Below are 144,179 nucleotides of genomic sequence, written 5' to 3'. Positions count from 1 at the left end.
CTACACCTTGTCCAGGTATACGCTCCTACAACAGCTGCACAAGAAAAAGACATCAACAGGTTCTATGGTCGTTTAAAAGTAACTGTTCGCGCTATTCCGAATCGTGAACTCATCATAATTTTAGGAGATTTTAACGCCAAAGTGGGGTCATCTAATGAAAATATTGAAGGAGTGCTGGGCAAAAATGGACTGGGACAGAGAAATGAGAATGGCGACCGTCTAGTGGAGTTCTGTGTAGAACAACATCTTACAATTACAAACACGTTATATCAACATCATCCACGGACGAACAAGGAATCAAATAGACTACATCCTAATAAGATCAAGATGGAAGTCGTCGGCCATAAACTGTAAAACATATCCTGGCGCAGACTGTGGAAGCGATCATCAACTCCTGGTATTGAACGTTCGACTTCGTTTTAAAGTTCCCAAAAGAAGACCCCAGAGGAAAGTCATGTCTCTAAATCCATCAAAAATCAATGACTTCCAACACAACCTAGAAGAAGCTCTCTCTTTAGACCAAGTAGATAGTGACCCTGAAAGAACTTGGATTTATTTCAAAGATAAGGTAATCGAGGCAGCAGAAGACTGTGAGACAGCAGTTTCCACTGACCGTAAGCCATGGATATCTGATAATACGTGGACTGTTATTCAACGCAGAAAAGAACACAAAACTAGACACGGAACAAACGATGAATACAGAGCGTTATCGAAAGAAATCAAAAAACAGTGCCGCAAAGACAAAGCTGATTACATTTCTCAAATATGCACAAAGATAGAGGAACATGGCTGTCGAAATCAACCGAGGGATTTATTCCAGAAAATCAAACTCCTTACCAGAGAATTTAAACCTCAAACGTGGTCTGTAATAGACAAGGAAGGTAATCTAAAGCCCGATACTGACGAAATATTGGAAACATGGCGAAACTACTGTGACGAGCAATATAAAAATTACGAGGTATCAGCAGAAAATCAGTGGCCCTCTAACCACCCTAGAGAACCTACTGTCTTACTCGCTGAAGTCAAAGATGCAATTAAATCACTAAAGAGAAATAAATCCCCAGGAATTGATTCAATACCATGTGAAATTCAGAGTTACTAGGTGACAAAGGACTACATATCATCCAATCTATCTGTGTCGCTGTTAGGAATTCAGGAAAAGGGCCATCTGATTGGTGCACCTCAATTTATATCCCGCTACACAAAAAAGAAACTACTACCAGATGTGAAAACTACCGCACACTGTCACTAATAACACAGGCTAGTAAAATCTTGTTGCATATCATCAAAAACAGACTAAAAACCTATCTACATTACCAAATACCTCAGGAACAAGCGGGATTTGTAAAGGGGAAAGGTACAAGGGAACAAATCTTGAACCTGAGACAACTTGTTGAAAAGTCTAGAGAATTTCAAGTACCTATGATTATTATGCTTCGTTGACTACCAAAAAGCATTTGATTGTGTAAGCTGGATAAATCTGTGGTTAATTTTAATAGAAATGGGCGCACCAATGCACCTGGTGACACTTATTAAAAATCTGTACCAGTCTAATATAGCGACAGTACGACTAGATCAGAAGTTCTCAAACCAATTCAAGACCGAGAGAGGTGTTAGACAAGGATGCGTGTTGTCACCTGACTTATTTAACATTTATGGTGAACATGTCATGAGGATGGTTTTAGAAAGATGGGCCGGTGGAGTAACAGTAGCCGGTAGAAAAATCTCCAACTTGAGATTTGCTGATGACACTACACTTATAGCAGCAAATGAGCAAGAAATGTTTGATCTTCTGCGAAGAGTTGAGCACGAAAGCAATAAAGTTGGTCTGAAAATCAAAAAAGCTAAGACAAAAATAATGGTGGTCGACAGATTCGACACTATTCAACTGACTAACATGTTACAGGAATACCAGATAGTAAACACCTTAGTCTATCTCGGGTCTAGTATAACTAACGATGGCAACTGTGAAGCAGAAGTTCGGAGACGTATTGATATGGCAAAAAAGCTACTATGTTTGGTTCACCATACATCCTCTCCAATTCAACATTTGGTCTTCTTGTCCACATTCCATTCCATATCTTTCCGCCAAATATTTTTCTTAGGACTTTTCTTTCCCACACCTTAAGCATGACTTGCTCGGATTTGTTCATCTTCCATGTTTCACTGACATACAAGACTATAGGTCTTATCACTGTCTTATATATTCTTATCTTAGCCCCTCTAGATATGTTCTTACTTCTTAATAAGTTGTTTAGAGCAAAGATACAACGATTACCAGCCATAATTCTCGCTTGGATTTCTTCTTTTATATTTGGTCTCCTAGTGAATGTCGCTCCTAGATATTGGAATCTCTCTACTTCTTCGAATTCATATATTTTGCCTCTGTGTTTATTGTCAGATATTGTCCTTGTGTGTATTCTCGTTCTGTCCATTCCATATATTTAGCCTTTTCTTCGTTTATGTATATCCCTTTCTTTCTTCCTATCGCCTCTAGTCTTTTTAGTATTTCTTTTAATTCTTGTTTACTTCTGGCTATCATTACTATGTCATCAGCGATTGCCAAGCATTGGTGTTTTCGTTGGTATACAAGTCATATCCTGTTAATTTCGGCTTCTCTGATGACCATTTCTAGAAGGATACTGAACAACAGTGATGACAATGGGTCTCCTCGTCGTACCCCTGCACCGACCCTAAACTTATCTGTTTCTTTTCGATTTATTTTAACCCTGTTCTCTGTTTCTCTGAGTGTAACTTTTACCATCTTTATTAATTTTTCACTAATTCCAATTTCACATAGCGCTTTGTATATTTATTTCCGTTTAACTCTGTCAAAAGCTTGTTTAAAGTCAATGAATAGAGCCATTGTAGATTTCCCGTATTCGTAGCTTTCCGCTTGTATCTCATGCAGTTAGGAAAATTTGATCCACTGTGCTGCTTCCTCTTCTGAATCCACATTGATATTCTCCTATGTCATTATCTATATTTTGTGTTATCTTGTCTTTTATATGTACTGCAAGTATTTTATATGCAACGTTTAGTAGGGCTATTCCCCTGTAATTATGGCATAAACTTTTGTCGCCTTTTTTGTGAATTGGACACAGTGTGGATTCAGTCCATTCTTTTGGTATGTGTTCTTGTTCCCAAATTTCTTTTATCAGCTTTTCCAAATGCTTTATTAATACTGGTCCTCCATATTTAAACATTTCGCTGTTACTTCATCCTTACCTGGGCTCTTGTTTTCTTTAGTTTCTCTATTATTTCTTTTATTTTTTTTTTCATTAGGCGGTCTTTCCTGTATTTCTTCCTGATCAATATTTTCATTCGGTTCTTCTTATTCTTCTTCTTCTTCTTCTTCTTCTGCATATTCTGTTGTGGGAATTTCATTTAGAAGCTCTTCGAATTATTCTCTCGATCTGTTCAGTATTTCTTCGTCGCTTACTAAATTCCTTCCATTTTTGCTTTTGTGGTGTACAGGTTTTCTTTGGAACCCACTTTTCTCATTTTTTTTACTCCTTGATATAAGTTTCTGACTTCTTCATTTTTATAGTTTTCCTCTATGCATTTCAATTTATCTTCGTTGTACTTTCTTTTCTTTGCTCTTACAATTTTTTTAGTTCGTTTTCTTTGTTCTTTGTATTTTATCTTTATCTCTGGTGTTTTCACTTGCATCATTTGACTCTTAATTTATTTCTTTCATCCAGTTCTATTTTACATTCCTTATCAAACCATTCTTTGAATCCATCTTTTATATTTCTATTACTGACTTGAGCTACTAATTTTGGTCATACATACTTTTATTTGCGTCCATTTTTGTTCGATGTTTCCATTTTCTGCAATATTTTCCAGTTCTCTAGTGACTAGTCTTTCATATTTACTTTGTTCTTCTTCTGACAGTAGTCTAATACTAATAGGTTTAGTTACTTTGTACCTTTTTTTCTGTTGGTTTCTAAGAACTGGTATAACCTGTTTCAGTTGTATTCCGACTATAAAATGATCTGTTTTTACATCTGGTCCTCTATATGTTCTTATGTTCTTTATACATTTTTCCATGTCTTTTTCGACGAGCACATGATCTATTTGGTTTATGGTTTTCCCATGTGGCGATCTCCATGTTCCTTGTTATATTCTTTTTTGTTGAAAGTACGTGCTCATAACGATCATGTTTCTTTCTTTTGCAAAATCTATTAAGAGGTGACCATTTTCATTCGTTGTTTCATGCAGACTTTATTTTCCTATGGTGGGTGTGTATATTTCTTCTTTTCCTATTTTGGCATTAGCATCACCTAGTACTATTTTTATAACGTATTTGGGAATATTTTCGAATACTGTATCTATTTGACTGTAGAAGTCTTCCTTTATCTCTATGTTTTTCTCTTCAGTCAGTGCATCTCTCTCTCTCTCTCTCTCTCTCTCTCTCTCTCTCTCTCTCTCTCTCTCTCTCTCTCTCTCTCTCTCTTGTCGTTTCCCCATTACTGAGGATCGTGATTTCTTCCAATATTCCTAACAAACTTTCTTCATTGGTCTCTATCTTCAGCTTCTCTAAGAGCTTCGCAGAATGAGTTTCCAGTTGAATTCTTTATTTGGTCGGACCATCTAGTTGGTGAGCGTCCTCTTGATCTTCTCCTCGGAACGTTTCCAGAGACGATTAATCTCTCCAAACTGTCGTCACCTCTGCGAACCACGTGACCAAAGAATTGCAGACTTCGTTGTAGACATATTGTGGACAGCCTTTTTTTAATATTGAGTTGGTTTAGAATGGAAACTTTTGTTCTATGAGCTGTCTATAATATGCGCAGCATTCTTCTTCAGCACCACATCTCAAAGGCATCAATTTTTTGGCGCTCGCATGCGCGAAGAGTCCAAGTTTCTACTCCGTATAGAAATTTTGAGAATTCAAGGGCATTCACCAGTCTCATCTTGATATTTTGAGAGATAGATCTGACTTTCCAAACTTTAGTTAGGCGACTCATCGCATTTTTTGCCATACCAATACGTCTGCGAACTTCTGCTTCACAGTTGCCATCGTTAGTTATACTAGACCCGAGATAGACAAACGTGTTTACTATCTGGTATTCCTGTAACATGTTAGTCAGTTGAATAGTGTCGAATCTGTCGACCACCGTTATTTTTGTCTTAGCTTTATTGATTTTCAGACCAACTTTAAATTTCTTTAGTGATTTAATTGCATCTTTGACTTCAGTGAGTAAGACAGTAGGTTCTCTAGGGTAGTTAGAGGGCCACTGATTTTCTGCTGATACCTCGTTATTTTTATATTGCTCGTCACAGTAGTTTCGCCATGTTTCCAATATTTCGTCAGTATCGGTCATTAGATTACCTTCCTTATCTATTACAGACCACGTTTGAGGTTTAAATTCTCTGGTAAGGAGTTTGATTTTCTGGAATAAATCCGTCGGTTCATTTCGACAGCCATGTTCCTCTATCTTTCTGCATATTTGAGAGATGTAATCAGCTTTGTCTTTGCGGCACTGTTTTTTGATTTCTTTCGATAACGCTCTGTATTCATCGTTTGTTCCGTGTCTAGTTTTGTGTTCTTTTCTGCGTTGAATAACAGTCCACGTATTATCGGATATCCATGGCTTACGGTCAGTGGAAACCGTTGTCTCACAGTCTTTTGCAGCCTCGATTACCTTATCTTTGAAATAAATCCAAGTGCTTTCAAGGTCACTATCTACTTGGTCTAAAGAGAGAGCTTCTTCTAGGTTGTGTTGGAAGTCATTGATTTTTGATGGATTTAGAGACATGACTTTTCTCTTGGGTCTTCTTTTGGGAACTTTAAAACGAAGTCGAACGTTCAATACCAGGAGTTGATGATCGCTTCCACAGTCTGCGCCAGGATATGTTTTACAGTTGATGGCCGACGACTTCCATCTTGATCTTATTAGGATGTAGTCTATTTGATTCCTTGTTCGTCCGTGGATGATGTTGATATAACGTGTTTGTAATTGTAAGATGTTGTTCTACACAGAACTCCACTAGACGGTCGCCATTCTCATTTCTCTGTCCCAGTCCATTTTTGCCCAGCACTCCTTCAATATTTTCATTAGATGACCCCACTTTGGCGTTAAAATCTCCTAAAATTATGATGAGTTCACGACTCGGAATAGCGCGAACAGTTTCTTCTAAACGATCATAGAACCTGTTGATGTCTTCTTCTTGTGCAGCTGTTGTAGGAGCGTATACCTGGACAAGGTGTAGGGTATTGGTGGATATTCTCAATTTAAGGGATATTATTCTGCCATCAATAGTACTATATCCAATTACGCAGTCGTTAAGTTTAGAGGGTACAATTATTGCGACTCCATTTGTACTTTTGTTATCTGGGCCTGAAAAATAGGCGACGTTGCCAGCAGTTGTTTTAAAATGCTCTTTACCTCTCAAGTGAGTTTCAGAGAGTCCCAGTACCGAAAGATTGTGTTCTGCCATTTCTTTTTCAATTATGTGTAACTTTCCAGGGCTTTGGATCAGTCCCTGGACGTTCCATGTACCAATTCGCTGACATTTTCTTAAATTAAATGAAAATTTGGATTCAGTCTCACAATTTTTGCCAGGTGCCTGGTCCCTCACACCTTGGCAGCCGGTAGCAAATTTCACACCATCCGACCCGGAACCGAGATGGCGCCGAGCGTGAGTCGGGTCGCTACACATTCCATCTTCACTTACTAAAATTGTCATAGTTATGGGAAGAAATTCTCTTGGGAAAATAGTGCAGTGGTTTCCCTTTGAATTCTGCACCGCTGTATATGTGCCGTTTCTGTGGCGATGATTCTCGCCGCATGGTCAGTTTTGTAACAGCCAGCTGCCACTGTCCAACCTATCACCATGTCTCGCTACCCTCACTTAGTTTAGCCTGCAGACCATTGCAGTTGCCCGGGATGTGGCACGTGGAGCCATAAGTGAGAGTTTAGTGCCTTATGAGGACCAGTTATCAAAAACAATCTCCCGTCGATGACGTTTGATGTGGTCGTTCCAATAAAAGGTGCTACCTCTATAACACATTCTTACACCCCACATCGGTGCATGTAAGTTTAAAAATGTTATTTTTTGGTATTTTCCTCTTATTCTTAGTATGCATATTCTCTCTGAAATTGGTTTAAAGTCAACGATTAGATCTTTCAGCTTTTTGTTTACTACAAATCCTGTGCCTAACATTCTATTTTCCGCTCCGCTATTGAAAAATACATAGTCATTTATTTCCATTGAGTTTTGGACTAGTTGTTTCATTTCTTGTAGTGCTACTATTTCGAATTTATATTTTTTGCATTCATCTACTAGGTGTTTCAGTTTTCCTTCTTCGTATGTTCCTCTTACATTCCATGTTCCTACTAATATATGTTCGTTTACGGGCTTCTTTTCATTAATAATCTGTACATTTTGTCTATTTTTTGTACCTTTACTTTGCCGTGTCGTCTCCGTTATTTCAGTCTGCTTTAGTTGTATTGCTAATTTTTTGGTTGTATATTTTTCTCTTTTATGAGTTGTTGTTGACTGCTATTCCATGTCCATATTTCAACATTAATGATTAGCTTCTGGTATCCTATTTTTACATTTTTTCCATTATGATTCGCTACCTTCTTCTTCTTTACGTGCCATCTCCGCGACGAAGGTTGGCAATCATCATTGCTATTCTCACTTTCGACACTACAGCCCGAAAGATTTCAGTTGAGCTGCATCCAAACCATTCTCTGAGATTTCTCAGCCAGCTACCATAGCCTTGCTTCTAATTTCTTTCTGGATAATTCTTTCTTCTTTTGACATATCATCATTAATATAGATCCTTTCGTCCTTTTTGGTTTTTAATTTACCTTTATTTTTCATTACTTCTATTTTGTTTTTCACGCTGTTAAGTTCCACTATGACAGTATTTTCTTCTATTTTCCTTGCTCCATTTACATCTACTGAAACTTGTAGCTCTTTTTCTATAAAATTCTCCATAGCCCCTCGTAAAACTTTCTGATCATTTGTATCAATTTTTATTCCTTGTATTATTACATTTTTTCTCTTCCTTTCATTTTACAATTTCTCTATTTTTTCATTTGCTTTACTAATTTCTTTTTCTAATTGACCTATTTGTTTTAGCTTTTTCGTTTGTTTCTCGCAGCTTTTTTATTTTATCTTTGTAGCCGCTTTGTTGATCTTTCAGTTCTTTAATTTTATTCTTTAGTTGTGTGATTTCGTCTCCAGATCTATATTGTTCTTTTTTTATGTCTTTTATATCCATTGCTAATTCCCTCATCATTTTCATCATTTGTTCCATTCCCCTTATGTTTTCTTCATCTGTTTGTTGAGATGTTATAGCTGTACTTTTGATTTTTTGCTGGGATGTTCCTCCTCTTCCCTTCTCCTTTTGATTTCGTCAGCTAATTCGCTATCTGAACTCATTGTTCTTAATTCCTGGTTATTTTTTGTGCTAGAGTTATTAGTCAATGCGTCACGGGTGAAGTTTCGTGGAGAACTCTACTCACAGTTCAAATTCCCACCCGCACCCGCGCTGGCCGTTACTAATTTTCCAGCACTTTTATTCCTATGTAAAAATCAAAATCCGTCCCTAGTTATCTGTTTATAATAAAATTAATTATATTATAATAAAGTTTTCTACTTACAGCTGATTCTGTTTATTAACATGCTTTATTTTCTTGTAGAAATACACCATTCACAATAATATTGGTTTGTTTCCACCTACTGTAAAACCTGCTTTGTTTATATTCGATACCACACAAGTTTTTATCACTTTACACAAGAATTTAATTCCTTATCGTTGGAATTACTTTTATTTCTTGGTAAACATCTATTCTTATGTAAAATCGTCCAATAAACACGATGGTTTAATTATTTTTCCGCTAGCTCCAGTAGTTTTCGAGAAAATTGCGAAAAATCTCATATTTTACAATTTTTCCGGATTTCCTTGCATTTTCTCGCAAAAAAGCACATCTATTTTTATATAAACGTCCAATAAACACCATGGTTTGATTATTTTTCCGCTATCCACTGTAGTTTTCGAGAAAATTGCGGAAAATCTCTATTTTACGATTTTTTCGGATTTCCCGGCATTTTCTCGCAGAAAAGCACATCTATTTTTATGTAAAATCGTCCAATAAACACGGTGGTTTAACTATTTTTCCCCTAGCTACTGTATTTGTCGAGAAAATTGCGAAAAATCTCTATTTTACGATTTTCCGGATTGCCCGGCATTTTCTCGCAAAAAATCACATCTATTTTTATGTAAAATCGTCCAATAAACACGATGGTTTGATTATTTTTCCGCTAGCCACTGTAGTTTTCGAGAAAATTGCGAAAAATCTCTATTTTACGATTTTTCCGGATTTCCCGGCATTTTCTCGCAAAAAAGCACATGTATTTTTATGTAAAATCGTCCAGTAAACACGATGGTTTATTTATTTTTCCGCTAGCTACTGTAGTTGTCGAGAAAATTGCGAAAAATCTCTCTTTACGATTTTTCCGGATTTCCCGGAATTTTCTCGCAAAAAAGCACATGTATTTTTATGTGAAATCGTCCAATAAACACGATGGTTTAATTATTTTTCCACTAGCTACTGTAGTTGTCGAGAAAATTGCGAAAAATCTCTCTTTTACGATTTTTCCGGATTTCCCGGCATTTTTTCGCAAAAAAGCACATGTATTTTTATGTAAAAGCGTCCAGTAAACACGATGGTTTAATTATTTTTCCGCTAGCTACTGTAGTTGTCGAGAAAATTGCGAAAAATCTCTCTTTTACGATTTTTCCGGATTTTCCGGCATTTTCTCGCAAAAAAGCACATCTATTTGTATGTAAAATCGTCCAACAAACACGATGATTTAATTATTTTTCCGATAGCTACTGTAGTTTTCGAGAAAATTGCGAAAGGTCTCTATTTTACGATTTTTCCGGGTTTTCCGGCATTTTCTCGCAAAAAAACATATCTATTTTTATGTAAAATCGTCAAATAAACACGACGGTTTGATTATTTTTCCGCTAGCTATTGTAGTTTTCAAGAAAACTGCAGAAAAGCTCTATTTTACGATTTTTCCGGATTTCCCGGCATTTTCTCGCAAAACTAATTTCAGATTCGGATTCCTGAGGGTCGAAAACATATTTGCAAAAGGTTTTCGTCTTCTTTGCCAATTTTGAGCAGTTGAGAATATTTCAGTGGACTATTATTCCCAAATAAAATAGTAAATTATTTAATATCGTTTATTTACGTCGCAAACAGGAATACAACCGTCAATGAAAAAAAAATGTATTGAATTTTGTATTTCAATTGACGGACGTATTCCTTTTTTTGGATGCTTTCTGTTACATGGGGGGTTTTAAGCTTTCACCAGGCGCAACTATGGTGAAAATGTATAGTGAGGAAGTTAAAACAATGTAACAAACTTACGGAAATATTATAGTCCAGAAAGCCACTGCGCATCCGCTAGGAAAAATATTCCGATTCGGATTTTTTGCACAATCTTACTCAAAAAGGACCCCTTTTAACAAATTTGCATGTTGCCAGGACCAAAAGTGGGTCAAAAATTTTTTAAATGTTTTTTTTTTGTTTTTTTCCTAAATTTTTTTTTGCATGGAACAAAGTTTTTTAGGTTTTTTGGATCATTCCAAACAGAAAAGGTCTTTAGTGACTTTTCTCTAAAGTTGATAGTTTTTGACATATATGAGATTAAAAATTGAAAAATTGCGAAATCGGCCATTTTTAACCTTCAAAAACTATGTGAAAAACTTAAAATTTGAATGTTGCCAAGGTCGGTAGATATTCCTTAAACATCGATTAATGAAATCCCGAAGAGTTTTTTTGCAATATAGTGTTCAAAACTCCTTTGTTCTTTAATTTCTAATCACACGTGCGCGACACTATTTTGCACCGTTGCACGTATATACAGTATAGTGCAACTGAAAGGAATAAATTCGTTATTTCGTAAACCGGCGACTTTAAGGAAAAAACCCGAAACAGGTCGATTTTTATTTTTAAGTTATGATATTGTGGCATATATGGTACACTAGCGACGTCATCGGTCTGGGCGTGATGACGTAATCGATGATTTTTTTAAATGAGAATAAGGGTCGTGTGGTAGCTCGTTTGAAAGGTTCTTCAATTCCTTATTCAGTAATGTAAACATTTACATAATTATTTATACAGGGTGTCCAAAAATTTTTTATTAAATTAAATTATTTGACCAAAAAAAGAAGTAGAAGGACAGCCTGTACACATAATTATATAAATGTTTATATTACTGAATAGAGAATTGAAGAACCTTTCAAATGAGCTAGCACACGACCCCTATTCTCTTTTAAAAAAATCATCGATTACGTCATCACGCCCAGATGGATGACGTCACTAGTATACCATATATGCCACAATATCATAACTTAAAAATAAAAATCGACCTGTTTCGGGATTTTTTAAAGTCGCCGGTTTACGAAATAACGAATGTATTCCTTTCATTTGCACCATACTCTCGGTGGAGAATAGTGTCACGCACGCTTGATTAGCAATTAAAAAACAAAGGAGTTTTGAATATTGTATTGCAAAAAACTCTTCGGAATTTCATCAATCAATGTTTAAAGAATATCTACCACCTTGGCAATATTCAAATTTTCAATTTTGCACATAGTTTTTGAGGGTTAAAAATGGCCAATTTCGCAATTTTTAATGGCTTATATGTCAAAAACTATCAACTTTAGAGAAATGTCACTACAGACCTTTTCTGTTTGAAATGATCCAAAAAACCTAAAAAAATCTTTGTTCCATGCAAAAAAAATAATTTTAGGAAAAAAACAAAAAAAAAATCGTTTAAAAAATTTTTGACCCACTTTTGGTCCTGGCAACATGGTACTTTGTTAAAAGGGTTCCTTTTTGAGTAAGATTGTGCAAAAAATCCGAATCGGAATATTTTTTCTAGAGGATGCGCAGTGGCTTTTTGGACTATTAGCAATAACCTTGGTTTTGGAATGTAGGAGAACTAAGATAATTCCAAAATTCAGCACTAATAATTTCTCCCTTCCCTTTCCTTTGGGATCAACTAGTGAAAGATTCTAACAGAGATATCTTAATAGGCAGGCGAGGGAATGTTTACTTAATTTAATTTTTGTGATCTACACTGAAACACACAATATTACATAAAATTTAAACTATACCATTCCATTCCATTTATGAGATAATATTGAATCGTCTCATATGCTGTACATCATCATCTTGGCATCTACACTTCTAGCGGAGTGATTGCCGCCCTCTTTACTCCAGGGTTATAAGCAAGAAATAGACCATGTTCGGGACACTCCAAGATCCAGGTAGCTGACTACTTTTTTAGTTATTGTATACCGTCAGGGGCGGCCCGTCGGGGTAGGCAAGGTAGGCGCTGCCTAACCTCTTCAAATGTACAATACAATAATAAATTATTTATTAATATAAATTACTTATTTCAAAATTGTAATTTATAAATTTTGACACAACGCGTAAGTATCTAAAATAAAAAAGCTACTTTTTAATTTCTCTTCAAAGTTGTAATTATTGTACGCTCCTCGTAGTAGTACTACTGACTTCTAAATTATGGCACTACCCTATGGTCAGGCACTTTAAAATCCGCCTAACCTAAAGAACAGAACAGAATGATATGCGTCTCTCATTCTTACGCTAAGCACAGCGCTGTTGTAACTGTGGTTGTGGCTTGTCTAGCCCTAGTGAACGAGAATTTCCGGGAACTTTTTGGGGCTACGTTAGGCTACATTTGTTTGCGCCTTCGGCAATGGTTGTCTCGAGCTGCATCTCGGGATAGTAAATTGTATGTTTTAGGATCCTGACTACAAATACTGAAAAAATTAAAAGTGCGAATTTTGTCATGAAATTTGGTACGTGGAGTTAGAATAATATTTGGAACAACTTTTCCAAATAACTTTTTTCGATATCTCTAACGCGAAGCAAAATATCGAAAATTCACCCTGTTTGTAAATTCGCAGAAGATAGCAAAATTTTAAATCTGTATTTATTTTGATAGCCGCAATATAGGGGTGTCTTCATCTTAAATGCGACACACTGTGTATATAGGTATACGAGTATATAATATGTAGAGTATAGTAGAGTATAGAGTATATATAAAGGTATATGTGTCGCCTACCCGCATACTGAGGTCACGAGCCGCCACTGTATACCGTATACCTATAGGATGAAAACCTACCTGTTTAAATGCTTATAAACTACAAAATTTTAAAAATTTGGCATTAGCGTTTTTGACTATGTTAATTATTTTTTTATCTTTTTTTAATACATTTTGATACTATCACTCTTCTACTTTCATTTGGCATACTCAGAATTGCTCTATCTTCATTATTTTCTGTCTTATCTTATTGCAAAATAAAGGTCTCTGGGATAAACAAATAGAATATCTCTTAAACTAATTATTGGATCGGCCTCAAATTTTGAGGGTGTGTTAAGTACCCCAATATCTAACTTTGAGTGAAACACTAAAGTTCTAAGGCAGTTTTAGTAAAAGTTATTAACAAATAACGATTTTCACTTATTTTGCAGTTTGCGTAGCAACAAATTAACTTTTTAACTTTCAAAAATCGGAATTTTGAAGGTTTTTCAATATTCTAAAAAACTGAATTTTGTAATTTTATGTCGACTATTTAGTTTTTGAATGGAGTGCAAAAAATCGAAAAAATCACGATTTTTGCACTAAATTGTTAATAACTAAAAACGGACGTGGAGTCTAGGCAGGAAACAGGTAGGTTTTCTTCCTATAGGTCTACAATAACTAAGAAAGTAATCAGCTACCTGGATCTTTGAGTGTCCCGAGAAAATCCTTATTACCCTGGACTATAGGTAGTTAATATATCTTCATAGGGCTATTAATAATTATTATGAAACTCCTTTTTAATTTACTATCATGTTTTTGTATCACTTTCAGTGAATTTTGTCGTCAATACTTAAACAGTTTAATTAGCATAAAGTTAGCGTATCTAATTAATACACGTAGCATTAACATTCCAATCGGTAATTACAAGGAATGGGGCATCGTAACTTATCAAAAGTCATAATTGCAAATTTCGTTCCATAGTAGTTCTTATTAATTAAACTCGTTTTAGTCCAGGCTGTATCGTCGCCCCCGTTAGGTAAATTATTCCGATTCTATTTGTTTGGACAAACTTACTCAAAAAGAAATCCTTATAACAAATCTACAGTAACAACAATTTTTTTTAAACAAACTCACAAAAACAATTTTTTCACTTCGGACAAATTTTTTTTAGATCACTTGGGTCATTCATCTTGACGGAAGTGACTACATCAGGGGATGCACAGAGTATATATATCTAGGGAATAACTTAACAAATAGTGGAAGAACGGAACCCAGTATAGATGATAGAGTGACGAAGGCTAGAAAGGTTACTAGAGCCCTAAACCCTGTCTTGTGGCAACAAAACATAACCTTAAATACAAAAATGAGGATGTACGACGCTATTCTGAAACCAATTTTAACGTATGGCTCCGAAGTGTGGTAAATGACAAAAAAAATCCGAAAATATGCTGCTTACTACCAAAATGGATTTTTTTTAGAAGAGCTGCCAGAATATCGAAATTTGACCATGTTTTAAATGAAAATATCAGAGAAAAAGTAGGTAGGCAGAAAACAATAGTGGAAGATGTACAACGGAACCAACTCACTTGGTATGGACACGTTTAACTAATGGGAGATGAAAGACTTCCAAAAATAACAATGAGATGGATACCGCCAGAAAAACGAAAAAGAGGAAGGCCACCGATCTCCTGGAAACAAGGAATTACAAAAGCCATGTCAGAAAGAAATCTACAAGAAAGAGACTGGCTAGATCGACAGGCTTGGCGATTGGGTACCGGAAGGCGTAGAACGCTATAGAACCGGTTATACAGGGTGTTCCGAAAAGATTGGTCATAAATTATACCACAGATTATGGGGTCAAAAATAGGTTGATTGAACCTCACTAACCTATATACAATGGTGCACACAAAAAAAGTTACAGCCCTTTGAAGTTACAAAATGAAAATCGATTTTTTCTCATATATCGAAAACTCTCAGAGATATTTTATTGAAAATGCACATGTAGCACTTTCATGGCAGGAAAATCTTAAAAACAAATTTAAGTAAAATTTGTGCACCCCATAAAAATTTTATGGGGGTTTTGTTCCCTTAAACCCCCCCAAACTTTTGTGTACGTTTCAATTAAATTCTTATTGTGGCAACATTAGTTAAACACAATCTTTTTAAAACTTTTTTACCTCTTAGTAGGTACTCTTTCGATAAGCCAGTGTTTATCGAGATATTTTGAATATTTGTCGAATCCACCACATATTTGCATACGGTTAAGTACAATTATAGAGACTTATTAATAATCTGAAAATTTATTTATATGTAATTTACATTTTTAGGTATATTTTGAAAAAGAAGCTACATCTGGATAAAAGGTGACTTATGAAAAAAATACTAAGGAGAAAAAGGTTTAAAAACACTGTGTTTAACTAATGGTACCACAATAATAGTTTAATCGAAACGTACACAAACATTTGAGGGGTTTAAAGGAACACAACCCCCATAAAATTTTTACGTAAATATTTTGAAAAAGAAGCCGCATCTCGATAAAAACTGACTTATCGAAAAAATAATAGGAGGTAAAAAAGTTTTAAAAAGGCTGTGTTTAACTAATGGTACCACAATAATGAATTAACTGGAACATACACAAAAGCTTGGGGGGGTTTAAGGGAACAAAATCCCCATAAATTTTTATGGGGTGGACAAATTTCACTATAATTTTGTTTTAAGATGTTCCTGCCATAAGAATGATACATGTCCATTTTCAATAAAAAATCTTTAATAGTTTTCGATATGTTGAAAAAAATCGATTTTCATTTTGTAACTTAAAAGGGTTGTAACTTTTTTATGAGCACATTTGTACTAAGGTAAGTTAGGTTCAATCGAACTATTTTTGACCTCAGAATGTGTGGTATAATTTATGACCGATCTTTTCGGGACACCCTATTTTCAAGGCTTAGTAGCTCGTTTGAAAATTTTATGAAAGTCAGAAAGTCCCTAAATCAAAGTTTAAAACTCCCTACAAGATCCTGAAGAAATGTTTGTCATTATTTTATTACTAAGCTGTTATTTTTAATTATTAACAATGAGCGGTAAGAGCGTATTGAGGCGGCGTTTAATGTGAGTGCGAGTGAGATCCACAATGGGACGGCGGAATGGTGCATCACTTTCGCACTCACCATTGAAGATGTACATAAAGTTAGCGAATCACTGCTCGCAAATCTTATGACAAGCACAATGGGAATTTGCCGCTTTTTTGCCGTTAATTAGTTGTGAAAAAATTAATTTTGTCGCTCTTTTATTTTTCTTAATATTCGATGTTTCGCTAACTTCATATGAAGTTAGCGAATCACAACAGCAAAAAATATTTCAAATTCAAATCGAGTTGGTGCTGAATTTGCCGCTATTTTGCCGTTAATTAGTTGTGAAAAAATTAATTTTGCCGCTCTTTTATTTTTCTTAATATTCGATGTTTCGCTAACTTCATATGAAGTTAGCGAATCACAACAACAAAAAATGTTTCAAATTCAAATCGAGTTGGTGCTGAATTTGCCGCGTTTTTGCCGTTAATTAGTTGTGAAAAAATTAATTTTGCCGCTCTTTTATTTTTCTTAATATTCGATGTTTCGCTAACTTCATATGAAGTTAGCGAATCACAACAGCAAAAAATGTTTCAAATTCAAATCGAGTTGGTGCTGAATTTGCCGCTTTTTTGCCGTTAATTAGTTGTGAAAAAACTAATTTTGCCGCTCCTTTATTTTTCTTAATATTCGATGTTTCGCTAATTTCATAAAGGGTGGGGAATCAGTGTGAAGAAGTCCAATTACTCGTTTATCGTAGGAGATACGAAAAAAAGTTATTTAGTTAAAAGTTGGTGCTTAGACAGGACCATAATCTGAAAATATTTTCAAATATACAGGGCTATTCGTATTGACAGGGTGACACAAAATTATGTTTATTTAAATAGAACACCCTATATATTCTTACATTTTTGGATTCTCCTGTACGTCTACTTTCCTAAAATATAGGCTTTTGTAGTAATATACGAAGTAGTTTAAAAGATAATTACGTTTTTTGTTAATTTCGTAGCAATATTCACACCCTGTAGAATTGTAGTAACTTGACATAAAAATTTCTATTTATATTGAAAATATTTTTAAAATAGTCTACTATTGTTAAACATTATTAATATAGAGAAACGTTTAGTTTTAGTATACAAGGTTGGTCAAAACTAGGAATGAGTATTTTTTGAGCTTTCTTAAGTGGATTTTAGTATAGTATTTTGGTATTTTGAACCAACAAATTTGTGATAATTATAGAGGAATAACACTACTAAGCACAACATATAAAATATTGACTTCAATAATAAGAAAAATATTGTCAAAGATCACGAAGAAGAGTGGGACAGTACCAATATGGAGTCACAGAAGGAAGATATATGGAGGAAGGAAGAATAATGGAAAAAGCAAATGAATACAAACTGGAATTAGAAATGCTATTCATCGACTTCAAATATGCATTTGATTCGATTAAGAGAAAACAACTAACGATTGCCCTGGAAAAATTAAAAATCCCACATAAACTCAGAAAATTAATAAATATGACAATGAGAACTACCAAAATTAGCATAAAAACGCAAAGAGGCGAGACAGATGAATTCATTATAAATAAAGGAGTGAAACAAGGGGATGCCTTATCCATTGTTTAACCTAACTGTAGAATATGTACTACGAACTATAAACAAAGGAAACCTAAGAACAAAAGGTAGAAAATAATCGCCAACGCAGACGACATTGTTATTATTGCAAGGAATAGAAACTTAATGAAAGGAATGCTAAAAAAATAAAGGAGAAAGGGGAGAAAATGGGACTCACATTAAATGAAGAAAAGACAAAAATATTAAGACTAGGGAAAAAAGCAATAAAAGGAAAAACCAAAATAGGAAATTCAGAGTTTGAAGATGTAGAACATTTCAAATACCTAGGAGTGACAATAAGCAAAACGGGTGAAAGAATACAGAAATAAAAGAAAAAATATTGGCCGCGAATAAAGCTTATTTTGCAAATAAAACACTACTTAAAAGCAAAATACTGTCTATTAAAACCAAGATAAGAATGTATAACACCATAATTAGACCAATATTATTATACGCAGCGGAAACAATGACGATGACTAAAAAGGACCAATCAGAACAGAGCAAAATTAATATAGAAGCCGAACAAATGCAGAGATTAAGAAAGTACTAAAAGAAGATATCGTGACCAAAATAAAGCAATGCAGAGTTAGATAGTTAGGTCACATCTGACGGGTAGGAGATGAAGCTGCGACATATACTATGATAGAATGGAATCCAGTAGGAAGAAAGAAAAGAGGAAGACCAAAATCAAAATGGTTGCAAGAAGTTGAAGAAGACTTTTGCTGCTATTTTTTTTTTTTAATATTCGATGTTTCGCTAACTTCATATGAAGTTAGCGAATCACAACAGCGAATAATGTTTCAAATTGAAATCAAGTTGGTGCTGAATTTGCCGCTTTTTTGCCGCTAAATAGTTGTGGAAAAATTAATTTTGCCGCTTTTTTATTTTTTAAATATTTGATGTGTCTCTAACTTTATATGAACATAGCGAATCACAACAGCAAATAATGTCTCAAAAATTCAAATCGACTAGGTGCTGAATTTGCCTCTAATTAGCGGCTAATATAAGCTTCGAGAACATTCATAGATGCAACAGTTAGTGTTCACGCTTCCATTCCGTAGATGAGAACTGTGAATATGTAGCATTTCAACAGACGGTATTTTGTTTTTAATGATATATGTCTCGACTGTTAAAAATGGGTCTCATTCTAACGTATGCTGCTTCTGCTTTTATTATTTGCTGTTTAATTTCTGTTGAGAAGTCCCATTGGTTTTGTTACTGGTTAGTATTGGTTTTTTACTAATTGTCATAAATTTGGTCTTCTTTATACAGGGTGTTTCATTGGGAAAGTAACATACGTTAACTGTAGAAAGAGGACCCTTGGGCGGTCTCAAAAATATCATACTTAATGTATCTTACTTCATTAATAACAAAGATACTGGGTGTTTTATCTATTTTGCCATTTTCTTATTTGGTTCATAACTTTTTAACCACACTGTATATTTATTTTATATTTTGCACGCAAATATTATTTAAGGTATACAGTCAACTACTTTATTTAAAATTGTAAAAAATCCAGGTCCGGATTAAAAAATATTGCAAAAAATTTCCGACCCAAAAACAACACACTGTACATTGAATTTTCTAAAAATAGATTTTGCATTTGAAAAGAGGATGAAAAACTAAATTTAGTGGTATACTTTGAATTTTTGGCAAAATGACTTTTCTGGTCAAATTTTGAATTTGAATTCTGAAATTATGTGAATTTCGAGAGCTCTAAGTAGAAAAAAATTGAAATACAGCTTACAACTTGTCAACCGCACTGTATATTTATTTTATATTTAACACGCGAATATTCTTTTAGGTGTCCAATCAATTATTTTATTTATAATTAGAAAAAATCCAGGGCCGGATTAAAAAATATTGGAAAAATGTTCCGACCCAAAAGCAACACCCTGTACATTGAATTTTTTTAAAATAGATTTTTCATTGAAAAGAGAATGACAAACTAAATTTAGTGGTATACTTTGATTTTTGGGCAAAATGATTTTTCCGGCAAATTTTTGAATTTGAATTCTGAAATTATGTTACTTGCAAGAACTCGAAGTAAAAAAAAAATAAAATGTGACTAATTTTAATTAATAGTGTTAAAATTAAAATGTTAACATTTTAGTATTTTTTCTTATTATGTCGACAAATAATTCCATAACAAATAACCACCTTTAATTAATAAATAAATAATACAGAGTCCACAAAAAAATACATAACTTTAGTCAACGAACTATCTTAAATATTAAAAGAAAAACAGAAAAAGATTGCTGAAAAATAACTTTTGGATATCTAATATCCAAAATTTCGAACGAGTAAATAAATAGTAGAGAAGAACTTTTTGAGCGGATTCGAGACGCCTTCCAATAAATGAAGAATAACCCTGACGATATTAGGAAGTCAGTCAGACAAATAATAAAAAAAGCAAGACGTTGGCCATTTTCAAAAATTACTATAATGTTGATGGTGGCCATTTTAAACAATTACTATAATTTTGATGTTATTTTTTGGAAAAATGTTTGTTTTTTTTTAATTTGTAAGATAGTTCGTTGATTAAAGTTATATATTTTTTTTGTGGACACTTTATTATTTTTTATTCATTGATTAAAGATGAATATTTGTTATGAATTATTTGTCGCCATAATAAAAAAATCACTAAAGTGTTAACATTTAACCAATTTAGAATAAATAATGGCACTGCTAGTGCACTAAAATAGATACTTATAAGACACTACCTAAGTGTAAAATGCGAAAATGTATTGTTTAATTTTTGTGTGTTATCTACTTGTCAAATGGTTTTCAAATTTCTTTATATCAGGTGTCTTGCAGTGAAATAATATATTTTGCGATAACAACTCGAGACATTTTCAAATAAAGAAACTTTTATTCATTGTGTGTCCTACTGTTCTACTGAAACAGTAGAACTATTGTTTGGTAGTTAGTCACAATAATTATATTGTATCTATGTTTTTGTATAATTTAAATATACACGGGGAATCAAAAAAGTACAGATGTTGACATTTTAACGGTTAATGGGAGAGAGCGGCAATAATTATTGGTGTATGTTTGTCGTTTCGATTTACCCTCCAGAAATCGTTCTCAAAAAAGATTATTCTACAAATTCTGGAAACAGTTTATAACCCTTAAACAAATCAGCTCATAAAATCTTCACAGTATCTATTTTTAGAATAAGGTTTTTTGAGAACAATTTTCGCAGTGGAAATCAAAACGTCAACCATTAGTTAATTAAATATCTATTTTTATTACATCAATAATTACGGATCAATCTCATTTAAACATAATATACATAAACATATACAGTGAGGACGTTTGAGTTGAAATAAATTGATTATTTCGAGAATGATCGAATTTGTAGAAAAATCCTGAGACAGGTCGTTTTTTATTTTTAAATTATGACTTTTTAGCATATATACTATACTCGTGACGTCATACATCTGGGAATGATGACGTAATCAATGATTTTTTAAATAAGAGTAGGGGTTGTGTGATAGCTCATTTGAAAGGTTATTTAATTCTCTATTCAGTAGTATAAATACTAACATAATTATTTATACAGGGTGTACAATTTTTTTTATTATTAAAATTATTTACACATAAAGAGGAATGTACGCAATTTAGTTAATTCAAAATACATTTTACTGCTGTCAGAAAAACAGTTTATAATGTTTATTTCACAAATAAACATTGCTTTTCGCTTAAATTGAATGTTCAAATTGCTAAGAGACAGGTGGGTGTCAGTTTTAACGTTGAATTTAAGCGAAAAACAATGCTTATTTGTCAAATAAATATTTCATTCTGTTTGCTGACAGAATTCAAATGTATTTTGAAATAAATGAATTACGTACATTCTCCTTTTTGTCTCAATTACTTTAATTCAAAAAAAAATTGGACACCCTGTATAAATAATTATGTTAACGTTTATATTACTGAATAGAGCTTTAAATAACCTTTCGAATTAGCTATCACACGACTCGTACTCTCATTTAAAAAAATCATCCATTACGTAATCACGCCCAGATGTATGACGTCACTAGTGTGATATATATGCTAAAAAGTCATAATTTCAAAATAAAAATCGACCTGTCCCAGGATTTCTCTCCAAACTGGCTCCTTCTTAAGATAATGAATGTATTCCAATTCAAACGTCCTTACTGTATAAAATACTTGAAATAAAATATAAAAGGAGGGGTAAATATATGAATTTATATTTTATAATAATATTCTAAAATATAATTTCATATATTTACCCCCTCCTTTTATATGTTATTTCAAGTTTTCTATAATAATATTTTAAAATATAAATTCATATATTCACCACCTCCTTCTATATTTATTTCAAGTATTTTATACAGTAAGGAGGTTTGAGTTGGAATAAATTCATTATACTATTAATAATATTATAAAAGATAAATTCATATATTTACCCCCTCCTTTTATATTTTATTTCAAATATTTTATACAGTGAGGATATTATGTTAGATGAAATTATATTATGTTTTAAGTAGGATATCCATAAATTAATAATAATCTATTCGTACCGCGTACCACTAGAAACGTCAATCAGGACCCAAAAGAGTTGTGCGGAGATGCAAGTCTACCAGACGTATTCTACGAAATTATCGTGCAGCGTTATCAGAATTATAAAAAAAGAAAAATATGTTACAATATCGTAAAAAAGTGGTACCATTCACTTTTCAGCACAAGCTCGATTTCAATTTGAGACATTATTCGCTGTTGTAATTCACCAAGTTCATATTTATGAAGTTATTGAAACGTCGAATATTAAAAAATTAAAAAAGCGGCAAAATTAATTTTTTCACAACTAATTAACCGCCCATTGTCTCTCCTTTCTCTTTTATTTCTTTTAGCATTTCTTTCATTATGTTTCTATTCTTTGCAATAATAACAATGTCGTCTGCGTAGGCGACTATTTGTCCACCTCTTGTTCTTAGGTTTCCTTTGTTTATATTTCGTAGTACGTATTCTAAAGTTATATTAAACAATGGATAAGGCATCCCCTTGTTTCACTCCTTTATTTATAATGAATTCATCTGTCTCGCCTCTTTGCGTTTTCATGCTAATTTTGGTAGTTCTCATTGTCATATTTATTAATTTTCTGAGTTTATGTGGGATTTTTAATTTTTCCAGGGCAATCGTTAGTTGTTTTCTCTTAATGGAATCAAATGCCTGTTTGAAGTTGATGAATAGCATTTCTAATTCCAGTTTGTATTCATTTGCTTGTTCCATTATTCTTCCTTCCTCCATATATCTTCCTTCTGTGACTCCATATTGGTAATGTCCCACTCTCTTCTTCGTGATCTTTGACAATCTTTTTCTTATTATTGAAGTCAATATTTTATATGTTGTGCTTAGTAGTGTTATTCCTCTATAATTATCACAAATTTGTTGGTTCACAATACCAAAATACTATACTAAAATCCACTTAAGAAAGCTCAAAAAATACTCATTCCTAGTTTTGACCAACCTTGTATACTAAAACTAAACGTTTCTCTATATTAATAATGTTTAACAATAGTAGACTATTTTAAAAATATTTTCAATATAAATAGAAATTTTTATGTCAAGTTACTACAATTCTACAGGGTGTGAATATTGCTACGAAATTAACAAAAAACGTAATTATCTTTTAAACTACTTCGTATATTACTACAAAAGCCTACATTTTAGGAAAGTAGACGTACAGGAGAATCCAAAAATGTAAAAATATATAGGGTGTTCTATTTAAATAAACATAATTTTGTGTCACCCTGTCAATACGAATAGCCCTGTATATTTGAAAATATTTTCAGATTATGGTCCTGTCTAGGCACCAAGTTTTAACTAAATAACTTTTTTTCGTATCTCCTACGATAAACGAGTAATTGGACTTCTTCACACTAATTCCCCACCCTTTATGAAATTAGCGAAACGTCGAATATTAAGAAAAATAAAGGAGCGGCAAAATTAATTTTTTCACAACTAATTAACGGCAAAAAAGCGGCAAATTCAGCACCAACTCGATTTGAATTTGAAACATTTTTTGCTGTTGTGATTCGCTAACTTCATATGAAGTTAGCGAAACATCGAATATTAAGAAAAATAAAAGAGCGGCAAAATAAATTTTTTCACAACTAATTAACGGTAAAAAAGCGGCAAATTCAGCACCAACTCGATTTGAATTTGAAACATTTTTTGCTGTTGTGATTCGCTAACTTCATATGAAGTTAGCGAAACATCGAATATTAAGAAAAATAAAAGAGCGGCAAAATTAATTTTTTCACAACTAATTAACGGCAAAATAGCGGCAAATTCAGCACCAACTCGATTTGAATTTGAAACATTTTTTGCTGTTTTGATTCGCTAACTTCATATGAAGTTAGCGAAACATCGAATATTAAGAAAAATAAAAGAGCGGCAAAATTAATTTTTTCACAACTAATTAACGGCAAAATAGCGGCAAATTCAGCACCAACTCGATTTGAATTTGAAATATTTTTTGCTGTTGTGATTCGCTAACTTCATATGAAGTTAGCGAAACATCGAATATTAAGAAAAATAAAAGAGCGACAAAATTAATTTTTTCACAACTAATTAACGGCAAAAAAGCGGCAAATTCAGCACCAACTAGATTTGAATTTGAAACATTTTTTGCTGTTGTGATTCGCTAACTTCATATGAAGTTAGCGAAACATCGAATATTAAGAAAAATAAAAGAGCGGCAAAATTAATTTTTTCACAACTAATTAACGGCAAAATAGCGGCATATTCAGCACCAACTCGATTTGAATTTGAAACATTTTTGCTGTTGTGATTCGCTAACTTCATATGAAGTTAGCGAAACATCGAATATTAAGAAAAATAAAAGAGCGACAAAATTAATTTTTTCACAACTAATTAACGGCAAAAAAGCGGCAAATTCCCATTGTGCTTGTCATAAGATTTGCGAGAAGTGATTCGCTAACTTTATGTACATCCATTGAAGGCCGTCTAATACGCGCTTAGAGCTCATTTTTGATAATTAAAAATAATCGCTTAGTAATACAATAATGACAAAAAATTTTTCAAGATCTTGTAGGGGGGACTTTAAACTTTGATTTGGTCACTTTCTGACTTTCATAATAATAATTTTTAATCGAGTTATTAAGCCTAAATGGCTATTTTCGCGTTTTTCAAATTTTAAATCGCGTATAACTCGACAACAATGAATTTTAGAGAAAAATTGCAAGAAACCTTCTTTGCTCAGAATAACCTAAATTATATAAAAAAAATTTGTCCGAAGTGAAAATAATTATTTTCCAAACAAGTGCGGAAAGTCATACTTTTCCGCACGCGATTTCAGTTCGCGGCAAGCAGTCGAGTGCGGAAAAGAGACTTTCCGCAAGAGTTAGGAACAATATTTTTTCTACGAGCGTTTAAAAAATGACCAAATCTTAATCAATTAATTGAATTAATATGAAAATACATACACAAATTAATTCTTTGACAAGGTTGTCAAAACCAAACTTTCAATATAATTGGTTAGCATGACGACGATATGGGTTTCCATGACGACGATTCAAAACCACTCTTATTGTCTACTGATTTGACTTTCGAATATTATGTCAAAATAATTTTATTTCATCGAACAGTCGCGTTAATTTCATTAAAACATGGACACAATAAAATACATTTGAAATAAATTAGTAAATAATATCTACATATTAGTATATTGCATGTATTATAATTATTATTTTAAGGCCATATTAAAATATCTAAATTCAGTGCGGAAAATAACGCGGAAAAGTAAAACTTTCCAAACTAAAATGCGTGCGGAAAAGTAGACTTTTTTGCACGCTCGTAGAAAAAATTATTTTTCAACGCGTCGTTCGGCAAACTGCAATCGCGTGCGGAAAAGTATGACTTTCCGCACTTGTTAGGAAAATCACTATTTTGTGAATTTGTTTAAAAAAAATTGTTTACACAATTTTTCGACCCCGGTACCGCCTGACACCCTGTGGATTTGTTATAAGGAGCTCTTTTTGAGTAAGTTTGTGCAAAAAAATCGAATCGGAATAATTTAACTAACGGGGGCGACGATACGGTCTGGACTATTTTAGTCACGTCGGGCACCGTTTATTTGCAAACACACATCGACAACCTACAATCTACACCGACAAACTGATTCTTATCTTATTTTGAATTAATTAGATGTGGATGTGGACGTATATTACGGTAATACGTTTGTCTATCTCACTCTCTTGTGGAAACAATTAAAAGTTTCGAGTTTGATACTAGGAAAAGTTATTTGTGTACGAAATATTGTACGGACTTTCTATAAACTAGGATTTAAGATAATATATTTTTACATGCGTTCATGAGATCAGCGTAATAGTGGAGCCACTCAAGGTTTTCACTTCTGATTTGGTTGAAGCTCTACCGATTTTCATGAAAATTGGTGAGTAGTTAGAGGATACCTCAAGCAACAAAGGTGACATGATGTTAACTTGCGCTTTTACCTTGGGGGTGAAAGTCACCCCTTCTCGGGGGTGAAAATTATTTTATTAAAAATAATAACATAAATCGATATAAGGACAAATTCAAAACAAAATTTGTTTTATAAAGTTATTACCATAAATCAATTTTTTTTGCGTTATTGAGGATCAAAGATTTTATTTTTTCGTAAAAAAATGCATGCTTTGAAGCTGTTTTTCACGTATAACTCAAAAACTATAAGCTTTTACAAAAATGTTATAATTACCAAAATTGAAGATAATAGAAAAGTGAATATACTTCTCACTTAAAGAACTAAACCAATGTTAAGTCAAAGTGAGTTATGGGTAATTGAATGTAAATTTTTTTCGACGAGTACTCAAATCTAAATATTCAAGCTTAAATAACGGGAAAACTATGCATTTTATAAAATATTCCTGTTAAGCACTTGTCAAAGCACTTCGAATTGCCTATCAATTGAACTTCAGAAGAAGTCAATAGCATTAAAATTAAGCAAGTTATGATGAAAATAAGAGATAATATGATAACCTTTCGAATTTTTTAGGAAAAAGTGAAAAATAATACATACGCCATTTCCAAAAATTAAAATTCATAGTAATGCTTACAATAGTTTCTTTATATTAGCATAAGTAATGATTGCAACAATTTTGACCGGTTTAGAATGAAAATTTTTGAAAAAAAAGGTATGATTTAAAAAATCATGATTTTTAAAATGATCGTAGTTTTCATTTTCTTTTGATAATAACTCCAAAAATACTTAATATACGTAAAAAATGATATATAACCAAATTTTAGTTTTTTCTGTGTCAAATATTTTACCTTTTTATTATTTCTGTAGGGTAAAAAAGTACCGAGATAGAAACGTTTAAAGCTTAAATTTTGCTGCGAGAACCATGAACCGGGGCCATTTAACCTTTTATTTTTAAAAAAGTAAGGGGTTTAAGAGATTAAATTCAACGTCGTTTAATTGCTCTTGGAATTAAATTTGAAATTATTTTTAGGCGAATCTGATATCCTAGAAATTAACGGAGTTATTTAAAAAGAAACAATAACATTTTTTGGAAAAAAATTTAAAAGATAAATTTTGAAACATGTTTTGAGCATAAATTTTAATGCTATCAACTTGTTCGAGGACTCACTTGATAAACATTTCTAAGTACTTTGCCAAATGTTTAATAAGTTAATGTTATAAAATTCATCATTTTCCCGTAATTTAAGCTTGAATACTTAGATTTGGGTACTCGCCGAAAAAAATATGCATTCAGTTACCTATAACTCACTTTTAGTTAATACTAAAAGGTTTTTTACTGAAGACGGGATTAAACCCAACGCGAAAAAGATTAAACGCAACGTGAAATAGAGGAATTTCTGTCAAAATTTGGTATTTATGACCCTTAAGATGCTAAACACCAAATGCTAAAATTTATTGTCCTGTGGATCCTCTCGTCATCCGAGGGTACGATCAGTGTCGTGGTAATTTTATGGTCAAACTACGTTTTGTTTTAATTTTTATCATTGTGAGAATTAACCAACCTACTAATAGTTCAGAGAAATAAGGAAAAAAAATATCCTGTTGTTGACATATCCCCCTCCAGGCCGAAACCAAATTTTTTGAGTAGTATGGACATCTATAATAATAATCTATATGTTTCCTGCAGCCGATTTTGATGATATACATAGTTATAAACCAATGAATATAAAAAAACCGTAAATTTTCGCTTAACCAAAAAGTTAAGTATTTTAAACCAATTTGAGAGTGAGAAACTCATATGTCGTATAAAAAACTTCAATATGGCGTTCGCTGAATATGTCTATCCTTATTGGTTGCTTAGAAAATTGCAAAATAAATCATAAATTTTAAGTTTTTATAAATATTCATAACTTAAGTAAAAATTAACTTATAACGTTCTTATTACACGAATTGCTGAAACTTGTGGTGCTTAAATTATATTTTAAATTTCAAAGCAATTGGTCAAATAGTTTAAAAGTTTAAAAGTATTTGTTTATCCCAAATTAATTTTTTTTGCAACGCTAAAGTCGGAAAATGGTGAAGTTACATTAATACTTTGGATAGTTTATGAAAGAAGAAGAGTTATACTATTAATTTAATTAAAAAAAAATGACAAAAAATAATTCTAAATACTGCAAAATTATTTTGCAAAAACATGTGAATTAAAAACAGGGGGGGCTAACTTCGTCCCTAATTGTCCTAGGACAATTGTTTTTCTTTCTAAATGTGTATAAAAATTCAGTCTGTCCAAATCTGAAAAAATAATTTTTCTACGGGTAACTGTTGAAAAGTTATTCTAATTGTTTATAAGTAAGCAAAAAATCGACATGTTTTTGCAAAATAATTTTACACTGTTTAAAATTACTTTTTGTCATTTTTTTTTTAAGTCAATAGTATAAATTTTCTTCTTCCATAAACTGTTAGAAGTCTTAACTGTAACCTCATAATTTTCTGACTTATAGTGTTGCAAAAAAAATTAATTTGGGATAAACAAAATAAATAACTGTTAAACTATTTGACCAATTGCTTTGAAATTTAAAATATAATTTAAGCACCACAAGTCTCAGCAATTCGTGTAACAAGAAGGTTTTAAGTTAATTTTTGCATAAGTATGAATATTTATAAAAACCCAAAATTTATGATTTATTTTGCAATTTTCTAAGCAACCAATAAGGAGAGACATACTCGGCGAACGCCATATTGAAGTTTTTAGACGATTTATGAGTTTCTTATTCTCAAATTTGTTTAAAATGCTTAACTTTTTGGTTACAGACGAAAAAAGCGAAAATGTACCGTTTTTTGATCTTTATTTGTTTATAACTATGTATATCATCAAAATCGGCTGCAGGAAACATAAAGGTTATTAATATAGATGTTCATACTACTCAAAAAAATGTGGTTTCGGCCTGGAAGGGGATATGTCACGAGAAAAATCTTATTTCTCTGGACTATTTTTTTTACCTCCACCAGTGGGGGCTGGTTGCCTTTATTCTTCGGGACATATGCTTTGACCCATTTTATCACAAAGTAAATATTACTAATTTTACCGTCTTGTTGGGTGGTAGCTGCGTTCTCTTTCTTTGCACTATTATATATATTATATCTCTCTTTGCCGACGTCTAAATTTTTAAACATTTGAAGCTGGCATCAACACGCGCTTCAACCTCGTCATGTGTTTTCTGCTGTGAAAAGGGGTGTTCTTCGATGGCAGTGTCATCGCAAGGCAGGTGTGGCATACAATCTGTTGTTCCGTTGCGACGTCGCAACGCACCGCAGCGCAACGGACTAGTGAGTCAGATTTAATTTATAATTTTACTAAGCAATAACATTTTTGTTTAATTTATAAATATTTTGTATTTTGATAACGACCTCCGAAGTGGAAGTCGAAACGTCAATAAAATTATTTTTTAAGTTAAATTGTGGCTTATTTCCCAATTAGAATAGTAAATTATAATGCCAAAAAGAAATAGCTTCAGAAAAATATTGCTGTACATTCAGTAATACTACATTCAGTACATTCAGTAGTATCAGTCTAACTTTGTCACCATTCAAGAAGAAGAATCCATGTTGGTTAAAATTAAACTCAAACCTAAATTGAAAACCAAACATCAATCTTAAAGTACAAAGATTTTAGTTAAAATATTCACAACTAGGTACAGTGTACAATTTACATTTCCAGTAGCAGTTTCTTGCGTTTCCGCCTCAAAAGTCATTTACGACATAAGCTCTTATAACTATTTTAAACTCCATTTCTAAAGTAGAACTAATGAGAGTTGTTTCTTTGAGTGTGCGTGTTAGTCCTGCTTATGGTAGCCTTTAAAATGACAGTTTATATGAATTAAATAGGAACTTTGAAACACGACGACAAATGAATCAAACTTGGCGCTAAAATTTTACAGATGTCCTGCTAATCATTTTTTTTTTCGACGAATGTTAAATATTTTTTTACTACGAGCGGGCAAAAAAGTTCACTTCTCCGCACGCGTTTTAGTTGAAAGTTTTACTTTTCGCATTACGTTGCCGCATTAATTTTCCGCACTGGATTTTTTAAAATTAATAAGTCGCATATATTGTCATTTTTTTCAATTTTTAATACTACCTTGAGCATGGAATAGCGTGACCACAAAGTATTTGATTTGCAGATTTTGGATAGACTAATAAAATAAGCTAAAAACACTTCTTCTTTTAAGCTATTTATACTTTTTTCTTTACACCAACTCATAAAAATGTACTCTTTCTTGTACCTGTTTGCTGATTTTTTCGGTAAAAGATCAAGATTATTGACAACGTCGAGAATAGATGGGGGTTGGGGGTAGTTCTTCGTCAATTGATGCCATCTAAATCACTGAATTATTTTAGAGTTCGTAAGTAAAGATGCGTGGAAATTTTAAAGTGTGTGACGTGCTTTTTGACAATAATATTAAAACCTGTATTGATATACACTACCATTCATTACTGCATAACAGGTATTTTAGCACCGCATTGATTTTAGTTCGGGATTATTATAACTTATTAGAGTTATTTTTTAATTAAATTAATTGATTAAAATTTGGTTCTTGATGATGATCGAGAAGGAGCGATTTTAGAAACGTCCTCATGACAGTTGTTGAGATTACCAAAGACGGTTGTTATAAGCTGGCAAACGAAAAAGGAACTATTAAGGAAATGTTTTCCATGAACCAATTTTCTGTGTTAACTGAGAAACTTGTAGGTCTTGAAAGTGTATCAGTGGAAAAGAAGAGTTTAAGAAAACTTGCAAATGAACAATCACTTTAGGAGGTCAGGGTTATAAAAGATGTAACTGTAAAAAATGCGTACAAAACAAATGCAAATGTAAAGCGGCTGGAAATCTTTTTAACTCCTAATGTCACAGCAGCTTGTCTTGTTCAAACAAATATGTAGCTTATATTTTTTTTTATTTCTGTAGTATTACAGTTTTAATTTCCTTAATTTTTTTACAGCCTTGTCATTATTAATATAGACTTCCCAAAATATATCTACACAACTTTAACCAAGCGGCACCGAGTAGAATGCATTTTACCCAGGTAAAGTCCGAAACATATCGCCGGCGCCGGTCAGGAATAAGAATGGCGTTCCAAATTTTGTCAATTCCTGTTTATTGCATAATTAACTTCTAAAATACTGTATACAGATGATACAAAAACGACAGAACTGTAACTATGTGCTGAGCTACTACAGGGTAGTTGCGTCGTGTTATTGAAATAAGCACCATTTTAGACCTTGTTTCAGATGAATAATGACTCTCTCTGAGTTACTCTTTATTTAATCACTATTTTAAATATTTAAAAATTTCTAGATGAAGAATGACCCTACTGTAAAACGGTTGAAAATGGGGGGATTATATTAAGATAATGAAATTCGAACCAACTGGGATAAAAATAAAAGCCATAGTTGTAAGAATAAACCCCATACCGATGCTCCTCCTGGGCCCTGATTCTAATTCCAATTTTGACTGAAAACAAGTCGCTTTCAATATTGCGACGTTGAAATGCGACTGTGCGAGCCTTGTGGATTTTAGTTGAACTAACGAAATGACGTCACAAAATAGCGCCTATCGAAATGAATAGCGACTCCAAAAAAGTGGTTGATATTATAATTTCGAGTCGAAATTATTGTGACACGGACATGAATAAATGGCCGAAAGCGAGGTTAGGTTTAGTTTAGGAGATGCGTTTTGTTTGTTTCTTGCAAGGAAAACCAAAGCAAAAGGTATTAATGTGGCTGGGTTTTATGGAAATTTGCTGGTTTTGGAGGAATTAGATAGAATAGTATTAAATTAGAAATATAATAAATATAATAATTATTGAGAATTTCCACAATGTGAATCATCAACTCAATGAAAGATGTAAGGTAATAATCTGGGAAAATTAGTATAAAACAAGAAAAATTATGTACCAGCTATTTTATTGCTGAACATACTGGAATCAAATCTTAAGATTTCATATATTAGTCATATAGCTATGCAAAGTCCGCAGAAAGTGTGCTATTTGGTTTATAAACAAATTAGCGCTCCCAAATTTTTTTTTTCATTTATTGCTCTGTAACTCAGAAGATTTTAACGTTAAACCACAAACACTCACATAAAAATTCAATGTTATTTAATTCTGCACATAGATATTTTTTTCCGATTTCAGTCGGCGGAAATTTTCCTCGGAAAATTCGGGGTTTCCAAACAAAATCTTTAATTTTCAACTAAAATTAGTAAGAAACTAAAAATACTAACTATTTATCAATAATTAAAAAACTTGGTGACATAAATCTTTTTTGTTATGAGTGTCTTGAAGATATGAGAATTTGTATGTACAAAGAGGACCGGAATAAAAAGGTAATGGTTCAAAGATTAAAATCCTGTTGTTTATAACTCTGTCGCAGATGCTGGTCAAATTTGACCGGTCATACCTGTAACCACTCCTCGCAATTCAATTTTTTTTTTGTTCGAAAAGGGCACAGAAGCCGTGCCCTTTTCAACAGCGTTAACTTAATTGAATTTAATCTAATATTTTCTGAGGGGTTCTATTTGTTTATAAGCTAAAAATTGTTTGTTTATAACATTCGTGAGACCGCTCAAATAGTCCAATTTCAATTCTGTAAACTACGTTGAATAGGTATATAGATATAGTGCTTTTATACAGGGTGTCCCGAAAAGAATGGTCATAAATTATACCACAGATTCTCGGGTCAAAAATATGTTGATTGAACCTCACTTACCTATATACAATAGTGCACACAAAAAAAGTTACAGCCCTTTGAAGTTACAAAATGAAAATCGATTTTTTTTCATATATCGAAAACCCTTCGAGATTTTTCATTGAAAATTAACATGTGGTATTCTTATGGCAGCAGCGTCTTAAAAAAAAATTAAAGTGAAATTTGTGCACCTCATAAAAATTTTAAGGGGGTTTTGTTCCTTTAAACCCCCCCAAACTTTTGTGTACGTTCCAATTAAATTATTATTGCGACACCATTAGTTAAACAAAATGTTTTTAAAACTTTCTTGCCTCTTAGTACTTTTTTGATAAGTCAGTGTTTATCGACCTATTTTGAATATTTGTCGAATCCACCACATATTTTTATATGGTTAAGTACGATTATAAATAGAGACCTGTTAATCTGAAAATGTATTTATAATTTACATTTTTAGGTATATTTTGAACAAGAAGCCATATCTCGATAAAAGGTGATTTGTCAAAAAAAGACTAAGAGACAAAAAAGTTTTAAAAACACTGTGTTTAACTAACGGTACCACAATAATAGTGTAATTGGAACGTACACACACATTTGGGGGGTTTAAAGGAACAAAACCCCCATAAAATTTTTATGTATATATATGAAAAAAGAAGCCGCATCTCGATAAAAACTGACTTATTGAAAAAATACTAAGAGGCAAAAAAGTTTTAAAAACGTTGTGTTTAACTAATGATACCACAATCATAAATTAATTGGAACGTATAAAAAAGTATGGGGGGGTTTAAGGGAACAAAACCCCCATAAAATTTCTATGGGGTGGACAAACTTCACTATAATTTTGTTTTAAGATGTTACTGCCATAAGAATGATACATGTCAATTTTCAATAAAAAATCTCTAATAGTTTTCGATATATTGAAAAAAATCGATTTTCATTTTGTAACTTCAAAGGGCTGTAACTTTTTTTATGAGCACATTTGTACTAAGGTAAATTAGGTTCAATCGAACTATTTTTGACCGCAGAATGTGTGGTATAATTTATGACCAATCTTTTCGGGACACCCTGTATAGGTACGAAAATCATAGTTAATCTGGTGTATAATTTTTTTAGTTATTATTTCGACCGAAATTTTAAAATTAACATCCCCCCCCCCCCGTTAACTTGTTTATTTCAAGAATATAAGCAAAACGCTCGGACGGTTCAATTTTTAATAATAGCATCAACGTTTCAAAGTTTACGCGATCCCTCTTCAGGTGACAGACATAAACTTAGATTTTTTAAAGGGGAAAGTACATCATGTGGCACCTCATTTAAAAGCTTTTAAAATACTGATTACAAAAATGTATAATACTTTACTCCTATTTGAGAGCGTAGGCGCAAAATTTCGGTCGAATTATTTTAAAATGCATTTATTTTTTTCGAATTCTGAGAAAACGAATAAATATTTTTGAAAAATTTAAACGCACAATGAAAGATTAGATTAATACTAAGGGCTAAAAGTCCCTTAGACTAAACAAAAATTTATTTTAAATGATATATTTGAAATTAAATATTAGACTAAATTTTCTCTTTTTTTCACCCCTGTGACATATTAAGATAAACATTATAGATGTTCTTAGGGACTCTTTACTCTCAATAATACCGTGATATTTCATTCTGCGTTTAAATTTTTCAAAAATACTTATTAGTTTTCTCAGGATTCGAAAAAAATGAATGTATTTAAAAATAATTCGACCAAAATTTTGCGCCTACTCTCTCAAATAGGAGTAAAGTATTGTACATTTTTTAAATCAGTATTTTGAGAGATTTTAAATGAGGTGTCACATGAAGTACTTTCCCATTTAAAAAAAAATCAAATTTATGGCTGTCACCTGAAGATGGTAATCGCGTAAAGTTCGAAACGTTGATGCTATAACATACTATGGTTAGTTTAAAAATCGATCTGTCCGAGTGTTTTGCTTATATTCTTAAAACAAACAAGTTAACAGGGGGGGTAACACTTATTCCACCGCACTGTATAATCTACTATAAAAAATCTTTCATGTCATCAATTTATTTAATTATTGATAAATAATTACTGATATGAATGATAAATACATTATTATTGATAAATAATTACTTCCCTAAAATTTTAATTGAAAATTGCAGATTTTTTTGGAAAAACTCGGTTTTTCCGAATAAAATTTTTGTTGAAGGAAATCGGAAAAAATAACTTTGTGCAGAACTAAATTACGGTGAATTTTTATTTGAGTGTTTTTGGTTTAAAGAAAAAATCTTAGGAGTTACAGAGCACCAATTGAAAAAAAGAAGATTAAGGAGTGCTAATTATTTATAAATAAAATAACACACTTTCTGCGGACTTGTCATACCCGATATTACTAATATGCAATCTTAAGATTCGATTTTAGCAATAAAATAGCTGGTAAATAACTTTTCCCAAAAATGGCATTTTTCGATAATTTTCTCAGACTATTAACCGTTGATTGCGTAGCCAATAAATCCAATAAACCGGAGCGCCAACCCAAATTCTGAGCAGTGTCAACATGGTAACGTTAATATTCCCAGTTGTAACTAATATCGAAATGAATAAGAATCGCTATAAATTGCGACCATCATGGCGGCGTCGAAATCCAATAGCGACCTCGAAATGAATTAGAATCAGGCCCCTGGACGATTACTCCTCATTTAATCACCATTTTAAATATTTACAAAATGTTTTTTTGCTGTTGTTCTGAAGCTATTTTCTTGTGGCATTTTTACAATTTTAACTATTTATAATGGGAAATAAGCCACAATATTATTAAAAAATGATTTTTATTAACTTTTCGACGCCCAAATCGGGTGCCGTTGTCAAAATACAAAATACTACTAACCTAAACAAAAATGTTGTTCCTTAGTAAAAAAATTCTTCTAATAATTTAATTAATTTGACTCGTTTATATCGGCAATTCAGATACATATGATACATTTTAAAGTAGATGACTTTAAAATGATATTGCCAATATTTATGAGTTGCGTTCCTGGGACGACTTTACTGAAAGATAGTTCATTCGATTACATGAAATCAACCCCAACTCAAGAATATCCGTCACAAAAAAATCATAGCATGTGATCTGTCTTTAAAAAGACAACCACATGCAACGGTGACATTAAAATTCTCGCGTTAGAGATCTCATAGTAAATCACGAGGGAAAACCAGGAAAAACCTCGTGATACTATCCCGACATCGTAAGTATTTGGTCTTACATTTAATTTACTCTCAAAATTAATACCAAATTCTGACTTTACTATAATTTTGTTTAAATTATAAATAATATCAATAATACATGGATATATAAGTAATACTAAAATATAAAATATGTACTAACTCGACTATTGACTTACTAATTGTGGTATTTTCTTTCTATTGACTTCCTCTTTCAGTATGGGTATCCACATCCTACTGCATTCCACCGAGGAATTTGCGACACAATTGGTTTCGTTTAGCATAATTAGAGCCGCTTCTTTGATTTTTCTTTTTTTACTATCTGTTTCTTTCAGGACTATACTTGAATATCTCCACTGAACTCTTTGTTCATTATCCCATGCGTGTTGACATATTTGAGATCTATCAAATTCTCTATTTTTAATATAAGATTGATGTTCACTTATTCTAACGTTTAATGGTATTGATGTTTCACCTATATAAAATTGTTCGCATTCACAAGGTATTTTATAAATACAATTCTTTGTCCTTTCTTGTTCATTGTTAGGTTTAGTTTTAGATAGAATAGATCTTAATGTGTTGGTTGTTTTGAATGTTGTTGAAATGTTGAATTTATTTCCTATTATTTTAAGTTTCTCGGATAGTCCTTTTATGTATGGTATTGATATTTTCCTCGTATTATTTCTTGTGAATGTTGTAGGATCCCGTTCTATGTTGTTCTGTTCCATTCGATCCAATCTTGACAATTCCTTATTTATAAACGATAAAAGATAATCATTTTTTAATAAAACAGATGTTAAGAATTGTTTTTCTTCTAAAAATGAATTTTCGTTAGAACAAGTAATTTTGGCTCTATCATATAAGGATTTTATGATTCCTTTTTAAACGTTGATGTTGTGATTTGATTTGTAATTGAGATATCTGTTGGTATGTGTTGGTTTTCTATACACTTGAGTCTCATATCCAGTATCCTTCTTTGAGACTAAAACATCGAGGAAAGGCAGGGTGTTATTATATTCCTTTTCCATTGTAAATTTTATTGTCTCTTCTTGATCGTTTATAATATTCAGGAATGTATCCAACAATTCTGATGTATGAGGCTATTGAAAACACATCATCTACATATCTCCACCATACAGTGGGTTTTAAATTTTGTTTAGAAATGATATTAGTTTCGAAATCCTCCATAAACATATTAGCCAATAATGGAGATAAAGAGGAGCCCATTGCTAGACCAAAATTTTATTTATAAAATTCATTATTTAGTTGAAAATAGGTATTATTAGTACATAATGTCAATAACTCCATTATAGCTGATACATTTAGTTTTGTCCTAGTTGTCAATGTATCATCATTCCCTAATTTCGTTTTGATTATGTTTAAAGTTTTATCTAATGGCACATTTGTAAATAAACTGTTTATGTCAAAACTTACTAAAATATTATTTGGATTAAACTCAATAGTTGATAATTTGTTTAAAAAATGTTTTGTATTTTTTATAAATGTGTCATCATTATTAGCAAATGGTTTTATAATGTTTAATAAAAATTTTGATAGTTCACTACAAGGAGAACTGATGGTACTACAAATAGGTCTAAGTGGTATGTTCGCTTTATGAATTTTCGGCACTCCATAAAAATGTGGTGACTTACTGTAATGAGGTGTCATTAATTTTCTTTGATAGTATGTTAGATCATTTTTTAATTTGAATAAAGTTTTTTTGCTCTCCTTTCGATAAGGCACCTTTTATCGAGATGTGGCTACTTTTTTAATATGGTTCAAAATATACCTAAAAATGTAAATCATAAATAAATTTTCATATTATTACTTAGGCTCCATAATCGTACTTAACCATCTACAAATATGTGGTGGATTTGAAAAATATTCAAAATATCTCAATAAAAACTGACTTTTCGAAAAAGTACAAAGAGGAAAAAAGTTTTAAAAACATTGTGCTTAACTAATGGTACCACAATAATAATTTAACTGGAACGTACACAAAAGTTTGGGGGGTTTAAAGGGACAAAACCCCCATAAAATTTTTAGGGGGAGTCCAAATTTTACTATAATTTTTTTTAAAGATGATACTGTCATCAAAATGCCACATGCTCATTTTCAATAAAAAATCTTTAATAGTTTTCGATATATTAGAAAAAATCGATTTTCATTTTGTAACTTAAAAGGGCTGTAACTTTTTTTCTGTGCATATTTGTACTAAGGTAAGTTAGGTTCAATCGAACTATTTTTGGTCCCAAAATATGTGATTACATTTATGACTCGTATTTTTGTTACGTCCTGTATATCTTTCCAACATGTTATGTAATCTCATTGGCATCTCTAATTCCTCCGAATACAGTCTTCGAAGAGCCCAAATAACGTGGATTTCCGAAATTAACTTTTGTTAGCAATGTGTGGCCTCCGAATGTTATTAAAAAGATAAATTGAGACGGATGACTGAGAAAAGCCGGTCGAAAAAGCACAACCAACTTTGAAAGAAGTTTCTCCGGAGTTTTCGACAAGAAGAGGAGCAACGGATGTTTCGTTTTCGGTGAGATTCCAGCTGGCAAAATTCTCCACTACGTTAACGATGATCCAGATAGTCGTTTGAATCTTTAATTAAAATTGTAATTGAAACAATGTTATCGCTGGGAATGGTTATTCGACGATACAACCACAAGCGTGGTTGCGGGAGGGGCAATTGTAATTTAACGACTGGTGGCTCAGAACTTTGTAATTTTAATGGTGAATGTAAATATGCCAAGAAGGGAACAGAAAGCTAATTATTTTAAATTACAGTTTTTCTTTCTCCTGATTGTTTTCTTATGTCTATTTGATTTGAGGTCAAAAAATCAGTATATCAAAAGACTATATATTTCAATATATTTATTACAATATACATTGCGCGCCAAAATTAACGCATAATTTTAAAATTATAATTTCAGTTGTATTGAAAAAAAATTGTATGTTCTTTTGTGCTTTATGGTTGCCTAGAACATCTGAAATAAAAAACCCTTCATTTTTTACAAAAAACGTATTGTACATTTTACAAAATATTGAAATACAGTCGGAAAAATGAAAGAATACCCATGAACGATCACATCAATCACATATTTTGTATTTGCTGTTTTCTTTCCATAAATGTCAAACGAAAGAGATAGGTTATAAATAATCTGAATAATATGTGATTGATGTGATCATTCATGGGTATTCTTGCATTTTTCCGACTGTAAACAACATAACATCATAAATCTAAACATTTAAACAAACATCTGATCTACATAAACTCACATTATAAATAAATGACGGAATTGAAATTTTTACTGTTCAAGTACTAGTATCGAGTAATAGTACCAAGTATTGCTTCCTCTGCCATTTATTACTGCTTAACAACGATCTCTCATACTGTTAATTACCGTTCTCATTTCTTCTTGATCACTTTTTTATCCCAAATTTCAACTAACCGCAAAAACAGTTCATCTAATGTGTTTGGTGCATTAAGTAGTTGTCGTAGTCCTCTGCCTATGATTTCCCAAATATGTCCTATTGAGTTGAGGTTAGGACTTCTTGCAGGCCAATTCATGGCAAGCCAATTTATCTCCTGACGATATTGCTGCACAATTCTTGCCAAGTGTGGCCTGCCAATATCTTGTATAAGCATGAAATTATCCCCAATAAATGATGAAATGGCACGACATGCTCTTCTAAAATTTCTGTATTATACCACCCAAATTAATTCCACCCCACACCATTACCACCAGCCGCCACCATACTGTACAGTCCCTACAGTGTTACTAGGGCTTACAATACCGGGATTCCGGGATCCCGAATACCGGAACCCCGGACGATTTTTGTCCGGTATTAAAAACCGGTATTCATGTAAAAATACCGCTATTTTGGTATTACATTAGTTGATAATAATTTAATGCACAATATAAATCTAATTTGAAATAATATTAATTATTTACAAGAATTTTTTTTTTAAGATAAATAAGCAATTTCGTTGTATTAAAATCTATATCAGGCGTATTTATTACAAATACCTAGTAGAGTATGGCACCATCGATAACCGGCGGTGACTGCAATATAAAGCGATTGTTTATGTTTTACATCTACTACCCAATGCCCCATTTTCTTGCGAAATAATTGAGAAAAAATAACCCGATGGAATTTTGGAAAAAAAACAAATCACTTTCCCCGAGCTTTATTATTTGGCTATAAAATATTTGTCAATACCTGTCACATCAGTACCTTCCGAAAGAGTATTTTCAAAGTCTGGGCAGTTAACAAACCTAAGAAGAAATCGTTTATCGCCCAAAAATTTGGATCAAATTTTATTTTTAAACAGCTTTTTTTTAAATTCATGTCATAACACACATACTTCATTAATAATTTCAAATTATTAATGTTTTTATCAAATATAAAAATACAGGGTGTAACAAAAATACAGGTCATAAATTAAATTACATATTCTGGGACCAAAAATAGTTCGAATGAACCTAACTTACGTTAGTACAAATATGCACATAAAAAAAGTTATAGCCCTTTGAATTTATAAAATGAAAATCGATTTTTTCGAATATATCGAAAACTATTAAAGATTTTTTATTGAAAATGGATATGTGGCATTCTTATGGCAGGAGCATCTTAAAGAAAAATTATAGTGAAATTTGTGCTCCCCATAAAAATTTTATGGGGGTTTTGTTCCCTTAAATCCCCCCAAACTTTTCTGTACGTTCCAATTAAATTACTATTGTGGTACCATTAGTTACATTCAATATTTTTAAAACTTTTTTTGCTCTTAGTATTTTTTAGATAAGGCAGTTTTTATCGAGTTGCGGCTTCTTTTTTAATATGTTTACATAAAAATTTTATGGGGGTTTTGTTCCTTTAAACCCCCCAAATGTTTGTGTACGCTCCAATTAAACTATTACTGCGATACCATTAGTTAAACACAATGTTTTTAAAACTTTTTTGCCTCTTTGTATTTTTTCGAGAAGGCACCTTTTATCGAGATATGGCTTCTTTTTTAATACGGTTCAAAATATACCTAAAAATGTAAATCATACATAAATTTTCATATTATTACCAAGTCTCCATAATCGTACTTAACCATATACAAATATGTGGTGGATTTGACAAATATTCAAAATATCTCGATAAAAACTGACTTTTCGAAAAAGTACTAAGAGCCAAAAAAGTTTTAAAAATATTGTGTTTAAGTAATGGTACTACAATAATAATTTAATTGGAACGTACACAAAAGTTTGGGGGGGGGGGCTTAAAGGAACTAAACCCCCATAAAGTTTTTATAGGGTGTCTAAATGTCACTATAATTTTTTCTTAAGATGCTACTATCATAAGAATGCCATATGTCCATTTTCAATAAAAAATCTTTAATAGTTTTCGATATATTGGAAAAAATCGATTTTCATTATGTAACTTCAAAGGGTTGTAACTTTTTTTATATGCACATTTGTACTAAGGTAAGCTAGGTTCAATCAAACTATTTTTGGTCCCAGAATATGTGATTAAATTTATGACCTGTATTTTCGTTACACCCTGTATAACTAGTAAATTCTTTATTAATAATAACGGTTTTAATACCGGTATCCCGATATTTCTAATTTCAAATATTAGAAAGATATCGAAACCGTCGTTTGGTAATAAAAGATCCTTTATTTTGACACTTTTGACATATAAGCATGGTTATTTATGTCAAAATAAAGGATCTTTTATTAAAGGACGATGTTAAATAGGGTTTCGATATCTCTCTATTAAATACCGGTATTCAGATTTTAGTTCGGTATTGTAAGCCCTAAGTGTTACACTGTGCGTAGCATTCCCCAGACCTTCGGTTATACTCTATGCCGCCTGTCATCAGAAGAAAGACAGTATGTACCTGTATTGATCAGTGAACAATATTCTTCCCCATAATATATGTCTTTGTATTTACTCACTTTATAATGCTCAAAAAATTACGGGTCCTGGATTTCAATGCATATTTTTTATAATTCTGGTATCAAAGTTGCGCGTGAAGTTAGGCGTGTTGATGACAGTTCCGATTTTGGAGTCGACCAGTAGAGAAGTACTGGTAATAAACCTTAGTCTCAGTGTACTAAGTGTCAAAAACCGGTCTTGATTAGGAGTTGTAACCCTTCTGAGGCCTTGACCGGGTCTTCTCGAGTTACTTCCAGTAACAGTCTTCCAGTAACATGTAACACTCTCAAAATGATTGACTGAGTGACGTTAAAACGTTCAGCGAATTCTACTTGACTGTATCCTTCTTCGCGGAAAGTAACGATTCTAATACAGTCAATTTCTGACAAATTTCGATTTTCTTGCTACTGGTGGTTCATTTCAAAGGAAAAAACACTTAATAAACTTGAAAAACACCTTTCAACGTTCAGCACAATGTATTCCAACCCAACTAAATTCCAGTTAAAATGAAGCACAACTAGCATGATTTTAATTTTTAGCATTTTTTACCGTTCTTTCGATAAATTTTACAATATACCGGAGGTAACAATAATATATTATCACAAAATTCGAAACTTTAAAAATATTTAATTCACCAGGGTTTTTAAAAATATGCGTTAATTTATGCGCGCAGTGTATTTATAGGGTGTGTTAAAAGAAGCAAAAAGGTCAAAAAACACGTATTCAATATTTTTTTAAAATCTATCGACATTTTTTAGAATTTTTTATAGATGGCGCTATAATCGGAATAAAATGATTTACCGTGACACCCTAGGAAAATTATGGAAATTGTCTAATATCTCTAAAAATACACTTAATTAAAAAAACCAAAACACAAGTTTTTATCATGTTTAGTTCATTCAAAAATTAATTTTTTCTTCGTGTATTTCAGGCACTAAATTAGAAAATTGATGCAAAGAGATGATCGGTGGGTTTTTGGAGTCGCTGAATACGAATACACTATCAGAACCGACTCCCTTTGTATCGCAATATCTCGTGTGGTGCTCAGGACGTGCATAGCAATCACCACTAGGTGCTCTGAGGGTCATATTCGTGTTCAGCAACCCCAAAAACTGCCGGGTACTCTGTTTGCATTAATTCAGTTCCGAAAACCATTTAAACACCAGATGACATGCCTTAGCAGTAACCCTGGGCACCAGGTGCTCCGGGAGTCGGTTCTGATGGCGTATTCACATTCAGCCACCCCAAAAATCCCCGAGTGTATAGAGCTCCATTTTCCCGACCCGTTTTGATTTCCTGGGAATCGGGAGTCGGTCATTTGGATTTCCCGGGAACTCCCAGAAATCGGGAAATTTAAAAATAGAAAAAGAAATTGGTTTTTTTTTATTTTAATTAAAACTTTTTATTTTTCAAAACTTTAAAAATAGAAAAATTATAAATTTGTGTTTAATCTGAATGTTCGCTTCTATTAGGTATTATTGAAATATGTTTTAAGAAAACATAAATTGTTCAGCCTTTGATCTTTCAGGGTTTTTTGTGTACAGAAATTTGCTGAAGTTGAAAACTCACTTTCTGTTGATGTAGGTCTGATGCATTTTAGTGCAGTGAATAATTTTCTTAAATGTCCGGTCAGATGATTTGCACCAATATAATAACTTATGAAATTTCCTATGTACTAATTTTTCAAAAACAGAATTTTAATTCAAAACAAATATTTATTTACTCTATTTCATATTATTAATATGAATCATTAATATTCATATTAATATGAATGAAGTTTTTAGTTTGTGAAAACTGTCATTATAGATAGCAGTGCGTGAAGTGTTTAAAGTGTGCGTGAAGTAACAATGTATTTTAAATCGGACTTACTTTTTCGCACTGTTTTTGGCACACTTTCATATAATCAAATATCCTTAACTTTCGCGTTGCCATGGTGATGACATAATGAGCAATAAATTACGACAAAAGTTTTGACAGTTTTGTGGTTTGAAAGAAGTTAGAATTTTTAAATGTCAAAGTTCTAAAAATTGTAGAATAGAAATAAATTTCAGTGACGAAGAGTTACAGTTTTTTTATTTGTTCATCATAGATAAAATATTGTATGAAACTGTGCGTGAAGTACTTTTTGCGAACTTACGCGATGTATAGCACTCGCTCCGTTGTCGCTCGTGCTCTAAACATCGCGTGCGTTCGCAAAAAGTATACTTCACGAACTGCTTCATAAATAACTATCATATTATTATTCTGGATGCTTCAAAATAATTCAGATCGGTCGAATAAACAACAGAATGTTTATGCTGACCGATATGACATTATGATACATTCTGAGTTAACGACAAAATTGGAAGGTTTAAAATATAATTGAAAAAGAAATATTTTAAGTTGTTTAATTTAAAATTATTAAAGCAGGCAGAGATAATTGTATGCGAATAATTTATTCATTGTAAGTTAATAATATCTCCGCTCATAAATTTAAAATAAAATATGTATTTAAAAAAATCCCGGGAAATCTGTAAGAACTCTCGGGAATTGGGATTTTCATTTTTTACCGATTTCCCGGGAAATTTTTCCCGGGAATTACTCGGAAATGTAGCTCTACCGAGTAACAAAATCTCGTCAATACTATACTAATTTTGACATGTTTGTGCACTTTTGGGTGTACTGATAATATTGGATATACACTGTAAATGCAATTATAAATTTCCACCCATTTCTCTACTGTAAACTTTTTTCTTGACGTCATCCCGCAGACAATGTAAAAAGATGCAAGTCGATAGGTGTTGTAATTGAAAATCGATTTATTTTTTCCTAAATGCCTTGATCTACATAAGTGCGTATAAAACATATCAGTATTTTTAAATTAGTTATAAGTTAGTTTTATTTAAAGATACGTTGATGTAATCCAACAATAAAAAAATGTGAAAAAAATATTTTTAAGAAACGCTTTTCATTAGTTACGAGTGACAAAAATTAAACATATTATAAAAAAATCAACTAAAAAGCAAAAAAAAAACTGAAAAATTCTAACACATTCGTCAAAGAAAAGCGTGGCGGGTCTACATCGAATAAATTGTTTAAACATAATATGTTTAATTTTAGTCACTCGTAGCTAAAGAAAAGCGTTTTTTTTTTAATATTTTTTTCATATTTTTTTATTTTTTATTTTTTAGCCTTACACTTTTCAAACATTAAAATATATCATGTTTATTAAAATATGTATAAAACATAAAATATGATGTACAAACATGAAAAGTAGTCGAAATCGGCAAAATATTTGAAACTTTCTTGTTTATTTATGAAGCATAACGTAAACAATTAACGTAAAAAGTGAAATTATGTATAGTTCATATAATTAGCTACAATCTGTAAACGTTTCAAGTTTCTTCATTGTAAAAAACAAGAGAATTTAAGCATTTTCCGTTAAAATCGTTTTTTTTTATTTAAACAATTAATAAAAAAAACATTTTTTATTGACCATTCGTATATTGTTCCCGCGAATGCATATGTCTGCAAATTTTTAGTAATTTGCATTGAAGAAAAGGCAGTCAAATTAACGTACAAAAATTTGACCCAAACGATTGAACTAAAGCAAAGCGTTTAATTAATTAATACGACAAAACGAATTCTAATGTTAATTGTAGCACAAAACGTCTCTACCGGTGGTTTGTCTAAGACTACGACAAAAACACGAATTTTTAAATTCGAGTTTTGGTTGAAGTTTTTTTTCGTATCGTATTGAAACTTGACACGAATAAACGCCGATTTATATAAAAACAAATATATGAGCGTACAAAATTTGAAACTTTATTATTTATTTATGAAGCATAACATAAACAATTAACGTAAAAAGTGAAATTATGTATAGTTAAAATCATTAGCTACAATCCGTAAAAGTTTCAAGTTTCTACATTGTAAAAAACAAGAGAATTTAAGCATTTTCCATTAAAATCGTTTTTTTATTTAAACAATTAATAAACATAAATTTTTTTTATTGAGTATTCGTGTATTGTTCCCGCGAATGCATATGTCTGAAAATTTTCATTCATTTGCATTGAAGAAAAGTCAGTGAAATTAACGTCTAAATATTTGATGCCAACTATGGAAGTAAAGAAAAGCGTTTAATGATAAGGAACAACTATGAGAAAATACAAGAGACACCCGATGTCGAAGTTTCAAAATTTTCTCAAGACATCACCGCCACAAACACTCAGTTTGTACATATATGAAAAGGGAACGGAACCCAAGTTTGGACGCAAATTGCTATAACTTCGGGTCATAAGTTGTAGGTCACGCTCGTTTGGGGCTCTTAAGTATTTAGCTGCGGTTAACTTGGTTATCTACAGGAAGGGTAAAGGGAGTTGTCAACTGAATTCTAGGTACAGTTAAATGTTTATACATAATAAGTTTTTATAAAAGACAGTTTAAGATTGATGTTTCGTGCCGTTGCTTATAATTGCTGTAATATAGTACAGATCAATATTATCTAGAGCGTTTACTTTTTAATTAGATGTGCCACAGTCATGGAAGCACTAAAATCGGCAACATTGCTTATTATTTCACTAGAGTATCGTTGTCTGTTCACCACAAATTAAATGTCTTAACCAAATAATACTTCAAATATAATGTACTGAATCATTTTGCATTCGCTTCCGCTAATAAACTTCCTTTTTTTGTCCTTAAAAGTAGAAAAAAAGTTTAGTTTCTCTTGCGTAATATTTATCGTATAAAAATTTAACTGTACTAAATGCAAGTGTTAAAATATCGGCAACTGGTTATCTATAAAGCGGCTACTCAAATTTCTTTAAGATTTATACCAAACATTAATCATTTAAAATTGTATTTTAGCTGTTAAAAATATGTTCAAAATGTTTCTATTCATTCTGGTAGTAACAGTATGTTATTAAAATCACTTTATCAATTTTTCTATTTTTTTTTTATTTAAATTTAAGGCGCATCAACCTATATGGTTATTAGCGCCGCTCGGTATTACAAAGTTTATGTTAACAATTGTTGATACATAGATAGATACATAAATTAACATTAATACGTATACATATATTTTCAAATACATACATTGATTTTTACAGTGTTGATGTTTATATTTGGTTGTAGATCCCTACTGATTTCAAAAAACTCAAAACTGACGAAAAGTCACAGTCCTCTTCTAAACACTCACGTATCGTTATCGGTAGTTTACACTTTTTCCGGTTGTTTGCATATGCCGGGCATTCAAGTAATATATGTTTTACACTTAAGCTGTTACCGCACCTACCGCACATTGGATTTACACTTCCAGTAATATGGTATTCATGTGTTAGGCGTGTATGTCCTAATCTCAGTCTATTTAATATAGTCTGCTCTTTCCTCTTGGTACACTTACTCTTTCATCTTGTAACTGTTGTTTTTATGTCCCGCAACTTTTGTTGAGACTGGTTCCAGGTCTGCAGCCACCGTTTACTTAGTGTGGAGTTTATCCAGTGATGAAAATCTTTCCTGTATGTGGTGTCTGTTAACTCTTCGTTGTTAACTGAAGATTTGGCTACAGCAATCAATTTTTCTGTTTTCTCGATTATTAGTTTTTATTGCAAAGTATATAAATTATTACAGTAACTAAATACATATAGTCCATCTAATTTACTAACCGTTGCACGTCATCCGCGTCATAGCCCGTGGCGTCACATGATACCAACACGAAATATTTAGGCGGTAGGTGTGTTCTTTTTAGAATCACTTTGCCGAGTACGCTGGCATTACAGCCACTAGATATATTTTATTATATACGAGTAGAAATAATATTTAAAGATTTCTATTAATGTTAACTTAAAGAAATACACAATAATATGTTTCATTTAATTTGTATAAATAGATTATAAAGCATTTTTATAAAGCACATTTGTTCGGAATACACTGTAACTATAATCGAACGAAGGTGATATTTTGGCATAAATTGGTAACATTTATTTGACAGTTGCGGTGATGACACTTCATATTTGTTTATATTCTTTACTATAAGTATTTGTTTCATTATATTTACTGTTTTTATTATGTACTTTACCGTAAGATTATAACTTAATTCTTGTTTTCTATATCTAAAGTTTTTATTTATTTACATTGAATATTAAATTGTTTTGCTTTATAATCCACTTCCGCAAAAATTGTGTGACGTATTTGATTTAAAATGAATTCAAGAATTTTTTGTAATTGTTCAACAATGTCAACTTAGATCTCTAACGTAGATAATGACGTGCAACGGTAAGTAAATTAGACGAACTGTAGTTAGTTAAAAATAACCCTATCTAAAATAAATAATCTAAGCAATTAACAAGTAGCGATTGTCCAAGAATATTCAGAAACTAAACGAAGAAGTCACAAAAGTCACGGAAGTCGTCAGAACAGTTAAAAATCGAAAACTTGAATATTTTGGCCATGTTATGCGACACCCAGAGAGATATAATATACTCCATTTAATAATACAAGGCAAGGTAGACGGAAGAAGAGGGCCAGGTCGAAGAAGAACGTCATGGCTTAAAAACCTGAGAGAATGGTATAACAGATCCTCTGCATCCCTTTTCCGAGCTGCCGTTAACAAAATTGCTATAGCCAATTTGATAGCCAACGTTCGATAATCGAGCACGGCACATGAAGAAGAAGAAACGAAATAGACACCTCTATTACTCTACAGATGAAATTGATACTCTATTACGTATCTATAAATTATATAATTTATACACTCACCGTCACAAAATCCCGCCACCCAAAATTTTTGATTAGGTTGACACTTTATAACTTTATTATTAGTGTAGGAAACAAAGGTTGAACCTTGCAAAATGGACACAAGTCCGGTTTTATTTTTTTTTCTGGTATATCAAGGGGTGCTTATTATAAGACTAACTTTTTCTGAAAAAATTTCGCCCCGAAACCCCCCTTTTCACCCCTTTAAAGGGGGTAATTTGTGGTTTTTGCGGAACGTAGCCCTTCCTGTACCTTTTACAAAAAATTTCTTTTATAGAAATATGAAGAGGACTATATTTTCTACGATTTATTTCCCGACAGCATCTGTCTATCATCCACCGTTTAGCGGGGGTGGCGCCCCAAAGTTGACAAGATTTTAAAAAAGATGTTTTTAAAAAAATATTTATTTTTCCCTAACTGTAACGGAAATTAAGAAGATATCCTGCGGCAATTATTTACAAATAATTGATTGATTTTTTTGTATAGGTTTCACTTAAGGGTAATTACCCTTTTTTTAATTACATGGTGTTACATTTTAAAAAACCCCTTTTTATACCATCTGAACCGTTTATGCTAGAGTAAAAAAACTTTCAGCGATTACCCATGTACTGGTTCTATTTACAAATTTGTATAATGTACCCCCATATTTTCCCCGGAACCACCCAAAAAAAGAGAAGAATTAATAAATAAAGTGATTTTCTTGGAATCCTTCACACACAATGCCCTTTATTAATATGCTTCATATATCATTTTGTGCACATTATTATTGTCCATGCATGGACACCAAAAGTGATTTCGTAGTGCAACTCCTGTAGCAAAAAAAAAATAAATAAAATGGGGGGTTGAACATTTTTTTTTGTTTTTTGCTTTTTGATCCATATGGGCATATGCTTCATTAATAGTGCTTTTCAAAAATATATATGGTTATTGCAACATCCCTCCGGAAACCACCCCTATCCTTGAAAATATACTGCGGAAACTATCCCTATCCCTTGGCGAGGATGTTTTTACGATTTTCTCATTACCTATGAATTATTTTTAAACAAAACTTATACAAGGTTAAAGACCACTATTTACTCTAAAAATTAGGTCCTATTCATTTTTTTCCTATAAGCAACCGTTAGGGCACAGTGGCGCCGTAAACCTCATATATGCTTTGGCGGGCTCCAGTTTTTGTTTTTTTTTTCGTCATCTGTTTTTTTATTGATAAAGTACTTATGTCAAATAAAACAAAACAGTGTATCCTACAAATTATGATCAATGCACATTTTACAATCTTTGCGCCCCAAAGCCACAGTGGTGGCCCAAAATCAATTTTCTCATATTTTCGCCACCTACACGCATTGTATTGCATTAATGCTACCTTAATAGCACAATATTTACCCTTAGGTGGTCGCTAAGCAGTGGCGGAACCAGGGAGGGGTGATGGGGTGATCACCTCCCCCCCTTTCAAGCCAAGTGATATTATATTCAAAGATTATAAAAATATTCTTTTATTTTTATAGAAATTTAGCCAATTGGCACCCCCTTCTTAACGATGCTGGATCCTCCACTGTCGGTAAAGCATAAAAAGTACGCCATTCTTATAAAAATAATAATATAATATAAGTATTTCTATAAAAATAAATGAATATTTTCATAATCTTTAAACATAATATCACTTGGTTTGAGAGGGGGGGAGGTGATCACCCCCATCACCCCTCCCTGGATCCGCCACTGTTTAGCGACCACTTAAGGGTAAATATTTGTAGGATACACTGTGTTATTTTATTTTACATAAGTACTTTATCAATAAAACGAACAGATGACGAAAAACAAAACAAAAACTGGAGCCCGCCAAAGCATATATGAGGTTTATGGCGCCACTGTGCCGTAACGGTTGCTTATACGAAAAAAATGAAAAGGGCCTAATTTTTAGAGTAAATAGTGATCTTTAACCTTGTATGTTTTGTTTAAAAAGAATGCAAAGGTAATGAGAAAATCGTAAAAACATCCTCGCCAAGGGATAGGGGTAGTTTCGGCAGTATATTTTCAAGGATAGGGGTGGTTTCCGCAGGGATGTTGCAATAACCATATATATTTTTGAAAAGCACTATTGATAAAGCATATGCCCATATGGATCAAAAAGCAAAAAACAAAAAAAAAAATTTCAACCCCCATTTTATTTATTTTTTTTTGGCTACAAGGGTTGCACTAGAAAATCGCTTTTGATGTCCGTGCATGGGTATTAATAACGTGCACAAAATGATATATGAAGCATATTAATAAAGGGCATTGTGTGTGAAGGATTCCAAGAAAATCACTTTATTTATTAATTCTTCTTTTTTTTTGGTGGTTCCGGGGAAAAAATGAGGGTGCATTATACAAACTTGTAAATAGCACCAGTACATGGGTAATCGCTGACAGTGTTTTTACTCTAGCATAAACGGTTCAGATGGTATAAAAAGGGGTTTTTTAAAATGTGACACCCTGTAATTAAAAATAGGGCAATTACCCTTAACGACGTTCTACACCTTCGGCAAAGAATTAAGGATTTGCATGAAATTTTAGTATGTTATAGTTTACTTCAAAAAACTAAGACTTGATTTTTTAGAAATGGTTTTACCGTGCCGTTTAATTACTATTAAGGATCAAAGTTAAGTTTTAACATGGGCTCTTATGGGAATTCTTAAAAAGTTAATAATTTTTGACGCACATTTACGATTTTTAATTATTTGTGCTTAAATTAAAGGTTTTTTTGTAAGGAATAACATATTAAAAAATGAGGATTATTTACCGTACCATTTATTTTTAATTTATTTATTACAATTAATTCCGTAATTTATTCCGTAATTTATTAAAATTTATTTTTATAAAGTATTCAATACTGAAACATATGATTTGAGTATTCTGCTATAAATGCATTGTTACCAACTTTCGCTTGCATATAAGTTTCCCCCCCCCCTTTCCTCTGAGAGGCATACCCTGCAACGAAGGTGTAGAACGTCGTTAAGTGAAACCTATACCAAAAATCAGTCACTTATTTGTGAATAATTGCCGCAGGATTTCTTCTTAATTTCCGTTACAATTAGGGAAAAATACATATTTTTTAAAAACATCTTTTTTAAAAACTTGTCAATTTTGGGGCGCCACCCCCGCTAAACGGTGGATGATAGACATATGCTGTCGGGAAGTAAATGGTAGAAAATATAGTCCTCTTCATATTTCTATAAAAAAAAAAATTTGTAAAAAGTACAGGAAGGGCTACGTTCCGCAAAAACCACAAATTACCCCCTTTAAAGGGGTGAAAAGGGGGGTTCTGGGGCGAAATTTTTTCAGAAAAAATTAGTCTTATAATAAGCAACCCTTGATATAACGGAAAAAAAAATAAAACCGGACTTGTGTCCATTTTGCAAGGTTCAACCTCTGTTCCCTACACTATATTTGTACTCCGATTTTTAAGATTCTTGCATCAGTTTATAGGTACGTGTATTAATGTCGTTTGTTATTATTCCGGTAACAAAAACTTTTTGCTTAGATAGCATTATACGAGGGTTAATGAAAGCGTTGTATTTTCTCCTAACTTTAAAAAATTATGTGAAAAAATGGGGGGGCTGATTTTATTACATACTCCTTTTGTATTATCCTGGTGGTATCCCTAAAATCTTGTTATTTTAATTATCCGAATATATCTTTTCTTGTAAAAGCTGTAAATAAAAACACTGCTTTGAAGGTTTATTTAATTAAAAATATCAAAAGCACTAAAATTAACAACATAAAACAAAATTAACAACAAAACAATTCAATCGCGGGTATGTCCACCTATCGCAGCAACATCTGCTCGCAATCTGTTTGGCATCGAATAAAGATGTGTAATACTTGCCTGGTGAATAGCCCGATATTCCTCTACCAGGGCCATAACTGTACCAAATTTTCTGGAGGCCTAGCATGATGGCGAATTGAGATGCCGGGCTGCATGCGGGTTGTTCTAATATTATCAATCCAACCTCTGTTTAAGATATTTATATTTATGAGTGAATCAGTGTTTTTATTTACAAAAACTTGTACAGATTCTACAAGAAAAGAGATATTCGCATAATTCAAAAACATAATCTTAGGGATACCTCCAGGATAATACAAAAGGAGTACGAAACAAAGTCAGCCCTCCAATTCTTCCTCAGAAGTTTTTAAAGTTGGGAGAAAATAAAACGTTTCCATTCACCCCCGTATAATGCCATCTAAGCAAATTTTTTTTGTTACTGGTATAATAACAAACGACATCAATACATGTGCCTACAGTTGAGTCCCTGAATCTTTACCTGTGCGTCATCATTTAAAGCATACGAAATAAGTCGATTATAATTCGGAAATTGAAATTTACTAAACGCAACAGCAAGTGACAGTAAGTGACTTGCTGCTGCGTTTAGTAAATTTCAATTTCCCACTTATCATCGACTTATTTCGTATGCTTTAAATGATGAAGCACGGGTAAAAATTCAGGGACTCAACTGTACAAATTGATGCAAGAATTTTGAAAATCAAAGTACAAATAATAATACAAGTTATAAAGTGTCAAACTTGATCAAAAATTTTGGGTGGAAAATTTTGGAATTTTTGTGCCGGTGAGTGTATAATAATTAATAAATAATAAATCATAGCTTCTTGAATTATAGTATGTGGGAAACCGGCAGTGTTGTCATTTTAAGTCCGTATACCTATATAACCGAAAACTAAACTAGTGTATAATGCGCGACATAAGTTAGGGATATTATCAATTAACTATAAACAACTTATAAATTTAATTATTATAAATTATTTTTTAAATTAAACATATTTTATAGTTATTTACAAAAAATATTACTCCCTCCAAAAAAATGTATAAAAAAGAATAAATATCCATAAAAAATAAAAATTAAATTGATATGTACGAGGCACGTGGCATACTATCTGCTAAATTATTAAGATATTCTTATATTCTTGAGCAATTTCTCCCCATAAGCATGGTAACGGTTCTTGAAGTTTCCATGAAAATCTCCATTTGCTTGACAACTGTTTGTAGATCTATACGGTAGGTAGAGCATTGTCGTCGAGAAAACAACACTGCTTCCCAATGGCTACATGTATGTAAATTAACAATAGTATGCTTAATAATGTGGACATAATTTGTAGCTAGCTTTTCCGACACTGAATCTGAACATTGTCCAAGATTTTTTTCATTTTAGCTTAAATGTCTCGACAGCTAAGTCCACTGTCATGGTACGGTTGATTTCGCAATCAGGTGTAATGTATAGTGTATGTGTTAAGTAAATGTCTTATTACTTAGTAAAGTCGACTTCATTGACCCTCCGGTGAGTACCGATCCCACATGAATAGAAACTATTTTTATTTATTAATTTTTAATACAGAAAAATTTCCTACCCAGCTTGGTTTCGAACTCACAAACCTTGGATCCAAAGGTAGACTCTCCAAAGGTAGGTCCAAATTTATATTAGTAAAATTCAGGAAAGTGGAGACAAAACGTATGTCGCGATTATATTCATATGTTCAGTTTGGGTCTCACAGAGTCACCTCATTGTGAGTGTGGAAAAGAAGGTGATCTACGACATATTCTTCTCGAATGTTCTCATCAATCAGTAAATATAAACAAATTTTATGATAATCTTAATATTTTAAAAATTCCACTTCCCGTCTACCTGAACAATTTGATTTTTTCTGAAGATATTAGTACATTAAAAACAATTAACGAACATATCAAAAACTGTAAATATAAATTGTAGCAATATAATTAACACTGTATTTAAGTAATTAGTTAAAACAAAACAAATATGTTTGTTTTGTTGTTATTTTTTTAACCCTGTAGATGTAAGTAATTATTGTATATTATAATTGAAAAAAAACCCACAAAAAAAGAAAAAGAACCAAAAAAGAGAAAAAAAAGGAAAAAAAAAAAGAAAAAAAAACTAAGAAGCTGTAAACCTCCGAGATGTTGAATCGGGTTTATGTCTTAGCGTAGTAAAAAAAAACAATTAAAAAAAAGAAAAAAAAATTAAAAATATAATAAAAAAAATATAGAAAAAAATAAATATATACAAAAAAAATATTTACATCCAAAACAGTGTATTTTTAGATAGTAGTATGTTAGTTTGTTATTTACATTATATTTAGAGTTACAAAAAAATACAGAAAAAATTCTTCTGATTGAAAAAAAAAATTGTTTGTTTTTAAAATAAAATGTCTGGCTAATTGGCTCAGCCAAGGCCATCAAATACACACAAAAAAAAATAAAAAATTATGCGAGAGTGCAAAAAAAAATAAGAAAACACAACCAATTAAAGCAAAAGCGTTATAACGTTCTTAAATTGTCGGTCGCAAATTCATCAACGACTTTTCTTTTTCGTTGCCAAAAAAGATGATATTTCTTTGTTAGTTTAACCCTTTCGTCTCCCGCTGATACTTTCGACGCCCCTTTTGTATATGTGTATATTTCCTTTCTACGACATCCTCTTTGATTAAATCAAGAATGACCCCCTTGATCCGGTCGTATTTCATTTTGGTCAAACGAACGACAGATGTCCGTTGTACAAGGAAGTAACTAGGTATAATGATAGGCTTTATCACGAGAATAAATTTGACTCAGTTACAGACTGTTTAGAATTAGTAGAAAGTTATACCTAATTATAGTATGTATGTATCTGTTTTGGTATAAGGAAATTTGAGACGGATAAGTTACTAATCATTTAGAGTGAACAGATCATACATCTTCCTGTTTGAGTTAACGTACTTTTGAATTTGAGAGAAATTATTATTTTATACTTGAATTAATAAGTACGGGGTAGTTCGGAATAGATCCGCGATCTATTTATAAGCTCTATCTCAAGATTATCATTTTTGTCGCACTAAACTGTACTTCTTTTTACATACTTATCTATGTGTTACCACAGTGCATCGTCCTTTTTTAAAATGATTACAAAAGTCTTAAAAATGGTTTTAACTGGAAAAAAAATTTCAGAGTGCCGGTTGGGCGCGTTTCCTCACTCCCCACGCCTAAACCTGTAGCTCTAGCGCGGTTAGGTTTTGTTATTGCTAAACTATAATTTGTAATTTTAATCAAAAGGTTATCCGTTAAAATAAAATAAATTATAAAATGAAATAAAAATGTATACCATTTTTTTAATTTCATTTTATATTATTTTTACTCCTTTGAGTAACTAGGTCCATTTTCCGTTGGAATTTACCAGCTGAACAGACGGGGTCCTGAATTGTAAGTTTTTTGAATTCCCTCTTGTCTTCTTCGCTTCAGCATCCATCTGGCTTGCAATTTTTAGAAGCCATGGAGGTGTTACCAGGAAGAGTTTTCAATTAAATATCTTTTAGGAATATTTTTAATATTTTTTAATATTTTTAATATTTTTTAATATTTTTAATATTTTTTATTCTTTTTAATATTTTTTAATGTTTTTGGTACATTCCATGTCAAATCACTCAGGCAAAAAATTTTGGATCTCCGATTTGTCTGAAAATTGGTATATAGCTTCTGCGGGACGTAAAAATAAGATATTTAAGGTCAAAAAATCTTCTTCTTCTTTTTTTCTCAAAATGTTATTTTATGCGATTTTACAGTGATTTGGTGTTTATTTAAACAAATTTGCATTTTCCGTCGTAAAGTATCAATGAAAAACATAATATTTTAATAGAAAGGACTCAAAAATGTCATTATATGGCATTATAACAAGTTATTTTGAATCAAAACAAGTTTCTGATCAAATTTTATAGTGTAAAAAACGTTAAAATACCGTTTTTTTACATTTTTCCTCCATTCCCAAAATACATCAACATCGATTGGGCTGAAAATTTGCCCACAGATATCCAAAAGATATGACTTTAAGTAGTTAGAAGGATTTGAATTATATTACAATACCAAAAAGTTACATGCAGTAATATCAGACTCAAAAGTATATATTAGTCCAGTCGGGATAGCATTTGACCTTGAATGCCGAGCTGCCCAAAATTTTATTTTTCTGATCTTTAGGGAAGTCAATAGTAGCCTAAATTTAAAATCACGAATGAATTCCTCCGTTACGTTAGCCGCCATCTTAATTTTAAAGGAGAATTTGTTTTGCTCAATATCTCCGCCATTTTTAACTTTTCGACAAAAATGGTAGGAACTGAAATTGTTCCAAATAAATCGTATTTACAATTATTACAATTTCTTTTTAACAATTTTTGTCGTGAGGTCGATATTTTCGAGTTAATTTTACTTACAGTAGCCGCCTATATTTTTGACTATAATACTGCATGTAACTTTTTTGGTATTGTAATATAATTCAAATTCTTCTCACCACTTAAAGTCCTATGTTTTGTCTATCTGTGGGCAAATTTTCAGCCAAATCGATTATGATGTATTTTGGGAATGGAGAAAAATGTAAAAAACGGTATTTTAACGTTTTCTACACTATAAAATTTGATCAAAAGCTTGTTTTCAATAAAAGTAACTTGTTATAATGCCATATAATGACATTTTTGAGTCCCTTCTATTAAAATATTATGTTTTCCAATGATACTTTACGATAGAAAATGCAAATTTGTATAAATAAACACCAAATCACTGTAAAATCGCATAAAATAACATTTTGAGAAAAAAAGAAGAAGAAGAAGATTTTTTGACCTTAAATATCTTATTTTTACGTCCCGCAGAAGTTATATACCAATTTTCAGACAAATCGGAGGTCCAAAATTTTTTTTGCTCCAAAATTGAGTGATTTGAAATGGAATGACCCTTTTAATATTTCTATTGGGTTGAAAACTTTAAAATGTTGACTTTAAAATAGATTATTTTTGTCGGACAAAAAGAGGGCTCCATCGTCGAGTCCGACACCCGCAAGATGAGATGTCACTCTATTGCGGTACAGTTTTGTTATTATACATTATACACCGTTATTAAGCGTCAATAATTAGTTTTGTTATTAAAACTCTTAATTTTCAATTGAAAGTACTTATAATTAATTATTAAAAATTGTCGATCTCTTTTCAGACAAATTCATAGCCTCGTTTCTTTAGTCCGACAACGTATGTATGGTAATTCTGGCAGGTCATGTTTTGTGATTAGGTACAAAATTTCGGACACGAGTAACAAGTGATAGATTGGAGGGTCCTTTATCCAAATATAGCACTGTTCGATAAAAATTGGGTATCAGATAGCCAGTCCGACAAAACTTTTTATACCGTAACTTCCTGGCCACTTGACACACGGGTACATTGAGCTAATACAGTCCTGGATCCGTCACTTGTTGCACTGTTTACTTTTATGTCTATTGACGTCTAGAACGTAAAAAAAATATATAGAAACCGAATGTAAACATAGACTAATTACTAGACGTTTCATATCCAAACAAAGCGTTGTCATGAAGCATCTAGACTAGAGGTAGGTGATTTGTGACGATACCGACAAAGTACAAGAAGACTACCACCGTTTAAAAAAATTCGTTTATATTAAGTATGCGTCATTTTTTTGTCGGACAATTACTTTTTTAATAAACATGTATCATTTAAAGGTTAAAAAAATTTAAATCATGACTTCTGTAATCGCAAAATATATCTTGCCATAATTAACAAATTTACGTTGTCGGACTAACGAAGCGAGGGTGTAAATTTATCGGACAAGAGATCGACAATCTTTGGTAATTAATTATAAGTACTTTTAATTGAAAATTAAGAATTTTGTAATAACAAAACTGTAACACGCTAGAGTGACATCTTTTGGGTGTCGGAGTCGACGATCGCACCCTCTTTTTGTCCCCTTTTGTTAATCTTTTGATTAAAATTAAAAATTATAGTTTTGCATAGGTTCAGGCGTAAGACGTGCGGAAACGCGTCCACCCTGTACTCTAAAATTTTTCAGAAAATAGTCAAAATTAAGCAGTTTTAAGGATACTTTTGTAATCATTTTCAAAAAAGACGACGTACTGTCGACTATTACGATATAATCCACATGCACCGAGAGAACAATTTCTTTTCTCCTAAAACACCGATTTCTTTGAGCAATATTTCTTAAAAGTTAACATATCCTATTAACTTAAACATACCGGTTCACATATTTATAAAGAAACGAGTTTTTTAAACACAACTCAATAATTTCTTACAGATAATTTCTTCAATACTAAGAAATGCATTAATGGTTACATTTAATTTTCTTATCCTAAAGTTTTTATTTCTTAAATTGAAAACTACAAATATTTTGCAGTATAAGAAATATAATGTTAAGTTAATCCATATTTATATTTGTGAACAAGAAATTTTCTTGCAATCAAATAAATATTTTAAACCACAAGAAATAATTCTTCAGAAATACCCTCTGTAGTAACTGTGGTTATAAAATAAAAACTTTGTCATTAATGCCGAAATGTTACTTGCAAAGAGATTTTCTTCCGCAAAAGAATTGCGCAGATTAACTATTTATGGTTTAGTCGTCAGTGTTTGTCAAGATGGCGTGATATGTTCATGTTCATATAGATGGATTTTTGATTTATTGGTGTTCCTTAAAAATTAACGGATATTTTGAAGGTACGTACATATATAGGTATTAAATAAAAGTAAATTGAGTAATTTAAGATGTAATAATAATATTGTTGCGTATCCGAATGGTTAAAAAAGAAACATATAGTATCTTTATATGCTTTTTAGGTATAATGATGGACGACTCTGAAATAAAGGAGCTTATTATTCTAACTGGGAAATATGCCACAATTTAAAGCTGGGACAGAATGATATTAATATATAGCTTCAGAACAATATTAAGAAAGGAGTTATTAACCAACTGCGCGGCCTTCCAGAAATGGTAGAACTTTATACATGTAAGTACCTTTTTAAAAATGTGTATACTTATGTATCAACTATAATAGGTTTCTTGAATGTATCGTCTTCTATAAAAATATACAATACAACGCTATGTCAAACATGGCGGGTGCAACGCTGAGGATGTTTTCTGTTAATTGATTTGAGATAAAGAAATCAGTTAGTCTAAAAGAAATATATGTTTATGGTTAAGAAATGTTATTGCCGAAAACCGTGAATTAGTTAATATATATTAAATGACGTAGATGTAAACTAATAATACTTTCCCGTAATAAAATTTCTTAATTATTAGGTATGCTGTCTCTTTTAGATTATAAAAATTAAGAAAACTACATATTATTATGTCTGCTTCAATGTTTTCATTGGTTGTATTTTCCCTCTTTTTTTAGCTAAACAAAGTTTATTGTGTGACTTAATATTATACAGATACATAATTAATATTTCATTAACAAAAAAAAAAAAAACAAAGATGTGTAGGTTAAATAATGCCATGTTTGAACTAAATATGATTGATTATTATTAGTATTAATAGTTCTTATGTGGGGCCGTGTATTTGTTTTTTTTTGTATTTCCTAAATTTGTCAAAATAAATATCTATATCTTTATAAAAAAAAATTTATTAAAGTAAGTTTACTCTTTCTACATAACGATTTTGTTTTAGTGAATTGCTGATATACAAAGTGCTATTAACAAAAGAAAGAAAATTTGAGGAAGTTTAATTTGCCTCTCCATCCTTTTATTGTTGTGTAGAATCCAGTGGTTTAAGAGTGGAGAAAATATTTGTATGTAATAATAACGTTTTATATATTGTTTTATTAATAAATAATGATTTTACCTTAACACAATGATTTATTTCGCCATATGTAATATCACTTTATTTTTAAGAAATATTAACTTAACTCTGAGTATACGTTTATCTCTGCGAAATATATTTCTTAACATTAAATACATTAATTATTAATAGTAAAATAATAATATTCCTTACTAAGAAATATTATTGCTCAGAAAGAATAGTTTTGTAATGTGTAGAAAATATATTTTTATGACTAATAAAATTAATTAACATCAAAGTGTAATTTCTTTCTGATAAATGGGTTTGAAGTTTGCCAGAAAGTCATATTAAATCATGTTTAAGATATATTTCTTTGGCTATAGTAGAATTTATTTGAAATATTCTAGAAAATTATATCTTACATACAAAGATATATTTCTTAGGCAATATGCCAAGTCGATCTTTCTTAAATATTAATAAAGTTTCTTTATGTCAAGAATTTTTTTCTCTCGGTGTGCATTCAGGCAGAACATACTCATAACTATTCAAAAAGTCTTTGGTTCTGCATGGTCTTTGGACCAAACCTGCAAGGCAGTTTGCGTATCTAAAAATAAGCATTATGAATGCTCTGCTGGAGGCAACAGGAGCATCTAGCAACAGACTTTGGAAATATTGACGATTTATATTGCTCATATACTCAAGATACTAGAATGGACCAGAAAAACGGATCTAAAATCTAGGAATATTTTAAACATCACACTTAATTTAATATAAACATGTAAATTTTCTACAACTGTATAACATTTAAAGGGTTTTCGTCTATATATTTTGGTGGCTCACGCAATACTCATAAAACCTGTTAACAGCTCCGATGATGAACTCTTTAGATCGCAAACATTCTGTGATGTAGCCCGAAAGAGATTTTTTAAATTAAATACCTTTTCTAAAGGATTTTAACCATTTGTTTTTGTGATTATAGTCCTGTCGCCAGTAGTGGGGGTACAATGGCCTCCTTAATTCGGATAGACTTACCCAAGTTTTTTTATGGATTTTGACCCTTAGAACACGAATTTTTTGGGTAACAGTCGATCCGGATGTCCAGATGTCGATAAGATTGTTATAAACAAAGAACTTGAGGAATCACATAACAGCGATTTTTTGCAAAACAAAACATTTTTTTGTATTTTTTGGGTTATTCTAAGCAAAAAATATTTTTATAAGTTCTTTCGTAGCATGCATAGTTTTCGACATAAACGCAGTTGAAGTTTCAAAAAATCGAAAAATTGCAATTTTTGAACCCGAATAACTTTTGATTGAAAAATAAAATAGCAATTCTGCTTAACGCATTTGAAAGTTCAAGTCAAATTCTATCGGTTTTGATTACTTTCATTGCTAAAAATTAATTTTTTTTTATTGTTAAACAAAGCTATAAACACATAGTAATTGAATGATGTTTTCAATGCATTTCTCATTTGAAATCGAACGAGTAGTCTAGTCGCAACATAGGGGGTCCCGTGGACACTTTTAGGTCGCCGCGATTTAATGGTGGTAATATAGGTTTTTTGGGTCGCTGAATCCAATGGAAGTGGTCTGGAAGCCCAAATGTGGTGCGTTTAATTGTTATTAACAAATTATGGTAAAATTAGGTGTTTTTCAGGAATTATTAGAAGCCCTGTAAATAAATTGATAGTGTTAAGGTCTTCTCTGCTGTACTTTTGGTCACTAAATCGAATGCGACTAGTCGCGATTACTCAAAATGTGTTCTTATTTTGTTAATAACAAAATAATTGTTCATTCCCCGAAAATTTCGAAATGCGTTATCTACAGCAAGTTTGTAGTCTTTTTCAGAGTATTTTTATACGCTAAATCGATTGTCACTAGTCGTGATAGCTTAAACCACGTTCCGACTTTGTTATTAATAAATTATTGCAAAAATAACGGTTTGTAGCACGTTTACTCACGGTTTTTTGCTGTAAATTTTAAAAAACCACTTGGAATGACATGAAATTTGGCATGCACGTAGCTAACGTGTCAAATAAAATAAGTGATATTGTGCCGATGTGTGATTTTACCCTGGGTGTGAGTTTCACCCCGTTTCGGGGATTAAAGAAGAAACCTTTAAAATAAGTTCGGAATTGGATAAACTAATTAATTCTAAGCAACGTTTGTTCTATACAGTTTTTCAATAATTCAATACTTTTCGAGTTACTTGCGAGTGAATATGTTTATTTTTCAACAAAAAAACCAAATAACTCTATAAGTATTATTGAGTTAGTGAAAAAACTGTATAGAACAAAAGTTGCTTAGAATTAATCAGTTTATTCACTTCCGGACTTATTTTAAATGTTTCTTTTTTCACTCCCAGGGTAAAAGCAGACATCGGCACAGTATCACTTGTTTTGTTTGACATGTTAGCTACGTGTATGCCAAATTTCATGTAAATCCAAGTGGTTTTTTAAAATTTAGAGCCAAACCAGTGAGTGAACGTACTCTAAACCGTTATTTTTGCAATAATTTATTAATAATAAAGTCGGAACGTAGTTTAAGCTATCACGACTAGCGGCAATCGATTTAGCATATAAAAATACTATGAAAAAGACTACAAACTTGCTGTAGATAGCGCATTTCGAGCTTTTCGGCGAATAAACTATTATTTTGTTATTAACAAAATAAGAACATATTTTGAGTAATCGAGACTAGTCGCATTGGATTCAGCGACCAAAAATACACCAGAGAAGACCTTAACACTATCAATTTATTTACAGGGCTTCTAATAATTTCTGAAAAACACCTAATTTTACAATAATTTGTTAATAACAATTAAACGCACCACATTTGGGCTTCCAGACCACTTCCATTGGATTCAGCGATCCAAAAAACCTATAATACCACCATCAAATCGCGACGACCTAAAAGTGTCCACGGGACCCCCTATGTTGCGACTATATAGACTAGAGTAGGCGCGCATACAGACAATCTCTACGTACTGTACGTAGATTACGTACATTAAAACGCATGCATTGGGCACAATAAATACTAAGTGTTTATGGCTTTGTTTAACAAATAAAAACTTAATTTTTAGCAATGCAAATAATCAAAACCGATAGAATTTGACTTGAACTTTCAAATGCAGTAAGCAGAATTGCTATTTTATTTTTTAACAAAAGTTACTCGGTTCAAGAATTGCACTTTTTCGAGTTTTTGAAAGTTCAACCGCGTTTATCTCGAAGACTATGCATCCTACGAAAAAACTTGTAAAACCGTTTTTTGCTGAGAGTCACAACCCAAAAAATACAAAAAAAAATGTTTTGTTTTGCGAAAAATCGCTGTTATGTAATTCCTCAAGTTCTTTGTTTATAACAATCTTATCGACATCCGGATCAACTGTTACCCAAAAAATTCGTGTTCTACTGGTCAAAATACATAAAAAAACTTGGTATTATAAGTCCATCTGAATTAAGACCGTTGTACCCCCCTGGCGATAGGACTAATACAGCCGACTGCAGCAAATTATTTTTCCTTGTGAACATACATTTTAAGTTAGAAAACTTTAAAATGATATTGTCAATATTTGTATAATTACGTAATTTACCCTATTTACCCTCACTTATAGCCTAAACACTAAGATTAAAATTAAATTTATTTCAAAAGTAGTGTCTGGCATCAACATTAAGAACGTAGGTAGGTTAACGGCTGATATGTTACGGGTCTGCAAAAAACCAGCTCTACAAGAAATGGCTGACAATGTTGCCAAGTGTTACAGATTTTTTACGAACTTGTTATTTTGTGAACTTTATTGCCATATAAAGCGGAACTAACTGACATTTAAAAGCCATGAGATCATAAAAGATATGAGAACGTATAATACAACTTGATTGCCTAAGTAATAGAAGAAAATAAGAGTTTAGAAATCAGACAACAAATGACTCGTAATGAAATTGTATCAAAAGTACCATGAAATCATGATAAATACCCAAAACTACTTGCTATTGATCAAGAATCGAAGCATCTTTTTAAAGGTAGTATGTCGGGGATAAGAAAAGTTCTAGTGAACAACAAAGCACCTACCGAAACCGACGAAAACGTCGCATTGATTTAAATAACCCAGATAGAACAAATTTAGGTACAGTATGCGGCAAAATAAACAGTACTGAAATGAATATTGGAATGTTAATGATTATTTATATATCAAGTATACATGCTATATCCTTGCAAACGTTATTCACGACGAGGAACGTTCCCTATAAAACAGATGTTAAAGATGCCCTCTAGTCAGTGGCGGATCTAAGGGTAGGGAAAATGAGGAAACCCCTCTAACAGGTCCAAAATTAAAGAAAAAAAATTCCCATTCATTAAAAAAAAAATTGTTCAAACATCAAAATATATCAGCTGACATGAAACCGAAACCACGGAAAGACAAATTCAACTCAATAAACACGCTAGTTAGGAAAATTAAGGGAACTTAATGCCTATAAGTTATTATTTATGTAATTGATTTACTTTTATGTAATCTGAGTTTTTCTTTTTTATGTCTTTTGGTTGGTTTTTCATTGGAAGTTCCCTTCTAAGGCAAATTTTCCCTCCCAAGAGAAATTTCTGGATCCGACACAGCCTCTGGCACGAAAAAATCTTTAATTCTGAAATGGGAGAAGGTGGATTTGTCTGACTCCTCCAGCATTCCCCATATGTATGCATCTGGTGGCGTTAGTTCTGGTGAGTGGCAACTCCCAAAATGATCTCGCAGTGTTCGAAGAGACACCCTGGCAGTGTGACAGGTTGCCCTGACCTGTTGAAACCATTGTTGATTTTAAGCTTTGATCATTTTCGTGACCTTTTCCGTATGACCGAAAACAGTACTCTACCATAAAAATGTTTCTGCAAAACTGAGAACCATTTTGAAGCACCTAACATATCACCAACATTATCACGACATTCACATAAGTTACAACAACGTTCGGAAATCATTCAGTACGTTTTGGCACATGACACATTCAAATTTGGGGCACACGAATTTCAGTACTTAGGGAGTAGTAGGTACTAAATGACATACATACATACTTTAGCTACCTACTACCTAAATGAAAATGAATACTCGAACCCTGTACCATTAAACAGGGGAGTCAAACAGGGAGACACTCTATCACCCAAACTGTTCACCTTAGTTTTGGAGGACGTTTTTAAAAATATAAATTGGAAATATAAGGGAATAAATATCAATGGCCGCTATCTCAGTAATCTACGATTTGCGGATGACATAATCCTGATAGCTACTGACCTACAAGAACTGCAAACCATGCTTTCAGAACTACACACAGAATCTCCTAAAATAGGACTGAAAATGAATTGAAACAAAACAAAAGTCATGCACTCCGAAGAAACGATGACAATAATAAACAACAAAGTTATAGAAAAAGTTGAAGAATATATTTTAGGACAAAAAATAATACTAAATAGGGAAATTCAAACGGAAGAAATAAAAAGAAGAAGAAAGTTAGCATGGGCAGCATTCGGCAAACTGAACTATATACTCAGAAATCAGCAAATTCAACTACATCTTAGATCTAAAGTCTTTGATGCATGCATTATTCCGATATTAACATATGGGGCACAAACATGGACAATCACAAAAAAGAATATGAACATACTCAGAGTCACTCAACACGCGATGGAAAGAGCAATGCTTGGCATATCACTTAAGGACAGAAAAACAAACACATGGATAAGACAGAAAACCAAAGTCACCGATGTGGTACAAAAATCACTAAAATTGAAATGGGAATACGCTGGACATGTAGCTAGGAGCGATCTTAACAAATGACGCAGAACAATTCTAACCTGAAGACCATACGAACACAAAAGACCCAGAGGCAGACCTCCTATGAGATGGACAGATGATCTGAAACGAACTGCCGGGAAAAATTGGCTACAAGTAGCGTACAACAAAAAACAATGGAAAGGAAGACTTGAAGAGGCTTATGTTCAGATGTGGACGTGAATGGCTAGACGAAGAAGAAGAAGAAGAAGAAGAAGGTACTAAATGATGGGATCCAGATGTAGAAATAAAAACACGAATAAAACAGGTCAGGAACATGTACAATAAATGGAAGCAAATTATTATTAACCGTAAACTTAGCCTATACATCGGAATTCTTCTTCTTCTCCTTCTTTGCAATGTGCATCCAGTAAGTTGTCGATCGCAAACCTCTAAATGTAACGCACCAGAAGAAAAGGATTTCTTAATTATTATGTTTGGATATTTGTCAAAATCATCAAAAATAATATGAGAAACTAGAACGATAAAGTTGAAAATTGTTTTACGGAGCTTGTAGTTATGCCTCTTATTTGCAGCAGATCCCAAGATTCAAGTCTGTTATCAGACATATTATCTTTCTACAGTAGCTTGATTGCTTCGTATTTTTTTTTTATAAGTATAAAATGCAAATCTGAAACATCCTCGAATATCATTAAAACATAGTAAATGTGGCAACATTGCGCGGGAGTAGGTAGATATTACCTTGAGGCTGCACGATTTGGTCGGACGTCCGCAATTGCCGCAAGGTATTTTAATGTAATAAAGTAGATAGAAACCGGACCGATATTTTATCAGAGTTATGTTGCATCGATCTCGGAAAGGTCAATATTTGCCGACGGTGCAGGCCTTTTAATGATTTATCTTACATCATTTTTTGACGTTTCCTAAGGTTTGGTGGTTAATTTTATAATTGTGAACGACTGTAAAAAAGAAAGCTGTTTTACTGGCCAAGGAAGTGTTATGTTCCTAAATTTATCACCAGAACAATACAATTTTACCACAACGCAGTACATATTTTAATTTATCAAAGAAGGTGCTATGAGATCTACCCCTATTGAACCACTCTATGTTGAAACAATGAAACCGCCCACTAAATTCAGAAGGGAATATCTCAGTCAAAAATTTCTTCTTAAGATCCGATGTTACAACACTTGTTTATACATATAAAGAAATTAGTACTTTAAATTATTTTGATTTAACAAATAAATATTGGGCTCACAAAAATTCGCCACCGTTATGTGACGCATTTCGAAACACTGCGAATAATAATACTGAACTTGCAGTTGCAAATAAAGTGGTAGATTTCGAAGATTTCTTTGAATTACTAAATCAAGTAGATATAATACATCCCAGTTATCATGAGCACTCTTTATTAAACAGTATTGTTTTAAACAACTACCTTAAAAATTGGTCAAAGTCTGTTTGTATTTATACACATGCATCCAAAAGTCCAAATGGTACTGGTTGTGCCTTTTATATTCCAGATAAATTTATAGAAAAAATGTTTAAACTTCCCACAAATTTCTCTATTTTTAGTGCCGAGGCTGCGGCGGTATATGAGGCTTTAATTTATGTCAAGTTAGCATCCTATAATTCTGCAGTAATTTTATCTGATTCATTATCTGTGCTTACTGCTATTCAAACACCTCAACTACCTTGTAGTACTTCTGATCCATACATTTTATTAATAAAAAAATCTTATTTGAAATTAATAAACACACCCAAAAAATACAACTTATGTGGATCAAAGCACATTCAGGACTTACAAATAATGAACATGTAGACCAATTTGCTAAAAATTCCCTCATCCATGGAACAGTAACCAAATATTAGCCCTGCATTCTAGATGATTTTGCTTGTTTAAGAACTGAACATATGAAGAGCTGGAAAACACACTGGGAAAGGTGCTGTAGCACATCAACAACACAATACAGTTTGATACAACCAATTATTCCGAAAAAACCTTGGTATAATAATTTCACCCGCCCTCGCAAATACATTGTCATATCCAACATCAGTAGAATTAGATTTGGACATGCATGTTATCCTGCACATTAATTTAAAATAAACATATAAGATTCGAATATTTGTCAAGAATGTGAGGTTAAAAGTGACTTGAACCACATCTTTTTTGAATGCAAGAGGCATAAACACCTAACCAATCACCTAATTAAAAGAATTATAGACCAGAACATCCCACTCCCTGTAAATATTCTCTTTATTCTGTCACTGAATAAAAAGAAAATTTTTGACTGTTTGGTATCTTTCTTGTCGGAAATAGTAAAATATTATTGTAATTAGTTATAGGTATTTGTAAAATATGTTTAAAAAAAAATAAAAAACAAATTGAAAAAAAAATAATTAAAAATGAAACAAAAAACATTCCAAAACATATAAAAAAATAAAAACAAAAAATTTTAAAGAAAAAAAATCACTAAGAGGATTTAAACCTCCGAGGGGTTGAACCGGGTTGAGATCTTATCGTAGTGACAAAAAACAAAACAAAAAAACAAAGCAAAAAAACAAAACAAAAAAAAATACAAAAAAGAATGCATTTATTTTAAATATGAACATTAATAATTTTATTTGTAAAATGTATACACTATGTGTTCTTGATAAACATTAAGTATAATATATTTATAATATTTATTAACGTAGTATGTACATTAGCTGTAATAAGTAGGTAAAATAAGGAGTAAAAAATTGTAATATTATTATAATAACCATGTTTCACTAATTGGCAATATCTTAAATACATTTAGTTTTGATTGAGACTGAGACTGGCTGAATGACTATAGTTCAAGCCAACAACAAAAGAAAAGAAGGCATCTCTTTTGTTTTAGTTGTTAACAATTTTAGCAACTACAAAATGCGCTTTTGAAAAACCACTTCAAATAAAATCTGATGTCTTCTTCTTCTTTTTTAGGTGCCGTCTTCATAGCGAAGGTTGGCGATGACTTCTGCAAAGTCATTTACATTTTGGGAATTTGACAGGTCATTTGTCGTCTACCCGGGCAGCGTCTGCCTTCTATTTTCTCCTCTGTAAGAAGCTGAAGGGAGTTATACCTGTCGTGTCTAAATATGTATCCAAGATAAGATGTTTTACGTTTCTTGATAATTTCTGTGAGTTCACGTTCTCTATTCATACGCCCTAAAGCTTCTTCATTTCTAACGTGGTCGGTCCATGGAATTTTCTGCACACGACGAAATACCCACATCTCAAAGCTCTCTTAACGTCGTAACGAGCTGACTGTTAACGTCCAAGCTTCCATGCCGTGTAATAGTACACTAGATAGTGAGGATGCTTGAGTTGGAATAAATTCATTTTCTCTAGAATGGGCTACTCTGGAGATAAATCTCGAAACAGGTCGATTTTTATTTTTAAATTAAATTTTTTTAAATTTAATTTTTTTGGTGTACATGGCATACAAGTGACGTCATCCATTTGGGCGTGATGACGTAATCCATGGTTTTTTAAAATAATAACAGGGGTCGTGTGATAGCTCATTCCAAATGTTATTTATGCCTGGTTGCACCAACAGATCTTAAGTTCCAGATTAGCTAAGCTCTACTTATAAATAGGGCCTCCTTGAGTATCACTTACTTATATCTATTATTATATTATGGTATTCTTATTGTAATATATTATAACTATATTATATTAATTCTTATGATATTCTCGACTTAAGATTAAGATCTGTCGGTGCAACCGGGCATTAACCCTTAAACGCCCAACCTTTTTTAGGTTCCATGTACGCCCAAGGGTGGGTAAAAAATGTCCACCTCGAAAATAGCTAATATATTTATTGAGAGTTGTTGAAAATGGATTAAACTTAAGAGTCTTATGCTTAATAAACACAGCATCTTCTAAAATATTAATATAAACAATTTACAAACCTTACAACAAAATTACAATGTACATCAAAATTAACATACCAGTAAAAGCCAGTAATTCAGATTTGTTGATTTTCTCCATATTCTTTCTTTCAGCCTCCTCATTGGCGGATAATTATGTAGATTATGTAATTATACATCGATAATTAATTATATGGATTATCTTCCTACCAACGAGAAATTATATAGAAACCTTTAGTAACAAGTTTTGCCAAGGGTGTACTTTTTATGCCCAGCCATATTTAACTCAAGATGCTGCTTTTATTTTCAAAAATATTGGTAGAACCAAATTAACATTCGATAATGGGTTGTCTTTTTAACAATAAATAATTAAAAAAAAAAATTTAAACACGTAATAAATATGTTACAAGGGAATACGCATTAGGTGGACATTTTTTACCCACCCTTGTGCGTTTAAGGGTTAATTCTCTATTCAATAATATAAACATTAACACACTGTTTTATACAAAGCGCCCAAAAAAATTTTTTGAATTAAATTAATTGAGACCAAAAATGAACGTATGTAATTTATTTAATGCAAAATACATTTTACTGCTGTCTGAAAACAGAAAAAATGTTAATTTGAAAAATAAACATTGCTTTTCGCTTAAACCTAAATGTTAAAACTGCTAAGAAGCAGGTGGGTGGCAGCTTTAATATTGAATTTAAGCGAAACACAATATGTTTATTTATCAAATACACCTTTTTCCTCTTTTTGGACAACAGTAAAATGTATTTCGAATTAAATAAATTATATGTATTCTTCTTTTTGTCTCAATTAATTTAATTAAAAAAAAAATTTGGGCACCCTGTATAAATAATAATGTTAATGTATATATTATCGAATATACCATTGAATAACCTTCCGAATGAGCTATCACACGATCCATATTCTCATTTAAAAAATGCATCGATTACGTTATCAAGCCCAGATGGATGACGTCACTAGTATAATATATATGCCAAAAATTACAATTTAAAAACAAAAATCAACCTGTTTCGGAATTTAGCCCCAGAGTCGCCCATTGTCGAGAAAATGAATTTATTCCAACTCAAACGTCCTCACTCTATGTTCTGAAGAGGTGTTAGGTCACCTAAAACAGGACAAACCCAAACCGAAGAACATAACTCAACAAAAAACAACCAGCAACGGCACATCGGCTCACCTAACTATAGAGGGTGTATCATTAAAAATGTAATTTTTTTTTACTCTACAGGGTGTATCATTAAAAATGTCCAATCTCTAAGTTGGCTAAAATATGGCTCCTTACTGAGTTACAGGGTATTTTATTTAAAAATTAAAAAATTATTTTACCCATTACTTTAAAACTGCTTGACGTATGTGATTACGAAGGCAACAATGGCCGCATCACAATGGCTAGATCGGCAACAGGCAAACTTATAAAAATATTGAAGACCACTAACTTCAGAAACTTGGACCATCAAAAAATCCGATTTGAAGAGTATAATGACATTTGAAATGAGGATCTACCGTAGAATGTTGGGCATACCATGGACCGCATATCGCACAAATACTGGTATAAAACTAGACTCACCACAACTATCAACCAAACATACTGACATATTTTGGACATATAACTAGAAGAAGAGAAGGTATGGAACGAATGATAGTTGAAGGTAACGTAGCGGGCAAAAAATCCAGAGGAAGATCTCCAGTACCATGGTCAGACCAAATAAAGGACATGACTGGTTACTCATTCTCCGAAGCAACACAACACGCATAGTAGACCTGGATCCCGCGTACCAAAAAAATTGATTAATAGCAAGCTAAAAATTTGTTAATTGCTTAACAGTGTTTAGTCGGACAAACTTTGATCTATAGGAGCACTGAAACAGGGAAGTTTTAATAACAGTTTAAAAATTTGGAACGTCATACTACGAAAACGTTCCATGTATTTTGTCGGACAGAACTTCCAATTGATTTGTTACCATTTCATTAAACTCTCATGCAAAAATCAGACTGGTGTTTATCACCAACTGGGCATTTTAATGAGTGAAACACGAAGAAAATGTCAAACGACAGGAATCATGTTGGTTAGTAATAGCAGTCTGATTTTTGCATGAGAGTTTAAAGAAAGGGTAACAAATCAATTGGATGTCCTGTCCGACAAAATACATGGGACGTTTTCGTAATTTGACGTTCCAAATTTTTAAATTGTTTCACAATTAAATCTTCCCCTGTTTCAGTGTTCCCATAGATCAAAGTTTGTCCGACTAGACACCGTGAAGCTATTAACAAATTTTCAGCTTGCTATTAATCAACTTTTTTTTGGTTTGCGGGATCCAGGCCTCTAGGAGAGAGATAATTGGACAAACATAGAGAAATGAGAAGTCCCAGATCTAAACAATAACTCTGGAAATTCTCGTGGAACCAATTTTTGGTAACATCCTTAATCTCTGCCTTTTGCAGGGACTCTACAAAATGCAGTCACATTCCGTCTATTCGCCTAGGCAAAATTTCAATGAAAATTGATTCCGTGTACTGTACAATTTGAGTAAAATGAAAAATTAAAAAACAGCTTGAGAAGTCCCAGATCTACACAATAAATCTGAAAAATCTCTTGGAACCACTTTCTGGTAATATCCTTAATCTCCGACTTTTACAATTTATAAGGCAAGGAGACACGAATAAAGAAGACGAAAGGGACTCTTCAATATGCAGTCACATTCCGTCTATCCGTCTACGAAAAATTCCAACTAAAGCATCTTCTTCATTTTTGATTCTTCAAAGATTTTTAAATTTTTCATTTTACTAATCAACTTTCGTTGGATTTTTTCGTAGAAGAATAGACGCAATGTGACTGCATATTGTAGAATTTCTTTTGTCTTCTTTATTCGTCGTCTCCTTGCCTTATAAACTGTAAAATCTGAGATTACGGATGTTACTAGAAAGAGGTTCAAAGAGAATTCTCAAATGTATTGTTTAGATCTAGGACTTCATAGTAGGGGGGGGGGACTTACCTCAAATTACAGTGATGCCACAGCTATTGATTTTTCGGTAGATGTACCGAATACCTGTCAAATCTAGCGATCTACCTAATTCCCCTTTTTTTCTACCGAAAAATCAAAATTCTTAATTTTCAAATTAATCTACCGATTTTTTTTTCTACCGAAAAATCAAAATTATTAGAACATTTTTTTTAGCGAATAGATTTGGCAACAGAGTTTAGTCAATTTTCAAGAATTCTTGAATTGCTTTTGCTAGCTTGTGACACAATGTAGGAACCAGCAGATACGGATTTACCGATTATCAATTTTATGACCAGTCCTTTGTCCTTTTATATTATGATGTTGGGAGTAAAATGTATCTACCTGAATCTGAATAGTGAATACTGAAGGATTGTGGCTTATTTTGATATAGAAGATAATTCCAAACTAAAAATAGTATTTATATTAAAATCTTAAAACAGGAGAAATTTATTTTGCACATTTTTAATTTACAGTATTTGGACATAACTAAAGAACATTAAAAATTGTTCTCGTTCTCAATTGTTTCAATATCCGACATAGTTTTGTTTTTAAACGATTATAAAGTGTAAAAAATTATGTTTTTGCCTATAAAACATTCCTTGTAGATTTTAGAGAAAAATGTTTCAAATAAATATTCTAGATCTTAATAGTTTCTAATTTGAAATACATAAACAATTGGAGATAATTCCAAAAAACACTTATTTTTGCAGTAATTTATAAATGTTAATAACTTATAACTATTATTTATTATAACAAATTTTTTTAACTTGTTTAAACAATTATACAGCTTTCACATAAGAATATTTGTGATTTGAACGTTAAGATGTGCACGTTAAGTTTTTTTAAAAAATCTACAACAGGAAAAAATAGGCAGTTTTATTTTATTATAAATAAATTAATTCCTTATAACAAAACTAAAGCATCCTTGATATTTAGTATTGCGTTAGTTAGACGGCTCTACTCGAGTTACTTTCGATTTTAAAAAAATGAAGAAAATTGCTCTAGAATACTAGTATAGTATAGTTGATCCAAAAGATGGCATAACCCAGACATCCAAAGTGAAAGTTATCCTTCAACATCAAATTGTTCTATATCGCCCACACAATGTCCAGCAAAAAGTCACACCATTTTGAGCGTCGGGTTTGGGGTGGGGGGAAAGGGGGGAGAAATCGGTAAATTCGTAGTTTTTTAAGTTTTTCGCCAATATTTCTAAAACTATGCGGTTTAGCATAAACAACCCTCTATACAAAATTGTTCTACATTAAATTTGAAATAAAAAAAGGTTCTACACATAATCTTTCTAAAATGAGTGTTTCCAAAGTTACGGAGGTAGAATAGTATAACTGGTCCAAAAAAGACCTAACCCAAACATCCAAAGTAAAAGTTTTCCTCCAACACCAAAATATTCTATATGGTCCACATATTGTTCAGTAAAAAGTTACATCATTTTAAGCGTCCGATTTTGGAGGGAGATGGGAGAAAAGCCGCTAAATTAGTAGTTTTTTTACGTTTTTCGTTAATATTTCTAAAACTATGCTTTAGCGTAAACAATGTTATATACAAAAATGTTCTACATAAAATTTAAAACAAAAAATGTTCTATACATAATTGTTATAAAATCAACGGTTCCAGAGTTACGGAGGGTAAAATGTCGAGATTTTCGATACTATTTATATTTTTTGGGCAATATTTATGATATAACTATGCCAAAAACCCAGACATCCAAAGTGAAAGTTATCCTCCAACACCAAATTATTCTATATGGTCCACCTAATGTTTAGAAAAAAGTCACACCATTTTGAGCGTCGGGTTTGGGGGGGAGAGGGGGGAGAAATCGGTAAATATAAAAAGTATCGAAAACCTCCACAATTCACCCTCCGTAACTCTGGAACCGTTGATTTTATAACAATTATGTATACAACTTTTTTTGTTTTAAATTTTATGTAGAACATTTTTCTATAGAACATTCCTTACGCTAAAGCATAGTTTCAGAAATATTGACGAAAAACGTAAAAAAACTACTAATTTACCGACTTCTCCCCCATCTCCCCCCCCCCCCCAAACCGGACGCTCAAAATGGTGTAGCTTTTTACTGAACAGTATGTGGACCTTATAGAACAATTTGGTGTTGAAGGAAAACTTTTACTTTGGATGTCTGGGTTAGGCATTTTTTTGGACCAATTATACTATACTACCTCCGTAACTTTGGAACCGTTCATTTTAGAAGGGTTATGCATAGGGCCTTTTTATTTCAAATTAATTGTAGAACAATTTTGTGTAGAGGGTTGTTCATGCTAAACCACTTAGTTTTAGAAATATTGACGAAAAAAGTAAGAAACTACGAATTTGCAGATTTCTCCTCCTCTCCCCCCCAAACCCGACGCTCAAAATGGTGTGACTTTTTTCTGAACATTATGTGGACCATATAGAACAATTTGGTGTTGGAGGATAACTTTCACTTTGGATGTCTGGGTTTGGGTCTAACTATACCATACTACACCTAGAATGCCGAGAAAACACATTTTTTTTAAGATATACCGATTTTGAACTTTGAATTATTTTTATGATGAATGGTGATTATTGATCATTATATGATGATGAAAATGAAATCTACCGAAATTTGACGATCTCTACCGGAAAATAGGAGCAGCCTCCCGAAATTTTGTCCAAGACCTGCAACACTGCTCAAATATTATATTTTCTAGATTTAGCCATACGACTCACACTTACTCTAAGGATAAAATACACTATATAATCCCAGATACTTACGGTATCAAAAGGAGTGATAGACAATATCCACGACTATTATTCTCACTGGTCGTTCTTTACCATAAAGATTAACCTTTCTACCATCAATGGGTAGGTACGCATGGATTATCTAGTAAAATCCAAATTTTTATATCTTTATTGTATCGCCAATTTGAAACGTGACTTTTCATGATATAAGGGTTATACCCAGTGTAATGTATTTGCATTTTAAAATATCAGTTTTGTTATTCTTTAAATTGAGAAAAATATTTCCGTTGTTTATGGTTCCACCTGTACCCAAAACACATGCGGCTGCAGATTATTTTTCAGAGTAGGGTATTTTATTAGATTTTATGGCTTCTTTCAATTCTTTGGAAGCGGTTGTCGTATAATTTCGTGTTGTACTGATGGCTTAAAGTTTAGAGTTAACAGAAAAAATAATAAATAATAAAAAAGTACTTATAGACTAAATACAATAGGGGGTCCATAGACCCGTTGACCCCCCTGTATCCGCGCCTGGATGTCGCTACCACTAGAGCGTCCAATACGAAGAATTATTTTTACAATTTTGTTTGCATGTGTTTGGATGTGTTCATGTAGTCCCACTGAAGATGTCTGGAGAGATAGAAACGTACAGATGTGAATGGTGGATCACCCCTGAACCGAAATGAAATATATGTAAGCTGTTTTTTAATTGGACAGAAAGAGTCAAACAAATTACATGAAGCAACTACATGCTTACGAAGGAGAAAATATAGGAGGAGGATATTTGCCTAGAAGAAAGACTGATGGAAATATTTTAGAGTTTCCAAATTTTTTAAATCTTTGTATACCCTGTATTTTTGATTATGGTCTCGAAATAATAACCAAGTATATTCTATATCTAGTGCGGCAGATTCGTGCAAATATTATAAGAATTGTGCATTTAATGATAGAAGCATGTAATTTGGACCACATATACTACACATATAAAGGTTCAAAATTAGATAGGAGGCCATCTCAGATTTTGCCTTTCACAAAAATGGCGGGGATTTAAAATGGCGACTATATATATGTGACTAATAGCACGATAACTTTTGAACGAGACTTCAGATTTCAACCAAATTTGGTATATAGGTTCTTTTTTTGATGTATAAAATCGAGGTCTTGAACCAGAAGAATCGGTTTACCAGAAGTTGTGTTTTTCCTGGTTTTTATGTAAAAAATATGTTGTTTTTTTTTTTCAATTATTTCACCCTGTATCTATTAATTTTTCAAATAGTTAATACGGTCCTTAAAAAGAGCGTAAAAATATTTTTTAGGAAATATTTTTAACTTTTTAGTTATTTTAATTACCATTTATTAAGTGCAAAACGTATCTTCACGTGTACCTATGTGCGGCAGATTCGTGCAAATATTATAAGAATTATTGTGCATTTAATGGTAGAAGCATATAATTTGGACAACATATACTACACATATAGAGGTTCAAATTTAGATACGAGGCCATCTTAGTTTTTGTTCCTTTTACAAAAATGGCGGGCATTCAAAATGGCGACTATACATATGTGACTAATAGCACGATAACTTTTGAACGAGATGTCAGATTTCAACCAAATTTGGTATATAGGTTCTTTTTTGATGAATAATATCGGGGTTTAGAACCGGAAGAATCGGTTTACCAGAATTTGTGTTTTTACTGTTTTTTTATGTAAAAATATGTTGTTTCTTTTTCAATTCTTTCACCCTGTATATATTAATTTATCAAAAAGGTGATGCCGGCGTTGAAAAGAGCGTAAAAATATTTTTTAGGAAATATTTTCAACTCTTCAGTTATATTAATTACCATTTAATATATTATGTATAACGTATATTCACATGTAGGTACCTATGTGCGGCAGATTCGTGCAAATAATAATATAAGAATTATTGTGCATTTAATGGTAGAAGCATGTAATTTGAACCACACATACTACACATACAAAGATTCAAATTTAGATATGAAGCCATCTCAGATTTAGTCTTTTACAAAAATGGCGGGCATTCAAAATGAATCTGCCCCCATAGGTACATGTGAACATACGTTATGCATTTATGGTAATTAACACAACTAAAAAGTTCAAAATATTTCCTTAAAATATATTTACACTCTTTTCGATGGCGTTATTACCTTTTTGAAAAATTTATATATACAGGGTGAAAGAATTGAAAAAGAAACAACATATTATTACATAAAAAAATAGTAAAAACACAAATTTTGGTAAACCGATTCTTCCAGTTGAAGACCTCGATATTACTCATCAAAAAAAGAACCTATATACCAAATTTGGTCGAAATCTGACGTTTCGTTCAAAAGTTATCGTGCTATTAGTCACATATGTATAGTCGCCATTTTGAATGCCCGCCATTTTTGTAAAAGGAACAAAAACTGAGACGGCCTCGTATCTAAGTTTGAACCTTTATATGTGTAGTATATGTGGTCCAAATTATATGCTTCTACCATTAAATGCACAATAATTCTTATAATATTTGCACGAATCTGCCGCATATAGGTACATGTGAATATACGTTTGGCATTTATTAAATGGTAATTAACATAACTAAAAAGTTAAAAAATTTCCTAAAAAATATTTTTACGCTCTTTTCAATGGTGGTATTAACTTTTTGAAAAATTAATACATACAGGGTGAAAGAATTGAAATAAAAAAGCATATTTTTACATAAAAACCAGGGAAAACACAACTTCTGGTAAACCGATTCTTCCGGTTCAAGACCTCGATCTTATACATCAAAAAAAGAACCTATATACCAAATTTGGTTGATATCTGAAGTCTCGTTCAAAAGTTACCGTGCTATTAGTCACAATGTATAGTCGCCATTTTGAATCCCCGCCATTTTTGTAAAAGGCAAAATCTGAGATGGCCTCATATTTAAATTAGAACCTTTATATGTGCAGTATATGTGGTCCAAATTATATACTTCTATCATTAAATGCACAATTGTTTCACATATCGGCTGCACTAATCTATATAATGTACTTCCAAAATCCAAGTATAGTCCAAGTAATGAATAAAATAAATAATACTTAAAATAGGACAAAACCTTGCAATTTTTACAAAATGGATCGATTTGCTTGAAAATTTGAGAATAAGTAGTGGATACTCCAAGCATCAAAATCTATATAATGCCGAAAGGCGCTTTTACCATGGGGGTGGTTGCCACCCTATCTCGGGGGTGGAACTTTTTTATTATATTTTGACAACAAAAGTTGGTAAAACCATTCATTGTAAGAAAAAAACGTTCAATACATTTTTTTGATAAAATTAATAGTTTTCGATTTATTCGCTATCGAAAGTGTTATTTTTATATCGAAAAAATCAATGTTAGTTTTTCAATCAATGAAGAAGTGATCCGACACAACCTCCTAATCACCACCCTAATTTAAATTAGTCACTGACCTTATTTGGTCTTCTTTATTTGTGTATGATTAATAGGTTCTAGAAGTTTGACCGGCTTAGAATGATCAGTTTTTAAAAAAATGGAGTTAATATCGAATAACGAATTTTTGTAGTTTGGCAAAATATGCCGATTTCTTCAGAATAAAAAGATTAGCATCAGAGATACGAAAAAATGTTTAAACATGAAATTGTAGCATATTTAATTCCCAAGAAGACAGTTTGCAAAAAAGTTTTCTACAGCAACAATTGAGAGCAATTGTCAATTTAAACTTGTAATAACATGCAAAAACCACCTTTACCAATCCTTTCAAAGTCACCTCTTTTTGCGACTGACAACTTTAAAAGGATTTAATATTAGCAACCTTATAGACCTTGTAAAAACCTACAAAATTGTTTTCTAATACCAAACTTTCTAAGACGAAAAATGAAAAAGTTACGGTTAAAGAATCAATATATTTAAAAAAAAAAAAAAAGGAGAAATTCATTTGGAAGCATAATAATGTAAGTTAGCGGTGTATGTATTATTAATAGATTCTGGAAGTTTGACAGGCTTAGAATGATTAGTTTTTAAAACTGGAGTTAAACACAAATTACCAATTTTTTAGTTTGGTGAAAAATGCAATTTTCTTCAGAATAGAAAGATTAGCATCAGAAATACGAAAAAATGTTTAAATATGAAAATGTAGGTTATTTAATTTCCAAGAAGATGGTTCGAAAAAATCTTTTCTACGGCAAAAATTGAGTGAATCGTAAATTAGTATAATATCGAAAAACATTGATTTTTTCGATATAAAACTAACACTTTCGACTTATTCTAAGTTATGACCTTTTGTATACAACTATAATAAAAAGAAAACAATATTTTTGTTGAAATTGTTCTCTTCAATCACTTCGGTATGTCGAGAGGGCGAAGACTCGTTCCTTACTCCGCGAAAGATTTATATTGGGACGCGTATAGAAGCGCCGCCAGGCGCTGGGAGTACGAGAGGCAGCCCGGGGCAGTCTCACCGCCAACCGCGATACATCAAACTAGGCAGAAGAGAGACAGAGGCTTACCGATAAAGAGAAGAGGAAACACAGACTGACAGTGACAAGTATTGTTGTATGATGTCATCGTAGTTGTACATGGATTGCGATTTCACTGTTCCTGCAATTGCCGGCGCTTCCTTTAACGGGCCTGTTCCTGCCATTCACATGATGTTTCCTTTTTCTGTAAGATAATTATTACGCGAATTCGTGGATTCGGTACAGTGTTCTTGTTCAAGGTATATTGATCTCAATTTATATGTTGGAAAGAAAACAAATTGAAGCTATATGCATTAAAATAAGTTAGTTTAGTTTAAAAATTGTACCTGGAAACCGGATACGACATTAAAGTCAAACCTAACTAATAGCCCACTAAATGAACGTAAAATACGGCGATACCGTGTAATTTTCAGGGTCAACTCCAAATTGCATAACAATTTAGATTTAGGTTCTACTTACTCTCCACTTCAAAGTTGAACTTGTGCCGTTGGTTGCTTTTACTTGGGGGATGAAAGTCACCCCTTTTCGGGAGTGACAAAATATACTGTTAAAATAAGTCCGAAAATGGATAAACTGACTAACTCTAAGTAACTTTTCTTCTATAGTTTTTTTAACTAACTAAATAATTTTCGAGTTATTTTTGCCAGTGAATATTATGTACATTTTTCAACAATAAAACTACATTTTCAGGCAGTTTTTCGCAAATAACACAAAAAGTAACTAGTTTATCAAAAATAATGAAGCATATTAAAAAAAAAACAAAAAAAATGGTTTATTCAGAAAATCTATACAATTAGTAAAAGCAAAGTTTTAGCTCATGACAAATACGTTCTTATTCGTCAAATTTCAAAACGAATATTTCAACGTGAAATAATCAAAAAAATGGAGCATTTTTCATTAAAACATTCCTAAAGTGTTTGAAAAAAGCTTTATTTTTGTGTTTTCTAAAACTTTCTAGCATAAAAGCTAAGCGAGTTCCGCACAAAATAAAGGTGGCTTTTTTTTGTAAAAAAAATCTTCTACTATTTAGCACCCCAAATTAAATTAATCATTACCGCTTTACAAACAATTTACTTTATTTGTGTATTTTTTATATGATCTGTAAATTCCACCGGTTCAAAGTGCTTATTTCTGAAAGGGTTGTAGTTGAAAGGGCTTAAACGAGTCACTAGTCACGAGTGTATGCAAATTTTGAAAAGCCATATCTTAACCAATTATTGTCTTACAGAAAAACAAAAAAAATGAGATTTTTCGTATCACTAATAATTTTTAAGTTATTTTGAAAAAACGACATTTTTCCAAAAGCGTAAAAATATTGTTTTTACTATAAAACCTTTTTTCTTAAGGGTATAGGCGCAAAATGTCGCCTGTCAAAATTTTCAATGTGTTTTAAATGTATTCATTTTTTTTTTCGAATCCTGAGAAAACTATTTTTGAAAAATTTAAGCTCAGAATTAAAGATTACCTTATTACCGAGAGCCGAAAGTCCCTGTAAACTTACATAATGTTTATTAAGAAGTTAAAGGGGTGAAAAAAAAGAGAAAATTTTGTGTGACTTTAACTTCAAATATCTCTTTTCTATATTTCTGTTCAAAAGAAACTTTTTTGTTATTCTAAGGGACTTTCGGCTCTCGGTAATAATGCAATCTTTCATTCTGCGTTTAAATTTTTCAAAAATATTTATTATTTTTCTTAGTATTCGACAAAAATGAATATATTATTTCAAACGCATTGAACATTTTGGCAGGCGACATTTTGCGCCTATACCCTCCAATAAGCACGTCGAACCGGTCAAACTTACAGATCATATACACCATACATATACATATAAAGTAAATGGTAAAGCAGTAACAATTACTTTCATTTAGGGTGCTAATTTGGGGGAAATTTTCACGATTTTTTTACCAAGAAAAGGGACCCAACTTTATTTTGAGCGTAACTGGTTTAATTTTGATGCTAGAATTTATTCCATATTTCATGAGCTACAACTTTGCTTAAGCTGGGTCTATAGACTTCATAAAGATGCCATTTTTTTAGTTTTTTTATATGCTATATTTTTGATAGGAATATATTTTTCGATAAACTACTTACTTTATGAGGTATTTGCGAAATACCACCTGAAAACGTGGTTTTTGTTGTTGAAAAATAAACATTTTCACTCGCAAATAACACGAAAAGTATTGGCTTATTATAATATTCAAACAAGTTCTGGTGGAAGAATATGAACAAATAGATCAGGAAACTATTCGAAATGTGATTGAAACTTTACTTGACGTTGTGCACATGTTTGGTGAATTAGCCCAAATAGTTTTGTTTTAAAAAAATTTTTAGCAACGCTGCTATTAAAAAAATGAATCGAATTTTTCACAGTTCATTAACAAAAACTTTCCTGTATTTATAGCGAGACGCCTGAGTTGTAATTAAATAAAAATAATATAATCATAAAAGGATTTGCTTAAAAACTACGAACGTCTTTATAAGTGGCCCCTTTTTCGTTTTGATCAGTGTAGATAATATGGCTAATTTGATATGTTTTTTCTTTTAGCCCTGTAGAAGTGAATAAACATTCAAGAGACCGTTAGACCAAAAAATTGATACACGTCGAGATTTTTATTGCATATTTCCCCAATATTTAAAACTTTACTTCCAATTTTTACTTTCCAACTAATCTGCAAAGATTAACTTTCCTAATACAAGAAGAGGAATTATTTTTAAGGCGGTATATATTTTTTGGTACGTATATAAATAAGCTGTATCCTTTGTAACGAGGTCGTTGCGTTTTTTGCTCCAGGTAACAAAAATTCAACCAAAGACAGAAGGTTCGCTTTTTTTAAGACATTTATTTTAAAATCAAAACATTGCAAATGATAAGATAATTAGCCTTAATTACTACTCGTTAATTTCGTTAATAAAATATGTTTATAACCTACGTATCGAATATTAGGTTCGGATTGATGTGACAATATCTCGTACATGAATGAATACTACAGGCGATCGCGTGGATTTAGGAATTACATTTATTAATATGAAACGGACATATAAGGAGAGGAAAGCTCGCTCAGCTCGCCAGCGGAAAAGACATGTAGGGAAATACGATCAACGCTCGTAAAAGGATAGGTAAAAGGAAAACCGTCGGATTCGTTCAACACACCAAAATGACGGCGGAAAATAGTCGGGATAACTTACCTCTTATACCTCGTTGTTGTTTATTATTCTTCAATCAACGCTCCAAGAATAATAATTAACTAGGATTTTCGTTCCGATTTTTATATCGTCCGAGACGGTACAAAAACACGTTTTACTTAATTCATTGGCGTACTCTAAACGATAAAATTATATTATCGTCACACCTTGGCCTAGTAGGCACTGCTATCTCAACAAATAAAATAAATTTTAGGCATAGAGATAAAACACAACAAATCGAAAACTACGTAGGTAAAATACTTATTTATTTATCAGCGGTAACTAATAGGTATAGACGGATCACGCAAAGGAATCCTCATTTCGTTAAATGAAAATGGACGTAGCAGCCCAAAATAAAAAACTGCCAGCTTTTTCACCAAAATCCAATAATTCTGTTTTGTTTCACCGTCCTTCAATTTGATCCCTTGTAGTAGTCGTCACAAGTCGCCCGCCTCTTCTCTAGCGCTTTAATTTTAATGCCGGCAATGGGAAATGTTTGCTCTAAACGCTCTTTGAGATTTTGAAAGTAACACGTGGCATGGATTATGACTTACTTATTTTTGTACAACAAAACAAAAAATTGTGGATTTATGTACCGGTCTGTTTTGTTTGTCTCCTCTGCAATATTTTGCACAACACTTTTAAATGTTTTAGCTTGTATCGAAGAACTTAATCTGTAAATTAAGGAAAGACAGCTTTAGTTTTAATTTGATTCAGGGGCCACCATCATCGGTTGAAATGTGTTTCTTCTCTTTAGGATATTCTGGTAGTGATGTTGAAAAAGTAACTATTCGTTACAAAGTACTCGTTACTAACGAATACCGAAAGTAACGATTACTATACAGAGAAGCAAACCGTTACTTTGATTACTCTGATTACTTCGTTGCTTCGTACCAATAGTATCAGAGCTAGTAACGACTATTGTAGCTACTTTGATTACTTTGATTACTTTGATTACTTTGATTACTCTGATTACTTCGTTACTTCATACCAATCGTATTAGAGCGAGTAACGACTATTGTATCTACTTTGATTACTCTGATTACTTCGTTATTATACAGTCGACTCTCTTTAATTCGAAACTCGAGGGACTCTTAAAATATTACGAATTATTGAGTGTTTGAAATATCAAATGGTTCGAAATTTGTGAGAGAAAATAAATAAAACTTCGAATTATTAAGTGTTGATCAATTATTATTTATTAACTGCTATTCTATAACGATGACAAAAGTTTAGAGGTACATTCGTGTAAGTACTTGTATTTATTCATAATGTGAATTAATCAATCTTTCGAAAAAACTCTATTATACTGCTTTGCTTCAAAGCACATTGCTGCTGCTCAGACTGCTCAATAATTTTTTTAAGAGAAAAAGTGCCTGAAATTCTTTTTCATCACTTTCGTTCTGTAGACAAGGTATCGAATGAGGATCTTGCTTCCTTAACTGAAACAAAGGCGCGTTGAAACAAATTTGAAAACTGTACTTACTACAATCTTTTCGCCTCTTTCTCTCTGCAACTTTGAATTGTCGAGTGTTGGACGGCGATGAGTTCGAATTAACGCGTCGTTTTGTCATATAGCAATGATCTTTTTCGTTCGAATTACCAAGTGCATAAAAATGTATTGATTTAGTTCGAAATATAAAGAGATTTTGTAGGGAACTGGTGATAAGTTTGAATTATAGAGAGTTTCGAATTATCGCAGGTTTGAATTAACGCGAGTCGACTCTATCTACTTTGTTTACTAGTAGATATCTACTTTGATTACTCTGATTACTTCGTACCAATCGTAACAGAGCGCGTAACGACTATTGTATCTTATTTGATTACTTTTATTACTCTGATTACTTCGAACTTCGTGAAGATCGTTATTATATCGGAATACCTATACAAAATACCTACCTACTGAGAAATACGATTCTCAATATGATTACCGGTACTCAAATACAAAAGTAACAAAAGTAATCATAGTAATCAAAGTAACGAATACTGTAAATGATTACTTTATACAAAAGTAACCATTTGTGATGAATACTCGAAAGTAACTATAATCAACATCACTATATCCTGGACGTCCAATTCCTCCAGATCTCTATGTTCCATAGCTTTTCTTATATTTTCATTCCAGGATAGATTTGGTCTTCCTCTCTTCACTTTACCTGGGGGTTTCCATTTTAATATTTTTTTGATCAAGGCTGTTTATCCATCCAAAGCACGTGACCAAATCACTTCAAGCTCTTTCGCTCTATTCTGTCCATTGCAGTGTCTTGGGCGTGCATTCGTCTTCGGATTTCCTCGTTACGCACTCTTTCCTGTCTCGAATCTCCAGCACTTCGGCACAAGTAGTTTATTTATCTGCGTTGATTCGTCTTCTGGACTCTGCTGTTAACGTCCATACCTCACTCCCACACATCAAACTTGACACCACGAAGACCTTTCCTATTCGAACTTTTATTTCTTTTGTGATATTTTTATCCTTTCTCTCTATTTTCTTTTTTCTCTTATGTTTAATCTGTAAAAGTTGACTACGGTAAAATGCAGTGCATTGCAATATTGCAATATTATGATAAAAAACGGTAGAGGTAGTGGATTTTGACAAGAGCTATGAGTCATGACGATTTAGTAAACAAGTGGTCTGTATGTGAAATTTTCAATGTCATAGTTCTTGTCAAAATCCATTACCTATACCAAAATCTGGCCCTTAATATACTTATATTTTTGACATGTTTACGCACTTTTGGATGCATTTTATGTAGGTTAAAATGCAGCTATGCATTTCCACCCATTTTTCTATAGTAGACTGTTTTCCTGACACCATCCTGAACACAATGTAAAAAGTTGCAAGTCTCTAGATGCTGTATTTAAAAATCGATTTATTTTGTGCTAAATGCTCTGGTCTAATGTTTCAAAACTTTCGATAGGTAATATACTATATAATATTATATGTATAATATGATATACTATGTATATGATATAATTCCAAATGTTGTTCTGAAGCTATTTTCTTGTGGCATTTTTATAATCAAGTATATTCAAATGGGAAATAAGCCACAATTTTAACTAAAAATGATTTTATTAACGTTTCGACGCCCAAGTCGGGTGTCGTTGTCAAAATACAAAATAATACTAAATAAATAAAAATGTTGTTGCTTAGTAAACAATTCTTCTAATAATTTATTTATTCCGACTCATTTATATCGGCAATTCAGACACAATCAATTCCGATATAAATGAGTCAGATTAAATAAATTATTAGAAGAATTTTTTACTAAGTGTCACGGTCCCAGGCCGGTCCTGTCAAAGCCAGAACTCTCTGGCGCCGAAGTGTCTGAAACCCTGTTCGTCGGCGAGACAGCTATTTACCTATCGGCATATCTAGAAGATCACCGAATACACCTTTTTTTATTGCTTTGTAAATAATACATATCTTTCGATTTTTTCTGGAAATCAGTAGAATAATTTTTATAACTATATAAAGAGACATTTTTGAAATTAGAGTTAGTTATAAATTTGTAGTCGTCGGTCGAGTAATATTTTCGATGTTAGGACGCGAAATAAATGTAAATGTAAATTGTACATATGTATTAGACATTTAGATAAATTGTTGTTTTAGTGCAATCTTTAATAAAGCCGTGGTTATTTTGTAACGAATAAAAATAATGCAGTATTTTAATGTTAAGTTTGTAAATTAGTGTTATTAAAGGATATAAATTCAGTGTTCTTTATTTCTTTAAGTGTAAGTTATTAAAAATAAATAAAGTCAATTAAATTAAACTTAGTGCCTAAAAACATAAATAATAAAATAGTAGAGTCAACCACGTAAAAAGACAATTACATCACATAAGCAACAACATTTTTATTTATTTATTATTATTTTGTATTTTGACAACGACACCCGACTTGGGCGTCGAAACGTTAATAAAATCATTTTTAGGTAAAATTGTGGCTTATTTCCCATTTGAATATACTTGATTATAATTCCTAAGACATAAAAACCATATTTAGTCAATTGAGATTTGACTTTTAGTGGCTTCTTTTATGGATTTTATTAGATTAATGACAAATATAATATAGGGTGAGTCATGAGGAACTGTACATACTCCTACCTCGTATAGAGGCTCCTATGGGGAATAACAAATGACCATTAAAAAGTGTCTGCTCTCATTGTTTAATAATATACAGGGCGAGTTTCGCATTTTGACAGAAATTTGTATTCGTCGTAATTTTTGAACGGTCAGATCGATGTGTCTTTTATTTTGGCCAATCGTTACACTATTACCACCTAATCAACTGATTTATTCAAACTATAAAAAAATCAGGTCCGACTTTAAAAAATTAGTTCGTTTGGGTCTTAGAAAAACTTTCACCCTGTATACGCTTTTTGAAACCTCTAATATGAATTTTACAAATTAGACAAATAGGCAATTAAAATGGCATATTTATTTTTTTCCGCACACGATTACTTAATTTTTTATAAAAAAATCAAATTTGACTATGGATTAAAAGTTTGGTAAAGTGAACCATAGATTTAAAAAAATTAATATTTATTACAAAAATTAATTTTGTTTTAACACATATTTAATTTATGTTACCATCCAATCAACTGATTTATTTAAACTAGAAAAAAATCAGGGCCGGATTTAAAAAATTAGTTCGTTTTGGTCTTAAAAAAAATTTCACCCTGTATACGCTTTTTGAAAACTCTAATATGAATTTTACAAATTAGACAAATAGGCAATTAAAATGGAATATTTATTTCTTTCCACACACGATTACTTAATTTTTTATTAAAAAATCAAATTTGTCTAAATCGGAATTTTAACCTAAAAATGAAAAGAAAAAATGAAATCACGGTTTAACTCGCTATACTACAACTCTGTTCCATTTTAATATTTTTTACATTTTTATATCTGAAATTTTTACAGCACATATCTCTTACCATTGTGAAGACTATGAAAATTGTTGTAGATTTTCAGTCTTCTTCTCGTAAAAGTTTTTAAAAATAAAAGGTGCAGATTCGTGAATTGCAAAGTTAAATCGCAAAAATTAAGTGAAAAAATTAAAAATTTGTCTATTTGGTCACGTCTATGTTAAACTATAGAGTCCAAAAGAAGTGTTATGGGGAGTTTTAGATCTAGACGTGTTGTAGAAAAAAAAATGGTAAAACTTTTAATTTTAAGAAAAACGTTGTTTATGTAAATTAATTTTTGTAAAAAAAGTTAATTTTTTTAAATATATTCAAAAATTTTGCCAAACTTTTTATGCATAGTCAAATTTGATTTTTTAATAATAAATTATGTAATCATGTGGGGAAAAATAAATATGCCATTTTAATTGCCTATTTGTCTTATTTGTAAAATTCATATTAGAGTTTTCAAGAAACGTATACACGGTGAATTCTAAGACCCAAACCAACTAATTTTTTAAATCCGGGCCTGATTTTTTTCTAGTTTGAATAAATCAGTTGATTGGGTGGTAACATAAATTAAATATTTGTTAAAAAAAATTCATTTTTGTAATAAAAGTTAATTTTTTTAAATCTATGGTTCACTTTACCAAACTTTTAATTATTCATAGTCAAATTTGTTTTTTTTTATAAAAAATTAAGTAATCGTGTGGGGAAAAAAATAAATATGCCATTTTAATTTTCTATTTGTCTAATTTGTAAAATTCATATTAGAGTTTTCAAAAAGCGTATACAGGGTGAAATTTTTTCTAAGACAAAAACGAACTTATTTTTTAAATCCGGGCCTGATTTTTTTCTAGTTTGAATAAATCAGTTGATTGGGTGGTAACATAAATTAAATATTTGTTCAAAAAAAATTAATTTTGGTAATAAAAGTTAATTTTCTTAAATATATAGTTCACTTTACCAAACTTTCAATTCATAGTCAAATTTGATTTTTTTATAAAACATTAAGTAATTGTGTGCGGAAAAAATAAATATGCCATTTTAATTGCCTATTTGTCTAATTTGTAAAATTCATATTAGAGTTTTCAAAAAGCGTATACAGGGTGAAATTTTTCAATATACACATTTCTGTAAAAATTAACAACTCGCCTGTATATTATTAAACAATGGGAGAAGACACTTTTTAATGGTCATTTGTTATTCCCCCTAGAGGCCTCTATACGAGGTAGGAGTATGTACAGTTCCTCATGACTCACCCTGTATGTTACATAAGTAAGGAAAAAGGACTGTTCTACAAATGTATGTGCCTGTAAATGATTTTGCTTACTTAAAGTTTGTGTTTTAAAAAAATTGTACACAAGCTAGATTATATTGTGGATTCCTTGTATGGTGGAACTATGAAAAAGTCATATTCGAGCAGTATGAGGGATGTAGCAAATGGTTGAAAACTGATTTGTTTCCAACTCTGTAAATTTCAAAGTGTTCGTGCAATAAAATCTTTCTTCGCGTTTTATATATTTTATTGTGTGACGTTAATTTATTAACGTCACAGATCGAGTTCTGCGTTGCTAATGAGTTTATTTATTAACAAAAATCTAATATAAGAAAAAAGTCTGTCATTAGAAAAGTCACTGAAAAATCTCCTCTCCCTACAAATCTCAAATATTAACTTAGAAGAACCATAATTGGTCACAGCGGTTCCGAAAATAACTCAAAATGAGTGTATCAACATATTCGATATTGTCACCCATACCTGTTCCTGTTACCCATAATGCGTAAAGAAATAAACGTTTGTATTGTGTTACTCTTATCTTTATGTACTAAAAGAAACTCCTAATAATACAGTCCATTTAACAACCCCAGAGAAGACAAGGTGGTTGAAGATTCTCAAGAACGAACTAAACAACTCAATCTCAAGCCGCCTGCCTTTTCTCCAGCAAATGTTCAAGCAAAAAGTTTATCTTATAACAGAAACAATAAACTCAAGATATTTAAAATTACAGCGGCCAAATTAACGAAACACCTTAAAAATGGGACATGTTTATTTGTCTCGAATTTCCTATACCTGTTGTCCGACTTAAGTGATGTTTTTAGTATGTTGTAGCCTTAGGCTTTCTTAACATTTTATTTTTTAATTCATTCGCTTACGTTTGATAATAACAGAGATACGTATTTTTATATTACAAATAATGAGGTATGCTATTTGGTCTTGATCAATATCATTCCAAATCTCGAGGGCTACTGCTTCTACCTATTGTAAGGTTCCAGAAGGCGGCAAACGCTGTCGTAGTCTTCTGCCAATTATGTCCCCCAAATGTTCGATTGGGTTAGATCTGGACTATGCGATGGCCAATTCAAAGTCCGAAGATTTACCTGTTGTAAATATTCGATTACAGTTTGTGAACCTGAGGTCTTACAATATCGTGCATTACCAAAAAATTTTTACCAATATAAGGAGCCGATAGCAATGTAGCTAATTCCTTCGGTATGTAAGATCACTGCTTGAACACAGTCATCGCGGGTCAAATTTCTTGTAGCGCGTTCCATTTACAGCAAATCACAAAAAAATACGGACTTAATTGAAACTGTAAATAATAAATCTACTAATTTTCACAACAAACCAGACACTTTTTGACTGTTAACAATTTGACATCAATTAAATTGGTAATTTCTCATAGCCTACTTTAGGCTTGCCTATTAAACTAAGCAGAAAATGAGGATTTAGTGATGAAAAACGTGGCTAGTTGTTAACGTACGTAACTTTTTTATTATCCAACATAAGCAAATGAATCATAAAATAAAATGTTAATGAAGCGTAGGGGCTACAATTGAGTTTTAATTTCAATATTTTATATGTGCTAGAATATTTCTCAAGGTGTTCCGAACTTTAAGGAAAAAACACAGTATGATTCTTACACCCGGTATAAAATGACATTTACCTGTCTAACAACAATATTATTACATCGATTTTCTTAAATAATGAGGTTATAACGTACTAAAAAATTACTCAAATCGGACAACAGGTTTAGGAAATTCGAGACATCTAACATGTCCCATTTTTAAGGTGTTCCCATTAAAAAAAAAGTAGATATTTAATAGTTAAACATTACTTCCAGTGTAGTAACGTAACAGCAAATATCCCTGTTGACACAAAATAATACCCAGCGCTCTGTAATATGTATCACATTGGTCTCCATGTTGGTGCAATAACGTCCGGACAAAATTCCTCGCTTCCATCTAACTTCTCCAATAACAAACATCGAGTTGCACAAATCCAGATGCACAACAACCGCCTTTACTGCCACCCCCGGGCGGCGAAATTGACAAAAGTGCCAGTTTACCTCGAAACTCGGAGCTAACTATTAATTTATATATTATTATTTGCCATACGTGCCGGTGAATACGATCATAACAGATCATTGGCGTGGGTCTAAAGGCCAGAAGAGGGCCTTTCTACTTTTTTACTAGACTATATTAACGCCTAATGTTACTTAATTTATTTACTAAAATAAATATGTAGATTGTACTAACGTATATCCTAAAAGTTTTGGCACAAAATTCATTGGCTTTAATTTTAACATAAACAGAATAATATCTAGTAACCTTTGAAAACAAAAGCTTGTTTACTTTGTCTACTATCAGTTAAGGTGATACAGTAGCGATCAACAGATAGCCAAAACGCTTTCCAAGATTGCGGCTGTAATTTTAAATATTTTTTCGAGATATTTGGCACACGTATTCGTAATATAATAAAGAATGGCGGTACAGAACCCAATTTGAAAAATATATTAATATGTGGAAATTACTCTGTAATTAAATACAATATTAAAAAACGAGCCTGTACCGCCATCAAGAAGAACAAAAAAATACATTTTCTTCAAATAAACTTTTTTATCCGATGCCTAGATTTTGTGTCATTTTGGAACTAATATTGAAATAAAAAATTTTAGTAGTTCCAAAATGACACAAAATCTAGGCATCGCATAAAAAAGTTTATTTGAAGAAAGTGTATTTTTTTGTTCTTCTTAATGGCGGTACAGGCTCGTTTTTTTAATATTGTATTTAGTTACAGAGTAATTTCCACATATTAATATATTTTTCAAATTGGGCTCTGAACCGCCATTTTTTATTATATTACAAATACGTGTGCCAAATACCTCGAAAAAATATTCAAAATTACAGCCGCAATCTTGGAACGCGTTTTAGCTACTTGTTGATCGCTACTGTTTCCTCTTAAGATTTATTTATTTTGAAGTTTTTGCTGTAAGAAGGGGTATAAATTATAAATAAGAAAATATATCTATAAGTTGGTTGGGCGGGTACTCAAAACTGAAATCGGTCGAACCTTTCAGAATGAAGACGAGGAGACTTCATGGAAGAAGTCGAAGAGCAAGAAGAAAGACCAGAAGATCCAGAGGACATCATCCCCCAAAATCACCGGAAGAAATAAACGAACATATAAAAAACAGTTCACCGAGAAAAGCGCCTGGTCTAGACGAAATAACAAATAGAGCCCTAAAGTACTTGCCTTATAATAGGCTATTGATTATGTACTATAGAAAGGAACTACAACGTTAACGGGGTTTTATTATTTCATATGGTCAATGAATCTCTATATATGAAAAAACCGCGGAGTGCTACCATTTAAAGGGGTGCGTTTTTGAGAAATGGGTGAATTAGTCCCTGGGCACAGGTTACATTAGGGTGAGTTCTATGCACTTTTGGTACAAACACGTCTGCATAAAAATTGTTCCTGGTTAAATTTCCTATCTAAATATAACTTTTTAAAGTCAAAAATACTTTTTTTTACAAAAATATATTCAAAAGAAAAAGCACAAAGAAACACAAAAGAAAGAAATTTTGTTTTTTTTTCCCATAACTTTTGTCCACGGGGATAAAGGTATAGATATTGCTTCACAGAAAAAAAACTTACATATTTTCTCTTTAAAATGATGTTTGGTAGAAGTCATTAGGATTTATAGTTTTCGAAATATGATTTTTCAAAGTTCGCCACTCACAGCAATTTTGGGCAATTTTCCTTGTTATTTCGCAAATATTGTTCTGTAACTTTTTTCTACGTAACTTTAGGTATATGCAATGGTACATGTAAGAGGAATAAAAATCAATTATCTTTAAAATGGTTTACCGTATAATGTTGTACGACTTCTTTTAAAGAGGTTATCTTTTTCAAGACTTTATACTTTTAACGAGTTTTTATATTTTTTACGATTATTTTTTAAATTTCACCATTATAACTTTTTCTCTATATGGTATATATTATATAATAAAAAAGAAAGCTTATTCTGTTTACTTTAAAATGGTGTATTATAAAAAATTCTAGGGTTATTTTTGAATAAGATATGCTTTTTCAAATTGTAATAAGTACTTGCAAGGATTTTTGATTTTAGGATTATTTTTTAAATTCCTCATTATAACTTTTTTATGTGATTGTGTGTTAAAAATTGAATCTTATTTTTTATAGGTAATACTTTGGATCCACTTGACTCGGCCGGGCAAACTTTAAAATATGGATTAATTCCAATATTTACTGTCAAAGCTCCTGCACCACAAGCTTTGCTTGAAAAAATAGCATGTAAATGTACCAAAGGATGTACAAAAAACTCCGGTTGTAGGAAGATAGGAATTAGTTGTTCAATATTCTGCAAAGGGTGCATGTGCATGGGTACTAATTGTGGGAACATGGACTTTGATTTTGAAAATATTTTATATGTCAACGTTTAAATAATCTTAAATAAAGTGATGTTTTTTAAGACTAATGTTATGTAATTTTTGTAAAAGAAATAATTTTAAATGTTACAGGTAAAAAAGTATCAAAGGATCACTCATGTATTTAAATATAGATGATACACCATTTTAAAGAACAGAAAGTAAGCCCTCTTTGTTGCCTAATATATAGATAGTACATTCATGTACAAGAAAAAAAAGTTAAAATGAGAAATTTCAAAAATAATCGTAAAAAATGTAAAAAATAATATTTTTTTTATATTAGGTATTATATTATAATATATAATATATTATATAATAATTTTATTTTATTTTTTGTATTATATTATAAAAAATCGTTAAAAGTATAAAAACTTGAAAAATCATAATCTCTTTAAAAAAAAGTCGTACAACTTTATACAGTAGACCATTAATTGATTTCTATTCCTATTACGTGTACCATTGCATATACCTAAAGTTACGTAGAAAAAAGTTACAGAACAATATTTGCGAAATAACAAGGAAAATTGCCCAAAATTGCTGTGAGTGGCGAAGTTTGAAAAATCATATTTCGAAAACTGTGAATCCTAATGACCTCTACCAAAACATCATTTTAAATAGAAAATATGTAAGTTTTTTTTCTGTGAAGCAATGTCTATACCTATATCCCCGTGGACAAAAGTTATGGGACAAAAAGCAAAATTTCTTTCTTTTGGGTTTCTTTGCGCTTTTTCTTTTGAATATATTTTTGTAAAAAAAAGTATCTTTGACTTTAAAAACTTAGATTTAGATAAGAAATTTAACCAGGAACAATTTTTATGTAGACGTATTTGTACCAAAAGTGCATAGAACTCACCCTAATGTAACCTGTGCCCAGGGACTAATTCACCCATTTCTCAAAAACGCACCCCTTTAAATGGTAGCACTCCGCGGTTTTTTCATATATAGATGTCCATTGACCATATCAAATAATAAAACCCCGTTAACGTTGTAGTTCCTTTTAGCTATCTTATTTTGAATATAATCAATAGCCTATAAGAGCTATAAGGTATTTTACAAACATAGTGAACGCGATACTAAGATATAAAATATTCCCGAATAGATGGAAAGAGGCCCATGTCATTATGATTCCAAAACCTGGCAAGAACCACACATTCCCGTAGAACTACAAGCCAATCAGCTTACTCCCAGCGATCAGCAAGACACTGGAAAGAATTATTCTCAGCAGACTGCAAGCGGAAACAAACAGATTAGAGATAATCCCAGAAGCTCAATTCGGATTCAGAGCAGAACACTCCAGCGAGCTACAAGTACTCAGGTTAACTGAGTACATAGCAGCTGGATTCAACGATAAGCAGTACACTGGAGCAGCATTCCTGGACGTAAGCAAAGCTTTCGACGGAGTATGGCATCAGGGGTTATGGGTACAGCGGGGCGATGACGAGGCTGATCTCCTCGTACTTAGGCGGCCGGAGTTTCAGAATTCGAATAGGACAAGTCGTCTCCGAGCTCGGAAGCCCGGAGGCTGGAATACTACAGGGAGCGGTCCTGTCACCTCTGCTGTACAAAATATACACCGCTGACGTACCTAGAACACCGGGTACCCTTATGAGCCTTTACGCCGACGACACAGCGATAGCGGCCAAACACAGAAACGTAGAGATAGCAGTGACCAACCTGAAAACAGCGTTAGAAGACATCGAGAAATGGAGTATAATGGTAGGGGAGCAAAGTATGCTAAATGTGCAGTCACTCGAGCGCTTTGGTGACCTATTGGGTTGTGAAGAATAGGTCCTAAAACCAAAAAAAGTTAAGTAAAGTTTTCCATTTTAGTGGGCGCTTGCCATTTTTTAATTTAATTTTACATTTTCAACAATCATTTTTTCCGATTATAACGCCATCTATCCATAATTCGAAAAATTGTTTCGAATAAAAGTTACTTATTTTTACGTAAGGAATCCAAATCGGCAATAAAAAATGAGGCCCTATTTAAGATTTTAAAGTAACCCCCCACCCCACCCCCGCGGGGGGTCGTGTTTGGTGCCATTCAATAGATTTTCAAAAATATTGAACAAGTATATTTTACAGTTTTTCGATCTAATGTTCCTTTCGCGAAATATCGCGGGATTCGTATTTAAAATATTAAATTTACCCCCCACCCCTCTCCGTGGGAAGTCGTGTTTGGTATCATTCGATAGATTTTTAAAAAATATTGAGCACATATTTTTTAGTTTTTCGATCTGTCATTCATTTCGCGAAATATTCGCTTTTTTCTTGTGAAATTTTGGGACTCACCCATTTCCTTACGCCCCGCCCAAATCGTCAGATTTTTAAAATATACACTCTTTTGCATGTACTTAATTTACCTTATCTTAATCTGACAATTTCGAGTTTTTTTAAGGATAGATTTTTTATTTCGGGCCCCCCTTAACGAACTCCCCTGTGTTAAGAGCCAATATATGGTAGAGGTACATCTGCAGGGTACCAGGTTTCTCCCCATATGATAATCTGACGCGCTCGAGTAACTGCAAAAATCCCCGCTTGGGCTCCCCTACCATAAAGTGGAAGATAGCGATCAACTCCGAAAAGACGCAAGCGGTACTTTATAAGAAAGGAAGACAGCAGCCAGAAGAACAACTGACGGTGCAGAACAACCCCATCAAGTGGAAAAATGAAGCTACATTCCTGGGAGTCATCATGGACAAAGGATTAACCTTCCAAAAACACGTAGAAGCCACAGTCCAGAAGGCCAACATGGCAAGAGCAACATTAGGAGGACTCACAGGCAGAAAAAGTAAACTAAGACTAAAAACGAGGTATAATAAACAGCATAATATTACCGGTATTAGCATACGCATCTCTCGCATGGGGACAAGTATGTAAAACTCACAAAAAGAAGATACAAGCGGTTCACAACAGCAGCCTAAGAGAAGCAGCCAAAGTCCCGAAATATGTCGCTGAAAAATTCCTGTTTAGATAACTACAACAGGTGAGAGTCACCGAAATGATGACAGACAAGGCGAGGGTCAAATTCGCGGAACTAGAGCACCACCCAAGTCCCATACTGCGAGAGATATTAGGGTATGACGCTTTCCACCGATGGAAACACAAACGTCCTAAACAACAAATAGTGAAATAAAGTAAAGTAAATAAAGCAAATAAAGAGAGATATAAAGAGAAACAGAAAGCAAAGTGATAAAGAATATAAATAAGTAATAGTAGATAGTTCGTAGCTCGAAAACACCAAGTGCTGAAGAAACACGTAACCAAAGCGTAGGTCCAACATCACGATTAGGTAAAGTCAGCCCTTAGAAAAATAGAAGGCGCAAGCCCCAAAAAAATATAAAAAACAAAAAAGGCGCAAGCCACCAAAAAAACATAAAAAACATAAAAACAAAAAATAATTGAGCACCAAGCCACTGGACTGAGCTCAGCGGGGCTTGGTACAATGACTTGGGGCCTAAGCAAGCAATTTTAGTTCCGCGGATAAGTAATCAGAAGATAAAGGCATAGTTCATACTTCACGCTGGCCTAGTTTTGAATTCGATTATGGCACCACATTGGTTTCTTATTACCCAGGATTCCATTGTGAAGAGAATTTGCCTACGGTAGTTGTGCCCCCATCGCTCATCAGCGTGCTATGGGGGGAAAGGGATGGCCTGGGGCATTGGAGCGAGGTGGGGTGATCCCTGTTTTCACTCGGGTCAAAACGCCTCGCCAAAAAAAATTTTCGATAGGGTGAACATCTCCCACAGGTCGGGTTAAATCAAATTGCTTGCTTGCTTACATTTCAGAATGAAAACAATTCACGCAAAAGCATTTATAGGAAAATAACGGAGTGCGAGCAAGGAATACTATGGCTGAATGTATCAAAATCTGGAAGACCATGTGCATTTACTGCACAGAAGTCAGATAGATTGAAGACAACAGCAAACAACCAGCTTGGATTGTAAGCTAGAGGATGGGTTCATCAATGCAGATCTTCTAAGAGTACGATATCGTTGGAAATGAGCAGGAATGGTCTTAAATATCGAAAGAGACGTAAACGACCCAAATATTCTCAAGCGCAACTCCCTCAGACCTGCTATTACTTAAGAAATATCCAAATCTAGCTTCTACATCACCAAATACCCTTTTTTCCCAAGAACGATAATCCTCCAAGCTTGGCGCAGGCTCGCCTGATAGAGGATTGTTGGGCTTTACTGTCTAGTAAAGTTTATCTTGGAGGCTGGGAAGCCCAAGATGAATCAAATTGCTTGCTTGCTTACATTTCAGAATGAAAACAATTTACGCAAAAGCATTTATAGAACAATAACGGAGTGCGAGCTGGGAATAATATGGCGGAATGTATCAAAATCTGGAAGACCATGTGCATTTACTGCACAGAAGTCAGAGAGATTGATTAGAACAGCAAAAAACCATCTTGGATTGTAAGCTAGAGGATGGGTTCATCAATGCAGATCTTCTAAGAGTACGATATTGTTGGAAATGAGCAGGAATGGTCTTAAATATCGAAAGAGACGCAAACGACCCAAATATTCTCAAGCGCAACTCCCTCAGACCTGCTATTACTTAAGAAATATCCAAATCTAGCTTCTACAACACCAAATACCCTTTATTCCCAAAAACGATAATCCTCCAAACTTGGCGCAGGCTCGCCTGATAGAGGATTTTTGGGCTTTACTGTCTAGTAAAGTTTATTTTGGAGGCTGGGCAGGAGCGTCATTTGAAATTTTGTTTGGGGGGGGGGCAAGCACTATATATACAATACATTATATATGATGTTATGATGAATATTGATGTATTTTTTGTAAATTTCAGTCATTTTTAAGGGCCAGGGGGGGGGGGGCAAATGCCCCCTCCTGGACGCCCAAATGAGGCTGGGAAGCCCAAGATGAAGAACGATTAAGACGGCGAATTTACGAACAACTAAGAGAAATTGATCTGAATTCCGCCCAGGACCTCATGACAGACATTCGAGGAACTTTACGTCTAGTAGAGAAGGATGAGCCACTATACATAATTTGATAGTTTACACGCTTTGGCAAAAATGCAGAACAAATCTAGCGCTAACTTGTGGTTGATACCGTATTCCACGAATATACGATGTTTTGGATTATCTCAACAACGAATACTTGACTGTGCAAAATATGAAGAACGAAACTAAATTGCAAATTACATTGCTGCTTATTGAAATAATTTATTAGAGCCACTTATGCCTGGTTGCACCAACAGATCTTAAGCTCCAGCTTAGCTAAGCTCTACTTATAGATAGGGCCTCCTTGAGTATCACTTACGTTGCACCATAATTTTAGATTCTTACCTTATTATCAATTATATCTATTACTATATTATGGTATTCTTATTGTAATATATTATAATTATTATATTATATTAATTCTTATGATGTTCTCGACTTAAGCTTAAGATCTGTTAGTGCAACCGGGCATTACTTTCGTACTTCTTATGTTGCACACACTAAAATATTCGTTGTCTCGATAATCCAAAACAGTCGTACATTCGTGGAATGACGTATATTCAGAATTTCTTCAATGGTTTGGATTCTATATGGGACAGTACAGCTTTACGTAAACTTGGAGCGCCACATTATATCTTGTATATCTTTTTGTTTATGCAGAACAAATTACACTCTTCTTAGCCTTCTATCGTCCACGTTTGGACATAGGCCTCTCCCAACTCCTTCCATCGGTCTCTATCCTGAGCAACATATTTCCAATTCGTTCCGGCTACTCTTTTAATATCATCAACCCATCTCATCTGTGGTCTTCCTCTCGGTCGTTTACTTTGGTAAGGTCTCCAATGTTGTATCGTGGCATTCCAACGTTGGTCTTTTTGTCTAACAGTGTGGCCTGCAAAGCTCCATTTAAGTTTGGCAACTTTTGTTGTTATGTCCTCGACTTTTGTTTTTGATCTTACCCAGTCGCTCCTTTTTTATCTGACAGTCGTATACCTAACATTGCTCTTTCCATAGCTCTTTCTGTTGTAGCTAGTTTATTCATATTTGCCTTGGTTAGGGTCCAGGTTTGACACCCATATGTCATGATAGGAAGGATGCACTGGTTGAACACTTTGGTCCTCAAATATTGAGGTATTTTGCGGTTCTTAAGTATCCAACCAAGTTTTCCAAATCCTGCCCATGCTAGTCTTGCTCTCCTATTAATTTCCGCACTTTGGTTTTCTTTGTCAAGTTTCAGGATTTGGCCTAGGTAGATATATTCCTGGACTTTTTCTATCTCACTGCCATTTATAGTTATGCGTCTGGGGTCATCTGTGTTTGTCATTATTTTTGTTTTCTTCATGTTCATTTTTAGACCGACGTATTGGGAGCTGCCTGCGAGTTCCTCTATCATAATTTGCAGTTCCTCGAATGAGCTCGTTATAATCACAATGTCGTCAGCGAATCTGAGGTGATTTAGCTTCTTGCCATTAACGTTAATGCCATAGGTTGACCAATTTGTCGTTTTGAAGACGTCTTCTAGTGCTAGGTTGAAAAGCTTTGGCGATATTACGTCTCCTTGTCTCACGCCTCTCTTAATACAAATACAACAAATTACAGGCTTTGGCAAAAATGCAGAACAAACCTACCACTAACTTGTGGTTTATTCAGATTTTCTCTAATCGTTTGGATTCTATATGAGGCAGTACAGCTTTACGCAAACTTGGAGCGCCACATTATATCTTGTATATCTTTTTTGTTTATGCATAACAAATTGCAGGCTTTGCCAAAAATGCAGAACAAACCTAACACTAACTTGTGGTTTATTCGGATTTTCTCTAATCGTTTGGATTCTATATGGGGCAGTACAGCTTTACGTAAAATTGGAGCGCCACATTGTATGTTGAATACCATTTTTGTTTACTAGGGGAGTGCATTTAGATTTTCACTTCGGAAAAAATCAAACAAGATAAAACTTTTTGTAATTTCATTAAGAAATGTTTAATAAACAACATATCAAAAAGTTCTACTCGAGAAGTGGGTGCTTCATTTTTTATTAAACAAATGAACAGCGAAGTTAGATGTTTTTTTAAATAACTTCGAAAATATAATTTTTAGAAAAAAACTGACTTGACCATTGCAAAATTCAGAAAATTTTACAAAAAAAACCTTATATAAAGATTTTTCTAAAATTAAATCTCTAGCTTCTGTAATTTTTTATTTATAACGCTAAAGTCACCCTTCTCACACACATTGGCGCACTGTAAACTAGCGTTGAAAGAAGTGCACGGTTGAGTTTTTTAAATGTAATTCTTTAACTAATAGATCAAAAGAAATTTTACAAATTGGACATGAAAGAAGATGAAATAAGCTATCTTATGGTTGTAATAAAAATAAATAAAATGTATGGACATAAGTACGGTGTGGGCGGAAAATGAGCCTTACATGAATTTTGTTTAAAATGATTTTAAAATGTGTAACTATACAATTTTACTTATAAAACTCTCAAATTTGCACAACTTACCTCTCAATCAACTTACTAAACGATATTTCATTTAAAAAAAATCTCAAAAATTTAATTCAAATAATACGATGTCTCAAAAAATGTAATTTTTGAAAACTTCGTAGTTTTACAGAATTCCCACCATTTTAAGACCGTATTACTCAAGTTTGAATAAATCTAATACAATTTTTTTGCTATTTTTTTAAAGCTTGGGATTTAATTTTTAAAAAACACTGAATTATTTTAGTTTAAAAATGAAATAAACAATTTCTTTTTGAGAAAACTTAGAAAGATAACAAAAATGTAATACAAAAACCGAAAATTACCAGCTGAAAAAATGTATATACAGAGTGATCAAAACTTTTTTCTGTAAAACTTACCTAAAATACATTTATTAATAAGCTTCAACAATAATAAATGTTCAATAAAAAAAATTTTTTTTAGCTCTTATACAGTATGTCTGCGAAACATGGAACGTATTGATAACTTTTTTAATATCAGTTTTACGAAAAAAGTTATTCTTTATAAAATACTCTGCATCGTATATAACATAAGATGCAACCATAAAATATCAAATTTTTTTAATTTTTTACGAGGTATGTCAAAAAATATGAATTTCACTCAAGAGTAAAGTACTTTTATATTTCACAATATCGAAAATTTTTATAAAAAAAAGTTGTTTGGAATTAAAAACTATGTTCCAATATGTAATTATATCCTTCTAATCGAAAATTTGTAATATAATTGTGAAAATTATTTGTTTATCTTTTTTTTAAGAATGAAATTCCATATTTGTTTGATTGGATTCTAATTGTTTTTCATTTAAATATCCGCCATTTTGGATCCGCCATTTTGAAATTTAAATTTTTAATCTTTTATTCAGATTCAACAACCTGTTAAAAATAAAGACAATAAATGTTTTAGAAAAATGTTCTTTTTTATGTTCTTTTTAGAAAATCCACATTTTGGATCCGCCATTTTATAGTTTATAATGTTAACATTTAAGTTAGGTTTATTAAAGCTCTCAAAAATAAATATAATATGTAGAAATAAATAGATTTTGTAAAGAAATTATGATTTTACAACTATTTTTTAAGTTATCCGCCATTTTCCAACCTCTCAAAAATATCCACATATATGTAAACAAACACGTTTTATAAAAAAAATTCGGATTTTACAACTACTTTTTAAGGATTTTTAGGAAAAATCCGCCATTTTGAATTTGCAAATTGTAATGTCAGATTCGGGTTCAGCATAATCAAAACTAAAATAAAAACATTTTTTATCAAAATAAAATGTTGAATTCACCCATATTCTTAACATTATTTATACAAAACAATTGTTATTGTTTAAACAATTAATAAACAATTAGCGACGAAATTTGTGAGTAGAACTTTTTACTTTAACATATTTATAAACTAACAAAAAAAGTTTTAGAAAAATATAACCTTGTTTGATTTTTTCCGAAACATTGTATCTTTTCGTTCTAATTGCACTCCCCTATACGGGAAACTAATTACTCGCTTTCGCCTGGAAGTAGAAAAAACATAGCACTAAGTGGCCATCTATTTGAAGATTCTGGAAAGTTTTTGTTTTCGAGTGGGCCGTACAAGTTTATGTAAAGTTAAAATGCCACATATTTTTTTCAATAACTCTTTAATTTTTTTAGAACAAACTTTAAAGTTATATAACAAACTAGAACAAACCTAGCACTAAGTGGTTATCTGAATATTCCGGAAAGTTTTTGTTTTCGAGTGGGCCGTACAAGTTTATGTAAAGTTAAAATGCCACATATTTTTTTCAATAACTCTTTAATTTCTTTAGAACAAACTTTAAAGTTATATAACAAACTAGAACAAACCTAGCACTAATTGCTACAGTTGTGAAAAAATATATTGGGAACTGGGGCAATACAGGTTTACCGACATTAGTATAGTTTAGTTAAGAATTGAGTTGTAATTTATGATAACCAGTTAGTATTGTAATAACCAGAGTCAGGCAAATATGCAATTTTGTATATACTGGTATATTTAAAAATGAAGATATATTTATAATAGGTTGTCAAAGCGAATTTATTTGTTTATTCATGGTTCAAATACCTTTGTATCTGATATTTCTGTCAGAATTGGTCATTGATATGGGAAAATTATTATGCTCAGCATGCAGTAACTAAATACAAAGCAAACCAAAATATTTTAAATTGCATGAAAATAATCAGACAACCAAAAAATATTCATTTTTAATTCAAAATGCTTTAAATAACCCCCGATCTAAAAATTATTTAGTTTACTGTAGGAATTTTTTTGCAGATTCCATGCGAAAAAAATTCCAAATAGTCCAGCATTGCAAAAATGCTTTACACATCGGTAAAAAAAAATAAATTAGAATCGGGAGAGAAAAGCAAGATTCGATATGTAGGTGCTTAAAATCAACTGATTTGTCCATGATTTGTTCGAAGCATTGTTAAACTAAAATATATCTTTGTCCAAATTATCAAACGAAAATTTGCGAATATTTTTTGGAAAATACTGCAAATGGAATATTCTAATTGAAAGAAGCTTAAGAAGAAACGAGGTCGATTCTGTAGGTATATTCTGCGGTGCTGAGTAACAGAAAATTAGAGACAATAGGACACAATTATTTTTATGTATGTGTGGATGAAACAATTGATTCTTCTGGACGTTACATCGCACATTTATTAATCGGATCTCTTAAAAATGGGCAAACTTGTAAATCGCATTTAATTGCTTCCAAGGAGTTGAATAAAACGAACGCACTAGGTAACAGTTTTAAGGTTTTTGCAAGACAGTTTAGCAATTCTTTTTCTTCCTTTAGCTGTTCCCAACGAAAAATTTCCATTTTTCTTTCAGATGCTGCACCTTACATGGTTAAAGTAGGAAGCTATTTGAAAATTTTTTATCCTCGTTTAGTACATACAACTTGTCTAGTACATGGTTTAAATAGGGTCGCAGAATAAATTAGAACTCAATTTCCTCTTGTTAATAATTTTATTTCAAATATGAACAAAATATTTCTTAAACCACCTATTATAAGGTATCAGTTGTATAAAGAACATTTACCGAGTCTTCCTCTTCCACCAAAACCTATTGTTACTGGATAAGAACTTGATTAGAGGCTGCAATGTTTTATGCAGAAATTTTTGCTGAATTGAAGCCAGTAGATTCTTCCGAACCACTTATATTTTCAAAGAATTGATGAAAAATAAAATAGTACCACAGCAACTTCCATACTTAAAATATCATGTACATAAATGCATATTTGACATAAATAAATGCATATACATGCATATTTATCACAAATAATATGCATATATATGCGCATATAATATCTTCCTTTTCAGCCTGCATATTTGCCTGACTTTGGTAATAACTTTCTTCATTAACAAAAAAGATCAATAAACATTTTGTGCCAAACTTTTAGGACATACGTTAGTTGTATTAAAAGATCTTAGTTCTCAAAAAAAAATTAGTCAATCTATAGTAAATACCAAATTTTGGCTATTTATTTTAAAATCAATAATTTTTAAATTCAATAATGTTAAAATCATGAAATCAAAGTTCGTATTCTTTATATTCCACTTTATAAGTATAGTCCGTCCGCTATAACTTTTCCCATGCGGTACGATTCATTTTCAATCAAATTAAGTCAAAACATAAATTGAAACGAACGTCGATGTGTATATACATTTTGTATACTGTATACTAACGTGTGATCCAAAATTATTGTCACCATAGGTGGCTCTGAACGACAGAGATAGCTATACAGTGCATGTCTATTCTTAATTCAGATATACTTTCCAGTTTACGTCAACTTTGCAATATACATCAACTTAACAAGAAAAGTAAGGTTATGTAGAGATCTTGTTTGATTTTATTTATTATTGTTACTTATAATTTTGTTATTTCTTTTTATTTTTTTATTAAAGTTCTGGTTTTGACTGATTTTTTATGTTTTATAATGTTAATCAAAATTAATTGATAAACCAATGATATAAATTCAGATTAAAACAAGACATACGTAATTTTTTGCACGGCTAGCTTTGATCCCAATAATTGTGGATCGCTCGTTATATACTACACACATCGGTGTACGTTTCACTCTCTGTTTTGACTTAATTTGATTGAAAATGAATCGTACTGCATTGGAAAAGTTATAGCGACGGACTATAAGTCTGCTTATTCATTGGCAGACTGATAGCTCTAGTAAAGTGGGTGACAGACACACAAACTTTAAGTACGCGAGTTTAAAGATTGCGGACTTACTCGGCTCGACGTCTGTGATACACGGCAAGCTTACTCACACTGCATTGTGATGTCGTCGAGAGAAGAAATGCACAAAAATAGCAATTATTCAAAAACAAAAAGATAAAATGACCTTGTTTTACTCTAATGTAACTACTTATAAATCATAGTTTCAAGAGTTATGCATCACCTAAAATTATGCTCATTTTCACACTTGATTTTTTCATTAACACATTAACCGATTCCGCTAATTCTCTTTTATTATTTTAGATTTTTCTTTGGTATTTACACAGTTAAGCAAAGATTTATTCAAAATTATTTTTTTAACTTATGCCGGGTGGAAGAAAAGAAATGGTTTTCTTATGTTAAGTTTGAGACACCCTGTAGGGAGGACAAGGTACAATTGTGAGCATGCATCGAAATCGTACTGTAGTCTTATGTTTTGTGAACATTTTGTTTTTTGAATGTCCCTGATATCTTTAGAAACAAATAAAATAGAGCGTTTTTTTCTTAAACATGTGTTTTTACTCAAACAAAAGTTTGAGACAACCTGTATGGAGGAAAAGGTACAAAGGTCGTTATACAGGGTGAGTCACCTCTAACGGTACGGAAGATTACAGCGAAATAGTAAAAGATTTGAAAAAAATTTTAAACTAGTAGTTTGTAAGATGATAAAATCTAAATTTTAAAATTATTTCGAAATATACAGGGTGTCCCAATAAATGGAGGCGTATCAAAGTTATATTTTTTCTTATGGAACACCCTACATTTTATTGCATTTTTTATTTGTCTGCAAAAAATAAGGTATAGTTTCATAAGGCTTCCCTATACCTATGTACAGAGTGTTCTGAGCTATGGTGACTTTTCTTAAAATGTAAAGTTTTAAAAGAAGGCTTATTGTCAAGTTATTTAAGAAATTATGGAAAAAATACTTTTACATATAAATAGATGGATATTGGTTGAATGCATTCCATGAATAATTATTACACAATTATTTACAGGGTGTTCAACATTCACAGTTTTATTATTGGATTATTCAATTTGTCATACGATGCTTATTTTAAACAGAACATTATGTATATTAATAAACCATTATACAAAACGGAGTCACCTCTTTCGAATGGTATATGGATGTCCTATACCTAGGTCTACTAGTTTTTGCATAATTTACAATTATTTAAATTCTTAGTCTGTAGATCGAGTTTAAAACAAAAAAAGTATCTCATTGTATGACATCGTCATTTTATGACATTACGGTCTGGTAATTATCAAAAATATAAATATCCGTGTATGATATTCAAATTTACTGGTTCTCAAAAATGAATAATCACGTTATCTACGAAAGAGTATACACGGTACTTTGCATTGGGGAGTGTTTGCAAAATTATATCTTATGTACCTTCTTAAGTTTACGCTCAAAAGTATCCTGATAGAAGACACACAAAAAGGACGTTTTTGAGAGATTTCAATAGATTCCGTGCTGCTGGTAATGTTGCATAAGGAAAGTTAAATAAAAATAAACCAGTTATTTGTGATGACGTCAAGGAGCTTGATGTCCTGCTTTCTGTTACGGAAAACCCAAATACTAGTAAAGAAAAAATTTCGGGTGAATTGTAAATCAGTCAAACGACTGTTAGAATACCTAAGAGAAACCGCTATTATCCGTATAAAACTCAACTACACCAGTATTAGACCAAACAGGATTATGATAAATATTTAACGTATCGTTTATGGACTTTAGACTTTATAGAAGATCCTGATTTTTTTAATGTATTGTATACAGACCAACATACCTACTTTTCATAATAATGGTCTAGTAAATAGACATAATTTTCATTTCATTATGATACAGTAAACAAACATTTATTTCGTACAGTTTAAAAATCGAGAGTGACTATAAATATTATTTTTAAAATCAATTTACCGTTTAAGAAAATTATAAATTACGCAAAAACTATGACTCCTAGTTATAGAACATCTCTATACCATTCGAAAGAGAAACCTGTGCTTAGCACAATAATTTATTAATATACATGATATTTTATTTAAAATAAGCATCATGTGACACATTAAATAATGAAATAATGAAACTGTAAATTTTGAACACCCTGTAAATAAATGTGTAATAATGAATCATGGAATACATTAATTATAAAATAAAAACTAAACCGTACTGTCATAAGGTGACAATGTCATACAATGCCATTAATTAACTACATCTTTTTTTTTAAATTGATTTACAGATTAAGAATTTAAATACATAATTGTAAATTACGCGAAAACTATGACACCTAGGTATAGGACATCCATATACCATTCGAAAGAGGTAAAATTATTTAGTATAATTATTTATTAACATATATGGTAATCCATTTAAAATAAGAATCGTATGACACATTGAATAATCCAATAATGAAACTGTAAATTTTGAACACCCTGTAAATAAATGTGTAATAATTAATCATGAAATACATTCAACCAATATCCAGATATTTAAATGTAAAAGTAATTTTTTTATAATTTCTTAGATAACTTGAGAATAAACCTTCTTTTAAAACTTTACATTTTAAGAAGTCAACATAACTTAGAACACTGTGTACATAGGTATAGGGAAGCCTTATGAAACTATACCTTATTTTTTGCGGACAATAAAAAATGCAAAAAATATAGGGTGTTCCATAAGAAAAAATATAACTTTGATACGTCGCCATTTATTGGGACACCCTGTATATTTCAAAATAATTTTAAAATGTAGATTTTATCAACTTACAAACTACTAATTTAAAATTTTTTCCAAATTTTTTACCATTTCGCTGTAATCTTTCGTCCCGTTAGTGGTGACTCACCCTGTATATCGCAATTATGTTGTAGTCTCATATTTTGTAAACATTTAATTTTTTAGTTTCTCTGATATCTTTAATAACAAAGAAACTAGACGGTTTTACTCTTTAATATGTGTTTTAACTGCCGACGTGCGATACGTGAGGAGGCCATGTCTTATCGTACCACTAAGATGAAATTATTTCCTGTATACATATATGTAGTGCGAAAGAAACAGATTGATCCAAGAAAGAAAATACGTGCAATGTACCTCTCGGTATTTAAAGAGCCTCCACGTAGACACCGAATCCGTACTTACTCTTCAGGAAATTCCACCCCCAAACATCACAGAGCATCCATTAAACAACCTCGTCTCTCTTATATTGCGCTGTGCGTACCGCTCACTTGGTCGACAAATAACTCTTAATGTGTCGACCAAAATTGTTAACGTTATGTGTCTTTCTATTTTTAAGGGTTTGTTAACTGTTATTTTTTATTATTAATTTAGTTTTGTTTCAGTTAAAACACGCAATGTTATAGAATTAAACCATCTATTTTCTTTGTTTCTAAAGATATCAAGATCATTCAGGAAATAAAATGTTCACAAAACATAAGACTACAATACGATTACATACTTATAACTTGTCCTCCCTACAGAGTGTCTCAAACTTAACATCAGAAAAACAAATATTTGCTTCAACCCTGTATAAGTTCAAAAAAAGCTTGAGTAAATAAAACCTTTACCTGTGTAAATACCAAAGAAAAATCTAAAATAATAAAAAAATAGCGGAATCCGTTAATCTGTTCGCGAAAAAATCAACTATTATGAAAATGAGCATAATTTTAGGTGACGCATAACTTTTTAAACTGTTATTTGGATTAGGTTTACTCAAAAACAAAAACAATCAAAATATACACAAGGAAGAATTTCCTATAGCTGGCTGTATACCATTAATTAAAAGTAAATTTAATGAAAAATTCGTCTTGGTAAAAGTTATATTAACCTTTTATAACAAGCGATCCACAATTATTGGGATCAAAGCTAGCCGTGCAAAAAATTAGGTATGTTTTGTTTTAATCTGAATTTATATCGTTGGTTAATCAATTAATTTTGATTAACATTATAAGACATAAAAAATCAGTCAAAACCTTTAACACACAACTTTAATCAAAAATAAAAAGAATTCACAAAATTATAAGTAACAATAATAAATAAAATCAAAAAAGATGCTGTTTATGTCCACCACCAACATCTCTATATAACCTAACTTTTCTTGTTAAGTTGACGTACACTGCAAAGTTGACGTAAACTGGAAAGTATATCTGAATTAAGAATAGACATGCAATGTATCGTCGTTCAGAGCCACCTATGGTGACAATAATTTTGGATCACACGTTATCTTAATATACCTTTTACCAAGACGAATTTTTCACTAAATTTACAAATAATCAAAAATAATTTAGTATAGCTTAGAATAGTTACAATTCAGGCCCTTAATCTGCTCATTTTGACACGTTTAAGCGCTTTGGATGCATTTTATGCACTTTAAAACTCAATTATGCATTTCCACTCATTTTTCTATAGTAGACTTTTTTCCTGATAGCCAGTGGTCTAGCTAGTGATTCCACTGTTACACATTAGTTGTTATGTTGTTACAAAAATAAACTAATGATAATCATGCTATCAAAACAATAATCTATGACCAAAAGAGTATAGTCCAGGGTAATAAGGTTTTTTCTATGACACTTGAACAGCCAGAATACTGAAGCGTTTTTTCGACAGGTAATACCTATAAGAGCAAATTGTAACTATTTCCTGCGTAGGATCTGGCAGCCATTTTTATTTATAAACAATTAAATGTCAAAAAATGGCATTTTCACTTTTTTTTTCAAATCAATGGAAAACAGGGAAACCTATGGTTTTTTAGTACAAATATCTTCGAGATTATGGAAAAAGCGTTAAAATGACGTATTACAAAGTTTAATATACTCATTTATTGTTAATATAATTGCGAAAAAAGGTCGGAATTGAAAAAAAAATGTTTTCGCAATAACTGTTGTAAAAATTAGTGTACAGCTTTGAAATTTTTTTTCAAATAAGGGTTCTTTGGTGCTTAATATGTGATAAAAATTTCAAAGCGATTCATTCAATTGTTTAAATTTTATACAAATTGTTTATCCCAGAGAGCATTTTTTTGCAATAACATAAGTCAGAAGAAAATGATGTTAGAACCATTCCACAGGTGTCAAATGAAAGAGCCTGAGCTATATTTTCAACTTGGTTTAAAAAAAGTGAATAAAAATGCGTTTGTTAGTAATAAATAATTATGCAAAAGTATCGTAAATCTTTCCTTATAAACTTTTTCTTTTGTTATATAAGGTATTATACATATTTATTACAATTTTTTATCAATTATGATATAGATAACATTACTTGCTAGTTGTGCACTTAAAACAGGGTAAAAGAGTTAATTTTTTTGGAAAAAGTTTATAAAGAAAAATTGACGATATTTTGCATAACTATTTATTACTAATAAATGCATTTTTTATTCACTTTTTAAACTATGTTGAAAATGTAGCTCATGCTCTTTCATTTAACACCTGTGGAATGGTTCTAAGGTCATTTTTTTCTGACTTATGTTATTGCAAAAAAAATGCTCTCTGGGATAAAAAATTTGAATAAAATTTAAACAATTAAATGAATCGCTTTGAAATTTTTATCACATATTAAGCACCAAAGAACCCTTATTTGACAAAAATTTCAAAGCTGTACACTAATGTTTACAACAGTTATTAAGAAAATATTTTTTTTTGCAATTCCGACCTTTTTTCGTAATTATATTAACAATAAATGAGTATATAAAATTTTGTTATACGTCATTTTAAAGCTTTTTCCATAATCTCGAAGATATTTGTACTAAAAAAATCATAAGTTTCACTGTTTTCCGTTGATTTGAAAAAAAGGGGGAAATGCCATTTTTTTGACAGTTAATTGTTTATAAATAACAATGGCCGCCTGATCCTACGCAGGAAATAGTTATAATTTGTTCCTATAGGTATTAGCTGTCGAAAAAACGCTTCAGTACCCTGGCTGCTGAAGTGTCACGAACAGGGTATATTTTTGTCTTATTACCCTGGCCTAGTAGTAGACGCTTCATAATATTTGAGGCCATAACAATTAGAACACAAGTTTTACAATAACGATTTTTAATGGCCTGAGCACCTTGTAGAAGAATAAAATAGAATTTTGTAAGTTACTCACTAGCCGGTGACAAATAATTCTTGTTTCGCAAGAGAAGTTCTAAACAATAATGAGTTTAAACAATATCCTATTTATGTAAGATTATAACAAAGTATCAAAACTTTTATAAAAGCCATTGTATTTTCGGTACCTCAAGGTGAAACTAAACAATAAGTATGTCGCGAATATTATATTGCACAAAATATGATTTAATGTATCTAAGAACTTTCCAGAACCGGAAGTTTTAGTCTATTTTTGTTTTATATTATATTCAACTAATATTTACCTTTAATATAAAATAGGCCTGGATCCCGTATACCAAAAAAAGTTTATTAATAGCAAGTTGAAAATTTGTTAATAACGGTGTCTATTTTGAGAAATTCACAGACACAAGATAAAATACATTTTTAATGGGGAATAAACGCACAGGGTTGTCAGTCTTTACCAGTTGTTGATTGCTCTCTCAAGAGCGTCGCACAGGAACTGTGGCAACACTGAATGCGCATTCCTATCTTAACTGTACTGCAATCCCAGTGTGAATTTCACGTTAGTCGAACAAACTTTGATCTACGGGAACACTGGAACAGGGGAAGTTTTAATTATGGAACAGGTTACAGGTTTCGAAAGTCAGACTACGAAAACGTCCCATGTATTTTGTCGGACAGAACTTCCAGTTGATTTGTTACCCTTTCATTAAACTCTCACGCAAAAATTAGACTGCTATTTACCCCCAATATAATTCCTGTCATTTGACGTGTTCTACGTGCCAGACTTACTAAATTGCCCAACATATTTGTCGGACAAATATTTTTTCATATATTATACAGGGTGTCCCGAAAAGATTGGTCATAAATTATACCACACATTCTGGGGTCAAAAATAATTCGATTGAACCTAACTTACCTTAGTACAAATGTGCTCATAAAAAAAGTTACAGCCCTTTGAAGTTACAAAATGAAAATCGATTTTTTTAATATATCGAAAACTGTTCGACATATCTAAAACTGTTTAATTAATCGAAAACAGATTTTTTATTGAAAATGGACATGTGTCATTCTTACGGCAGGAACATCTTAAAAAAAATTATAGTGAAATTTGTCCACCACATAAAAATTTTATGGGGGTTTTGTTCCCTTAAACCCCCCAAACTTTTGTGTACGTTCCAATTAAATAATTATTGTGGCACCATTAGTATTTTTTCGAGAAGCCAGTTTTTATCGAGCTGCGGCTTCTTTTTTAATATATTTACGTACAAATTTTATGGGGATTTTGTTCCTTTAAACCGCCCAAATGTTTGCGTACGTTCCAATTAAACTATTACAGTAGAACTCCAATTATCCGGATTAATTGGGACCGTACCCGATCCGGATAATCAAAAATCCGGATAATTGGATTTTTCTCGAAAAAGGCCTTTCCCGGTAAAGAAACGTAATTACAGCAAAACACAATGGAGAACATATACGGTATTTATTATGAAAAACAATACAGTATACACAACAATGTGTAAATGACAAAGTTTACATTACGTAATATGGACACACAATACTGAATCACAGTAAAATGAATTATTTTTTTACAAACTTGATTTTTTCTGTTTCTCATAATCTGATGCAGATGATACCCCGTCAAAATAGCCCCGTCAAAAAAGCTCCGACAAAATAGCCCCGACATAATATCCCGCACACAAAATAGCTCCGACAAAATAGCCTGCAGACAAAATAGCCGCGGAATAATAGCCCGCCGACAAAATAGCCCCGACAAAATAGCCCCGACAAAATAGCCCCGAAAAAAAGCTCCCTTCAGAATTCATCATGAAATAATTCCTTAAAAATACATTTTTTCGGAAATGGTAATTATTGTCTATTCAGATGTTTATCTTAACCACATTAAATAAAATTTGTCTTTTCAGAGAATTCGAGTCCTGTCTTTCCTGCCTCTTGGAAGTTTGAACATTTAAGTTAAGGGAAAATCAATGTTAATTTATGATATAAACATTTTTTTCTGTTTTCGGGCAACAGTAAAATTCATTTTGAATTAAATAAATTAAATACATTCTTCCTTTTTGTCAAATAATTTAAATTAAAAAAAGTTTTTGGACACCTTGTATAAATAATTATGTAATTGAATATAAGAGGCTGTTTTAGCCGGGGCTATTTTAGCCGGGGCTGTTTTGACCGGGGCTATTTTGTGTGCGATCTATTTTGTCGGGGCTATTTTGTTTGCGGGCTATTTTGTCGAGGCTATTTTGTGTTCGGGCTATTTTGACGGGGCTTTTTTGACAGGGCTGTTTTGACTGGGCTATTTTGACGGGTCACGGATGCGGATAATTGTCTATCCAGATAATTGGAGTCCGGATAATTGCAGTTCTACTGTATTGTGGTACCATTAGTTAAACACGGTGTTTTTAAAAAAATTTTTCCTCTTAGTCTTTTTTTATAAGTCACCTTTTATCGAGATGGGGCTTCTTTTTCAAAATATGCCTAAAAATGTAAATTATAAATAAATTTTCAGATTATTAACAGGTCTATAATCGTACTTAAACACGCTTAAACCAGTGGTCGGCAAGGTGCGGCTCCGGAGCCGAATGTGGCTCTTTGGCTCCTTGGGTGCGGCTCTGGCAAAGATATCCACAAAAGCGTAATAATATTCTCATTTAAAAAAACTTGGTAGAAAAACATTACCTACATCTTATTCTGATAAATTCTGATAAATTAGCTTTTATCAAACTTACAAACTTTAGCATTTGCCAAAAATCTTCTTGATGCTACGATAACTGAGTTGAAATTTTCTCCTTTTGAAATTGGCATTAATAGCTTTGAAATAAAATTTTTGGATTTAAGAACAATAGTCCAGGGCGCATCTGTTTTAAGATGGACGTTGAGAGGTGACTCAATTTTTTTTGCAGAAATTGCTTGAAAATAACTCAAATAATAATATTTGAGTTATCCTCCCACTCAAAATGGTCCGGAACATTGTTTAAATAATCAAAATGTCAAAATATGAAGGAAAAATTCGATTTTTTTATTGGTTTTTTGATTATAACTTTAAAACTATTCATTTCTGAGAGAAGTTGTATTGACATAAAAGTTGCGTAATTAAATTTCCTACAATATAGAATTGGTTAAGAATTTAAGAAATAGTCACTCTTGTTGCAAAATAGCAATAATTGCGAAAAAAAACATACAAAATTAAGTATTTGCATTTTACATTTTTCAACCATTTATGCTACACTTGGGACCTTCATATTTTACCCAGCAAAACTTTATGATATAGTAAAACAACACTGTAAATTTCATTAAGATCGGTTTAATAGATTTTGCAAAATAAATTTTGCAATCCAGCATTCGCAAAAAAAATTAATATTTTTTAAATGTTGCAGGACTGAAAATGAAGCAGACAGCAAGTTGAATTTTTTTTTGCTTATAGAAGTGTACTGTACCTTTCATTTGCAATTTGCAAAATTAAAATCGATTAATTACCACGGCGTCAGGAAATTTTTTAAATAAACATTAATTTTTGGTGCTACGCGCAGGACAGCGGTGTTCGATTCACACAAGTTGATTTTCACCAAAATTTCTTCCAATCTTTATCTAATATATTATTTTCTTACTCTACATTTTGTTGTATTTTAATATTTTAATTCCACAAAAATCAAACTAATTTTATTATTGTTTGTGAAATATTGTTTAAACGATTGCATATGTTTAAAAATAATAAAGTTTTATTCTCTAAGTTAAAATATATGAACAAAGAAAGGTTTTGCTAAAAAAAGTGTTATTTCAAAGGATAGAGTATGTGTTTTTATTTTGCGATAAACAAATTTATTTATTTATATCGAAATGTAATAAAAATTAAAATGTATCAATCATTATCAAAGGTTATTGGAATGCCCAATCAGAGCAAACTATCCGCTGTCCTGCGCGTAGCACCAATAATTAATGTTTATTTAAAAAAATCCTGACGCCGTGGTAGTTAATCGATTTTAAATTTGCAAATTTTTAATGAAAGGTAAATTACACTTCTATAAGCAAAAAAATTTCAACTTGCTATCTGCTTTATTTTCAGTCCTGTAACATTTTGAAGAAATGCATTTTTTTGCGAAAGCTGGATTGCAAAATTTATTTTGCAAAATCTATTGAACCGATCTTAATGAAATTTACAGTATTATTTTACTGTATCATAAAGTTTTTCTGGGTGAAATATGAAGGTTCTATGGTTATGAAATATGAAATATGAAGGGTGAAATATCGAATTTATGAAATATGAATATATCGAATTTTTCCTTCATTTTTGACATTTTGATTATTTAAACAATGTTCCGGACCTTTTTGAGAGGGAGGATAACTCACATATTATTATTTGAGTTATTTTCAAGCAATTTTTGCAAAAAAATTTGAGTCACCTCTCAACGTCCAAATGTACTAATATTTTTACAGATACGCCCTGGTCTACAAAGAGGTGTGGCGCTCTAAACTCGAACGTCTTTGTAATGAATTGGAAATATTGGGAAAGAAAAAAATGTTCACAACACAAGTGATCTGCTTTGAATGGCCTGGAGAAGGAAAACATGATCATTTTCAACGCTTGGAATAGTATTCCTAATTCTTATGATCAGCTGAAAAAGCTCACGTTTGCTGTTCTTTTTCTTTTCGATTCTACATATCATTATTTAAAAAAAATGAATTTTGCAAAAATTGAAAGAAAGTAAATATAAGTTTCTATGATGATTAGAAAGGAAGATATCGCAAACAAACGGAAAACACGTTTTAATTTTTTGGGGGGTTATGGATGGGGTTTAAAATTTTTTTTGGTCGAATACTTTTTGATGTATAACATGTGGCTTTTTTATTTTTGGAATATTACTGGAAGCATTTTTCACTATTTTAACCGACTAGAACCTTTAGTTTTATTTAGTGTAATAAAAGTTTGCTGAACAATCAGATTTGGCTCCTAATTTTTTTTTAATTGATGTAATGTTCATATTTGGCTCTTTGGCAAAAAAGTTTGCCGAGCACTGGCTTAAACCATATACAAATATGTGGTGGATTCGACAATTCTTCAAAATATCTCGATAAACACTGGCTTATCGAAAAAATACTAGGAGGCAAAAAAGTTTTAAAAATGTTGTGTTTAAATTTTTATGGGGTGCACAAATTTCACTTTATTTTTTTTTTAAGATGTTGATGCCATAAAAATGCCACATGTCTATTTTCAATAAAAAATCTCTAAGAGTTATCGGTATATGAAAAAAAAACCAATTTTCATTTTGTAACTTCAAAGGGCTGTAACTTTTTTTGTCTGCACTATTGTATATAGGTAAGTGAGGTTCAATCAATCTATTTTTGACGTCAGAATCTGTGGTATAATTTATGACCAATCTTTTCGGGACACCCTGTATTTAGTTTGCTATTGAATAAACTTAAAAACTACCTGCTAGTTTTCAGAATCATAAACTTGTCAGAATGACACGTTTCACAATTAAAATCACGTTCCACAATTAAAACTTCCCTGTTCCAGTGTTCCCATACATCAAAGTTTCTCCGACTAGGCACTGTTAAGCTATTAAAAAATTTTCAGCTTGCTATGAATCAACTTTTTTTGGTACCCGTGATCCAGGCCTAAAAGTTTTTGATGTACAACCTGGATTAGTTTGTTTTCTAGATATGATTGTTTTAAACACAGTTTTATATTTCCAGCAAATAAATAAACTATATTTGGACTTTTGCAGGTTAAAAAATACACTGAATAGTGTCCTTCTAATTAAATGCCGTGATCAAGACAAGAATGTGAATGTCCTCTGCTATGATAATCAGAGAATCGTAGGATTGGGATGCAGCAAGCGCAGAACGGATGATGATTGTATTTGTATCTGATTCAGTCTGATCGACACTAAAACCCACCTCTGCTAGATCAGTTTTGAGAAGGTCTATTAGGTTTGTTTTGTTCTTTTTTTTTTATTAAACTTCATTTCTGTGAATTGGTGCTTTTTGGTGTAACAGAAGTGCTCACATGACTTTGTTTCTCCGATATCAGGATTTTCGGAGTAGCCAGAATGTTATACTTCCAGATAGTCCATAGTATTCTTGTACATACCCAACATACTTATCAAGAATTATTCAAATTATTCAAAAGCGAATTCCGATCCCAAACCACTTTATGTAAGAGAAAACTGTTTTCGATAACAAAATTACTGTTTATTAGAGGATCCATACGCATTAACGAACACACATCAGAAGAGTTCGAAATTAAAAGAGGAGTGCGACAGGGGTGTGTATTAGCACCCTCTTGAGGGAGAAACAGCAGGAATAAAGGTAAATGGAACGCCAATTAACAACATTATATATGCGGACGATACTATCATAATAGCAGACAACATTAAAGACCTCCAAAAGCTAATGAACAAGATAGTTGAGTATGGAGAAGAATATGGATTATCAATAAACATCAAGAAAACTAAATTAATGGGAATATCAAAAACCCAAAATAATGATGAAAGCCTGACAATTAAAGGTAAAACTTTAGAACAAGTAGAAAACTACAACTATCTTGGCACAATAATTAATCACACAAACGATTACTCCAAAGAAATTAAAGTTCGAATAGAGAAAGCAAGAACAAACTTCAATAAAATGAGAACGGTACTTTGTGCAAGAGAACTGAAATTAGACTTGAGAGTTAGTCTGGCAAGGTGTTATATTTTCTCGACTCTACTTTGCGGGATAGAAGCATGGACACTTAACGCATCGACTACTAAAAGGTTGGAAGCATTTGAACTGTGGGTGTATAGAAGAATCCTGAAGATATCATGGAACCAGTATATAACAAACAGCGAAGTCATGAGAAGAGTCAGCATAATGAGAGATACAACATACTTCACTTGATTATATAGGGGAAAAGCCAGGGCAAGAGAAGTGTAGGAAGGAGACGAACCTCATCAACCGAACTATTCAGAGCAGCAGCATCTAAGATCAGAATAGCAATGATGATTGCCAACCTCCGTCGCGGAGATGGCACGTGAAGAAGAAGAGAATCCTTCTACTTGCATAAAGGTATTAAACAAAATTATTTGGTACTTTTTCTCATGGGATCTTCAGAGAATAATGCCATTGAAAAAGGGTGATAAATCTTATACCAGATATTGTTTGATATCGCTGATTGTTTCTCTCGAAATACACATAACCTTATTTATATATAACCTTAGATTTACGAAGAAATAACAGTTGTTGAAAATCTTCAATCCTTCTATCTATTTTTGTTTATAACCATATTCTTATTTACCATTTTACGATAAAAACTAATAGGAATAAGGCAGTAGACAATATAATTTGCTACACATAATGTCTGATAAACTTTTCTGTAGGGTTGGTAGTTTACAAGATACAGCCCGAAAATTATTTGCATCACTTTTTCCAAGATGGCGGAAGGGGGACCAGAAACTTGAACTTAACCTTATATTTACCCCCCTCACCAACACATCAAACAAATAAAATTTTGTCTTTTGAAAAGTGGGCGCTAAAGCCTAAAAAATGTAATATGTAGTTTAAAAGGTTAAAGTTGTTGTTATTTTAAATTGTGGTATATTGCCATTAAATAAAATAGCAAACGTAAAAAGTGCCACAGCAACATAATTTTATAACCATAAGTTTTATCGCAGTGTAAGGTGTGAAGCAGTTTGGGCAAGTTTATAAAGGCTGCATTTAAACAAAACACTTACCTTAATACTATCGTAGCAAGCCGTCACACGACCATTCTGGACCTCGACGTTGGCTGCCGGATGAGCAAACTTGCACTCTGAATCCGGCCTGGAGCACTTATTTCTCTGAAATTCCCTACACACCTCCAACTGCAACCATCTCGAGTCTTTTCCGTTCAAAAGATTATTCATGTTGACCATGGCCATCTTCTCGAAATTTAGTATATATTAATATGTTTTGTTAAAATCGAAAAAATTAACTTATCACACGTATAGTTACTTAATTCACCGAAGTGCGGACGCGATTATGGACGTGGCGCGACTAAAATTCAATTAGATTCAGATCAGGTAGAATTATTGTCCATTGTTCCGTATAAAAAATAAACACTATTCCTTCTTTGTTTAACGACGTTGTTTTTGTTATATTTTTAGGATATTATTGGACTAGAATGTATAACTTCTCTTGCACAAGCGGGTAGCCAAAAGCAAAGCGATTGTCAACAAGTTTTGTGTTTGTAGAGAAGGAGATCTAGCGCATGGTCTCAAGTCTACTGTGAAGTTGAGGATGCTACGACGACAGGGCTACTCGAAGTCTTCGGTTTCTGTAAAGCAAAACCAAAAATTAGGATAGGTTAGGAGGATAAAGAGCATATTGCCAAATTAATTCAAATAGCTTTACATCAAATATATATCGAAGTTCATTAAAACATATTACATTAGATTATTTCATTCACAGAGATTCTGACCAATAGAAACCTATAAAAATAAAAATGTCAGCGATTATTTTTCACGTGTTTAATTCTGTCCAATCAGATTATTATTATGCTGGGAATAATCTACTTAAATTATTATACTGAGAATAATTTTTAAGTATTTTGTTTCTGTTTAATTACAATGAGTTTTACAGTTTTGAGAACTGTCACATTTTAGAAAATTAACAAAAAAATAAACATTTAGTTCTGCATCTAATGTCAAATTATCACGACGACAATACAAATCTACAGTTTTAAAAGCTCAAGTGTAATTTTAACTAATATTTTATTGATATTTTCTTCTGAATATTTGCTAAACCAATTCATGCGTGGAATTCGATCTGAGTGGTCAAAGATTGTTATAAACAATTTAATTGTTTGTAAATTGTGTATAAGGTTCTGGCTCATAAACTAAAAGAGATAAAAAATAATGTTTCAAATAAAATTTGTTCGTTAATAAAAAACTAAGTAAAAAACGTTTACTAAACTTAAATCCAACAATTAGAACTCAAGATATTGTAAAATTAGTACACAATGCAAATTGTAAATTGCAAAATAAGTATTTTTCGAAGCTTTATCGATTGTAACTCGGCTTCTACGCAGCCAAATAAGCCTTAGAACATCTCATTTTAAAGATTAATGAATATTCTTCCAAAGTTAAAAATACGGTTAAAAGCGATAAAAATCCTTTAAATGTGTCAATTGCGTCTAAAACTTATAGCAAAATTTTGTCTTCTGATGACGATATAATCGCTTTTGATTTTGTTTATAATAAATAAATCACTTTGTCTTTATTTATTTTAAAGTTATATCCGTTTTAAATTAAAATTTTCTTAAAAAGATTGTACCGGGTGTCCCAATACGAATGGCTCTTGGCCATATCTCAGGAACCTTTTATAGTAGAGCTTTGAAATAAAAAATTTTATAACAAAAGTTGCCTCAGGAAAAGCCTGGAAATTATTTTCATAATTGTGGGTCCACCGCTAGAGGGCGTAATTGAATATCAAAAATAAAAAAAATCTAAATTTTACAAAATTTTCCTAATGAAGGGGCACTGGAAATCCGATTATTGTATTCTTCATCAAATTCTGCGCATATTTGATTTAACAAGTTTAACTCTACCTTTGCAAATAACAGGTAGGGGTGAGTGGGAACCTTGTTATGAAAAAATGGTTGTAAGTCCGGTTCTGCTAAATCAAATTTTGAAAACTAGGTCTTGTTGAAGACAGATCTTTTTCTTCAATGTAAGCGTGATAATTTTAAACCATCCTAATCAGTAATAAGCCAGCTGGGAGGCGTTATTTAATTTTTTTCAGAAATTTAGTTTTCTTTGGAAAATATTAAATACAAGTATGCATTTTTAATCATACTTTATAAAATTAGATTAAATTAGCAATAGAATAGCGAAAACCGCATGTCGATACCTTTTTTCTATCTCAAGATATCTCGAGAAACGTGTAAATTTTATACATAACTGTTACTATCACCGGTAAACTAAGTTAATGCAAAGTAGTGTGCTGTGTAGAAAAACAAAATAACATTTTCCAGATGTCAACGTATAAAAATATAATTAATGAAAACAACAATATAAAGAGAAACAATACTATTAAAATTAAATATAACACAGAACAAAAAGAACTACTTAGTGACGACCTAAATATTCAAATTGTTGCCCATCATACACTACTCTAGAATACATTATCCAGAGAATACTAAACGCCATTCAAAGCATATCGAGAGCAGAAATTGAGACTGCTGTTCAATCTACTCTTGAACGAGTAAATTTTACAACGAAAATGATGGGCAAAAATTTGAACGTTTATGTCATCACTAAATAGTTGTTTTTATTTATTTGTAATAGGGCTTTTCAACGCTTCTCATTTGTTTCGAGCCTCTGTCATATGCCGTATAATCCGTGTATAATATTAATATACGAGATATGAACGAGGCTCGAAACAAATGAGAAGCGTTAAAAAGACCTAATATACGTTGACAGCTGGAAAATGTTTCTTTGTTGTTTCCATAGCACACTACTTTTAATGAATTTCGTTTACCGGTGACAGTAACAGTTATGTTTTTAAATTTACACGTTTTGTAAGATATCTCGAGATAGAAAAAAGTTATTAACATGCGGTTTTCACTATTCTGTTGCTAATTTTGTCTAATTTTGTAATATGGTATTAAAAATGCATGTCTGTATTTAATATTTTCCAAGGAACACTAGATTTCTGAAAAAAATTAAATAACGCCTTCTAGCTGGCATATTACTCAGTAAGTTGGTTCGAAATCATAACTTTTACATTGACGAAAAAGATCTGTCTTCAACAAGACCAAGTTTGCAAAATTTGATTAAGCAGAACCGGACTCACAGCCAGTTTTTCATAACAAGGTTCCCACTCACCCCCACCTCTTATTTCCAAAGGTAAACCTAAACTTGTCTAATCAAATATGCGTAGAATTTTATGAAGAATACGACGATAGGATTTCCAGTGCCCCTTCATTAGGAAAATTTTGTAAAATTTAGATTTTTTAATTTTTGATATTCAATTACGCCCTCTAGCGGTGGTCCCACAATTATGAAAATAATTTCCAGGCTTTTCCTGAGGCAACTTTTGTTATAAAATTTTTATTTCAAAGCTCTACTATAAACGGTTCCTGAGATATGGCCGAGAGCCATTCTTATTGGGACACCCGGTACATTAATTTGTTTATAAGGGTTTCAAGCAAATTTGAGCTGTAAACATTTATACTTTAATTAACAATAATAATATAAGAACTCAAAAGAAACATTTTGAGCTTAAGAAAATGTTCGTATGTTTATTTTTGGCCAAGATATCGATATTTTAATAGCGCACTCTGAGGCGCGAGATTGGCTCACCGCGTAAAGGTTCGGCTCACGCGCTAAATTTTCGATGAAAATTATAATTTCTGTGTAATATAGGTTATCTTCATTTTTCATTCTTGAAGATCCTTATAAAATTTTATCATATAATTCTTATAATTAAATCATCATACTGTAGCTCGTATCACCTTTCATTCTATTTACTTTGTCTTCTATTTTTTGTACTAAATGAGAAAAAAAAAAATAAAAACTAATATTTCCGAAATATAACTAAAAAGTAAGTTGATATTATTTATTAATACTATTTTTACAAACTTTTGAATGTTAATTTTGAATCCTTCTATCATTATTGTTAATTAAAGTATAAATGTTTACAGCTCAAATTTACTTGAAATCCTTATAAACAAATTAATGTACAATTTTTTTAAGAAAATTATAATTTCAAACGGATATAACTTTAAAACAAATGAAGGTGAAGTAATTTAACAAACTTTGTTTTAAATCCTATTAATAAAGCTTTAAAATGAGACCTTCTAAGGCTCATTTGCATGCGTAGAAGCTGAGTTACGATCGATAAAGTTTCGAAAAATACTTATTTTGCAATTTGCAATTTGCATTGTGCACTAATGTTACAATATCTTGAGTTCTAATTGTTGAATTTAAGTTTAGTATTAACGTTTTTTTCTTCGTTTTGTATTAACGAACAAATCTTATTTGAAACATTTTTTTTTATTTCTTTTAGTTTATGAGCCAGAGCCTTATAAACAATTTATAAACAATTAAATTGTTTATAACAATTTTTTGACCACTCGGATCAAAACCCACCCCCGAAATTTGTAATCAGCAGCCAAAAATCCATAAGAAACCGTTGAGTTTGTCCATCAGAAATGAAAAGGGCACGGTGACCCCTCTGACGCGTAGACTATAATATAGATTCTTAGTCGATAGATTCCGTTTTTCCATCTTACGAGGGGCCTTTTAGGGTGAAGCCTAAGGGTATGAGTCGCAAACTTTTTTGTATCTTTTTGGGGTTACAAAATTGATTTCCATAAAAAAAATTTAACATATCATTTATTTATCTCTTTACTTACATGGCATTGATACTTTTTTGTTATTTAAAATAATATCTTTTTATAATTTTACCTCCCTTAAACCTCCCTGATGATGAAAAATATACAAGCAGAGAAACAATGATCTTTGCAGCAAAAAACAAATAGGAAAATTTGTACAAAAGATGTACCTAAAGAAAATATGTAAAAAAATTTAGACATTTAAAGAAAAACAGTCACGTCACTAACTTATTCTAGTCTACATCATTGTCGTCACTGTCGTACATTCCTTTCTTATCTTTGTCATATATTGGAGCAGTGTTTTAGCAGTTAACACGTGCACATCCTCCACATATAGTGATACAAAAAATCCGATCGTTCTGTAAGTGCCTGACGCCCTGCGTCCTTTTTTGTAGTTGCAAAAAATTATTTCTAGTAAATCCTGCGGCGTAGGTGATTTATGCATTTTTGACGGTTGCAAATATCCATTAGCATTATTCCATCGCCAGTCAATTGTATTGAGAGCTTTATCGCTTAGCCAAATTTGAATTTGGTAATAATCTCTCTTAATGTACTCGCCCAAAGCATCTAATGTAGGTACGAGCAATGCCAGTTTTACAGCAGTGCTTTTTAACAGCAGCTGTGAAAAGTTAGTAGTCGGCAGACCGAGATCCCATTCTCATCTGCTTCAAAATTAGTATATGTTCCAAAATTAAGAAAAAAAAAGTTGTTTGGTTTTTTACAGTAACTACGTTCGTTTTAAAGATACTGTATCCATTCAAAAACAGTTTTATAGGACTTTAAAAAGGGGGTAAACCCTGTAGTTGGCTGTATACCTTCAATATAACAACGTGGAATGAAGTAAACACTTCTGTTGTATGTAGGCATATGAATTTATTAAAAAATCCTTAAAATTTATCCACAAGAAAGTGGCAGTACAAAACGTTTTCGGTCAAATTGACCATCATCAGTGTAAACGTTCAGTGTACGAGTAATTGAAACTAACCACTTCAATAGGTATAAAAACCTCTAAATTACATCATTGTTACATTCTATATTAAAAAGTGGTCGACATGAAGTCGATGTTTTAAGATTTTACAGATCACATGTGAATGTATTTCATCCTTGCTCGAAAATTGCACACGGTAAGTACTTGTGTTCAAGTGAGAGGTTACCAACCAACTTAAGTTGGTTGGTAAGTTGGTTGGTAACCTCTCACTTGAACAAAAGTACTTACCTTGTGCAATTTTCGAGCAAGGATGAAATACATTCACACGTGATCTGTAAAATCTTAAGACATCGACTTCATGTCGACCACTTTTTAATATAGAATGTAACAATGATGTAATTTAGAGGTTTTTATACCTATTGAAGTGGCTAGTTTCAATTACTTGTACACTGGACGTTTACACTGATGATGGTCAGTTTGACCGAAAACGTTTTGTACTTCCACTTCCTTGTGGATAAATTTTAAGGATTTTTTAATAAATTCATATGCCTACATACAACAGAAATGTTTACGTCATTCCACGTAGTTTTATAGGATATTTCAAGGGCTACAAAACCACATTGATCACATCTACAAAATCTTTAGTTTTTAATAGGTAAAGGTTAAAGGACTAAAATTTGTAATGATACAGTAATGAAAAAAAAACCAAAGTTTTTGTTAAAAAAATCTTTTTTTGTATTGTAAAATTTTTTGCAGATCTCGTATCATTTTCGAGTTAGGTGCATGAAGAAAAACGCAGATTTTTAAGAAAATTTAAATTTTGAAAATTTGAATTGGATATGACATTATTTTTTTCAAAAACCATTCATTCTAAACCAGTCCAACTTTTGAATATATAAATAATACTATAATATTAAAAGGTATTGCAGAAAAAAAAACGATGCATTTAAATTCTGGTTGATGAGGGGTTAAATAATATAGTTTTTATTATTTCTTAAAATACATTAGTCATTAATTTTTTTGCACCATCTCTCGATTAGTTTAAATGTAATCGTCAATTAACAGTGCCCATTTTAAAGATCTTTTCAAACAATACAAAAGGTATTAGTAGCATACCCCCAAAATCGACCATTCCTCTGTTATTTCATGTTGAATACACCGATTTGAGCATGTACCAAAAAAATCTCTTTTCACCAATCATCTCTTTTTTTTTGTATTATAACTAGAAAATGTATGAAGTATCGAGTTGTTTTTTTACTAGCTACAAATATGTTTTATATAGATTTTTCGTTAGATGCCTAGTTTTTAAGATATTCGCAATAAACCGTCCGAAAAGGTGTCACTTTTCAATGAAAATGGCAAATTTTCAACCACGAATAACTCAAAAAGTATTTTTCAGAAAGAGTTTTCAAAAAAAATTGTAAGAACAGTTCTTGCTTAGAATTAGGTTCAGCCACTTCCGTGGTTATTTTAACCAAAAAATTTTCCACCCCAAGAAGTCGTGGGACCCACCCCCAAAATAAAAAGCGCCATGGGATATAGGATAGACTTTGTTTATTGAGCTATTCCTTACTTACTGTAAAAATATCATGTAAATTGATGCAGTAGGATGGAATTCGGAGATACATACCCTCACTGACTGCACTTTTAGAGATCAAATATCTGACAACGGGACTACAATGGGACGAACTTTCTTAGTTATATATTGGAAAATAGAATAAAGCTTTGCAAAAAGTACCAAAATCTGTCTACTACCAAAATCAATCTATTACATATTCAGGAAAATTCTCCAAATAATTAATTTTAAACGTTAAGTATATTTATTGTATAGCCACTTGTGGAGCTCGTCTAAGAGTTACTCATATCACCCCCACATTTCGCCATTACATACGCGTCAGAAAAGAAGAGACGAAAGATGTTATGAAGGCAAAATAATGGATTATAAAGTAAATCTTGAATGTGGGCGTGTAATTTTGTTATTAGAGTGATTAACTAGAGTTTATACTTAACTGGAATAATTTCATTTAATGTATTTGTAGCTTTAAGACTATTAGGAGTTGTAATAAAGCTTTAATTAATTAAGTCGTGGGTAAAATACAAAGCGGCACATCTATTCATTTCTTGGTGTGTTTTTTGCTGCGTATTAAGGACCACAAGATTTTTTCATGTTTGTCATGACTGAGTCTTCAAAAACAAAAGGCTGCAAAAACATGACAAGTTTATAGAATAATTAGCCTAATTAGCTACTTACTTAAAACATTTTAAATGTAATTATGTAATACATCGCAGAATATTAAAAAAATGCGAAGAACAAGTATTATGGACACAATTTGGATTCTGCGTTGCTTAAGGCATCCGAGATGTACTATTCACTGTACAATTGATTATGCAGAGGGGCAGGGATGTCAACTGTGACGTATATATATTTCGCTTTATAGACTACAAAAAGAGTTCATAACCATCTTGAAAGTGCGGGTTTTATTATACAGGGTGTCTCGAAAAGATTGGTCATAAATTATACCACACATTCTGGGGTCAGAAATAGTTCGATTGAACCTAACTTACCTTAGTACAAATGTGCTCATAAAAAAAGTTACAGCCCTTTGAAGTTACAAAATGAAAAAAATCGATTTTTTTTCAATATATCGAAAACTATTAGATTTTTTGTTGAAAATAGACATGTATCATTAGACATTATGGCAGGAACATCTTAAAACAAAATTATAGTGAAATTTGTTCACCCCATAAAAAGTTTATGGGAATTTTGTTCCGTTAAACCCCCCCAAACTTTTGTGTACGTTCTAATGAATTTATTACTGTGGTACCATTAGTTAAACACAACGTTTTTAAAATTTTTTTGCCTCCTAGAATTTTGTGGATAAGCCAGTTTTTATCGAGATGCAGCTTCTTTTTTAATATGTTTACATAAAAATTTTATGGGGGTTTTGTTCCTTTAAACACCCTAAATGTTTGTGTACGTTCTAATTAAACTATTATTGTGGTACCATTAGTTAAACAAAGTATTTTTAAAACTTTTTTGCCTCTTAGTCGTTTTTTGATAAGTCACCTTTTATCGAGATGTGGCTTCTTTTTCAAAATATACCTAAAAATGTAAATTATAAATAAATTTTCAGATTAATAACAGGTCTCCATAATCGCACTTAACCATATACAAATATGTGGTGGATTCGACAAATATTCAAAATATGTCGATAAACACTGGCTTATCAAAAAAGTATAAAAGGCGAAAAAGATTTAAAAAATATTGTGTTTAACTAATAATGGCACAATAATAATTTAATTTGAACGTACACAAAAGTTTGGGGGGGTATAAGGGAACAAAACTCAAATAAAATGTTTATGGGGTGCACAAATTTCACTTTAATTTTTTTAAGATGTTGCTACCATAAGAATAGATCAAGATCAGAATAGCCATGATGATTGCCAACCTCCGCCGCGGAGATGGCACGTGAAGAAGAAGAAGACCATAAGAATGCCACACGTCCATTTTCAATAAAAAATCTCCAAGAGTTTTCGATATATTCGAAAAAATCGATTTTCATTTTGTAACTTCAAAGGACTGTAACTTCAAAGGACTGTAACTTTTTTGTGAGCAATATTGTATATAGGTAAGTGAGGTTCAATCAACCTAGTTTTGACCCCAGAATCTGTGGTATAATTTATGACCAATGTTTTCGGGACACCCTGTATATAAGTTATATTACAACCAAACTGCTAACATTAAAGTGGATGACTAGTTGACAGAAGCGAGGCAGTCCCAATAGAGGAGTGAGACAAGGATGAATTCTGCTCTCGGTATATAAGTGGATTAAAAATACTTATTTAAAAAAACGCCATGTCGACATAGTGTAGTTTACCTCCGAGGTCCAGATATGTTCTCTGAAAATATCTTCAAGTAAGCACTGGGAGAACTACAGAAAGGCGTATTAGTCAACGGAGTGCGTCTAAACAACATTAGATATCCCAACGACACAGTAGTTTTTGCAGATAGCTTAAATGGTTTGCAAGGAATAATGTCGCGCGTATCAAATAGAAGTAGAGAACATGGACTTGATTTCAATACGAAAAAAGTACAATGCATTCAGTAAGCGTGAAATATTAAATACAAGGCTCTTGGTTAGCCAACAACCAATTGACAGAGTACATAGCTACACATACATTGGTACCAACACAAACAGCCAATGGGACCACTCTACTGAAATTAAACAAAACATCAGGAAAAGCAACGATTTTCCACTTGGTACCAAAACCTCTATCATTCGATGCTATGTATTTTCTAACTTATTTTATGGATTAGAGGCCTTCGAACACTTAAAACAGAGAATAATGACTACACCGCAGAAATCAAAGTCAGAATCGAAAGAGCACGTTCTAATTTTATGAAAATGAAAGAGGTTCTATGTAGCAAAGATTTAACATTAGAAATTAAAAATGAATAACCATTTTCAATTTCGTTGCAAAACGAAAACACAGCCGAACCATATTCTAGTCCAATCAGAGAGTGCTGCAAGCACCCCTACCGGTTTCGAAACTTATTAGTCTCTCATCAGGAGGCACATATGCTGCTCTCCCTGATCCAACCAAAACAAACCCCAGCGTGCAGTCCCGGATTGCAACGAACGAAATGGCATAGATGCCCTAGCGGTAACTGCTAGCAAAAAGACTAAGTTTTCACTCTAATGGCATATAAAACAACATAATGCTATTCTACACCCTACCAGAATGAAAACAATGGGAACCTTCTCTGGTTACACCTCCGAGGCTTCTACAATTTGCAAGCCATACGGATACTGAGACTAAGGAAGATGAGGGAATTCTACAATTTACAATTCACATCCCATCTGCTCAGCGCGGTAAAGTTCCAACGAGAATGGTTCCCTTCATACTCCACACAGAGTAAATGTAAATCAAAAATGAATAACCATTTTCAATTTCGTTGCAAAACGAAAACACAGCCGAACCATATTCTAGTCCAATCAGAGAGTGCTGCAAGCACCCCTACCGGTTTCGAAACTTATTAGTCTCTCATCAGGAGGCACATATGCTGCTCTCCCTGATCCAACCAAAACAAACCCCAGCGTGCAGTCCCGGATTGCAACGAACGAAATGGCATAGATGCCCTAGCGGCAACTGCTAGCAAAAAGACTAAGTTTTCACTCTAATGGCATATAAAACAACATAATGGTATTCTACACCCCACCAGAATGAAAACAATGGGCACCTTCTCGTTGGAACTTTACCGCGCTGAGCAGATGGGACGTGAATTGTAAATTGTAGAATTCCCTCATCTTCCTTAGTCTTAGCAGCCGTATGGGTTGCAAATTGTAGAAGCCTCGGAGGTGTAACCAGAGAGGGTTCCCATTGTTTTCATTCTGGTGGGGTGTAGAATAGCATTATGTTGTTTTATATGCCATTAGAGTGAAAACTTAGTCTCCTTTTATTTAACATTAGCTCTTAAAGTACGCCTAACAAAATGTTAGGTATACATACAGTGTACTATACTATGGAGTGGAATCATGGGCGTTAAATCTAGAGACAATGAGACGACTAAACGACTTTGAAATGTAGACCTATCAAAGAATTCTTTCTCGGACATCTGATGCGGGACGAGAAGTATGGCGACTCATAATGCAAGGAACGATAGATGGGAGAAGAAGCAACGGAAGAAGACAAATTTCATGGCTAAAGAGCCTGAGAGAATGGTTTGGATGCAGCTCAAAAGAACTATTTAGAGCTACTGCCTCAAAAATTAAAATAGCTATGGTGATTGCCAACCTCCGTAGCGGCACCTGAAGAAGAAGAAGAGGCCTTCGAGATGTATTGCTACAGATTCATTTCAAAATTTCATGGGTGGATCGTGTGACTTAAAGTCCTACGTAAAATTGGCAAGGAATGCGAGATTATTAACACAAATCAAAGAGCCCAAATTAGAATAACTTGACCATGTTATGAGGAATGGGCAGAGATATGGCTTGTTGCAACTCACTATTCAGGGTAAGGTATTTGGAAAGAGAGAACCATGGAGAAGAAGAATACTTTGGCTTCAAAACCTGAGAAAAAGAAAAGAATTATAACTGAAGAGTGATAATTTGAAATATTTTCTAAGTTAATATCTTCATTGTCGTAAATAATATGAAAAATAGGAAAGATGTTATTCTTTTGAATAACATCTTTCTTTTTTGTGATTTTTTAATTAAATCATTATTCTACATAACAAAGTTTCACTTCATTAAAAGTGAAATCCTAAGTTACAATCTACAAATAATTAATTTCTTCTCTTAATCTACAAATTAATGGAGTGTGTATGGTATGGCAATCTATTACGAATTATCATAAATTTTTAATGGTTATTGGAAAATTACACTGGATTATAAAATGTTTTTGCGATTTTGAGCGTGACACGTAACTTCCAGATATACTACTAAAAACTGCCAATGACTAAGCGACCGACATTATGTAGGCTTACCATGAATTTATTAGTAAAAGGAATTTAATCTTCCAAACGTGCAATTGTCCTCACCGACGCGCGGTCTTTGCTCCACAAGGTCGTATGTAATGCCTCCTCTACACATCGGCAGACGCGTCTGCGGATGCATCTGCCGATGTATCATCACGCGCTGACCACACATCTGCAGGTACACATCTGTAAATCGTTCAGCCTTTGTTAACTCTAGGGCTACGCAATATCTACTTTAAATTTACTGCGAAAAAGAGGTCCGAGGCCAGACAACAGACAATCAAATTACCCCATCTACACATCTGCGGATGCATACGCAGATGCCGTCCGCGGACACGTCTGCCGATGTGTGGAGGAGGCTTTACAGACATAATAGTCTTTATATTGTTAATAGACTAAGAGCCGGTATAGGTGAAATTTGCTAATCATTTTAGGCACCATAAGGACTGATTCACATAATAGCTCAGGTCACGCTCCGCTCACGGTCAGCTCAAGCCACGATCAAAATATTCTCTCGGAGAAACCACGCGGTCAAAAAAAAGGGACCAAACTTGACCGTCGTGTTTAGTGCGGATAGCATAATTAAGATGCGTGTAAGAATAGTTGACCGAACCTTGAGCTGAGCGTGAGCGGAGCGTGACCTGAGCTATAATGTGAATCAGCCTTAAGAGTCTATAACTGAAATCATCATCATCACGTAGCGTTACAACCCTGGGAGCAGTGGCGGTTCGTGGTAATTTAAGGAGGGTGTTCAATTAAAGAATGTAATTATACGAACGGTGAATACGCGCCGCAGGCGAAAAATTTTTGGGGCGTCGCCAAAAGATGTTCTGTAAAATGAAACCTAGCTTTGACCCGATTAGTCAGGATGTCACACACTTTTTTTGTTTTGTGCAGAATATGATACCTACTGAATGATGGCGCTTCTTCGGTGGTGAAGGTGGAGGCAGAAGTTACGAATAATGAAATGGCTTTGTCAAAACTGTTTAAAAATCCGTTTATTTTAACGGCATCCAAAGACCGAGATTGAAATTATAGTTTTATTCTTTGAAAATACTAAACATGGAAAACAAAATAAAGAATGGAGTTTATCACACCCAGATAATCACTAGTTTTTCTATATTGTTCAACTTTAAAACAATGTTTAAACTTTTTGTTTCTTATTGCACATTCTTGTACCAAGTTTATCTCCGGCCAAGTTAGTCCATTCTTTTTATAAGAAGTCGATTTTCAAAACTATTTGCATTTTCTTTTATAAACTTCACTGAATAAGGCTCCACCATTCTAAAAAAAACTACCTACTAATATAGTCGAGGAAATGAAGCATTTGGCTCGCAATTTTTTCGTCCAGCATGGATTTACTTGAAATTTTCACAGAAGGTAGGAAATAGTCCAAGGATCATTTTCTATATCATGCTGCTGTACGCTAAAACCTTAGGGGTAGTTGCCATCCCATCTCGGGTGTGGAAATTTTTTATTACATTTTAACCATGTTAATCGATGTAAAAATAATTTTAAGAAAAAAATGTTTTTTACATTTTCTTCGTAAAACTAATATTTTTCGAGTTACTCGTGGTTGAAAGTAACAGTTTTTCGACGGAAAAATCGACTCTTTTAGAGGATTTTTTGAGAATAACTCGAAAAATATGCATCTAATCAAAAAAACTGTAGATAACAAAATTGTATCTTTTAGTAACACAAACAAAACTGTTTTCCTATAATATTTTTACAACCAATACAAACCGAGATACGGCATGTTAAAAGTTAGCTTTTTTCGTCAAATGCATAAGTTGAAATAATAAAAGTCAAATAACGAGAAAATTTTGCATTTTTCCAGGAGAACTTAAATAATGTTTTTTCAAACATATAATAAGGTCTTTCAAAAAAAATAATAAAAAGTTTCTACCATAAAAATTGAAGAACCTATGATCAAAAAAGTAGTCGGTACCTGTTTTTCTCTACGAAAAAAACAGTGAAAACAACCCCCTAACTACTCTTGTAACTAAAAATTGATCTTCACCTTTCTGTAATTCATTTTATATTTATATTATCAATATACCCAAGAAGTTTGACCCATTTAAAAGGCCTAATTTTAGAAAAATTGGAGTTTAAAAAAAATTGATTTTTTGAAATTTTGCATTTTTTATCATTTTCTTCAAAATATCTCCGAAAATACAGAAGATACGAAAAAAATGATAGACTACCAAATTGTAGATTTTTTAATAACTAAAATTTCTTATGCATAGATTTTCATTACAGTGAAGAGTTAACGAGATATAGCTGTGTAAAACATCTATTTACGAGCAAACATCCCCTTATTCGAGCCATTTAAACCCACCTCAATTAGAAATTAAGGAATCTTACGGAATTTAATTTAAACAGTCTTATTGCTCTTCAAAAATCCTACAAAATTATTATTGAAAAAAATTTTTATCGCCAAAAATGAAGGAGCTATGTTTATAAAACTTATTTTTTTTTTCGAAAAAATCGAATAGTCCCCTTATAGAGCATTTTCAATGTACCTATATAATACCACAGAGCCGGTTCGTATACTGGATGACCAAAAAACTATTTGTATGTGTATTTTTATATATTTGTAAATTCGTATTTTTGTGTAAATAAATGTTTTTGTAATTCTTTAATTCTACTTTTTTTCTGTATAGATCTATTAAATTGTCTTCTTATAAAAATTGCAATGTTATTAAGGGTGGTTTTTAAGGGTTGAAATATTATGATATTATATCCTAAAGCATAAAACAATCATTATTTAACCAGTCAAAACTAAAGTTTACCTATATTAAAGTTTACCATGTTTTTATATAATGTTTGACAATAAGGGTAGTTTACACCCCTAAAAATAATCAACGCCCTTGAGCATGATATAGAATATGAAGTACAGGGTAAAATGATCCTAACCCCAAATTTTTATGTAAATTGATGCCATCTTAAATTATTCTTTTAGGATAAGTAAACTTTTCATATATAGCTCCAACAAGGGTGGTTTTAAGGGTTGAGATATTGTGATATTATATCTTAAAGCACAAAACAATCATTATGTAACTAATAAGAAGCAAATATTGACAATATTAAACTTTAAAATGTTATTTTATAATTTTTTACAATTAGAGGTGGTTTTCACCCTTAAAAAACCAAAAGCGTACAACGGCTCAATATAGAAAATGAACTAGAGAGTGAAATGAGCCTAATTCCAAATTTTTGTACAAATCGATGCTGGACGAAAAAATTGCGAGGTTTTGCCATTTTTCCAGCTTCATTTCCTCGACTAATATTGTATTTAATAAAATCCCACAACAGAAAATGCCAAAGTGTGAATCGAAACGCTTCGCCCCGGTCTCTGTGTGCAGTGCACAAATGATCAATGTTTTAAGATAGGAGAATCCCTGGTTCACGGATTTAAGAGCTCTCGTTCTTCTATAGGGTTACTGTATAGTGGCTGGGTTCAATTTGAATTCTGCACTTACCACGTGCATCTAGCGTAGCGGTGTTGTGCAAACAAATTATGTGATTAATAAATACAGTTATATTTTAATGATACTATGATATTTATGAGATTAAAGAAAAATATTTGATTGATATTTATAAGATTTTTAAAAATATGTATTTTAATGAAATTTGATTGGGTGTTCACTGCACAAGTGAACCAAGGGAGAAACCGCCCCTGCCTGGGAGGGTCCTGGCTGACTGTACAACTTTTTTCCAGAGAAAGTAGGAAGACCCAGATACAGAATCCATTATTGAATATAATATTTAGACACTAATTAGACACTAATATTAATTTATATCTGAAACTTTCCTTATTAGAATCTCTTTCTGTTAACATCCTAAATATCTGCCTTCCACAATTTACAAGGCATAGAGACGACGAACGGGCCTATAAAAGATAGACATGTTTTGTAAAAATCTCAACTATGCGTGAAATTTTTTTGAAATTTTAAAATTGATCGTCTTGGGGAGGGGGATAGGGTGAGTCTTATTTTTTAATCACATATAATGCAAAAAGTTTAATTCTGGGAGTGAGGGCATTTTGCCTACCTGAAAGGGGGTAGCCTTTAATTTATTTATCCCGCCGAATAAGTGAAGAGTTAAAAGACGCAGTGCCACTGAAAATTGACGCCATAGTACCCATAACGTCATAACGTTTGTTTAGGTTCTACTACTTAACTTATAGACTCTTACGGTGCCTAAAATTCTTAGCAAATTTTATCTATTCCATCTCTTAGTCTATAAGTGTTACACTATTCACACTTATAAAATATCGTAATTGATTGTGTAGGAGACGGCTTGGTATGAGTCCATGTAAAACGAAAAAAATTACTAGACGTATTAGGTCACTACGTTTGAAACAGAAATGGATTGTACATTATACACTACATATAGTCCTGTCGCCAGGGGGGGTACAACGGCCTCGTTAATTCAGATGGACTTACTCAAGTTTTTTTTATGTATTTTGACCCGTAGAACACGAATTTTTTGGGTAACAGTTGATCCGGATGTCGATAAGATTGTTATAGACCAAGAACTTGAGGAATCAAATAACAGCGATTTTTGGCAAAACAAAACAATATTTTGTATTTTTTGGGCCATTTTAAGTAAAAAATATTTCTACAAGTTTTTTCGTAGGATGCACAGTTTTCGAGATAAACGCGGTTGAACTTTAAAAAAATCGAAAAATTGCAATTTTTGAACCCGAATAACTTTTGATTAAAAAATAAAATAGCAAGTCTGCTTACCGCATTTGAAAGTTTAAGTCAAATTATATCGGTTTTGATTATTTGCATTGGTAAAAATTTATTTTTTTATTGTTTAACAAAGCTATAAACACGTACGGTTTCCCGTGCTTTTACATGCGTTTTAACGCATGTAACGTAGAAATAGTCTTGATTGCACTAGTACCTATTCTACCTATTCGTTCGATTTTAAATGAGAAATCATAGAAACATCACTCACGCACTAGTTGTTTGTAGCTTTGTTTAACAATAACACAATAAATTTTTAGCAATGCAAATAATCAAAACCGACATAATATGACTTGAACTTTCAAAGGCGCTAAGCAGAATTGCTATTTTATTTTTTAATCAAAAGTTATTCGGGTTTAAAAATTGCAGTTTTTCGATTTTTTGAAAGTTCAACTGCGTTTATCTCGAAAACTGTGCATCCTACTAAAAAACTTGTAGAAATATTTTTTGCTTAAAATGACCCAAAAAATACAAAATATTGTATTGTTTTGCCAAAAATCGCTGTTATTTGATTCCTCAAGTTCTTGGTCTATAACAATCTTATCGACATCCGGATCAACTGTTACCCAAAAAATTCGTGTTCTACGGGTCAAAATACATAAAAAAAACTTGGTTAAGTCCATCTGAATTAACGAGGCCGTTGTACCCCCCCTGGCGACAGGACTAATAATATATACACATGTTTGAATTAAATAACACAACTAGAAAAACATACAAATGGTTTTTGAGTTTTATACATAATTCAACAATAGATATTCTTCAGATGATGAAGCGTTTAAATTAATTTTTATTGTTTATTGTTTTTCTATTTTATCTATTTACATTGAACTAAAAAAATGAAGAAGTTAAAAAATTTCAAAATTACAAGAACATATACAAAAAGCATGTCAGCTCACCTGGGAATGCATGCCTCACCACCTAGATTAAACACTACAACTTTACAACATTTAATAATTATGCCTGGTTGCACCAACAAATCTTAAAATAGTGCGGTAGATTCGTGCAAATATTATAAGAATTGTGCATTTAATGATAGAAGCATATAATTTGGAGCACATATACTACACATAATATAAAGGTTCAAAATTATATATGAGGCCACCTCAGATTATACCTTTTACAAAAATGGCGGGCATTCAAAATGGCGACGATACATATGTGACTAATAGCACGATAACTTTTAAACGAAAAGTCCGACTTCAATCAAGTTTGGTATATGGGTTCTTTTTTGATGTATAAGATCGAGCTCCTGAACCGGAAGAATGGCTTTACCAGAAGTTGTGTTTTTCCTGATTTTTTATGTAAAAATATGTTGTTTGTTTTTCAATTCTTTCACCCTGTATATATTAATTTTTCAAAAAGGTAATACCGGCATTCAAAAGAGCGTAAAATATTTTTTAGGAAATATCTCGAACTTTTTAGTTATGTTAATTTTACCATGTAATAAATGCATAACTTATCTTCACATGTACCTATGTGCGGCAGATTCGTGCAAATATTATAAGAATTATTGTGCATTTAATGTTAGAAGCATATAATTTGGACAACATATACTACACATACAAAGGCTCAAATGTAGATATGAGGCCATCTTAGATTTTGACTTTTACAAAAAAGACGGGCATTCAAAATGGCGGCTATACATATGTGACTAATAGCACGATAACTTTTGAACGAAAATTCCGATTTCAACCAAATTTGGTATATAGGTTATTTTTTTGATGTATAAGACCGAACTGCTGAACCGGAAGAATTGGTTTACCAGAAGTTGTGTTTTTCCTGATTTTTTTGTAAAAATATGTTGTTTATTTTTTCAATTTTGTCACCCTATATTATTAATTTTTTAAATCCGGCGTTGAAAAGAGCGTAAAAATATATTTTAGGAAATATTTTAAACCCTTTAGTTATATTAATTACCATTTAAAAAATGCATAACGTATCTTCACATGTAGGTACCAATGTGCGGCAGATTCGTGCAAATAATAATATAAGAATTATTGTGCATTTAATGGTAGAAGCATATAATTTGGACCACACATACTACACATACAAAGATTCAAAGTTAGATATGAGGCCATCTCAGATTTTGTCTTTTACAAAAAAGGTGGGCATTCAAAATGAATCTGCTGCCCATAGGTACATGTAAACATATTTTATGCATTTATTAAGTGGTAATTAACATAACTAAAAAGTTCAAAATATTTTCTAAAATAGTTATTTTTCTACAACCACTATTCAAAGTGCACTTTTCTGCACGGTTTTATGTTAGCAAACTTGATATTTTCTCACAGTATAAGATATTTGACATTAGTGTGCAGAAAAGTGACGTTTCTGTGCCGCAAAGTGACGTTTCTGTGCCGCAAAGTTCTTTTCTGCACAGTTGACTACCTCATTCTGAGTAACGTTATATTCTGTTTACATCCGTGGACTACCGCATTCTGAGTAACGTTATATTCTGTTTACATCCGTGGTTAAACTTTAGACAAATATATAACCTATAAGACAATTATTATATTTAACTATAGCATAGAAACTAAATTATGGATGTTACAACTGTTTTATTTTACAATTTTATTCTTATTAAACATTTTATAATTATCAAATAACCAATAAGGATTTAGCAACCTGTGCAAGAGACGTCGAATGAAGTAGGTTTTGTGTATATCCGTGACTGCATAAATATGATGTCAATAATGTGTAATAATTGTTTAAATTTAAACAAATTAAGGCAGTGCATTAATTTTTTAACTGATTTCTGTGCAATTTATTTAGGTATAAGGAATTTAAATTGATTAGTAGGTATTAATTAAATACAGTTTAAAATTTATCACATAGGTACTATTATAATTAATCGTCGTTTGGAAATTGTGATTTTTATTTTTAGGAAAAACTGTGCTTGTAGAAAAAGTATAGTGTGAAACACGTGCAGAAAGGTAATTTCTCACTCGTTTGAATTGCGGCACTCGCTTGCGCTCGTACCGCAACTTTTCAAACTCGTGAGAAATTAGTACCTTTCTGCACTTGTTGCACAATATACTATTTCCTAACAAGTGCAGAAAGTCATTCTTTTCCGCACGCGACTGCAGTTTGCCGAACGACGCGAAGCGGGAGTTCGGCAAGCAGTCGAGTGCGGAAAAGAGACTTTCTGCAAGAGTTAGGAACAATATTCTTTCTAAGAGTCTCTAAAAAATTACCAAATCTTAATCAATTAATTTAATTAATATGAAAATACATACACAAATTAATTCTTTGACAAGGTTGTCAAAACCAAACTTTCAATATAATTAGTTAGCATGACGACGATCTTGGTTTCCATGACGATCATTCAAAACGACTGTTATTGTCTACCGATTTGACTTTCGAATATTATGTCAAAATAATTTTATTTCATCGAATTGTCGCGTTAATTTCATTAAAACAGGAACACAATAAGATATATTTGAAATAAATTAGTAAATAATATCTAAATATTAGTTTATTGCATGTATTATAATTACTTTAAGGCCATATTAACATATCTAAATTAACACGCGTGCGGAAAAGTAAAAACCGCGTGCGGAAAAGTAACACGCGTGCGGAAAAGTAACACGCGTGCGGAAAAGTGAAACTTTATAAACTAAAATGCGTGCGCAAAAATAGACATTTTTGCACGCTGGTAGAAAAAATATTTTTACACTCTTTGAAATGGAGGTATTAGCTTTTTGAAAAATTTGTATATACAGGGTGAAAGAATTGAAAAAGAAACAACATATTTTTACATAATAAAACAGTAAAAACACAACTTCTGGTAAACCGATTCTTCCGGTTTAATACCTCGATCTTATTCATCAAAATAAGAACCTATATACCAAATTTGGTTAAAATCTAATGTCTCGTCCAAAAGTTATCGTGCTGTCACATAAGTATAGTAGAGCCGCCTTAGGCTAAGGCTCCACGGGCGACAAATTTACGCTAGCAGTAGCCGTAAAACAAACTTAAGGTTCCGCGGAACGGAATAGGAATAGCCGAACTGAACCGACTACGCACAAGTCCTGTGGCCGGTTTAGTTCGGCTATTCCTATTCCGCTCCGCGGAACCGTTCGTTTTACGGCTACTGCTAGCGTAAATTTGTCGCCCGTGGAGCCTTAGCCTTAAGTCTCACTTACGCTGCACCATATTTTTGGATTCTTATCTAAGCACGTTTTAAATGAGACCAAATTTAATCGTGGCAATCCATTGTGGCAAGCTGAAAATTGATTTAAGACTCAATGGTGCAACGCGTATATTTCATAAGCTAAGCACGCGTAAAGCACGTCTTAAGCCTAAGATCTGTTGGTGCAACCAGGCATTAATCTCTTTCTGAGTTTTAGGACATAAAAAAGGGACAAACATGTTTCACCCGCAAGTAATTTTTGAGCATTGAGCTGTTCTTCGGCTGGCGAGATGAGCAAACACCGTTTGCCAAATCTAGGGGAGTGCAATTAGAACGAAAATATGCATTGTTTCGGAAAAATTTAAACAAGCTTATATTTTTCTAAAACTATATTTGTTAGTTTAAATACATGTTAAAGTAAAAAGTTCTACTCGCGGATTTGGCCGCTAATTGTTCATTAATTGTTTAAACACTAGCAATTATTTTGTATTAATAATTTTAAAAATATCGTTCAATTCATCATTTTACTTTGATAAAATATGTTTCTATTTTGTTTTTGATTATACTGAATCCGAATATGGCATTGCAATTTGAAAATTCTTATACAGAAGCTCTTATACAGTATGTCTGCGTAGCTAGGAACCTCATTGAAAACTTTTTTATTATAAATTTTACGAAAAAAAGTTATTCTTTATAAAATGCTCTGGATAGTCAAAAACCTAAAACTCAACCATCAGAATTCAAATTTTATCAATTTTATACGAGTTATGTCAAAAATATGAATTTCGTTAAGAAGTAAAGTACCTTTATATTTCAGAATATCAAAAAATGCTATTATGAATAGTTGTTTGAAATTAAAAACTATGTGTAAATATACAATTACATTATTCTAATCGAAAAATTTTTCTCAAATTACGTATACTCATCATCATTTTATTACAATTATGATAACTATTTTATTATCACTTTTATGAAAAATAGTTATTCTACATAAAATGCTCTATCTGGTCTAAAATCTAAGATACAACCATCATATATTAAACTTTTTTAATTTTGTACGAGGTATGTAAAAAATATGAATTTATCTTAAGAGTTAAGTGCCTTTATTATTCACAATATTTTAATTAGAAGGATGTAATTGAACACTAAAACAATTTTTTTAATTCCAAACAACTTTTCTTCATAACAATTTTCGATATTGTGAAATTTAACGATACTTTACTTTTGAGTGAAATTAATATTTTTTGACATACCTCATATAAAATTCATTAAATTTGATATTTGATGATTGCATCTTAGATTATATACGATGCAGGATATTTTACAAAGAATAACTTTTTTTCGTAAAACTGATAATAAAAAAGTTATCAATATGTTTCAAGTTACGCAGACATACTGTATAAAAGCTAAAAAAAAAAGAATGTGTGTGTACTTTGTACGCACGTAAGACGTTATACTTCTATTATATGTATATGATTATAAACGAAATTAATATACTTTTTATTTATATTTTATTTAAATATTAAATTAATTTATACTTACTACTTCTCAAAGATTTTTATTAAAACAGTGCCAAAAAACACATTAAAAATGCCACAAATGATTTCTGAACATTAATTGTCGGAAAAATTTTTAACTAAATACGTATTTTCTGAAAATAAAATTATATAATAAATATACTTACAATCATAAAATGTATAAAAAAATAAAAGTTTCTATTGGGATTCGAACCAACTTACCACGTGGCTGGTATTTGCTGTGTATTGGGATTCACCCGCATTAAAACTTCGCCACAGAGACAGCTTGTCATTATGTGCGAAGATCGTCTAACTAAACAGATTAACCTTTTGACATTTTTAACTTATGTAAATCAAATTATTTTGATTTTGAATTGAAATGATTTAGAATTGAAAAAATACAACAAAACATAGAGTAAGAAGACAACATATTAGGTGAATATTGATAGAAATTTTGATGGTAATCAAATTATGTAAATAAAAGTATTACATACTACTTATGTATTTTGGTAGGTTCAAGGTAGGTATCGGAGCCCGTATAACGACTAATAAATTTCGCAATCACTTGCGTCGTGCAAAGTGGCTATGTTCAAATATCATAACAAAATTTGATCAACTATTTATAAAACACTTACCAGTGAAAGATTCTTTAGCTTTGAATAAGCGAGATCTGCGGCACTCATACTAGGCACAGTTTGATGAGCTTTCACATTGGCATGCAACAATCATCTCTTCTATGTAAATAAGTCCAAAAATATAATATGAAAACTATTTAAAAAGGCAGTATAACCATTAACTAACTTTTTGTTTGTTGTTTCTCTTCCTACAAATTTTAAAACGCAACAAGCATACATTATAACCAAACCATGCACAGTCCCACAGCTGCCATATTGGATAATTTTTGTCATGTCATTTGAACATCCAATCAGAACAAAGTTATAATGCGCATGCGCCCGGTCGCTAGGTTTTCCCATATAAAATTTCACCGTCATTACGCCCGTAAAGAAGTATAACTTCAAAAAAAATTTTTGCTGAACATTTATTATTGTTGAAGTTTATTATTAAATGTATTTTAGGTAAGTTTTACAGAAAAAAGTTTTGATCACTTTATATAAAAATTTTTTTAGCTAGTAATTTTCAGTTTTTGTATTACATTTTTGTTATCTTTCTTAATTTTCTCAAAAGGAAATAGTCTATTTCAATTCTAAAGTAAAATAATTAAGTGCATTTTAAAGATTACATTCCAAGCTTTAAAAAATCATTTATAAAACTGTAATATATCTGTTCAAAGTTAAGTAATACCGTCTTAAAATGGTGGTAATTCTATAAAACTACGAAGATTTCAAAAATTACATTTTTTAAGACGTCATATCATTTGAATTAAATTTATATGTTTTTTTTTAATGAAACCTCATTTAGTACGATGCTTAAAAGGTAAGTTATGCAAAAATGAGGGTTTTATACTTATGAATAAAAAAATATGAAAAAAAAATTTTTAGGAAACGCTTTTTTTAGTTCCGAGTGACTTAAATTAAAAATATTAAAAAATCAACTAAAAAGCAAAAAATAAAAAAAAATTGCAAAATCCAACACATTTGCCAAAGAAAAGCGTGGCGCGTCTTCATCGAATAAACGGTTTTCGCCTCACGCTTTTCTTTAACGAATGTGTTAGATTTTTCAATTTTTTTTATTTTTGGCTTTTTAGTTGATTTTTTAATATTTTTAATTTAAGTCACCCGGAACTAAAGAAAAGCGTTTCCTAAAAATTTTTTTTTCATATTTTTTATTTTTTACTTTTTAGTCTTACATTTTTCAAACAATAAAATATATCGTCATGTTTATTAAAATATGTATATAAAACATATGATGTACAAACATGAAAAGTAGTCGGAATCGGCAAAAAATTTGAAACTACATTGTTTATTTATGAAGCATAACGTAAACAATTAACGTAAAAAGTGAAATTATGTATAGTTTATATAATTAGCTACAATCTGTAGAAGTTTCAAGTTTCTTCATTGTAAAAAGCAAGAG

The sequence above is a fragment of the Diabrotica virgifera genome, chromosome 4 (assembly GCF_917563875.1).
Source record: "Diabrotica virgifera virgifera chromosome 4, PGI_DIABVI_V3a".
Taxonomy (NCBI): domain Eukaryota; kingdom Metazoa; phylum Arthropoda; class Insecta; order Coleoptera; family Chrysomelidae; genus Diabrotica; species Diabrotica virgifera.
The sequence above is the reverse complement of the archived record's forward strand: the minus strand, read 5'-3'. Positions refer to the sequence as shown.